Source organism: Rana temporaria, chromosome 4 (genome assembly GCF_905171775.1).
Source record: "Rana temporaria chromosome 4, aRanTem1.1, whole genome shotgun sequence".
NCBI classification, from domain to species: Eukaryota; Metazoa; Chordata; class Amphibia; order Anura; family Ranidae; genus Rana; species Rana temporaria.
The window spans coordinates 452,220,023-452,364,201 of NC_053492.1; the positions used below are offsets into that span (position 1 = coordinate 452,220,023).

Genomic DNA, 144,179 nt, shown 5'->3' on the forward strand with positions numbered 1-144,179 from the left:
TCAGCAAGTTGATAAGCAGTTAACTAATTTCCTCCTTGTCCTTGCGTGGTCTATGATCTCCAGTGCGTTCCATCCTGTGTATGACTTGACCTGGCTGACTTCCCTTCCGATTCCTGTTCCTGATTTTTGCTCCTGACTACGTTGACTTCTGTTTTTTTTACCCTGGCTTGTCTGATTACCCGCTCTGGAATCCAAACCCTGGCATCTGTTTTGGACAACGTTCCTGAACTGGGTTATTTTTGCGATTTAATTACATGTGTGTTTTTAACTGCACTTTCTGTCTCCGTCTGGTTTATGGTTCCTGGCACACGGTAAGCAACACCTCAAAGTTTACAGTGGCTTCCCTTTTAGCCCAGTGCGAAAGATGTACAGGGGTGAAATGTACAAGAGCTGGTGGAGAGAGATGGTGCTCTACACTGTACCTATCAAAAGCACTCTGTGGTCAGTGCCATGTTCTTTTGATGTGGGGCCCGGGATGATAATATGGCTTCCGACCATAAGGGGGCACAAACCCACATACACACAGCAAAGGATGTTGTGGTCCAGCAGTAGTGCAGGCGACAGGCCGACTGAAAGAAATCTATACATCCATGGCCATCTTTAGACAGTGGTGTCTTTAGACAGTGGTGTCCCAGTAGTGTCCCTGTTTAAATATTTCCCTCTACATGTTTTGTAGATGACAACTGTAAATTTTTGAATTTGACCTCAATTTCTATCCAGATGAATGGTCAACAAACCAAATGTACAGTGCCTTAAAAAAGTATTTATATCCCTTAAAATTTTCAAAATGTTGTCATGTTACAACCAAAACAACAAATGTATTCTTTTGGGATTTTATGTGATCGACCAACACAAAGTGGCACATAGATGTGAAGTGGAAGGAAAATTATAAATGTTTTTTAAAACTTTTTCCAAATAAATGCATGAAAAGTGTGACATACATTTGTATTCAGCCCCCTTTACTCTGATACCCCTAACTAAAATCTAGTGGAACCAATTGCCTTCAGCAGTCACCCAATTAGTAAATAGAGTCCCCCTGTGTGAAACTTAATCTCAGTTTAAATGCAGCTGTTCTGTGAAGCCCTCAGGTTAGTTAGAGAACCTTTGTGAACAAACAGCATCATGAAGACCAAGGAACACAACAGACAGGTCAGGGATAAAGTTGTGGAGGAGTTTAAAGCAGGGTTAGGTTATAAAAGATATCCTGGGCATTGAACATCTCACAGAGCTCTGTTCAATCCATCAACTGAAAATGGAAAGAGTATGGCACAACTGCAAACCTACCAAGACATGGCCGTCCACCTAAACTGACAGGCCGGGCAAGGAGAGCATTCATCAGAGAAGCATCCAAAAGGCCCATGGTAACTCTGGGGGAGCTGCAAAGATCCACAGCTCAGGTGGAAGAATCTGTCCACAGGACAACTATCGGGCCTCGTACACACGACCGAGAAACTCGACGGGCGAAACACATAGTTTTGCTCGTCGAGTTCCTTGTGAAGCCGTCGAGAAACTTGACAAGCCAATTTTCTCCATTCCCGTCAAGGAAATAGAGAACATGCTTTCTTTTTGGCTCGTCGAGTTTCTTGACAGTTTCCTCGACGAAAATGTACACACGACCGGTTTCCTCTGCAAAAAAATATCTCCCAGCAAGTTTCTTGCTGGTTTTTGCCGAGATACTCGGTCGTGTGTACGAGGCCTCAGTTGTGCTCTCCACAAATCTGGTCTTTTTGAAAGAGTGGCAAGAAGAAAGCCATTGTTGAAGAAAGCCATAAGAAGTCCTGTTTGCAGTTTGCGAGAAGCCATGTGGGGGACACAGCAAACATGTGGAAGAAGGTGCTCTGGTCAGATGAGACCAAATTTGAACTTTTTTGGCCTAAAAGCAAAACGTTATGCGTGGCAGAAAACTAACACTGCACATCACCCTGAACACACTTTCCCACTTCGAAACAAGGTGGTGGCAGGATCATGTTGTGGGGATGCTTTTCTTCAGCAGGGACAGGGAAGCTGATGATGGGAAGATGGATGGAGCCAAATACATGGCAATCTTAGAAGATAACCTGCTAGAGTCCGCAAAAGACTTGAGACTTGGGCGGAGGTTCACCTTCCAGCAGGACAATGACCCTAAACATACAGCCAGAGCTACAATGAGATGGTTTAGATCAAAGTATATTCATGTGTTAGAATGGCCCAGACAAAGTCCAGACCTAAATCCAATTAAGAATCTGTGGCAAGACTTGAATATTGCTGTTCACAGATGTTCTTCATCCAATCTGACAGAACTTGAGCTATTTTGCAAAGAAGAATGTTCAGAAATGTCACTCTCCAGATGTGTAAAGCTGGTAGAGACGAACCCAAAAAAAGATTTGCAGCTGTAACTGCAGAGAAAGGTGATTCTACAAAGTATTAACTCAGGGGAGCTGAATACAAATGCAAGCCACATTTTCATATATTTATTTGTAAGAAATTTGGACAACCATTTATTATTTTCCTTCCACTTCACAATTATGTGCCCCTTTGTGTTGGTCTATCACCTAAAATCCATTTACTTTTTTGGTTGTAACATGACAAAATGTGAAAAATTTCAAGGGGTATGAATACTTTTTCAAGGCACTGTAAATCTTCCAATGACACCAAGAGCAACAAAAAAAATAACTTGTGCTAATTTCTCCATAATGTAGAATACATTGAATTTAGACCTTCTGATTAGGGATAAGCTTTGAGTTCGAGTGGAACTCATGTTCGACTCGAACAATTTAAGGTGTTCGCGGCAAATTCGAAAAGCCGCGGAAAAAAACCCTGTAAAAATCTTTGGGAGAAATCTAAAGTGCTAATTTTAAAGGCTAATATGCAAGTTATTGTCCTAAGAAGTGTTTGGGGACCTGGGTCCTGCCCCAGGGGACATGTATCAATGCAAAAAAAAGTTTTAAGAGCTGCAATTTTTTCGGGAGCAGTGAATTTAATAATGCCTAAAGTGAAACAATAAAAGTGAAATATTCCTTTAAATTTCGTACCTGGGGGGGGGGGGTGTAAAGTATCCCTGTGAAGTAGCGCTTGTTTCCCGTGCTCAAAACTGTACCTGCACAAAGTGTAATTTCTGAAGGAAAAAAAGTAATTTAAAATCACTCGCGGCTATAATGAGTTGTCAGCTCCCAGCAATTCAGAGAAAAGTCATTCATAAAAAAAAAAGCATGGGGGTCCCCCGAATTCAATTACCAGGCCCTTCAGGTCTGGTATGGATATTAAGGGGAACCCCATATCAAATAAAAAAAAAAATACATGGGGTTCCCCCCAAATATCCATTCCAGACCATTCAGTGGATTTTAGTGGAGAAAGTCCTTTATTAAAAAAAAAAAAACGCGGCTTTAGCCAGTGACAGCTCCTATGTAGGTGAGGGCGGGGCCACCCATCACATGACCCCGCCCCCTCTGACACACCCATCACGTCACTGGGGAAGCCTGGGCTCTCCCTTGCGTCAGAGGGGGACGGTGTCACGTGATGGGTGGCCCCGCCCTCACCTACATAAGAGCTGTCACTGGCTGAAGCAGCGTCATTCGCCGGGCTGTCTCCGGTGGAGACAGGCGGTGATGCGTGTGCTTGATCCTGGGCCTGGATGAAGAGATCTTCTCATCGCTGGACCCAGGCAGAGAGGAGATCACCCGTCACAGGATACCGACAGAGTTGGAGAGGAGACCGAGAATGGATTACCACTACTGGATTTTTTTTTTTTTTTAATAAAGGACTTTCTCCATGGTGTGTGTGTTGTTTTTTTTTTACAACTCTTTATACTTCCTTAGTGAAATGGTAGAGGTACAATGTACCCCATTACCAATTCACATAACGAGGGGGCCCGGGATCTGGGGGTCCCCTTTGCTAAAGGGGTCTTCCAGATTCCGATTAGCCCCCCACCCGCAGACCCCTACAACCACCAGGCAAGGGTTGTGGGGATGAGGCCCTTATCACCATCAACATGGGGACATGGTGCTTTGAGGGGTCACAGACCCCCAAAGCATCCTCCCAATGTTGAGGGCATGTGGCCTGGTACAGTTCAGGAGGGGGGGTGCTCTTTTGTTCCCCCCTCTTTTCCTGCGGCCAGGTTGCGTGCTCGGATAAGGGGTCTGGTGTGGATTTTTGGGGGAACTCCACGCCATTTTTTTTATTTGGGGTGGAGTTCCCCTTAAAATCCACACCAGACCTGAAGGGTCTGGAATGGATATTTTGGGGGAACCCCACGTCATTTTATTTTAAATTTGATGCAGGGTTCCCCTTAATATCCATACCACACCTGAAGGGCCTGGTAATTGAATTTGGGGGGACCCCCACTCTTTTTTTTTTATGAATGACTTTTCTCTGAATTGCCGGGACCCGACAATTCATTATAGCCGCGAGTGATTTTAAATGACTTTTTTTCCTTCAGAAATTACACTTTGTGCAGGGACAGTTCTAAGCATGGGAAACAAGTGCTACTTCACATACTATACACCCCCCCTAGGTACGAAATGTAAAGGAATATTTCACTTTTAATGTTTCACTTTAAGCATTATTAAAATCACTGCTCCCGGAAATACGACAGTTTTTAAAAAAAAAATTGAATTGATACATGTCCCCTGGGGCAGGACCCAGGTCACCAAACACTTTTTAGGACAATAACTTGCATATTAGCCTTTAAAATTAGCACTTTAGATTTCAAACGTTCGAGTCTCATAGACTTTAACGGGGTTCTAAAGTTCACGCAAACTTTTGGTCTGTTCGCAGGTTCTGGTGCGAACCGAACGGGGGGGGGGGGGGCGGCTCATCAGTACTTCTGATATTGATGGTGGGTGGAGTTGGGAACTCACTGCAGATATTTCACTGTCAGAATCCCCAAATGAGGGAGGAAGCTTATGAGTAATTGGACTTCCATTATGGACAAATATAGCAGTTTTGGGTGGTTTGACCCTCAGGCCCCGTACACACGACCAGTTTCCTTGGCAGAATTCAGCTTCCGACCGAGTTTCTGGCTGAATTCTGCCGAGGAAACTGGTCGTGTGTACACTTTCGGCTGAGGAAGCCGACGAGGAGCTCGACGAGGAAATAGAGAACATGTTCTCTATTTCCTCGTTGTTCTATGGGAGCTCTCGTCCCGCCGAGCTCCTCGGCGGCTTCAGTGCTGAACTGGCCGAGGAACTCGATGTGTTTGGCACGTCGAGTTCCTCGGCCGTGTGTACGGGGCCTGAGGCTTAAAGGAAGCTGTCAGTTTAATATGTAATGTATATTAGCACATTGCCATATTATGTTCCGTAGACATTGTAATAAAAATGAATAGACATATTACAGTTAAACTGAATATATATATTTATATATGATGGAATAAATGATACTCTGGGACTTATTTATTGTAAACCAGTGATAGTTTTATTTCCTTATTACTTATTATTATTTTCTCAGTGGCATTGACCTTTACATGAGGACTGGGAATATGAAAGTTAATGAAGTTACTGAAGTATTTCGAGTTATTCGTCAGCAGTCATACAGTGCGGAGTTTGAATAAATCATGCCATTTCATTGCGTAGTTAGTGGGGTTCACTGGACTGTCATATTTCATTATTCTGGTACATTAACATCCTCTATTCACTTCTGATGAGGCATTCTTCTATTTTCAATCAAAGCTACCGAGGGCTTTTATTATGTTAATATGGAAGGGTATGTTATTTTCTGGTTTGTAGCAGCAATGTGATTCAACAATATATAATTTTTTTTTTTAGATTTGATATTTGCTGTAGGGCATTGTTTGTGATTAGAATTGCAGATCCCAGGTGAATTAGGAATCTGATAATAAGCAAGCAGTAGTCCCATGTCACTAATAACACAATGCATACATATTCTAAAACATTGGATCTTTTCTTTTAACATTACATTCAGCCGAGTTGTCAGAATGACAATCGGCTGTTTTTTTTTTTTTTTTATCCCCGAGTTCCCAATTCTCGTATGACAAAGGCTTTTCTATTGTTGTTGTTTATTGTTTATGATTATGCACAGTCTTTCGTTTCTGATTTTTCTCCTACGAAAATCCTATGAAAACGGTACACATTAGGCGAAAATCGTTCGTTCTATTCCTGTATGAGAAACATTTTGGAGCTTGTACCTTTGGAAATTTTTGTTCAAAAGGCCGGAATCGGCTGTAGAAAGTTATGTAAACACTATACGAAAATCCTACGAAAGTTCTTTGGACAAAAACTCTCGTCTGATTTTCTTAGTGTGTACGAGCCTTTATGCTGGCCATAAATAGGTTGAATTTTGAACTCATTTTCTTTCGAAATTTTAATGCATTTTGTGATCCGATGGTGCCACCGTTGATTCAGAAATTCAACCAACCAAGCCTTCAATTTCATCTCATATTCCTACAGAAAATTATTTTCTTTCCGGGAATTTTATTTCCTCATGCTCATGTGTATTCTTTTTTATTATATTTCTCACACGATTCTCTCATTATTGATTAGATAATTGTTAGTTTTTCATGAATAAAGAATTTGAAAAAAAGAGAGAGTACTGTAGACTTCTTTCCTTTCAGACTCCCTTTTTACTGTCTGAACAGAGTAGGCAAGGCGGGGAAGGTAAAGGGATTTGTTCACAATTCAGTTGTGTGCAAATTTGAGCATGAGCTAATGGACTCTGTAGTTTAACTTTTTTCACCAGAACAGTTAAGAATAGACAGATGCACATCAAATTAAAACAAAAGCACCTACTACTGGTGGCATACATATGTATGAAATAGTCATGATATGCAATATTTTATGCTTAGATGGCTAAATAAAAAGTATTTTCAGTCCCGTACATGAAAAGTAATTATTATAAAAGAATATACACGATTATACTTTCCTTTTAAAGCAGATATTCAGTCAAATATTAGCTATGTTGAACCCCTAAATAGGAAGGTATATCGTATTTATCGGCGTATATCGCGCACTATTTTCCCCTTAAAATAAGGGGAAAATCGTGGGTGCGCGATATACGCCGATAGCCGCTTCCCGCGCTCAGTTTGAAATCCTGCGCCGACATATACTGAGTGCAGTACACTCGGGTACATTCGGCTAGTCTCGGCTTCGCTCGTGCTCACGCATAAATGTCACAGAGCGTGAGCGCGAGCGAAGCCGAGCCTTGCCGAATGTACCCGAGTGTACTGCACTCGGTATATGTCGGCGGAGGCGTTCGAACTGAGCACGGGAAGCGGGGACTCGACTTGAGGCGCGCGCTGGAGAAGCCAGGAGGACACCATCGTGGCCGCAGACGGACGCCGGACCGGACGATGGACGCTGGGAAGACACCAAAACTGTAAGTAATAAAATCATATAAAAAATTTTTTTACAGGACAACTTTAGGGGTGCGCGGTATACGCGGAAGCGTGTTATACCGCGATAAATACGGTATTTTAACTTGTTATTACCTTTTGTTTTGTTTTCTACCCTTTTTCAGTTGCTTTTTGGTTTTTGGCATAGGCTAAATTATGTCATACACCCGGTGAGTCTTAATGGGCATTTTTTTTCTTTCATCTGGAAAAAGGGAGATGGGGTTTTCTCAGCTAAACACACCCCCCCGCCTGCATGCCTAACCTAAGGGCAGGGGGCTTTCAGGAAGAAAATGCTACATGAAACATATGCTTTTACTCAATATGGCAGAAGTGCTAAGGCTGTGTTTTTTTAAGTGATTTCTTTACCAAATATAGCATGGAGACATGGATGGATGGGGGAGTTTGCTTTGAATATTAAAAGGGAATTCAATAACGTTTTCAGTTTGTGGTGCTCAGATAGAGTTTAGTTCTGCTTTACGGTCAGTAACAATATTGCAATATTGGTCCAGTTGCCTTGGAATTTGGTCATTAACATCCCAGTTAAGCTTTATTCTACTATATAGAGAATCCATCAGAGAAGTGACTTTATCATTTGGATTTTTAATGGTAATATAAGTAGAGACCCTCAGAAATTTGAGAAAACAGTACAGGCATACCCCACTTTTAGGTACACAATGGGGATTATTTACTGCTGGGAAGCGCAAAATTAGACTCACTTCTGCATAGAAACCAATGAGCTTCTAACCACAGCTTGTTCAATTAAGCCTGGTAATGAAACCTGGAAGCTCATTGGTTTCTGTGTAGAAGTGAGCCTGATTTTGCGCTTTCCAGCTTTAGTAAACAAACCCCATTGTGTACTTAAAAGTGGGGCATGCCTGTAAGTGGTTTAACTTGAGAGCAACCTGAAATATATGTTCTGAATAAAGTAGTAATTTAAAAAAAATGGTTCTGACATAACTGGCTGCCACTACGAGATACAGAAAATTGCTGGTTTGACTAATAGGATGGAGTGATGTCCTGAGATGTTCATCTGCTTCATGTTGCAATCATGTCTTCTGTGACACTCCATTGAGGTAGTAGGTGTTTGTTGGGTTCTGCTGTTGTTTTGGGTCTTATTCTCTGGGCTGGGTGAAGTGCACCTTGTAGAAGGGAGTTGGCTGTGAGCAGTAGACGCTGGTGTCATATACATTGACATTGTCGACCTGGATCTCAGGTGGTGCAGAGGCAATCCTGGAAATAGAACAGAATGCACATAACTAACAACACATACTTGTTCTGATTTTATTGAAACAGTTGTGTCCTTTTTTGCAAATGCTACACAAGTATGGTACAAATAAGTATGGAACAAATACAGGTAACATGGGGCACTCAAGTGCTAGCCCTCATCCATAGCATAGCAAATGTGGTGAAAATTCACTTTTCAAATGATACTCAATCACTTGCCGGTGATTGGATGATGGAAGTCAGCAGAGCTTCAACCCATTCACTAAGCTAAGAGAAAATGCACTTGCAAAGTGAATAGCCTTTTAGAACAGCCCCGGAGCAAAAAGGGAACCTGGGTGAAGGGCCCACATGACTGGGGGGACAGCTGTGCAGGGAGCGCAGGTTAATTCCTGTGAGTTAAGGGGATGGGTCAATGGGAGGAGGCTTATGGTCAGTAGGTAGGTGAGGCTTCAGTTAAGTTGTCCATGTGGGGGGGCTGAATCAGCTCTGTCTGGGGAAAGTAAGTGAAGAGGCAAAAAAGAGACAGTTTTTCCCGACCACCCTCCCTGTACAGTATTTCGAATGTATGATATGTTTTATGTTGTTCTTATTGTGATGGGTTGATAGTAGCAGGGGTCTCTGGTTCATGAAGTTTGGAATGGTGGAAGGTCTACAGTTTATGGTGTGGGGATGGGTTGAACCTATCTCGGTATGGGTACCCTCCCTAGTTGGTAATAATGGGCTATCGGTCATTGGGCTGCATTGGCAAAAAGGTGGCAATAGTTTGTCCCTTAGCTGGTGGGATCGCGGCTAGGGGCCAGGATGGTGGTGGTACAGCTGATGCGATAGAATACCTTCCTTCATGAACGTCAGAAATAGCAATCAGTTTAAAAAGTTGGATTGTATATGTTGTATATACATATTTCTGTTATATATATATATATATATATATATATATATATATATATATATATATTTAAATTGGAGTTATTTTATAACAATTTGTTATATGTTAATAAAGGAGCCAGAAGGCCATTTAATCTAGGTGGTGTGGTGTATTTATTTAGCTAGGTAAGTTAAGGTAAATAGGTTTGGGTTATGGTTGGCAGGTGGGCAGATGGTACATCAGATATGCACCAGTCATGCCTTTATTAAATCAACTCCACAATGTACAATATACAATTTAAAATGATTACATGCAGTTATAGGTATTTACAAATGTCCCATAAATGCATAGAATCACATGCCTGTATGATTGAGACCTTAAAGGCATGGAGACAACTGTTGAGATATTCTCTTACTCCTAGCAACCATTTATGGTGCAAAAAGATCTCATATTCATGAAAAATTCCACCAAGCATATTTGGAGCTGTGGAATTTGCCAAGCTCCTAAATGCACAGTTCATATATACACTACAAAGGAAATTTCTCTGCACAGTGCAAGCATGTGTTATTATTCACTGAGAAGTTTCACATACTGGCTACACAATTCTACAAGAACTATTTTAGGTGCTTTTACAAGACAGCAAAATGATACCAATTACTGTGTTCACAATAAAAAATCAGTTATCTGTATGGTAAAATGTGTGCGTCAGTGTGTGTAATAGTCACATCCAACAAGTCTCCTGACTACAAGCCATAATTACGAGCTTTGCTTGGTGGCAAGGTGAACAGAGCTGACATTGTAATCACCAAACTACGGGCATCTGTGCATAGGGTTTAGTTTTGAGTCAGAAATGCTTTTCTATCTATACAAGTCAATGAGGATACAAAAGCAGCTCGAAGCCGCTTAGAAGGATGCCAACTGAAGGTCAGAAGCACCTATGAAGAAAGTCCGAAGCATCTCAAACTGATCTGAGTCAGAATGTATCTGAAGGCACACTGCATTTGTTTATCTACACCAGCCATTCTCAACCAGGGTTCCCCCAGAGGTGGCTAGGGGTTCCTTGAGCTGTGGCTGATTTGCCTCCTATTTGTTGGTGCCTACATAGTTCCGAGCCAATGCCACTTGGAGGAGCCAGTGGTATGACACCAATAATCTTTATAGCTCTCTGTAAGGGGGTCATACTTACCAATGCATGATAAAAAGGGCATTCTTCTCACTGACCACCAAAGTAAGGGGCATTGTTCCCACTGACCCCCAATGAATGTGTTGTCTCAGGGGTTCCCCCGAGACCTAAAAAAATATTTTAAGGGTTCTCCTGGGGTAGAAAGGTTGAGAAAGGCTGATCTACACAATGCTAATAGTGTATCCCCATGATAATGACATTTTTAGTTTAAGCAGCAACCCAAGAAAATATTACATTCTGTTAGTAAATCACCATAAGAAGCCATAATCATGATGGTTATCTTGTGTATTTTTCTATTTTTTTAATGATGCTCATTTTTAAATTTTAAGCTGGACAACCCATACACTTCAATTTCTGTAGATACATATGCACTCTATGTAAGGTAACTAAGGACAATATGTCCCTGTAAGGGAGACTACTGCTTCAAGAACTTTTATCACTACATAGACCACATTAGTATCTTTTTTGGATGGGAACATTAAATTCCAACTTACAACGCTTCTCCGGTCTTCTTCTTGAAGCAGAGGCAATAAATTAGCAGGATTGATAGAAGAACAAGAGGAATGCCAAATCCCAAAGCTAAGGCAATAATTAATTTTTCACGGTCTCCAGAACTGCTAGTGGGGTCCCACATCTCGGACTCTAACTTGTAAGCTGAGCAACAAAAGGATGATATAAATATATCACATAGTATTTCATCTGTTGGGTGTTTATACAAAGAAACAATCATAATAATAATTTCTATGGTCACATCATTACATTAAATGTATTTAAAAAAATTGGTATGCAAAATTGCTTACGAAAACATGTATAGCAATAACAATACAATAAAATACAATACTGATTGGTTCCAGACCTGGCTTGTTTCCTGCCTGTGCCCTGTACATGATCCATCCTGTCCCGGCCTGCCTGACTCTGCTACTCTGCCTGCTGTCACCAGTACCAACTTCCCACCTGCTCAACTGCTTACTGCAACCATCTGACGACTTTTCCTGCCCAGCGTGGACACCTGCCCTGCTGCTAGCAAGAAATTCAGGCTCTCTTGCCACTCTGTACTCCTGCGCCTCCTGTCTACACTATCAGGGGCCCAGAGTCAAAGGTGTAAGGCCCCTTTCAAACGGGCGGACCTGACAGTTTTTTCGACGGACCTGAACAGGCACTCCATGTAAGTCTATGGAGCGTCGGATTACCATGTCCGCTGCCATCCGATCTGCTAAAATCAATCGTATGGCGATATGTTCGCCATCCGTTCTGGCGGATTGGATCGGGTGACATCTGATAAAAACAGCGGCGCTCGACAAGGCCCTCCCCGTTCAGTGAGCAGTGAGGGACCTGTCATCCGCCGGCTCAGTGGAGATCAACGGAGAGATCTCCCGCTGGGCTGGCGGACTTCGCTGGACTCCGCTGCAACGGATCCGCCCCATGTGGAAGTGGCCTAAGAGAGGCCTTTCTCATCATATCAGGCTTTGCTAGCAGGTACGCGATAAGCCCACTGTATAACTAATTGCTCCCTAATGAGGTCATTGTAAACTACAGCTTTTTAATGATCCTACCGTTTCATTATGGCTTCCTAAAGAAAACATTGTATCACTATGTACTAATACTGAGCCCACTGTATCACTATAGCTTTTTTTTAAAGCCACTCTATAACTTTGACGTTTTTTTTATGAAGTCCCTGTTTCACTATGGCTTCCTAATGGGGCCATTGTATCCATATAGACTACTACTGAGCCCACTGTATCTTTATAGCTTCCTACTGAGGCCACTTTATAAGTATGACTTACAATGAAGCTATTGTATGATTATAACTTACTATTAATTATAACTTTACTATTGAATCACTATGAAAATATTGGTGTTAGGGGAATTGGCGCTGCTGTCCTGGTACTCAACTATGACTCAATATGTTATAGACAGGTAAGGTACTTACCTGTCTATAACATATTGAGTCATAGTTGAGTACCAGGACAGCAGCGCCAATTCCCCTAACACCAATATTTTCAAACACTGACCCTCGATAGAGGGCACTTACAGGGAGGCAGCAGCGTCCAATCCTTAGTCCTAGCGGGGATGTATCATCTCATTGATTGAATCACTATGGACTACTATTGAGGCCACTGTATTACTGTGGCTCCTGCTGAGGGCACTGTATCACTAACATTTTCCTAATGAGGCCATTTTACAACTATAGCTTACTGATGAGGCCCCTGTATCCCTATGGCTTACTAATGTTGTCACTGTATCATTATTGTTTCCTACTGGGGGCCATTGTGTTACTGTCAGGGACTTACCTCTCAATTCCGGCAGGCCACCGTTCGGGTGAGACAACAGCGCTCACCTGTAACTGTGCACCGTCGCCAACGGCACACGCGCGTGCACGCGCGTGCACAAGGGAAAAAGCGCGCGTCAGAAGCGCGCGTCAGAAGCGCGCGCGTGCACATTAATTCGGCTTGGCGCCAAATCATCTTTAAAAGCTCACTAGTTCCTCCAGCACATTACTGTCTGATCTGCAGCTTATGAGTGATAACCTGTATCTGAACCCGATTGCCTGTTAAACCTTCTGACCCAGCTTGTCTGACCATCCGTACCTCTCCAACCTCTGACCTCGGCCTACCGTTGACCCTGCTCCTCTGATTGATCCACCGCTGCCAGACCCTCCTGCCTGTACCGTGACTACGCTCCAGCCTTCTGTACCTGATTATCTGATTACCCGTTGTGACCCGGCTTGTCTGACTCTGCTATTACCTGCTGTCCACTAATCAGCTTACCTTATCAGCTTGTTGCCGCTGTACCTGCACCTCCAGCTAGGGTTGCTGACCCACTTCCTCCGCTTCAGTGGTCTCCAGTCCCACCGCTCCAGAAGGGATCAGCAACCTGCATCTACTACACGCTACTCCGGCACTCCTACCCCGTTGCGCTCCTGAGCCCGCTGTTCCCACTCCAGCGGCTCGCGAGCCAGAGCTGTAAGAGAGTTCTTCTCCTGCGACCAGGCTCTGGCTACCAGGTACGTGGTACATAACAGTCACTATGAAATGCTACTGAGACTACTGTATCACTAATTGCGCCTACTGAGGTCACAATATAACGATGGCTTACTAATGAGGCAACTGTATCAATATTGCTTCCTACTGAAGCCCCCATATTACTGTGGACTACTACTGAGGCCACTGTATATACATGGCTTCATACTGAGGCCACTGTTTCCTAATGAAGCCACTGTATCAATATTGCTTCCTTCTGAGGCCACTGTGTCATTGTGGCCTACTACTGAGGCTCATGTATTACTACAGTTTACTAATGGTGCCACGTAGTGACCATGGCTTTCTACTGAGGTTCAAATAGCTTTTATTGGAAGCAACTATATCAACATAGCTGACTAAGAATGCCTCTGTACCACCATTGCTGTCTGTGAGGGCCACTTTGTTGTTAAAAATAGACTGAAGCCTCTGTACCACCATAGCTGTCTACTGAGGCTTTTACATCACCAACGCTGTCTACAAAGGCTACTGTACCATTACACCATTCTACCATTACATTATCATTACTATTTAGGAGTAGTTAGGGTTATCCTGGAATTCCACTTTAATACGGTCTTACACCTGTAGATTTTTGTTCGAACATTCAGACAAGAAAGGTTCAAATTTATACACCTGAGCATTTGATGGTGCTTACATGGACTCAACTAATTTGGGACAACTTTTCATTCGAGGACTATGTTAATTTCCTTAAACAAGTGCATGTGCTTACAACTTTTCTTGTCCGGAAGACAATTAAACACATAGATATGCGTTTTATACCATTAGAGTGGTTGTCCATTCTTGTCCTTGGATTTTTCTGCTCATTTTGTTCGAAAGTGAAAGTGGTCCCTTTAACTCAGTCAAATGTTTTTCCCCCAAAAATTACAGTTTTCAAATGACCTACAGGGCCAGCTTTACTAATCAGGCAATGGTACCACCATCCCCAATTTTGAATAAGGCCTTTGTATTACCAAAACAAAAAATTCTGAAGGCTGCTGTAATCTAAAGCCTCGTACACACGATATGATTGTTGGCCAACTGAGCGTCTGATTTTTGTAAAAAGGGCGTGTGCCAGGATCTTGTCTTGAATACTAACGTTACACAATTGTTGTGCCACAAACACGAACGTAGTGACGTGCTACAAGTAATTTCAGCTCTTGAGCCTTTGGGCACCTTCTGTTAATTTCGTGCTTGGTGAGCATTGATTCCGATCATGCGTGTTTGTACTTTCGACTTTTGCGTGACGGATTTGTGTACTAACCATACAAAAATCAAATGTCAAACCATTGTTCGCCAAAAATGTACTAGCCTGTCATCCAACATTTGTTGGCGGAAAGTTGGACAACAATTGTCAAAAGGAGCGTACTAACAGTAAGATTTTAGGACAACAGACAATGCCCTGCCAACAATCGTATTGTGTGTACAAGGCTTTACACTGAGCCCACTGCTTTACTCTGGGGGGCAGATTCACGTACCTCGGCGCATCTTTCCGCCGGGCGCAGCGTATCTAAGATACACTACGCTGCCGTAACTTAATTTTTTTTTGGCGAATCCTCAAAGAATTTGCGCCGTAAGTTACGGTGGCGTAGTGTATCTTTGGCGGCGTAAGGGCGCGGAATTCAAATGGATGTAATGGGGGCGTGTTTTATGTAAATACGTTGTGACCCGACGTAAACAACGTTTTTTTTAACAGTGCATGCGCCGTCCATGGGGGTATCCCAGTGCGCATGCTCGAAATGAAACCGGAACAAGCCAATGTTTAAGACGGTGACGTCATTCTACGCAAATCCCTATTCGCGAACGACTTACGCAAACAACGTAAAAAATTCAAAATGCGAGGCGGGAACGACGGCCATACTTAACATTGAGTACGCCTCATAATAGCAGGGGTAACTGTACGCAGGAAAAAGCCGAACGCAAACGACGTAAAAAAAATGCGCCGGACGGACGTACGTTCGTGGATCGCCGTAACAAGCTAATTTGCATACTCAACGCGGAATTCGACGGAAACGCCACCTAGCGGCCGCCGAAAAATTGCACCTAAGATCCGACGGCGTACTAAGACGTACGCCTGTCGGATCGATCCGAGATGCAGTCGTATCTTGTTTTGTAGATACAAAACAAAGATACGACACGCAAAATTTGAAATTACGCGGCGTATCAAGAGATACGCCGGCGTAATTCTTTCGTGGATCTGGCCCTGGGTATCTAAATAAGTCCTTTGTAAATCAGACATAATCACATTACCAGACACACAGTTGTCCCCTTCCAGTGTCATGCTTGTGTTACACACACATCGGTATCCTCCGTAGGTATTCTCACACAGGGAGGTGCTACTGCAGTTGTTCTCACCGGTGAAGCATTCATTAACATCTAATGTACGGTGAAATGAGAACATTGTAATACATTAGTATTATACAACAGGAAGGTCATAACACATCAAATAGCAAAATCTTTTTTTGTTACTGAAACTCCAGGTCTCCAGCCCAAACTTTCTTTTTGTTTTGGAGAGATTGGGTTAGGTTTAGAGCTTCTGTTGGTTTTTTATTGCAGTCAGTGTCCCTATAAAACAAGTTCTCCAGAGTGCTGGATTTAGAATTCCTGCTCTTCCTTTCTGCCAAATATCTTCACCTGCCCCCATCCACTCCAATAGAGCAGCTAGCTTTTGTACCACACTAACAAGATGTGATATCATAGCTACACAAAGAACTACACAAGACTTGAGGGTGTATTTTTAAAAACATTTGCAGAGCTATTTGTTCTATGAAACAACATGTACATTCATTCCATGTGAATGGTGGCAAAATTGAATGTTATAAGACTATGTTCTCAAGCAGTTCTCAGCTTGCAGAATGCCTGGAAAGCAGCCTGAATCGCAGACCTTCTTCTCTGGATGCACAGTGCCCTAAGGCTGCATTCACACCTAGGCGTAGGCGATTTGCGGCGTTTTTTTACCGCGATTTGCTGCAACAAATTGCAGCATTTTTTACCGCGATTTCCGCTGGAGGGGTGATTACACATTGTGTAATATGGCCGAACGCCAAAGACGCCTGAAAAAAAGGGTCAGGGACTTGTTTTGAGCTTTAGGCGTTTCGGCGTTCGGCGTGGAGATGTGAACCATCTCCATAGCCGACAATGTTAAATCACCCCTCCAGCATATTGCAGGCTGCAATAGCGGCGGGGCGGCGGGCATGAAAACGCCTAGGTGTGAATGGAGCCTAAACATTGGTGCCCTTCTGTGCACTGTCCAGCCACAGCAGCTTTCAGCCTCTAAAAGAGTCTTTCAGGTTGCCGGCAGCGGGACTGGATGGTGCACCTCTGTCTTTCACCAGCACCAAAACGCTGGGGTCTCAAGCACTGGCTCTAAACATCCAGCGTGTATGAAGCTTACAGAGTTGTTACATGATCTTTAGCTAGTTCCAGACTTTGAGCGTGCTACACACGCCCAAAAAAAGGTCATCATCGTACACAGGACATGTATAGCACGTTCAGTCCTTCTGCCCTGCTCCAACTTCATAATACACAGCAATTGGGCTCTGATTAATCAAATCCGATATTGTTGTGTACACAGAGAAGTTTGGCAGCTTTAGTGTTTATAAATAACACTTGCTCAAATAAAGATTCAATGTGACATATTGTTACTTTTGTATCATTCTGTTTATTCGCTGAAGATCAAATGTATAGACTTTGATCTGCAGATGATGTCAGTTAAAGCAGTCTCCGCTCAAATTCGTCCCAAAGGTGTTCTATCCGGTTGTGGTCAGGACCATGTGCAGGCCAGTCAAGTTCCTCCACCCCAAACTTGCTCATCCAATACTTTTGACAATATAGTGTGTGTGTCAGTGTTGCCAACCGTCCTTATTTTTACGGACAGTTCGTAAAAACGGCCACTTTTTTCCCCCGTTCGTAAATGTCCGTGGTTGCGGGAATGTGCCAGTAAAAATAGCTGAGATCGGTTCGGCTTGGAACTGCGCATGGAGATTGAAGGCAGGGAGTGATTGGAGGCCGGGGGGTGAGGGTGGCTGCAGTGGCACCGCAGAGGGGGATGGAGGCAGGGGGCAATGGAGGCAGGGGGAGATTGAAGGCAGGGGGAGATTGTGGCACCGCAGAGGGGGGTGAAGGCAGGGGGCGTTGGTGGCAGAGGGGGATGGAGGCAGGGGGTGATGTGACTAAATAATTTGCACTTATATCGAAAATAACAAAAATATGTTTTTTTACCTTAATATCTACCTTAAATCACATTGCTATTTGCCTAGCATAATTGTTTGTAGCCTAAATACTGAAATTTGCACCTAAACATGTAATTTAGAAACTTTTGTGAAATGCCAGTAAAAACGTGGCTGTGCCAGTAAATTTCGGGTGTCATGACAGTAAATTTTAATCTGGTAGGTTGGCAACGCTGGTGTGTGTATATATAATATATATATATATAGATAGATATATATCATTCTGTTTATTCTCTGCAGACTTTGATCTGCAGATGATGTCAGTTAAAACAACCTGACATGTTTTTTTTTCTTCTAATGTTTCTCTGTTTAACCCCTTATTAACTCTTAATTTACTCCTTATCCATTCAATTATCATTATTTTCTGCTGTTTTCTTTTATTTATTAGTTTCTATTTTTATTAACCATTAATATTTTTAAAAATGTGTTTGTTTGTTTTGTTAAAATTTGTACATATTTGACATATATTTGACACATTCACATTTAAAAAATATTTATAATAAAATAATTTGTAAAAAAAAATTGTAATGCTTTGTACCAGAATCATAATTTTAGTGTCATTTTAAAAAGGACATATTACAGAATAAAATGTGCACTTTTCTATTTTTAAACTAACACTGGTCAAAAAAAGAACAAGTGCGTATATATATATATATATATATATACGCACTTGTTCTTTTTTTGACCAGTGTTAGTTAAAATTAACAATAAATGTTCCTGCAGATAAAACGTGCACATTTTATTCTGTAATATGTCCTTTTTAAAATGACACTAAAATTATGATTCTGGTACAAAGTATTACAAACTTTTTTTTACAAATGTATTTATTATAATTTTTTTTTTTAAATGTGAATGTGTAAATATATGTAAAATATGTACAAATATTAACAAAACAAACAAAAATTTTAAAGTATTAATGGTTAATAAAATAGAAACTAATAAATAAAAGATAGATGGATAAGGAGTTAACAATGGGGCACTATAAATCTCACTGACACCAATGATGGTGCACTATTTCTTCCTCTGACACCAATGATTTGGTACTACTAATCCCATTGACACCAATGATGGGGCACTATTCCTCAAACTGAAAGTAACAATGGGGCACTATTAATCCCACTGACACCAGTGATGGGACACTATTCCTTCCACTGACACCAATGATGGGACACTATTCCTCCCACTGACACCAGCAATAGGGTGGTATTTCACCCCCTAATACCAAAGATGCATTGTTTACTCCCTGTGATACCAGGATACTTTTTACTCCCGATGACCACAGTTCTGCCCTACTAAAGTCTGGAGGATATAAAAACTGGCCCTTTGTTTAGAACATTTGAAGACCCCTGGTCTAGGCGATTGACGGGAGAGTGGTCCGAAAGAAATAAAAAAAATAAACAAAGAAAAGGAGGAAGAAAGAAAAAATTCTAATAGCTGTGCAGTGGAGGGGGGCGGGATGGAGAGGACGAAACTCGTTAGGAAGGGTGAAGTTCAGCTTTAATTAAACTGGCAGATTTATTCAGGGAAATTTTGATAAAACTAATAAATAAAAAAAAAACAATGAAGAAAAGAATTACATCGTACCTTCCACTGATGATCTGCCGATCTGATAGAGACTTTGGACTCGGCCTAAGTAATCTTTTACAAACCAGTGTGGGGTATCGCTGGAAACATTGATTCTGTATTCAAATGATCCTCCTATCAGAGATTCCTTGAACTGTACATTGTAGAACTTGTTCTGAAATCCCATGGACATAATATTTTCTAGCTGCGAATATATCAGGAAGGCATTGTTAGATCTGCAGTACAACAAATATATATTTTTTTACAAATAACAACATTTTGGGGTATATTCTTAAAAAACATGTACAGTGGGGATCGAAAGTTTGGGCACCCCAGGAAAAAATTTGTATTAATGTGCATAACGAAGACAAGGAAATATGGAAAAATCTCCAAAAGGCATCAAATTACAGATTAGACATTCTTATAATATGTCAAATAAAGTTAGATTTTATTTCCATCATTTACACTTTCAAAATTACAGAAAACAAAAAAATGGCATCTGCAAAAGTTTGGGCACCCTGCAGAGTTAATATCTTGTACTGCCCCCTTTGGCAAGTATCACAGCTTGTAAATGCTTTTTGTAGCCAGCCAAGAGTCTTTCAATTCTTGTTTGAGGTATCTTTGTCCATTCTTCCTTACAAAAGTCTTCCAGTTCTTTGAGATTTCTGGGCTGTCTGTCACGCACTGCTCTTTTAAGGTCTATCCATAGATTTTCAATTATGTTGAGGTCAGGAGATTGTGAAGGCCATGGCAAAACCTTCAGTTTACGCCTCTTGATGTAATCCCCCGTGGATTTTGAGGTGTGTTTAGGATCATTATCCATTTGTAGAAGCCATCCTCTCTTTAACTTCAGCTTTTTCACAGATGGCATCAAGTTACCATCCAAAATTTGATGACATTTTATTGAATCCATTTTTCCTTCTACTCGTGAAATGTTCCCTGTGCCACTGGCTGCAATACAACCCCAAAGCATGATTTATCCACCCCCATGCTTAACAGTTGGACAGAGGTTCTTTTCATTAAATTCTGTGCCCTTTCTTCTCCAAACGTACCTTTGCTCATTCCGGTCAAAAAGTTCTATTTTAACCTCATCGGTTCACAGAACTTGTTTCCAAAATGCATCAGGCTTGTCTATATGTTCATTTGCAAAGTTCAAACGCTGATTTTTGTGGTGAGGACGTAGAAGAGGTTTTCTTCTGATGACTCTTCCATGAAGACCATATTTGTACAAGTATCTCTTTATAGTGGAATAGTGTACCACAACTCCAGTGTCTGACAGATCTTTCTGGAGGGATCGTGCAGTCAAACGTGGGTTTTGAATTGCTTTTCTCACAATCCTGCGAGCTGTTCTGTCTGATATTTTTCTTGGTCTTCCAGATCTTGCTTTAACTTCCACTGTTCCTGATGACTGCCATTTCTTAATTACATTCTGAACAGAGGATATTGACATCTGAAAACGCTTTGCTATCTTCTTATAGCCTTCTCCAGCCTTGTGAGCGTCAACTATTTTCAGTTTCAGTTTTCTAGACAACTTCTTAGAAGAACCCATGGTGCTGATTGTTGGGGCAAGGTCAGATGAGTCTGGGCATTTAAAACCTTTGAGATTGACATCACCTGGTCTTCCCAGACGATGATTGAGAACAATCCATGACACTGGCAGGTCTCAGCTTTGCAAAGGGGGCAGTGCATGCTATAAATTCTGCAGGGTGCCCAAACCTTTGCAGACGCCATTGTTTTGTTTTCTGTAATTTTGGAAGTGTAAATGATGGAAATAAAATCTAACTTTTTTTGACATATTATAAGAATGTCTAATCTGTAATTTGATGCCTTTTGGAGATTTTTCCATCTTTCCTTGGTTTCGTTATGCACATTAATACAATTTTTTACCTGGGGTGCCCAAACTTTCGATCCCCACTGTATATCCTGGAAGCTGCATGACCATTCACTCTGTACAAACGCAAGTGTTCTGCCCCACTTTCCTGTATTTGTATGTGTTGTATTGTCCTGCATCAGGTTATTATTCTGTACTATGCTGGCAACTAGTATTGACTTAGAACCATTACAACTTGTTTAATTATGTGATTTGGTAAATCCCTCTTTTCTCCCCTCCTGTTTAGGTCTGGTAAGTTCAGTCCTACCTGGGCCCTCCCTGGTTCTTCCATGTTCCCGGCCCGGCAGCTTTCTTTTCACATATCTGCTGGCTTACCACGATCCATTTTTAAAGAGTTTTGCGTGTTTTTCAGTCCCTGTCAGGTGCGGTTTTAAGCCTGAACCGGTGAACAAAACCACAAAAACAGCGCTTAGACCGGGACCCGACATATGTGAACCAAGCCTCAGTGTTAGTACATTGCAGACACAGGGCTTAGAAACTCATTGTCTTAGGGGGCGTGGCTAGCCGAGGAACAAGCTGGCTGCATTATAAGGGAGCTCCGTCATTACTGACATCCCTGAGCGACTCACAGCGCAACTAGAAAGCCTTGGAAACATACCTCTGAATCCGGACAGCAGTGGGAACAAGAGGAACATGTCGGCCAAACGTAAGAACAAGGAGGGACCCCGAAAATTGGCTGAGTTTGTTGGTCCGTTTAGGACACAGGGGAATAAAGATGGCGCTGACTCCTCCCTCCCTCATCACAGCTCAGAGCATAGAGCAGAGCAGAGCTCAGAGCATAACATTGCTGACTCAGATGGGGAAGAGGAGACATCTAGTGGACAAAAATGGTATAGCACCCCTGATACACAAAATGAACTGGCAAGCCCTCTCAGACAAAAAAGAAGGATTTCTTCTGAGGAAGGCAATAACCCCTCATTGGAAAATAATCACATACCACATATAAATCCGTATGATGAGAAGCTAAATGCTATTCCCACAGCAGGACAACCCATATTGGATTCTACCATAAAAGACATGATCATTTCCCTGAGAGGCGCATTACAATATGATATGATGAACTTCATGCAGAAATCCAAATTGGAAATGGACGCGCTAGGAGAAAGAGTAGACTATGTAGAAAATAAAATGTGTGAATTCACATCTGCACACAATGAAATGGTCGACTCTCACTTTGAATTAGAAGATGAAGTTAAACATCTCAGAATGAAAATGGCAGATTTAGAAGACCGCGCCAGACGCAACAACGTAAAATTCAGAGGCGTCCCCGAAAATGTTAAACCACCGGAACTGAAACGCTTCATAAAGGATATGATTAAAAAATTACTTCCAACAATCCCACAACAGCAACTTGAAATAGACAGAGCTCACAGATTGCCCAAACCGTCTCACATCTCAGAAAAATTACCAAGAGACGTCATAGCCAGAATACACTTCTATGAAGTGAAAGATCAACTAATGCAATTCGCAAGACGAAATTCCCCGCTACCGGACCCATACACAGGTATCATCTTGTATGCAGATCTCTCACAAGCAACAATACTAGCACGAAAAAATCTCAACTCGATTACCAAGATCCTACGGAATCACAACATGATTTACAAATGGGGATTCCCTACGAAAATACTCGTTGACCATAAAGGTACCTCATACTCGATCAACAACTTGGAGCAAGGTCTGAAAATCTTACGCTCATGGGGCATTTTACCAAAGGAACACAACATACCGGATAAATCCACACCTGGAAAAGTGTCTCAAGACTGGCAAAAAAGTCACAAATGACTCCTCTATACATGGTAAGATAATAATATGCCCTGTATATAGTCACATGCTGCAGTTTCTGGAGCTGAAAACTACTCAAAAGTTAAATATCCAAGGCTTTTCTCCTTGAAGATCAGGGATCCATATACCTGATTTACCCAGTATTATTTCCCTGTACCCCCTGGAAATTGGTACACGTTCAATGTACACTAGAGTTGCCCTGCAACTCTTTTATTTTTCTATTGTTATGTTTGCGTTACAAGACTATGTTTTATTTTTTCGTTTCTTTAAAATCACTTATATTGAATACTCGGTCCAACACCGCCATCTAATGGCAGGAAAATATATCTACATCAAAACCATTACCTTTACAAACTATCTGTATAAAAAATATTTGACTACCTATAGCAAGTACACAAGTAACTATAATGAATCTTAAACTCTTTTCGCTGAATGTGAAAGGACTTAACAGTCCTTACAAAAGAAGAGCTCTGTGGACGGATGCCCTAAAATATGACTGTGACATCATGTGCATCCAGGAGACCCATTTCGCATTAAACAAAACTCCCAAGTTCAACCATCATAAATTTCCTCATATCTTCATATCCAGCTGCAAAAAGAAGAAAAAAGGAGTGATAACAGCAATCAAGGACACTATCTCTTTCAAGCAGATCAACCTAATAACCGACAATCAAGGCAGATACATAATTTTGGTGGCCTCAATAGACAATGTAATCTACACAATTGTTAACATCTATGCTCCCAATAGAAATCCTCACCAATTCATCCGGAAAATTCTCAAGAAAACAAGGAAAATACAAGAAGGAACTCTTATACTCTGCGGTGATTTCAATGCACCCATGGATCCCGTTATGGACACCTCCAAGGAAGGAACTATCTCCAGGAAAGGTTTATCTCCCATCTTTTCCTCAGAAGACATGTATGACACCTGGAGATGCCTGCACACGACAGAAAGGGACTTCACTTTTTTTTCACAGGTTCACAAATCCTATTCTAGATTAGACCACTTCATTGTCGACAAGCTTCTCCTGCCAAAGATTGTCAAAGCTGACATCCACAATATAACCTGGTCCGATCACGCACCAATCACACTTGAAATCAACCAAGGGCTATCTTGCTCTAATAGCTACATATGGAGGAATAACACCTATATTCTTTCGCAGGAGAATCACTTGTTGGCTCTGAAAAAAAACTTGGAAGAATTTTTTGCAATTAATGATAAAGAACCGATAAACAGCACTACCCTATGGTGTACACATAAAGCCTATGTTAGAGGCCTCCTTATACAAGCAGCAACAAGGGAAAAAAAAAAGAAAACCAATACGATAAATAATATCTTAAAAGAAATAACCAAATTAGAAGAATTGCATAAAAAACAACCCCAAGATATTAATCTAGATCGCCGACTTACTCAACTAAGATCTGATTTGAGAGCCATTCTGATATCAGATCAAGACAAAATTTTAAAAAGAATGAAAATTAATTACTACTCCCAGAACAATAAAGCAGGGAAACTACTAGCCTCCCAACTCCGCCAACGCCAAATAAAGAATAAAATCCATAAACTAGCACACCACACCTCCGGTAAAGTAGTAATCAACCCTCAAGAAATAGCAGATACATTTGCACAATATTATGAGTCACTATACAATCTAAAAGAGGAAAGCAATACTCCTCAACCTAACCTAGTAAATATAGCAAAATTCCTAGATAATATAAAACTACCCAATATTGACCCTATAGACTTAGAACAATTGAATAAACCAATATCACCTGAAGAAACCCTTAAAGTAATCAAAGAATTGCCTAAAAACAAAACACCAGGAGCTGACGGCCTATCAGCGGAATATTACATAGCCTTTAAAGAAACTCTAGTTCCATATCTAACTAACATGTTTAACCATCTAGCTATCTCTAAATCTTTTCCCAAAGAACTATTGGAAGCAATAATAATAACAATTCCGAAACAGGGCAAAGACCCCTCATCCCCTCTCAATTATAGACCAATTTCATTATTAAATTCTGACCTAAAAATTTATGCAAAAATCCTGGCCAATAGATTAATAAACATTACCCCCTACCTAATAGGACCAGACCAAGTAGGATTTACTAAGGGGAGGCAAGCACCAGACAGCACTAGAAGAATCCTTAACTTAATTGACCAAATTCACACTGACCGAACTCCCTCCGTACTTTTAGCATTAGATGCTGAAAAAGCATTCGACAGAATGCATTGGACCTACATCTCCAAAACTCTAGCCAAATTCGGATTTCGTGGATTTATCCATTCGGCAATTATGGCACTATACTCTCAACCTACGGCCAAGGTATTCACATCGGGTATAATCTCTAAAACCTTCTCCCTTACTAACGGAACCAGACAAGGCTGCCCATTATCCCCATTAATTTTCTCACTAGCCGTAGAACCACTTGCGGAATATATAAGATCAACTCCCGACATCAAAGGTATAACTATAGGACGATATGAACATAAAGTAGGACTATTCGCAGATGATATTATACTTACATTATCTAATCCTACTTCTTCCCTGCCAGAAGCTCACAAATTATTAGAAAGATTTGGTGAGGTGTCATATTACAAAATAAATCAAAACAAATGTTACGCTCTTCCTATGAACATCCCTATGACGCTAATTAATACTTTACGCAAAGAAAATAATTTCAACTGGGACAGATCCACAATAAGCTATCTGGGAATACAACTCTCCTACCCACCAACCAAAATTTACGAAGTTAATTTTCCCAACCTTTTAGAAGTAGTCAACAAAGACCTACAAAATATTCAAAAAACACAACTTTCATGGGTAGGGAAAATAGCCGCATTTAAAATGCAAACTCTCCCTAAAATATTATACTATTTTAGATGCTTACCCATCCCAATCCCTGCCAAATTTTTCATGCAACTAAATACAAAACTTAAAAAATGCATATGGAATGGGAAAAAACCCAGAGTGGCATTCTCCATTTTAACCACCAGAAAATCTTTAGGAGGAATGAACCTACCTGACATCAAAAACTACTACTATGCAACCCTATTAGACCAGATGAGATATTGGTTCATCAATAGGGAAGATAAACTATGGTTAAACATAGAAAAACAAGTCACAAAAAGACATGACCTGTATGCCCTAGCAATAGCTTACGCTATACTTCCAAAGATTAACATTCCCAACTTACTTAGTATCAGATCCACATTAATAGCTTGGAAACATATACTTTCAAAAACTAAAAATATCCAAAATAAAATAAAATTGATGATACCGACAGGTGCACTCAACTATTGTAGAATACGTCTAATTGTAGATGAATGGGTTAAGGAAGGTTTTCATCTTTACGCAAATCTACCCTTACAATATAAAGAGATCACACTAACCAAACTGAGGAAACACATCAGACTAAAAGAGTTCAATCCGACTGACCCTGTAGAAATCCCCTTAATTATATGGCAATTTTTTACCCGACAAAATCAACAAATGATAAAAGGAATCTCTCTCTTTTACGATCTACTATCTACCCACCCATTTGACAACAAAAACGCACACATGATTAAATGGGAGAAAGATTTAAAGCAAGAATTTACCTGGGACCAATGGAAAAAAGCATTCTATATAGCTAGCAAGTCATCAGCATGTATTGAACACTGGGACAATGCACAAAAGATAATAAATAGATGGTACCTGACCCCATATAAGTTAGCGAAAATATATCCCTCAACGTCTAATGAGTGCTGGAGATGCAACGATCAGATAGGAAACCTTTTACACATATTATGGAGCTGTAAAAATCTACATAGCTTCTGGAATTCAATTACTTCCTTTATAGCAGATCTCACAGGCATCCTAAATAAACTAGACCCTGCCACAGCTTTACTAGGTATCAATCTGGATATCTATCCTAAAGAATATAGAACAATTGTATTCCACACACTAGTAGCAGCAAGACTCACTATAACCAGCCTGTGGAAATCCAAAGACGCGCCCAACCTATCGACAGTTATAGCTAGAATCAATATACAGGCCCAATACGAATTAATGCTGGCTTATAAAAACTATTCCATTACTACGTTCAGAAAGAAATGGTTAGCTTGGATCACCCATCCTAGAGCATCCAAATACTTAAAAGAGTGTAATATTTAATCTATTGTCAAGTTTGAATTACGTCAAAGTCAGATATATGCTTGCCCCAGCTGTAATGTATTATCCTGGACCTACTTTATTGATCTGTGTAGCAAGTTTTGTTAAGTTCATTTAATTTCTGTATGTGTGTATGTATGTATGTGTTTGTATGTATGTATATATGTATGTATGTATGTATGTATATATATATATATATGTATGTGTAATATATATATATATATATATATATATATATATGTGTGTATGTATGTGTGTATGTATGTATATGTGTGTGTGTGTATGTATGTGCATACATTAGCTGTTTCTTTATGATTTTCTATATACAAATAGTTAACACAATTGGGAGCCTAGCCATGCCTACAGATTGAACCCAATAGGGGTAGGCTGGTACAGGCTACCAAATAATGTATTGTTATAAGAACAATCTTATGAACCAAGGTAACTCGGTTGGTTACTTAGGATTAATGTGACAATTTTAATCTGTACTGTTAAGTTAATACTTTCAATAAAAATCTATTGTTATAAAAAAAAAAAAAAAAAAGAAACTCATTGTCTTTTGCACACTTCAAAAGACTGAAAAAACATCCCCTATACTGCAAACTCAGGCCACCATACTGGCCTTTTTATTTGTCTAAGGCAAGTGACATACATAGGCGGGGGGGGGGGTGAAGGTCTGCTTTAACTGAACAAGCTGAAGTTAGAAGATGATTGGCTTACATGTACAGCTGCACCAGATTTAGCTCTCTCCAGTTTTAGCAAATCAACCCTGGTGTATGACGTAGAAGAGCAGAGCAAAAGAAACTTGAAGGAAGCTCATATTGACCACACCAACCAGACCTCAGCTTCTCCGCTCATAACCTCCCAACTAATGCAGCAGATTTGGGTTTTATAGAAGCCGTGTTCTTTAATGAATCCAGCTCACGCTCTCATAATCCTTTTCATAAAGGTAGATATCTATTATATGAAGTCATTAACTCATACTTACAGTTTTTTCATACTGTCTGGCGTATTTTTGGAAAGTGGCTGTGTTTAGTTTGGAAACGTTTCCTGTAAAGTTCCATGTCATCCAGTTCAAGGTGCAGTTAAATATGTTCCAACCTATAAATAGGAAATCCATGAGATGTCTCTATCATGGAAAATTCAGAATAAGAACACAAGGCATTAGACACTTGCAGTCCTCTAGCTCTAGAAGAGGCCTACCGGAATATATAGTCAACGTGACAGCGGCAAAGCTGCTGATCGTCCATGAAAATATTACAGTATCATTATGTCTGTATATGCATGGGTATATATTATTTATTTATTTATTTAGGTTTGCTTACTTTTTGTGGATCAATAGTTTTCAGTAATGGGTAGGGATGAGATTTGGGTTTGCCACTACCTACACTACTACTTGTGGAGAAACCCTAGGATGGATTTACAATATGCAAACTTTTAGCCAAAAACGTCAAAGGTTTACCCCCAGAGATAAGGAACAACCTATATCTCAGTGTATAGCCTTTGACCTAGTCACAGCAATATTTTGAAGGAATTCATAAATCAGTCCCCTTTCTGTAAAAAAGAGGGCTCACAGCAACAGTAATCTCAGTGTGTGTTGGCAGACATGAAAATTCTGTGTAGAGAGAGGCCTTTTTTTTATTTTTGTTGGTATTTTGTTCCCATGCCTTTTGTTTAACAAGTGTGTGCTTATTAGCCCCACAAATGGGCAGAATTAAATATCAAGATTCGCCCCTCTCATGGACCTCAATAGGGTTTACCGCAAAGGTTGAGAAAAAATTTGTAAAACTGTTTGTGACCCCAACCCAGCCAGATCCACTCGGGTCCAGGTTATCAGGTCCAGTTGCAAAGGGGGTTAAGGCAGTGTTAGGTATCAGGATATGGATTAGGCCAGAGGTCTACAAACTTTATAAAGAAAGGGACATTTTTCAGGGGAGGTGGACTCTGCCCAGTGAGAATAAACCACACATAAATGGCATGAATGTAAGCCACCCATTGTGTGCAATTGTCATGTGATCTGCTGTGATCGCATGGTACTGGCAGAGCCCCAGAACAGTGATCTGTCATTGGCTGTGTCCGGTGGACACATCGGTTGAGAGATCACACTGCAGCACAGCCCGTGGGGCCCGTGCAAAGGTGCGTTCTGGGTAGGATGTCATATGATGTCCACCCAAACTGGCAAATGTCTCACCTGGACCTATAAACAAATGACGGCCGGTTAACCACAATTGCTATATAGGCCCCTTTCACATGGATGTTCCGATCAGGTGCACCTGAAAAACTGACAGGCGGGCCAGATCTGAATATCTGTGTGAAAGTGGCCTATATGGCCATTGTGGTTAACTGGCCATCATTTGTCGAGTGGGGCATTTGCCATTTTGGGTAGACATCATATGATGTCCTCACCAGAACGCACCTCAAACAGGACCCGGATCAGAACCTCAATTCTTCTCTATGGATTGGCATCCGGTCGGGTAAAAACAGTCGGATGGGGATCCGTTTTGTGCATCGGATGACAGTCAAATGGAAATGGGCAGGCAGCCTAATTCCATTTGATCTCCCCACAGAGAACTGTGGGCGGTGTCTGTGTCCACTTTGCATCAGCAGAGCAGACACAGACCTGTCATCTTCCTGCTCAGTGGGTATCAGCGGAGAGATTCCCTGCTGAGCGGGCGGATCTGCTGCCAGCGTCCACCCCATGTGAAAGGGACCTTATGGGTGAAAACTCAGCCGGTCCCTGGTGAACCAGAGTGGGGCCCTATTTGTGTAGAGGACAAGAGGAGGATGGAGAGGAGTGGTGATTGCTTTAAGGTTGAAAATCCGCTTTTACAACATTTCATATTTGCAATAAAATACAGAAGATATTCATTTGTACCTGGTGGATTTGTTGAGTCACCTGGAATGAGAAACATAAAAACATCAGCCATAACATGTTAATCCCAAAGAAAGTCATTGATAAAAATAGGTTAAGCATGATCTACAGCATCTAGCCGAGTTATATTTAGTATTTCTATGTTATCTGTTTAAGCCTGATTACGTTATACACAGAAACACAGTAACAGCAGGGAAGACAGTGCAGGGACATTATCAAGGTATCATGGGAACTAATTATTACCGCTATGTGTTTACTAAAATGTTACAATTCCACCGGTGACACTAAACTCTGGATTAAAGAAATCATATTCAAATATGTATTTCGAACTCAAAAAGTCCTTTCTATTGGTCTCATCCTCCTCCAAATTAAATTTTTGCTGCTGTGATCTGATTTGCTGTCAGAGGGTGACTACACTGTAAGTAGGAAAAACACAGATTTCATAAAAATAGATGACAGGGCAATTAAGTAATGGATGTGTATGATTTTTTTTTTAACCTTTGGAGAATAAAAATATTGTTCAGCCCTGGTTCACACTGGGCTGCGGGAGTGAAGCCGTGCGAGTTCAGCTGAACTCGCACGATTTCACTCCCGCCGGCAGTCCCGATTTCGGCCGCGATTTAAGAGACATCTGTGCAGGTTTCTGCACAGATGTCTATGTAAATCGCGGCCCGAAATCGCAAAAAGTAGTACAAGAACTACTTTTTGAAATCGGTGCAGCGCCGCAGATGCGGCGTCGCACCGATTAGGACGGCGCCATTGCCGACAATTGGCGGCATTTGAGATGCGATTTCACATGTGAAATCGCATCTCAAATCGAATGAAATCGCACCCAGTGTGAACCTGGGCTCAGTGTCACTTTAACCACTTGCCACCCAGCCGCTGTCATAATACTGCGGCAGGTTGGCTCTCCTGAGCAAATCGCCGCAAGTATACATCAGCCGCTTTAGGAGCGATAGGGGGCGTGCCCACGGTGCGACACTGGGGCCGATGCCTGTGGCCTGCGGCCACGATGTCCGCCAGCCACCCCAATCGCTCCACAGAGAGCCAGAACTGGGATCTGTCAATCTAAACAGACAGTTCCCCATTCTGACAGGGGAGGAGAGAGAGATCTGCTGTTCCTAGTGATCAGGAATAGCGATCTCTCTCCTCCTCCACAGTTAGAAACACCTCCCTAGTGAACATTTAACCCCTTGATCGTCCCCTAGTGTTAACCCCTTCCCAACCAGTCACATTTAAACAGTAATCAGTGGATATTTTTAGCTCTGATTGCTGTATAAAGGTCCCAAAAAAGTGTCAAAAGTGTCCGATCTGTCCACCGCAATGTCGCAGTCCTGCTAAAAATTGCTGATTGCCACCATTACAATTAAAAAAAAAATCATAATAATGCCATAAATATTTCCCCTATTTTGTAGACACTATTAGGTAGATTCAGGTACGTTCGCGTAACTTTGCGGTGGCGTAGCTTAAGGAATTTAAGCTACGCCGCCGTAAGTTAGCGAGGCAAGTACATGATTCACAATGTACTTGCCTGCTAAGTTACGTCGGCGTAGCCTGAATCGGCAGGCATAAGGGCGCCTAATTCAAATGTGTTTGAGGGGGGCGTATTTTATCCTAATGGCGCTTGACCTCGTGTTTTTTACGTTTTTTTTTTAACTGTGCATGCACCGGGCGCCTACATTTCCCAGTGTGCATTGCGGCTAAGTACGCCGTACGGGCCTATTGATTTCTACGTGGACGTAAACAACGTAAATCCTGATTCACGGACGACTTACGCAAATGATGTAAAAAATTCGAATTTCGACGTGGGAACGGCGGCCATACTTGACATTACTATTCCACTAGGGCCTAGCTCTAACTTTACGCGGACTATCTCTTACGTTAACGGCGTAAAAGTACTGCGTCGGCCGGGCGTACGTTCGTGAATCGGCGTATCTCCTCATTTACATATTGTACACCGACCGCAATGGAAGCGCCACCTAGCAGCCATCCAAAATATTGCAATCTAAGATAGGACGGCGCAAGCCGTCGTATCTTAGATATGTTTAAGCGTATCTCTGTTTGAGCATATGCTTAAACATAAGTCGGCGTAGATTCTGAGTTAGGTCGGCTTATCTACTGATAAGCCGGCCTAACTCTTTCTAAATCTACCTATATAACTTTTGCGCAAACCAATCAATATATGCTTATTGCTATTTATTTAACCAAAAGTATGTAGAAAATTGCATATTGGCCTAAATTTTAAAATTAAATTTTATTTTGGTTACTTATTATAGCAAAAAATAAAAAAAATTGATTTTTGTACTCACCGTAAAATCCTTTTCTCTGAAGTTCATGGACGGACACAGCAGCATAAACTTGACATTAGGCATAGTCCTCTCCTGATAGAAGGCTAATACCTAATGTCAAGATTATGCTGCTGTGTCCGTCCATGAACGAAAGAGAAATATTGCTTGTTTGTTTTTTCAAAATTGTCTATTTTTTTGTTTATAGCAGAAAAAAAAAATTTAGAGGTGATCAAATGCCACCAAAAGAAAGGTCTATTTGTGGGGAAAAAAGGACATCAATTTTTTTTTTTTTGGTACCACGTCGCACGATCGCTTAATTGTCAGTTAAAGCGATGCAGTGCCAAATCACAAAAAATGGCCTGGTCATTTAAAAAAAAATTATTGCTTAAACCCACAAGTGTCTTTTTTTTACCTCTACTATTCCTTTATATTGGGTTTTGAAATTTAGAAATGGAGCAATTTAGAAATTGGATGAAAGGTTTAGCGCTGGGAAACACTTTTTGAAAGATAAAAAGTGCATTTTATATACATCTATACAGATCAGACCAAAATGAGGAGGAATGAGGGACAGAGGGACTTTGTTCCAAGTCAGGGACAGTTGGGAGCTATGCACTGAGCCACGCATGCGCAGCTCACAGTACATTTACAGCAGCGCTCTGTGCTGTGATGAAGCGACTACCGCGCACATGCGTGTGTGTGACGTTATCATGGCTCAGCCATTCAAGCGACTGAACAGAGTGAACGCGGAAGGAAGCCCAGGAGAAGATAGAAATGTCTTGGACCAGCTGAAGTGCTGACAGTGCACTGCAGCATTGGAGGGCATATTATGACCGGTAGGTCTGCCATAATGTGCTAGTATGCGTTGCATACTAGCACATTATCACATACACCTTCCAGAGGCTCATTTACAAAAAAATATAGAGCAGTTGAATTCTACTTTAACCTAACAATCCCATTACTCTGGAAGAAAATTTAGTTAGTTGGCATCCCTGTAAGTGTTCTGCGCAGCCCATACCTCCGCGAAAGCTGCCACTGCAGACGAATAGAGGCGCTGAAATGACAGCTGGCATTTTTTTTTTTTTCTGCGGGAACACCGGACAGGAAATCATCGTTGCATGGAAGACTAGAGCCCCCGGCTACACTGCTTTTATTTTAATCAGCTTCTGTTCCGATAACCTCCTTATACCTTTACATGCAGATCCATGAATGTTATTAAACCCCCTTTTTACATAAAGCGTTTTGTGAAAGCCGTGTATCCCGGGCATAGCGGCACTTTAAATAGCACGGTTTTTCTGTACGCTTAATATACCTAAAACCACTCGCTGAGCCGAAAAGTTAAACTAATGCAGCTAAAGCTTTCAATTACTGAGCTTTAAATAGCAGAACCCCTTCCAGTGTTGCCTTTTCACGCTGCGGAGAATGTGTTGTGCCCCACTTTTCGATATGGAACTTTTATATAAGAACGCTCTGGAATAAATTAAAAACAAGCCGTGCTTAGCACACGCCACTTACTGCGGGAAAACAGAGCCCGGTGAGTGACATCTTGAAACAATTCAACAATATTTAATGAGCTCTAAATAGAGTCGGAGACATATTACATGTTGGTAGAACTTGTTAAATGAGTGACAATCTGGGACATGATTACTTCTGCAATTATATAGGTTCAGTAATAACTGTCTTCTAGGGGGCAAAAAAAATACACTAAAAATACACTAACCAAATTAAGGGTCACTCCGTTTCACTTTTTTTAGCTGATGGGGAATTAAAATGCATTTGTACGCTGCCCATACTAGGCTAAGACTGGCCATACATTATACAAATTTTATGTTCAATTTTCCTTTAGATTTACCAAAACCATATAATAATATGAGGTCAGACCTAAAGAATTTAAATTTGTATGCAATCAGGCAGGCCCTTGCTCTACATTAAGTTGAAGGTACATCTGCAGACCCCCACAACCACCAGCCAGGGTTGTGGGGAAGAGGCCCTTGACCCCATCAACAAGGGGAAAGGGTGTTTTGGTGGTGGGGGGTAGAGCCCCCCTGCCCCAAAACACCACCCCATGTTGAAGGCATGTGTTCTGGTATGGTTCAGGGGGGGGGGGCAAGAAACCCAACAAAGCACCAACTATTTCAGTGTAAACATGCTGCACCTCCCGGCTCCTGCCCCGCAGTTAAATTATGTGTCCTTTACCATTGTCATGTAACATACAGCGTGCCTGTGTAACAGCGGGGCAGGAGCCGGAAGGTGCAGTCACTCTGCACTAAAGCCAGCCCTTCAGAGGAGCTCTACAGTGGTAATAGACACTGATATATAGGGAAAATAGAAGGCGGTGCAGGAAGACTGATGGGGAAAGAAATTAAATGTGCTGGGGGGAAAGGGGGCTCTTATGGGGAGGCAATTGTGGTGGGGACTTTGGTGGGGGACACAAGTGTGGGGGGGATGCTGATGGGGACACAAGTGTGGGGGGGATGCTGATGGGGACACAAGTGTGGGGGCCTCTGATGGAACACGAGTGTGGGGGCTCTGATGGGAACACAAGTTTGCAGAGGGGGCTCTGATGGGGACATGAGTGATGGTGGGGACGCTGATGGGGACACAAGTTTGGGGGGGCTCTGATGGGGACACAAGTGTTCGGAGGGGGTTTAGATGGGGACACAAGTGTGGGGGGGATGCTGATGGGGACACAAATGTGGGGGGGCTCTGATGGGGACACAAATGTGGGAGGGGACACTGATTGGGGACACACGCGTGGGAGGGGGGCTCTAATGGGGACAGACATTTTCAGGGGGCTCTGATGGGGATACAAGTGTGCAGGGGGGCTCTAATGGGGAAACAAATGCGAGGGCTCTGATGTGAGACACAAATGTCGGAGCTCTGATGGGGACACAAATGGGCAGGAGGGGTTTTAATGGGTGTGAGGAGGTGGCTCTGAGAGGACACAAGTGTGTGGCAGGGGTTCTGATGGGGACATATATGTACAAGGGGGGGTGGGGACACAAACGTGCAGGGAGAGTCTGATGAAGACACAATTATGTGGGGAGAATCTGTGGGGACAGGGATGGGCAGGGAGACTCTGAAGGGGACACAAATGGGCAGGGAGCCTCTAATAGGAACACAGATATATAGGGAGAATCTGATGGGGACACAAATGTGAGGGACGACTCTGAAAGGAACACAGATATAAGGTCTCATGCACACTAAATATTTAGCCCTGGTGTACGAGGCTCCTGCATTTAGAATGAAGGAGCCTTGCTGATGGCAGCATTTTAAAGTCTATTATATTCCATGGCTGAGATTTAAGTATCTTTTTTTTTCGGCCCACAAACATCTGTAAAATATATGATGTGGCCCTTGAAGTACAAAGTTTGGAGACCCCTGGGTTAGGCCATACTTCCATGTACTAGTTTCCCCTAAACATTGCAATACTTACCACACTGTATGTCATCAATGCTTTTGTAGCGACAAGAGCACTTGAATGAGCCCAGGCTATTAATACATTCGTATTTAGCATTTGGACATGCAGTCAAACTTTGGCACTCATTGATATCTAAAATTCAGAAAAAAATAAGTTGTCATTTATATATGTCACTGGTTTATAGAAATGGCTTTGCTTTAAGCAACAGCAAACTACAAAAAAAATACAGTAACCTAATAATAAATGAATAATACTCTGCACTATAGACACACACACACCGATCAGCCATAACATTATGACCACCCACTGTTAGATTTTGAATTTATTATTATTTTATGTGATAAAAGTTTCTGAGAATCAATATTTAAACATGGTAGTTTTGAGGACAGACAAGGTCAGTTGCAGCACATTACATGTATTTTTGGAGATCTACGTCAAGACAGTGGGTGGAGATATGTTACTTAAATATACTCAAGTGGGTGTAACTTTGACAGGAGCATCACCACCTTGCTTGGAGCTGTTCCAAAAGTAAATATGCTTAGCTTGGCTTTTAAAACAGTATAAGAATCCATGTTGTGTGAGTAGCTAGCTAAGAACCTCGGGGTCACCGACCCTGTAGGGAGATGGGGGAAGGGACCCTATCCAGCAGATGATGTACCATCATATCATACCATCTAATTCCTTCTTCTGAATTACCATCTTGACATGTGTTATCAGCTGTAACTATATGTAAGCATTGTCGTTTTGCTTGTCAATCTTTGAAGAATAAACTTCGTACTATTTGGAAGAAAACCCGAGTTTTGAATATTGGGAACAAAGCGCCTTGGAATGAGACACTATTGACATTACACATGACACGTGTTAAAATGTCTCTCTCTCCTCCACATTCAACACCCACCCACCTAATATTGCGTAGGTCCCTCTTTTTCTGCTAAAACAGCCCTGACCCAGTGAGGCATGGACTCCACTAGACAAAAGCATCACACTGCCTCCACCGGCTTGCCCTTCTTCCCATAGTACATTCTGGTGCCATCTCTTCCCAGGTAAATGATGCACACACAACTGGCTATTCACATGATGTAGAAGAAAATAAGAATGATCAGACCAGACCACTTTCTTCCATTGCGCCATGGTCCCGTTCTGATGCTCACATGCCCATTGTAGGCCCTTTTGGCTGTGGACACGGGTCAGCATGAGCACCCTGACCAGTCTGTGGCTACACAGCCCCATACACAACAAACTGACATGCACTGTGTGTTCTGACACCTTTCTATCGGAACCAGCATGAACTTTTTCAACAGTTTGAGCTACACAAGCTCTTCTATTGATTTGGACTACATAGGCCAGCCTTTCCTTCTCACGTACATCAATGAGCCTTGGCCACCCATGACCACGTCGCCGGTTCCCTGATTTCCCTTCCTTGGACCACTTTTGGTCAGTCCTGACCACTGGAGACCAGGAACATCTTGCAAGAGATGCAGTGTTGGGGGTGCTCTGACCCAGTCATCTAGCCATTACAATTTGGCCCTTGTCAAAGTCCCTCAAATCCTTAGGCCTCGTACACACGACCGAGAATCTCGTCGTAAAAGAAACATCATTTTCCTCGATGAAGTTCCTGTCAAGCTTGACGAGATTCTTGTCAAGTTTTCCTTGCATACACACTGTCGAAACAAAATCTCGTCATTCTCAAACGCGGTGACATACAACATGTACGGCGGCACTATAAAGGGGAAGTTCGATTCCACTGGCGCCACCCTTGGGGCTGCTTTTGCTAATCTCATGTTACTGCGTGTTAAGTAAAAGTTTGGTGAGAGACGATTTACGCTTTTCAGTCTGTTACAGCGTGACGAATGTGCTATCTCCATTACGAGCGCTACTTTTACCGAAGGTTCGCTCCCGTCTCGTACTTTATTCTGAGCATGCGCGGGTTTCTAAGCATACACACGAACGTGTTTCTCGTCGTAAAACCAGCCCAACGAGAAACACGAACAAAAAATTGAGACTCCCGACGAGAAAAAAGAGAGCACGTTCTCTTTTTTTCTCGTCGAGAACCACGACAGTTTTCTCGACGAAAAACATACACACGACCGTTTTTATCGGCAAAAAAGCTCTACCAGCATTTTTCTTAATTGGTTTTTGCCGGTCGTGTGTACGAGGCTTAACACTTGCCCATTTTTTCTGCTTTCAAGACAACTTCAGGGATAACATATTCACTTGCTGCCTCATATATCCTACCCACTTTCAGGAGCCATTGTCATGAAATAATCAATGTTATTCATTTTACTTGTTGTCTTTGTTATCACTAGTCAAAATACACGGAATTCTCTAAGGCTGGGTTCACACATGTGCGGTGTGAATTTGAATTCACAGCTAATTTACAAAGTAGTTGTTCAGCATTTCAGATCAGTTTTTGATCAGGATCAGATTTGCATCAGTATCATGTCAGGTTTACATCAGTATCAGGTCCGGTTTTTATCCTGTTCACAGCTGAATGACGTGCGATTCAGAAGCGTTCCCATAGAAGTCGATGGGCCTGAATTTCGCACCTGAGCCAGACCGCACTGCTCAGAAAACTGACAGGACTCTTTTTCGAATCGCACTGAATCCGTACTCCGGCTGCACCGGATATATGTGAACAGGCCCAATAGAAAGCAATGGGGTAGATTCAGGTACAGCTGCGCGCTCCTTACGGAGGCGCAGTGTACCCTTTTTTCCCTGCGCCTACGCAAATTATTTGCGCTACGCTTCATTCATGAAGCAGTAGCCACGTAATTTGCGTGGGCGCTCCTCAAAAATGCCCTGCGTAAGGGCGCCTAATGTAAATGATCCCGTAGGGGGCGGGAATCATTTAAATTAGGCGCGTTCCCACGCAGAGAGTAGAGCGCATGCTCCGTCGGGAAACTTTCCCGACGTGCATTGCGGTAAATGACGTCGCAAGGACGTCATTGCTTCAAAGTGAACGTGAATGGTGTCCAGCGCCATTCACGATTCACTTACGCAAGCGACGTAAAATTTAAACCTCGCGACGTGGGAACGACGGGTATACGTAGCATTGGCTGCCCCTGCTTTTAGCATGGGCAGCCTTACGCAAATACCGCCGTACGCAAACGACGTAAACTGCGTACGCAGGGCTCGCGTAACATTGTGAATCGGCGTTAGTATGCAATTTGCATACTATACGCTGACCACAACGGGAATGCCAACTAGCGGCCTGCGTAAGAATGCAGCCTAAGATATAAGGGCATAAGTCTTAGCATATCTTAGGCTGCAGTCAGCGTAACGAGCTCTCTGAATCAGGAGAAGTCGTTACGCCGGGGTAAGTAAGCAATTGCGCTGCGTAACTATGGTTACGCAGGCGCAATTGCTCTTTGAATCTGCGCCACTGTTCTTTCATATGTCATGCGAATTGGATACGGTTAAAAACGCATCCAATTCTCATATATGTGAACCGAGCCCAATGTGCCCATTGAAAAATAAAAAAACCTTTTCCATTTGTTGTTCAAAACTTTCATTTATACTAAACATAACATTTCAGATAAGAAAAATGTAACCTCATGTATCTGCTTTTATTGACTGGAAATACAATTTTCCTTCAATTTCTGCATTTTTCTACCTAGGAAAACACCTCCAGGGACAGACGGTAATTTCTCTGTTTATGTAATATCAGTTATTTTTTTTTTCCGCTTCCACATCAGAAAGAAATTGTGTTTTCTAAAACTCATAGATTTACAGGACCTGAGCTATAAAACTGGAACTAAGAAACGCAGAGGCTTATTGCTAACAACCAATCCGATTTCTTTTATTTACAACATTAAATTACATTGGCTGCTTTGGGCTTTAGTTTAGCCATTCATGGAACTACCAGCCGAGGGCCCTGGGAGCAAAGCTATGCAGAACTGCCATGCCTGCAGATTGCACTGGGCTCTGGTGTGATCAGCAAAGCTTTCCTGTGAATTTGAGGCCTCGTACACACGACAGAGATTCTCGGCAGAATTCGCCGAGAAACTCGGTCAAAACCCGGATTCTGCCGAGAATCTCTGTCGTCTGTACAGTTTTGGCTCGATGGAGCCGCCGAGGAGCTCGACGAGAAAATAGAGAACATGTTCTCTATTTTCTCGTTGGCCGCGTTGTTCTATAGGAGAAGGCGGCCCGCCGAGCTCCTCGGCGGCTTCATCCCAAAACGAGACGAGGAACTCGACGTGCCAAGCACGTCGAGTTCCTCTGTCGTGTGTACGGGGCCTGACAGATGAGCCATGTTTTGCCTTTGGAGTCCTGTAGAACTCAACAGCTGGTTTCAACTGTTTGTATCAGGAGTACTGACAGTGGCCCCTGATACTAAGAGCTGGATCAGCCCAGCCCAGTCCAACATATTATAACAGGAAAGCTGCTCATCTTCTGTAATAAGCAGGCTTCTGCTGTCAGTTTGACAGCCAGGTCATGCTGTGTCTCCCATGAATGGCTGTGAGCACTACTGTATGACTGACCTTTGCAAACAGTGGGCCGGATTCCGAAAGAAGATACGACGGCGTATCTCCTGATATGCCGTCGTATCTCTGAGTCCGGCCGTCGTATCTATGCGCCTGATTCATAGAATCAGGTTACGCATAGATCTCCCTAAGATCCGACAGGTGTAAGTGACTTACACCGTCGGATCTTAGGCTGCAATCTCATGCTGGCCGCTAGGTGGCGCTTCCGTTTGTTTACGCGAGGAATATGCAAATGAGGAGTTACGCCGATTCAGAAACGAACGACCGCCCGGCGCTTTTTTTTTACGTCGTTTGCGTTCGGCTTTTTCCGGCGTATAGTTACCCCTGCTATATGAGGGGTATGTGCGGCGTATCCTATGTTAAGTATGGCCATCATTCCCGCGCCGAGTTTTGAAATTTTTATGTCGTTTGCGTAAGTCGTTCGCGAATACGGCTGGACATAATTTACGTTCACGACGAAAGCATGACGAGTTGCAGGCGTCATTTGGAGCATGCGCACTGGGATTCAGTCGCGACCGGCGCATGCGCAGTTCGTTCGGCGCGGGGACGCGCATCATTTAAATGATACACGCCCCCTACCCGCTGAATTTTAATTCCACCGGGTGGATTTACGCTACGCCGCCGCAACTTTACAGGCAAGTGCTTTGTGAATACAGCACTTGCCTGAAAAACTTGCGGCGGCGTAACGTAAATGAGTTACGTTACGCCAGCAGAAAGATCCGCTGATCTTTCTGAATCTGGCCCAGTATGTTTAAAATAAAAGTTATGATGTAAATACTACAGTTTGTATTTTAGTAATTTTTAATTAATTAACTAATTATACTCACCGTAATTTATTTTAATTAAGTTCATGTTTTACTCCTTGGTAACACTTAGTTTGCCCTAATTTCTTCATAAAGGTGGAGTAAAGTCAAAGCTTTTTTGGCCCTACATTTCCTGTGGGTCACAGGAGTGCACGCACTGAGTTCTGCACTCCTATGTGTTCAGCTGACAGCGGGCTAAAGTCTGCTTTCGGCTGAGGTAACTCAGCCAGTCCAGGCTCTGGATTAATCCTGACTTTAATGTCAGGATCCACCTAGATGTCTTACTGGCAGCTGACTCAGCCTCTCAGTGTTGCGCTGAGAGCATGAGCCAGCTGCTTCTGTCCCCTTTAAAAGTCTGATGCTCCAGTGAGTGCTGGAGGGTCAGAGCAGACAGCCGGTGACTGACAGTCACTGCTCTGTGTTTACTAAAGACAGAGAACTGAGCGGCCAGCATTCTTTGAACGCTCAGTTCTCTTAAAGGCAGCAGGGGACAGATGTAGCATTGGACCGACGCTACATCCACCTAGGTGAGTATAAATGTTTACTTTTTAATCAAACCCATACTTCTCTTTTAATGGTTGGTTGTTGGTTATAATAATATTAATAAAAGCACACCTCTGCAATCTATGTAAAAGGGATGAAAATTGGAATGTGAAGGCCATCACCAGTCGGCAGTAAGTTGGAGGTATAAATATATAGACTGCTGGCCACTAGTGATGAAGATGCTTGTTTTTAGGGGTGAAAATGTCAGGTGCTGCAGAGATTCAACTTGATAAGGGCGGGAGAACAAAGAGGTGGGTGGGAGAACAAAGAGGTGGGTGGGAAAACAAAGAGGTGGGTGGGCCCCATTACATTTTTGCAGTAGGGCGCTGTGATTGGTAGTTGCTCCATTCTTCCCACAGAACTTGTTTATATAATTTATCGTTTTTACTCAAATTTACAGTCAAATGTACCTGAACAATTCTTGCCATCGCCAGTGAATCCTGGTTTACAGCGACAAGTATATGAGCTATTGGAATTGATACAATCAGCATTTTCATGGCAAGGGTATGGATAAGGAGGCAAACACAAATCTGCAGGTACAAACATGGAGGTTAACAACTGTAAGAGAATGAGACATCCTATCCACACTTAACAAAACAGTCCATATTTTTTAAGATGAGTATAGGAGCATCTAATTTAGTCATACAGGTATGATCAGAGATTGTTACAGCAAAGAGCAAGAAAGGGCAGAGACCCTGTTCGGGAGTAGAGGCAAAATTTCAACCTAAAAGGGTTTAGTTAGGGTTTTGTGGGTGCTTAAAGACAAACTTTACTCAAAACATTTAATTTAGGGTAGCGCAGGGGGCAATGGCTAGACAGGAAGTGAGGGGATAACCCCACTTCCTATATGCAGGACTCTTCCCAATGGGGATACATGACAGGCATTTTTAACCTTCCTATTGTACTAAAAACAAACATAGATCTTTGTATTCCTTTTTGAGCATCTTCTGACCAAAAACATAGGGCCAGATTTACAGAGCAAGTACGCCGGCGTATCTACTGATACACCGGCGTACTTTCAAATTTGCCGCGTCGTATCTTTAGTTTGAATCCTCAAACCAAGATACGACGGCTTCTGGCTTCGATCCGACAGGCGTACGGCTTCGTACGCCTTCGGATCGTAGGTGCAATACTTCAGCGCCCGCTGGGTGGAGTTTGCGTCGTTTTCCGCGTCGGGTATGCTAATTAGCTTTTTCCGTCGATCCATGAAGGTACGCGCGGCCGTCGCATTCTCTTACGTTGTCGCTGGTCGGCTTTTCCCGGCGTATAGTTAAAGCTGCTATTTTGTGGTGTATAGATAGACTTGCCATGTTAAAGTATAGCCGTCGTTCCCACGTCGAATTTTAAATTTTTTTTTATATTGCGTAAGTCGTCCGTGAATAGGAAAGGACGTAAGTCACGTCGAAGTTCAAAAAATGACGTCGGTGCGACGTCATTTCGCGCAAAGCACGGCGGGAATTTTCAAAACGGAGCATGCGTAGTTCAATCGCATCCCTACTATATTGAAAAGTAGAAAAAAATACATAGTTGGACTATAACAGTTGTAACAATAATTTAAGGCAGACCGCACACACGGGACCTTTTCAAGATCCCTGGGAGCCTTAAAATTTGTTCTGCTCTGAGCTGATAATATCAGGTTCAGGAAGCAAAGTTGGTAGTAGTCTTGCCCCATTAAACCAGTATTGCTTTTATTTTACATTGTAGGTGGTACAGTCTGGTGGGCTGAATCAACAATTGGCTTTGTAGGTATCTTAAAGACTACAACAGTGAGATTTCCCTGAGAATCTATCCAATCCCTACTCCAGTCAACCTGGGAGTTTTTTGGGTGATCCCACCCACCATGGGTTCCTCCTCTTTCACCCTCTAAGGCCCCGTACACACGTCCAAGTTCAGTGTTGAAGCCGCCGAGGATCTCGGCGGGCCAACATGTTCTCTATTTGGCCCGACGAGTTCCTCGTCGGCTTCCTCGCTGAAAAGTGTACACACGACCGAGTTTCTCGGCAGAATCCAGCTCCGATCGAGTTTCTGGCTGAATTCTGCCAAGAAACTCGGTCGTGTGTACGGGGCCTAAGACATACAGTAAACACAAATTAACTATACAACAGTGAGAGCTCAAACTTTTCACTATAGCCGCAGCAGGTGTGCAGCTCCTTGAACTCAAGTGTAGAGATCCCACCAACAGTGTCCCCAAGAAATAAAGAAAACTAAATGTATATATTTACCATTCAAAAAACACTTCTCGCCATCTCTACCATTGGCAACAGTTCCTGGTGGACATTTACTGCACACATACTGAGTACCATATTTCTGATTCAGGCAGGGTACATCAGGAAAGCATGGTTCTCCACGGCATGGTGTGGCCTGGTTCGAACAAAATGTTCCAGAAAATCCATCTGGACAGATACAGCCAACAACCTGAACAAACAGAAGTATACTTAGCCATTTATGTGTATGGTTGCATATTCTTCTTGGACAATTGAGCCCAAAGACCCAAATGTATACCACTAATGTAATCTTTACTGAACCTTTGGCTATAAATTAAAAAGCAAATTGTGAGACAATTCTTCTCATCCACCATCAGTACCTGATCTCATAAATGCTCCTTTTGGCTGGATGGGCACAAATGCCCAGAAACATACTCCAAAAAATTGTGGAAAGCACAGGATGTTTTCTTTCAGACAGTCTCTCTCTCTAATTGTAAAATCATACAGCCCATGGCTGTAAATGTAAAGATGAAATAATCCTATGCATTGGATCTGACTACAAAAGGGGAAGATATTTTAATGTTTTTTAAATAATAAAGAAAATATATAAAAACAAAATTTGCATTTTCTCCTAAGTGGTCTGCATCAACAGTGGAGCAGTTTGAGATCTGTAATGAATGCAAAGGGGAAGATCTCATGTTTGTTGTAATATGTATAAACCAAAAGATACTTTATTTTAAGATATATTTGCCTTGTTAGGAAAAGGATATAAGTATTTTCTTATCTTTAGGCAACATCTGTTTCTCACATACATAGGCCCAGATTCACAAAGCACTTACATCGACGTATCTCGAGATACGCCGCGTAAGTATAACTATGTGCAGTCGTATCTATGCACCGTGCCCATAATCTGAGATACGTCTAAAAATAGGCTTCCTACGACCAACGTAACTTGCCTACACCGTCGTATCGTGGGCGCATATTTACGCTGTGCGCATTTGCCGCTCCCATTGATTTTGTATGCACATATGCAAATGAGGGAGATAAGCCTATTCACGAACATACTTGCGTCCGACGCATAATATACGCGGTTTGCGTAAGTCGTACGTCCGCCGTAAAGTTATTCCCCATATAGGAGACGCAACCCATGCAAAGGTATGGACCAGGGAACACAAGCCGTCGTATCTTTTGTCGTTTACGTTGTACGTGAATATGACTAGGCGTAGGTTACGTTCACGTCGTAGGCAGTGATTCGACGTACCTTAGGCAGTTGTTTCGCCGTGATTCTGCGCATGCACACTGGTTTGCGGCCACGGGACGGCGCATGCGCCGTTCATTTTAAGTACTTCATGGCGCTTGGCCCATTATTTGCATGGGGTCACGCCTCATTAGCATGGATCACGCCCACTTCCACCTATGCTGGCTTACGCCGAGGAAACCCAGCGTATCTTTAAGAGCGAGTGCTAGCAAGTGCTTTGTGAATCCAGTGCTTGCCTCTGTGCACTGCGTCGGCGTAGCGTATATTAGATACGCTACGCCGGCATAAATATGCGCCGATGTATGTGAATCCGGGCCATAGACTTTTATTCTTGTGGCTTGTGGTTAGGTAGGCCGAAGTCTCAGAATATATTTCCTGTTCTAACTGTAACTTGCATCATTGAGATCAAAACAGGAACATGCATTATCAGGGTGGAAACAGGTGTTTTGCTAACGGTGTCTTGTGTCTTTTTCCTGATAACATACGTACATATTATAGTACCTCCCTCCTAGAGCCCACTTTATCATCCTTACAACTGCATAAATACTCTGTATCTGTGTTCAATAAACTAGACACTGCTTGATAACACTCAGCATTCATGTGTAATCATTGAATGTCTCTCAGATCTGACTGTTATTCTGCATTACCTAAGAGTATTATTGGCCGTATTACCTGTTCCTCTGCAATGTTAACACAATCGGGGACGTTTTACAATAGTGAAAACTTTGGCAAAGCAGGCACTGTACCCAACAATAAATAAAATATGGTTCCCCCTACCAAGGTAAATCTAGCTGGAAAAAATGTGAGTTTGGATCCCTTGGGCAGGGATGGACTGGCCATTGGGACTACAGGGAGTTTCCCGGTGGGCCGATGGCTCAGTGGGCCAGCTTCAGTGACAGCGGCCTGGGAGTTTCTCACTTCTGCCTAATCTTGTCCCATGGGGGGGGGGCACCAAACTGATTCTTTGCCCCGGGAGAAATAATGTCTAGCTTCCCCACTGGTACTGCCTATAAGAGTACCTGTACCAGCCGTTCTACTCTAATAAAGTAAAACGTCTAGTGGCTAGTGAAGGGGGAGGGGGGCTTGGGTGGCCGGGGGGGGGTGCGGGAGTTGTCCAGCCGCTATGGGAGAGACCTGTCAAAGTGGGCCAGTCTGGATGAAGTCCAGGGCCCAATTTGTGTCCCAGTCCAGCCCTGCCCTTGGGGTAGCTGTTAGAACTATCCTAAGGCTTGCTTTTCATGACAATAGCTATAGCCCAAGCTTTCATAATGCCAGCCTAATTACCTGATGTTTAATGTCATAGTAATTTTCAACAATGATGCTGTAATCACATGTTCCACCATTGATGCATCTACAGACTTGAACCATTGGGATGAATATGGAACCAGAAAGATGATCATTTAACTGTATGGTTAGCTGTGTAGGTCTTAAATCCTGGACCATCCATGTAAACTGACCACCTGGTAATACAAACAGATCAATAAATACAACTTTGTTTATAACAAAACAGTTTTACCCTTCCAGGAACATAGATATGAAACTGTAATTTGATGATTTTTGAAGCAAATTGGCAAAGTCATATAAAAATTGACAAAAAATGTGCACTGCTATGTTATAAGCAAAGCCTTAAACACATTTTAAAGCTGTATTAAACCTGAACAAATTATAATATTGCAGCTTACCAGTTCCTAGATGTGGTTTCTGCATTATTTCCTTTTTTAGGCTTTGTTTCCCTTTATTATCACCTATTGATCCTGCCAGTAAGTCTGTTCTCTTTGAACTTCCTTTAACAGACCAAGTTGTCCAGCAAACAGGGCAATAATTGGAATCGCAAAGGGCTTGCAAAGGCCTTTGGTGCATAGAAAGTGGATGTATATCCTTTTTTGCCTATGGATTGGATTGGGGGTTTCTTTTGCTGTCTGGGTAACTTTTGGACTGATTTATCAATACTTTTGGTTCTGTAGACATGAAAGGTATACAGGGGAAAATTCCCTCTTAGACATTGAAAGCTTTCCACTCTGTAACATTTTTGATTACCCATTACTTTCTGTCCCACATTAATGGCCATCAGAATAAATAGAGACATTGAAGTGTTAATTAACCCAGGAGCCTGCATTCACTATATCTGGTCTCCCACACTATACAGAACATGGAAATGTGATTATTTTAGTAAATATAAACTGCTAAATACCCTTTCTCATTAACAGTATATAGCAGTGACTTCTATCAGTGTCTGGGTAAAGCTTGTAGAATGAGATTTCATTCTCCTTTGACTGTCCTAGGAGGCTGTATGACCCTTCACCCTCTGTCTGGACAGTGCTGATGGACCTGTTCCAATCACATGCACCCCCCACCACCCCACAAAAAAAAACTCTCTAGCAATACACACCAAACTGAGCATGTGCAGAGTGCCCCCAAGGCTCTGTACTATCAGGAGATGGTTTGGGGACTGTGGGAGAAAGGGAGAATCAAAGAAGACAGGATCAAACAGCTTTTTTACACAATGCAGAGGATTAACCCCTTAGGTTTCACAGTCAGTATAACAAGCATGATTTACTGCATATATAGACTGATTTTACTGTCATGGGTTTAGTAACACTTTAAGTCTTCCCAGCAGGGACACAGATGGTAATAACACCTGGCGAGTATTAGATACACTTCAAAAACTCTTAACCCTGAAGCAGGTAAAGTCAACAACAGTTCTAATAGCAAATAATCCACAATCTGCTTATTTTTATGGTGACACCATGACTTACTCATTGTAATGGAAGCTCCTGGTGGAATGGGCCGTACAAGTGAAAACGATACTGTGTCATTATTTGCATCATATGCATTAAATATCACCTTGAATGTATTATTTACTTTCAGCTGAAGTATGGAAGGATCAAGAAGTCTTGGAGCTCCATTACCTAATATAAAAGAAAAAGAAAAACATGGCTATGCAAAGTGTTGGACATGGTTTGGTCAATTTGGCAATGTAAAGGGGCAAGATAATCTTGGAAGAATAGGGCCCAAATGGGGCTGATATTTTTTCTAATTCAAGTGTCTAAACCAGGATTTCTCAATCGGCGTTCCATGGATCCCTAGGGTTCCTCCAGTTGTTACTAGGGGTTCCTTGAGCAATGGGCAATTTCAGCCTTCTCACTGACACCAATGATCTTCTTAAATAATAATCTGTAAGGGTGTATCTGTAATAGCTAACGGCTATCCTTCCTAATATCTACATGAGTAAGCACCATCACACTAATGTATCATGACTTGTAGATACAGTCATTTTTAGCAGAGGTTTCCTGAGACCAGGAAAGTTATTTCAAGACTTCCTCTGTGTTGAAAAGGTTGAGAAAAGCTGCTCTAAACACTAATCTAATTGTAGTTTTTTAAAGGAAATATCCAGATTCTATAAAACACACATATATGCTGCAGTTTGTTGTTTTTATGTAATTAACATTGCCTTGTAGCTAACTGAAACTAACCACAAGTTTCAGCGACTGATTAAAAAAATATAAAATTTGTTTCTTTAACCCCCCTGGCGGTGTTCCCGAGTCTGACTCGGGGTTAGATTTTTGTGCTAGGATCGGTAACCCCGAGTCAGACTCGGGCTCGCCTCGCTGGATCCACAAACAGTGTTTACTTACCTTGTCCCTGGATCCAGCGATGCCACCGCGCTGTGTGAGCGAGCGGGACCTCGCTCGATTCACACAGCGTCCTCCTGTGCCGCCAATCTCCGTTCCCTGCGACGTTACGACGCACGGGGGCGGAGAACGGCGTCAAATTCAAAAACGTAAACAAACACATTACATACAGTATACTGTAATCTTATAGATTACAGTACTGTATGTAAAAAATACACACCCCCTTTGTCCCTAGTGGTCTGCCCAGTGCCCTACATGTACTTTTATATAATAAAAACGGTTCTTTCTGCCTGCAAACTGTAGATTGTCCATAGCAACCAAAAGTGTCCCTTTATGTCAAAAATGGTTTTAGAGCAGCTAGAAAACAGCGATAATAAATTATAATCACTTGCAGAATTGTGCGATAGCGATTTGTGGGGAAATTCGTCATAAAAAAATAAAAGTAATGACAGCGACAATTCTGCAACTGAGCAAATTTCAGTGGTTTTGAGTTGATTACATTATTGAATAATTTTTATTATAATTATATTATTATTTGTTATAATTATTTATAATTATTTATTATATTATAATTTATAATTTTGTTTTTAAAAAAATTTCATACCCGGGATGCCTACAAGACTCTTGTTTGGTCAGATTTTAGTGAGTTATTCCTAAAAATTACAGGCCTACAGTACAAATCACCAAATTTCCTTGCAAATAATGGTACCGCTTTCAGCACCTAAAATCTGAAATAATCATACCGCCAGGGAGGTTAATCCATGGCAACATTATTGAGTTTATTTGCAGAGATTTCCCAAATTTCTTATCTTCCTTCTTTGTGATTGGCTCACAGCCCGTCCCAGATGCCTACACAGAGCCTGAAACCAAATTACAGACAGCCTTTTATGTGTAATTTAGCATCCTTTGCCATATCCTTGGGTTAACTGGTTGTGAAGTTTTATCTTTAAGGGGACTTGCACATTTAAAGGGGATATCAGGGGTTACATTGTTTCTTATAACACTAATGGGATTGTTCATGTATCTAAACCCTCCCCATTTGCACTTTTTGTTAGAGGTTTTAACAAGTGCACTAGAATGGCTTATATCAGTAGTCTTAGAACAAGAGCTCTGACCCGAGCTGATTCTATAAAATCATGTAAAATATTCGTAAAGTGATTGTAAATTCTTACATTTCTTTTACCCTTTTTATTGGTTGCACTAGATGGACTTGTGTCTTTTTTCAACCAAACTAACTATGTAATTATGTAACCCATTGAGCAACTGGTGGTTCCCAAACTTTACCCCAAGTTGATATTGGAAATGGGCCATGGGTACATTCTGGGAGGGTATTTGGGGCAGAGAAAATCTGAGGTAGAAAAGAGGTAGAAATGTACTGTTCTTCCTGCCCTGTGTGTCAGAGGTCTGCACCAGTGTTACATTTTCATAACCCTTTGTTTCTTTTCTCCATCACTAAGGTTCCTTTTGAGAGGATCTCCATGGATTTGACCAGCCCTTCGTTGAAGTCTGCTAGGGTGCATTAACATATTCTAGTGATAATGGACCATGCCATCCATTATCTGAAAGTGATCCCTCTCCGGAGCACCTTGTTTAAAACAATAGCCGAATAGCTGTTTCTGGTGTTCGCTTGGATTTTCAGCCATTCCCAAAGATGTCCTTACAGACCAGGGCATCCTATTTATGCCTTGGGTAACAAAGGAGTTTTTCAAATTACGTAAGGCGGCGCAATTATGTACTTAAATGTACCATCTGATACTTCTACAAAACTTTAAAACGTGAGAAGTGGTGGATAAATACAGAAAGAATCCCTAGTGGGTGTGACCCATGAACCTACTCCTTCCATGGCCCTACTTTATACAAAACCACCCGAGGTAACTCGCCTTCAATTTAAATTGCTCCTACTAGTCACCACAGCCACAAAGCAATCGGTTGCGAAGGCATGGAAATCCCCTAATTTACACATCCTTGAAGTCAAGCATAGAATCCCTAGGGCAATGATTCACGCCAAAATCGAAACTGTAGTCCTTGATAAAATCACCAAATTTATTTGGTAACCCTGGGTGTACCACTTTCTTCCACTGGACTTTGACAACACCCTCCTCCTCCCCTACCCCTCCCCTAACTCTCCTTCTCCTAAGGCCTGCACCGGACCCCACCTTCCCCCTCTTCTCCCGGCGACCCCCCCCACCCTTTCCCACTTTCTCCCCCCTGCCTATCCTTTCACCCCCCCCTCACTTCTTGTCATTTCCTTTCCACCTCCTTCTTCGAAGATACTCTGTACCCTTCACCCACTGGTGGGATCTGCCCCACGAATCAGCTCATGCTCACTTCTCATGACAAATTAGCCTCCCATAGCAAGGTGCTACACACCTGCCCATGCACCCCACTAACCATTACATATGTTTCAGCCAGTCTTAGGGGAGCTACCCACAGATGCTCATGAGCTTTTAGCTTATTCAGTTTTACAACACCTTTTTCCAAAAACATGTGTAGCAAAGTCCCAGGCCTCCTCTAGTCTAATGAGAACTTTCAGAGCCAAGAACTGCTGACATCCTTCTAGTGGGTTGTGAGGCACAGTGAGTGTAATGCAAGTTAGATTCATGGGCACCAAAAATGGTGGAGTTCTTACCATACAATGTTACCATCTGTTTAAAGTCATTAAAGGCTTTTGCTGTCTGACGGCCCACATCGCTGCTATTGAACATCAAGTAGTCATGTACACATTGGAATAATCCTGAGCATGTCTCATTTGCATCTCGCAATGCTGTTGGCGCGGCTGTGGTCAATAAAGCTGTAGTGAAAGTTGGTTTAAAGGCTTTTCGAAGTTCCACACTTTGCTTAGAGACCAAAAGGTTTTCAGGAGCTGGCACAACCCCTGGGAGAAAAAAAAAGTGTTATACATAATAATATATTTTATACTAGAATATTATATTAACAATTATAAGCAAAAAAAAAATATTAATATATACTATAATGACTGTCGGTCATGGGCCACAGTTTAACCACAACCCCCTTGGCCACCCTCCAAAATTCTAATATTACAGCAGGATAGGGCTTTAGGGCCAGATCCACAGCCAGCCGGTGTAACTTAAATATTCGGATTTAAGTTACACTGCCGGAAAATTTCTACCTAAGTGCCCGATCCACAAAGCACTTACCTAAACATTTTCGGCTGTGTAACTTAAATCCGGCCGGCGCAAGGCGTTCCTAATTTAATGGGGCGAGTCCCATTTAAATTAGGCGCGCTCCCGCGCCAGCCGTACTGCGCATGCTCACGACGTCATTTTCCCGACGTGCTTTGCGCGGTTTTACGTTGCGCCGGGTTTTGAGAATCGCGACGGGCGTTAAAAAAAAAAATACGAGTTGCGGCGGGAAAAAAAAAATTTGAAAAAAAAAGACGGCGACGCGGGATAGAAGGGTCTACTTTTACAAGGCCTAAACAGTTTAGGCCTTGTAAAAGCAGCCCTAATATTGCGACGGCAAACTAATACTTACGGAGAAAAAACGAAGCTTAAAAGCTTCGTGGATCTCCGTAAGTGCTAATTTGCATACCCGAAGCGGCATTTCGACGAGAAATGCCCCCAGCGGCGGCTGCGGTACTGCATCCTAAGATCCGACAGTGTAAGTCCCTTACACATGTCGGATCTTCTCCCTATCTATGTGAAACTGATTCTGTGGATCAGTTCCATGGATAGAAACAGGGATACGACGGCGTATCAGTAGATACGTCGGCGTATCCCTTTTGAGGATCTGGCCCTTAGTTTTTAACTCGATTTGGGGAGTTTGATAGGTGGCACCACTTGTCAAACTAGCCCATTGAGGCTTGTGGTTGCCATTTGTTAGCAGACACCCTAGGGAATAAAATGTCGGTCATTGCAACTTTTTATGTCACACGGTATTTGCACGGTAATTTTTTCAAATGTGATTTTTTTGGGGAAAAAATTACTTTTTCATGAATAATAAACAAAAATAAAAAACAGTAAAGTTAGCCCAATTTTTTTGTATAATGTGATAGATGATGTTACGCCGAGTAAATAGATACCTCACATGTCACGATTTAAAATTGCGCACACTCGTGGTATGGCGCCAAACTTCGGTATGTAAATATGTCTATAAGTTATGGTTTACCATTCTTTACAGGTTAACTGTTTAGAGTTACAAAGGAGGTCTCATGCTAGAATTATTGATTTTGCTCTAACATTCATGGTGATACCTCACATGTGTGGTTTGGACATCGTTTACATATGCGGGCACAACTTACGTATGCGTTCGCTTCGCTTCTGCGTCCGAGCTCACAGGGACATGGCACTGTTTCTTTTTTTTATTGTCTGTTTTATTTTTAATTTTTTTACACTTTCTCTTTAACAATTTTTTTTTCATGCACCTGCAGTGGCGGTTCGTCCATAGAGGGCGCCGGAGCGCCGCCCCCTCTGGCTCTTGCACCGCCACTGAAATACATAGATTCATGCATTGCATGAATCTATGTATTTTCCCCACTATTCAGATGGCCGGATGGTGAGCGCCGGCCACCTGAATAACGGCAGCTGGTTGGTGCCTATCAGAGCCAGCGGCTTTCCGAGTACAGCCCTCAGGCTGTAAACGGCTTCCGAATACTAATCTAAGGGACAGAAGAACAAGAATCCGCCAGTGATGGAGAACAGGAAGCTGCCGTCAACCGCCATCGCCAAGTAGGGGGAAGTCACCGGTGATGGGGTAAGTGCTCTCAACCGACCGACCAACCGACCCGGGGGGGGGGGTAGCATACTATTTGCTGCCCCCCCCCCCAAAAAAAAATCCCACCAGCCACCACTGCTGTACACAAGTTCACTTTAAAAAAAAGAAGATTCAGGTCAAAAGCAAAATCAATCAGTGGATGGTTACAATAAATATTTTCATGGAGCATGCTATAATAATAGAGTTATACACAGTAACATTCCTCAGATTCACACTGAGAAATGTAAATATGAGAAAAATGCCCATTGACACGTTCAAACATATAATTTATGGAAACCCGTGCACTTGTCTACTGTTTCCAAGTGAAGTAATTACACCCTGTCTTCATTAATGATTCAGTGATTTTGCATCTCATTAGCAGAGAATACTTGTTCTGTGATTACCCAGCTGCCTCTTTTAAATCCATATGTTAAAGCTCTCACCGTACTTCACAAAACTTACACGAAAGGCCAAAATGATAAAGGTTTTCCTCATTCGGCAGGACGTTCTCCGGGAAAGACAAAACAAGTCCATTGGACTGCGTGATGTCGTCATCTTTACTTGAGCTCCATAATCCTAGCAGGCCAAGCGTTTTATAGAGGAACGTCTGCGGTAGAAGAACCACGGCCTGCAAAATGGCGCCTTCGCCCATTCCCACAGACACCTGCAGGCCACAGCTGTACACGATGGCAATCCTTTTTTCTTCTATTTTGAGGAGAGAAAAACTGTTTTGGCTGAAGTACATTACATCTGCAAAATAAGATGGAATACAAGTCAAATATGAAAACATGGTTCAATCAATCGCTTGACATGCGTTTCCGAACGTGCTAAAACACGTGTGATCTAAGGCAATATATAGATAGATACTTCAAAATAATAGGTATAGATGGATATGTGTGGCATCACATCCCTATACTAAGATTGGCAATCAAAAAAAGGTGAAAGATGGGACTTTAACATACCACGGTAATCATGCCGATCCATGATACCGTGGTTAGGTTACGTGCTTCCGTCATCCACAGATCACCCTCTTCCCCTCCCTGCCTGTCAGCTTGGTATTCTGTGTGTGAGCTGCCTCAAGGAATTGGAACAACTGACTTTACAACCACTTTATTTTTGACGTCATATTTCAATTTCGTTTTTGTCAGGGCTTTTTTTCTCATAAAATAGGTGCAGGAACTCAACCACGACCCCCCAAAGCCCCCTCCCCCCTAACAAATACACCCTCCAAACCGCATAAAATAGTGAGTGTGTTTCGCAGTGGGAGGGTCTTAAGGGGCATTAAATACCAGGAGTGAATTTTGTACAATGTGCAGAGTTCGGGAGTGCATTATGTACATAGTGAAGAGTTCGGGGGTGCTCTACATACAGAGTGCAGAGTTTAACCTTCTTCCACAGCCGATTATCTCTGCATCCCCCATCCACATCTCATCCCTCTCCAGCTCTGCCTTCTCCATGCATTCCCCCCTCCACTGCCTCCATCTTCTCACCCCTCCTTAAAAGCTTCACCATCGTTCACATGTCCAGTAGGTGTGTCGGCATCTGCACTTCACCCCAGGCACCTACCTCTTCCTTGTCCCCATCCTACTCAGGAGATCAGATCTGTGGGAGCCGTTTTGGGAGACAAGCTGTCACTTGGAAACACAGAAGCCGGACTTCTGTGTTTACAAGTGATAGTGGTAGGCAGGGAGTAGAGGGCCTGAGCCAGAGGTGGTGGAACTGTGTTCCACTAGTTCCAGCTTAAAAAAAGCCCTGGTTTTAGTGATAGTATTTGAACTAAAATGGCATTTTAGTTCTAGTCGTATTTTAATCACTTGAATTGTTTTAGTAGATTTTAGTCTACTAAACTTCTTCATACTTCATCGACGAAATTAACTCTGGTATATAGTGGCTTTGTTGTCAACTGAATAAAAATGTCAGAAGGAGCCAACACTGCAGTGCGGCTTTCATCTTTCTATATCCCTTAATGGTGAGCAGAGACTGGCTATAGCGGGGTTGTTCACGGATGGCAAGAGGCGTGGATCTGGAGTTGTGCTGTGAACTTGGGTATGTTTTTATACAGTGTGCTTTTACATAAACATATTAGAAAACAGGAATTCTAATTAAACAGCGTGCCTATATGCAATTTGATGTACTGTCATTATTTGTACAATGTCCCCCCAATAAAATCTGGCCAATTTTGTAGTCTGAATATACGGTATATTCTACCCCATAACACTTAGATAAATACTCACTTTTCCTGAAGTCCACCTGTTTATCATCCACTAAAGCAAGCAAATCTTTCCTGTTTTCAGACATTCGCCATTCCACCTGCATCCCACACAATGAGATAAACATCAGAGGATGAGAAAAATGCTGAAAGACGTCTACAGATGTTTGAGGGTGCTAGTCACGTACCTTGAGCGTGCCTTGGTAGAATGCGGCCAATCGTATAAGCGCGGTGGTATTTGCATATCCATTCTCCCGTTTCTCTGTCTGACCCTGAAGAGTGAAGACGTTGGCTCCCTTGGCAGATGAAAGCCTGACAATGACAAACTCTCCGAGACCTTTAAATGTGTATTCTTGTCCATCAAACATTGTGAAATGCAAAGTCCCGTACACTTGCCCTGAAAAGAAAAGAAAACATCTAGAATCTTAAATCATAAAGGATGCAGCATGCTGTGTAGACTAGGGTGACCAGACATCCCCAGTTTCAGGGGACAGTCCCCTGATTGAGGACACTGTCCCCGAACCAAGTCTGGCCCTGGTTTTGTCCCCAGATTGGATTTAATAGGGGGCAGGGGCAATTTCAAAGACAATCAGTGCAGAATTAAAATAAAAAAAATAGAATTACACCCCCCCGCTCCGCCGTGCCTACTATCATAGGGGGGTTGTATTTTTCCCATTATCTGTGCCCCTTTCTGATGATCATGTGCTGGTCGGAGCGGAGGGAATATTTCTTCAGTTCCGGGCGCATGCCCATTTAGCTTTGCTCGCATGTTCTTCTGCTTTGGCTCAAATCCTGGCCAGCCACCTGCCTATCTCCTTGCCTTCCCTGGCGGAGTGATCTTCCTCCGCTCCCCATCCAGTAGTAGCCGGGGCCCAGAGAGTAAGACTTGAGAGGCTGTGAGGCGGGCGGCGACGGGTAGAGAGTAGCTGATTGTTGCCATTACTAGTAAAGAAAAAATATGTCCCCGGATTTCATTTTAAAAATCTGGTCACCTTAGCGTAGACTTTACAGTGGGGGAGATTTACTAAAACCAGTCCACACAGAATCTGGTGCAGCTGTGCATAGTAACCTATCAGCTTCCAAGTGTTATTGTCAAAGTTTAACCACTTGCCTACTGGGCACTCTAACCCCCTTCCTGCCCAGGCCAATTTTCAGCTTTCAATGCTGTCACACTTTGAATGACAATTGCACGGTTATACTATACTGTAACCATGTGCAATTTTATATAATTTTCTTTACACAAATAGAGCTTTCTTTTGGTGGTATTTAATCACTGCTGGGATTTTTATTTTTTACGAAAAAAAAAAAAAGACTGAAAAGATCTGAAAAAAAAAGGTTTTCTTAGTTTCTATGAGTAAATTTTGTAAATAAGTAATTTTTCTCCTTCACTGATGTGTGCTGATAAAGCGGCACTGATGGGCACTGATGAGGCGGCACAGATAGGCAGCACTGATGGGCAGCACTGATGTGTGACCCTGATGGGCATTGATGGACAGCAATGATGGGCATTGATGGGCAGCACTGATAGGTGGCACTGATAGCCAGGGCTGGACTGGGACAAAAATTTGGCCCTGGACTTTATCCAGACTGGCCCACTTTAAAAGGTCTCTCCCATGGTGGCCGGACAACTCCCGCACCACCCCCCCCCCCTCCCCCGGCCACTCAAACTTACTCTCCCCCTTCAGTAGCCACTAGCTGTTCTACTTTATTAGAGTAGAACGGCTGGTACTGGTATGTCCCCCCTGCTCCTCTGGTCCTCCCCCTGCTTCTTTGTTCCCCCCAAGTGAGCGGTGCGGGGAGGGAGAGGAGGTGAGCGCTGCAGGAAGGGAGAGACAGAGGAGCGGAGGGGGGGGGGGAGCGGCGGTCCGCTGTCACTGAAGCCGTCCCACCGGGAAACTCCCGGTAGTCTCAATGGCCAGTCCATCCCTGCTGATAGCCAGCACTGACTGGCATCACTAATGGATTCCGATTGTTGGCACTGGTGGGCACCGATTGCTGGCACTGGTGGTGCTTCTTGTAATCAGGGCGTCTCGATGGGACATGCAAGGAGATGCCGCCGACCGGCAATCCTTGCCACACACTCTGTCAGTGTGAGGCGATTAGAGATGATTACCAACATTTCCATGTTTACATGTGACCAGCTGTGATTGGACACTGCCAATCACATGGTTAAAGAGCCGCGGCAACGGCCCTTTACAGAGATCGGGGTCGCAGCAACACAGGGCAGCTGCAATTGTGCCCCCGCGGGCAACTGAGAGCGGCCGTTCTGGGACAGCGTCATTTGATGTTGTCCCAGAACGAGAGTCGCACTGCTTCTCTGTCATTAGACGGTGGGCAGGTGGCCAGCGGTTATATGAACAAGCTGAAGTTACAAGCTGATTGGTTACTATAAACAGCTGCACCAGATTCTGTGTGCACCAATTTTAGTAAATCTCCATAGCAACAGCTACAGAAGTTTTCCTACTAAAATTCATGAACTGAGAAAACAAAGTGTGACTTACGTACCCATGCCTGGTGATGTATAGTCTGAACAGGATACCGGGGGTCTTCTCTCATAGAATAAATGGCACAGAGGGGTATTAATGCAGCACCACTGAAAAGGGAGTAGATCTTTATCTGTTGTGAAAAAATGGCAGTTATTATATGACGATAATGCTTTAAATATACATTATAGAAAGAAATAAAAGATAAAAATCTATTTGAAGGGTAACTCCACTTTTGTGAAATAAATTGCAAATTAAAAAATAATATAGCATATACAATTGCAACACAAGTCATATTGTAATTAAATGTTTTTAAAACTTACCTTTGCTTTGCAAACTACATCCCTGTAATTTTCTGTAAAATGCGATATGGCTACCTGGAGGTGCTCTGTACACAGATGGTGTACAGAACACCCCTTAGATATGTCATTTCCTGCTTGTGTGATTGGCTTTTTGATTTTCTCAAAAGTCTGCACAATACAAGTCAGATTTTTGGCATCCCCTTCCAAAGAGTAAAGGCAGGTGTCCCAATACTTTTGAAAATAGTGTGTGTGTATCTAAATACATATGTGTGAGTATGATAGGTGTTAACGCCTCTTTTTGCATGAACATTTTTTTGTCAAGTTGTTTTCAAAAATGTGAATTAAATGGACACATGTGGTGATCTGTCTTTTTATGGACTTATAATATGTAGACATGTGCACACTTAAATATTTTGTCTCAGAATTTTTTTCCTCCGAAAAATACATTTATTTAGTTACTCCTGAAATTCGTATTTATTTAGTTTCGTTAAAAATGCATTCGTCTGAAAATTCTCATGAATTAAGGTTAAATCTGTCATTGAAGGCTTATGGTGTCTGTCAAATGTTCTGAGAAGATTAGACGAAGCAGCTAAACTGTACAACGCCGCAATCGTACATTTCCGGTCGAATGCTCCGCCCACAAGCTGTAGTAGAATTCCCAAGTTGTATTACTAGTAATTATATTTATTAATTATTATTACTAGTCAACCAACATTAGAATTCTTCTATAGTCTATGGCAGGAGCATATGACCATAAATGTCCACTCGCGGCAATGTTTTTAGCTGCTCTGGCGAATCTTCATGTCTCTATAATGTCAATCAAATCTTTTCTCTCTCTGTTGAATAATCTTGGACTAATAGAGTTAGGTTAGGCACATTCAACCGCAGGTTCGATAGACACAGATCGCTATTGTCACCGTCATGTCAAATCTTCTATCTATATCGAACCGTTATTGCAACGATACGAAAATAAAGCATTTTTTATGTCGGATCTTTCAGATTTTGGATTCTGCGCATTCGTTATCGTTTGTTAAAACGAATGCGAAAATCCCCGAAATTCGGACGAAAATGCATTTGGACGAAAAAGCAATCGTACGAAAACGAAAGCACATGTCTAATGATATGTAAAGCCTCGTACACACGACCGAGGAACTCGACGGGCGAAACACATCGTTTTGCTCGTCGAGTTCCTTGTGAAGCCGTTGAGAAACTCGACAAGCCAATTTTCTCCATTCCCGTCAAGGAAATAGAGAACATGTTCTCTTTTTGGCTCGTCGAGTTTCTCGACAGTTTCCTCGACGAAAATGTACACACGACCGGTTTCCTCTGCAAAAAAATATCTCACAGCAAGTTTCTTGCTGGTTTTTGCCGAGAAACTCGGTCGTGTGTACGAGGCCTGAGTCTCAGCAATTTTCCTCTATATTTCAGAAAACCATATATCACAGACCTACCTATGTGATTTTGAACACCATCCTGATTTGAGTCATATATAAAGTATCGGTCTTTGAATCCGTTTATCAAATATCCTTCCGAGTCATAGACACATCTGTGTCCAGCGGCATATCGATTGGGGAGAGTTGACTGGAAGGTTGTCCCATTGCCCTGTAACCGTCTCAATGTCTTAACCAGATCAGAGCTTATGGGTGGAAGGATCTCAGGAATATAATTTAAGTCTTTAGCGGCCTGGGATTTCAGGCATGGACAAGATGGCCGTCCATCTTCCCACAAAGAACTATCCGGCTCTGAGTAATACCATCTCCAGCACTTCCTGTGGTAGTTTGTCTTATTTATATTACTTGGGCTGTCCAGCTGATAGGCCCACAGTCCGGTCCCATTAGTGTTTCCTAAAACCTTGTGAAGCCGGTATAGTCCCGCTGGCCCATACGTATTGTTCTTCATTGCTTGTGGATCATTGTAGTAAACACCTTCCCCGTTTGTGTACCCAATCAGGGCTCTGTGATATACTCGCTGTCCGGGACTCCATGACATATTGTAATATTTCATTAATGCAAAGGAATGTGTCCCGTCTGTTGTCAGTATACACTGGAAGGTGTTAGTCTATGTTTTTTGAACACAGCAGAAGGAAACCATAGAAATAACGTTAGAAACAATATCTCTCTTTTTTTTTTTTTTTTTTTTTACACAAATTCATATTTTTAACATATTCTTAAAGAAAATCAGCTGGCAGTTAAAAAAAAAATCAAAAGTCTTATCAAATACCCCGTACACACGATCGGTTTTCCCTTCGGAAAAAAACAAATGGTTTTCCTGACGGAATTCCGCTCAAACCTGCCTTGCATACACACAATCACACAAAAGTTTGATGAACTTTTGACTGCCGAGAACGCGGTGACATAAAAGACTATGACGAGCCGAGAAAATTAAGTTCCATGCTTCTGAGCATGCGTCAGAATTTTTGTGCGTCGGAATTTGTAAACACAATAGGAAAATCCGATCTGATTTTTTCCTGATGGGAAAAAAGAGAACCTGCTCTCTATCTTTTTCCAGCAGTTTTTCCATTGGAAGAAGAAACTACAGATTATGAGAATAGAAAAAGTGGAAGGGAAAAAAAGAAGAGGGATGGAAAGGAAAATACAGCATTCCTTATCACAATTCTACAGATTATATACAGGTCATATTGTCTCTTTGGCGATAATCCAAACTGAGGTACCGCCAGTAGGTGCTAAACCACACTGGGGTGCAGCGGTGGCCCGTCCATTTGGAGCACACGGGCCGCCGGCCCTTCTATCCATGTCACCCCCCTATATAGTTAATGGATATATTCATGCATAGCCCCTTTCAGGACGCCGGGCACATGAATTACAATGGCGGGGGTGTTTTTTTGAAACACCTGATTAGAGCCATAGACTCTAATAGGCTTCAAAATTGGGTGGACTCGGAGCGCAGAGCATTCCACTCGGAGCCCACCCAGATGTTTTCGAAAAGCAAATTAATGTTCACTTTTCTAACATTGAATTGCCTCTCCGCCAATCAGGAAGCATGGTTCTGTTACCCGTTTCCTCGATTGGCTGAAAGGTCAGGCGATCCTATTGGATGCCTAGCAGGAGGGGAGGAGATGCACGACGGAAGCCGCCGTGATCTCAGGAGGGAAGTGGACACCGCAGCCTGTGCCCCTGCCCGATGTGCCTGCTGATCCCAGATGTGCCTGTCATTCCCTGATGTGCCTGCCGATCCCCGCCGCCAATGGGGTAAGTGCCAGTGGACCGGCAGACAGCGGGGGGGTTTGAGGTGCCGCGTGGGGGGTTGTTGTTTGCCGCTCCCCCCAAACAAAAGACCACCAGCCGCCACTGCTGGTGTGGAAAAGTCCAGTAAAGCATCGTAGTGGGGCATATCTGGGTCATGCAGGGAGTCTCTTCCGGAGTTTATCGGAGAGAGAATAATGAGGCCACACATACTAAAAACTTGTTATGCCTTTCCCACATATTCATTTCTCTCTTTCCAGCTGCTGTTTTTGGCTTCAGACGTTTCTTTCTACAGTCAATAAACTCCCCATCATGTTATCCTATGTGTCCATGCACACATATGCCGTCATTAACTGTTTTTGGCTGGGGTGTTTTTGGGCTGGAAAAAAAAAACCAAACTAGTGGGTTCTGACGTTTTTCAGCTGTAAAAGCTGTCAAAAAATGTTGATAAACATTTCAAAACGGTTCACCAGCATTTAACGTTATTGATCCTTTAAAAAATAAAAAAAATGCTAATGCGGAAAAAATGCTAAAAGCGCTAATAAACGCCAAAAAACACTATTGCAAAAACATTGAAAAACTTTGAAAAACTCACTGCAAAGCTGCTGCCCTTTTTATAACAGTATTTTAGTGCCCAGTGTGCATGAGGAAAGAGTTTTAAAATAGATGACAGGTTACAAATTTAAAGAGGAGGTTCCATTACAAAAAAAAAAAAAAAATTAAAAGTCAGCAGCTACTAACACTGGAGCTGCTGACTTTTAATAAGGACACTTACCTGTCCTAGCCGCCAGCGATGTCGGCTCCCGCCGAGGCCGATCCTCGATCCTGGCAGCTCCAAGCGCCGCCATCCACAGTAAGGGAAACAGGCAGTGAAGCCGTACGGCTTCACTGCCCGTTTCCTACTGCGCATGCGCGAGCAGCGCGGCGCTTTGTGAATGGGCCGGCTGCTTTCTGGGACACAAGAAAGTTCCCAGAATGCAGCGCGCCCCATTCACAAGAAGACACCGAGTGTAGGAGGAGGAAGAGAATCCGCCGCAGAGGATGAAGAGGCAGATAAATAGCAACAGCTATTTAGGGTAAGTAAAAAAAAAAATGTTTTTCCATTTATTTTTTTTATTTTATTTTTTTTAGATTTCTGGTGGATTTTTTTTTTTTTTTTCAGGTGGAACCTCCACTTTAAGCTTATCTAAACCCAAAAGCAAAAATATTTACATATTGCAGCTTACAAGTCTATCATTTGGACATAAATATTTCATAAAGCAAAAAAGTGAAATTAAAAAAAAAAGCCCAATGCATGCTGAACTCATGGCAGCTGCCAATCACCTTACCATTCTGTCTGCTGTACACTGATAAGAGGAACAACCCATGGTCATTGCTTTTTGCTCTGTCTTAATGGATATACTTCTGAGTATTTAGGGCAAGTGCACATAAGTATTCCTATGTCTGTATCTAGTTCAATTTTCTTCTCCATAATCTTAATGACTCCACTAATGTACAAACATGAGAGCGGAGTTATTACAATTTTGTAGACAATGGTCCTTTACCTCTTGGAGCATTACTTTCTGAAAAGAGACTGGCAGTACTTGGTCCCATGTTATTTTCAGTATCCATTTTGCAGTAAAATTGGAGGTGATGTTCTTACAGAAGTATCTGTTCACTTCTTCGTTGGTTCTGTTGAATATTATCTGTGAGTAAACATCTTTCTGCTCTTTCTCCGAATATATCTGAAGGAAACCATAAAACCATGTAACGTTTTATCAGATTTTGTTTTTTTACTTTTCATTGCAGAAATGTGTCCAGATATGATGTGTGACGATATATAGTTCTGGTAGTCCTGACATTTTTGGATGAGGGTAAAGGCAAAAACATTTAAAACCCTAAATTGGTAGAGTCTTTAAGGTTGCTTTCCTGTTCATTTGGAAATAATAATAATTAGGATTTCACCGATACCGGTATCAGTGCCAATACTAGGCATTTGCACGGGTATCAGTACTCGTGAAATTGTACCGATATCCTGAGCAGGACTTACCATTGGCCTTGACTGGGCTCAAGCCCATGGGCCCCACCCAATAGGGGGCCCCGCCCATTTACGTTTAATTTTTTTCAACAATATGCCAGTCATTTAATTTTTCATTTAAAGTGTGTTGATTGGTCTAGCATTTTTACCTGTTCTAGGGACATTGATCATTTTTGTCCTCCGCCCAAGTAGAGAAACTGTCTCTTTTATTATTACCCTTGTGAAGCTATTTTTGCAATATTATGCCCGGTGTCTGTCCTTTTGCTGGATGTTACATGTTACTTTGGCTCCAATTGCTGGATTTGCTCTTTGAATACATTGCACTCTGACTTGTGTCAGTGCTTTTTTGTGCCCATGCGTAGTATACATGTCCTTCGGGACAACGCTATGTTTACTATTGATGACTACACATCATCATTATGCGACGCGGTCGCGATGACGACATTACGCTCGGTCATGTGTGGGCATCCGAATGACAATATTTATAGCTGCGGCGACTACCGATGGACAGACGTGACGGCTCCTACGGCGGAATTATATGATCCCTTTCCATCTGACAGGTACAGCGGAAGCTCTTTCCTTGCCAGGCTCTTTGTGGTGATATTGGGTTATTTATCCCCATACACACATTCATTTTATGCTGTTTTGCTTCCCTAGGCATACCCCTTTGAAGTGGGAGAATACATAGCTTCTGTATGTATCATTTTGTTCTATTTAAAGTAATGTATAGAAGGTAGGGCCGAAAGTGACTCAAGCCCAGGGGCCCCCACCACCCTAAGTCCATACCTTCTGGCTCGGTTCTTTCAGCTGTCAGAGGGATTTCCCAGCTAGCAGCTGAAATGTAAAGAAAAGAATGCCAGCAATTATTAGTTAAGGAGAGGAGCCGCCACGTCCTTAACAACCAATGATATTTCAGCTGTCAATAGGAGGCGTGTCTGGCCAGTGAGGAAGAGGCCGCTTAGCTTAGCGCTCCTGCCTTCCAAAGGTGTTCAGCGGCAAACACAGCAAGTATAGAGGAGCTGATTCTGGCATCTAAGCTATCTCTCTGCCGGCCAGCCAGCGGGACAGTCAAGATGGCGCCGGCTGCACGCCTGGAGATACGGCCGCCTTCTCAGGAAACAGGTGAGTTCTCTCCCCCCTCAACCCCCACCACACGATGTCCAGCCAAATCTTGGCAGAGGATCAACCCCCACCACACGAAGTCCAGCCAAATCTAGGCAGAGGAGGTAGGAGGACACAAAATCAGCTATGCAGCTCCAGGCTGATACTGGAGGAGACCCGCAGAGAACACATCACAGCCATCAGAGCCACCTGTCAGTGCCCATCAGTACCACCTATCAGTTCTCATCAGTGCTGCATATTAGTCCTGCCTCTCTCACTTATCCCGCCACCTCTAAAAGTGATCCCTCGACAAGTGTGCCACTGGGATTACTTTTTTCCAAGGCTAAATCGCCCACAGAAATAAATGATACAGGGTTATGGCAGCTAGCTGCTGCCATATGCCAGTATTAAATGTCAAAGTAATGACATATATATATATATATATATATATATATATATATATATATATATATATATATATATATATATATATATATGTATACAGTATATACTGTGGGCTGGGGAAACATTTGTTTTTCATTTTGGATAGAGAATCGTTAAAACTCAGGTTTTTATTGCTGTCTGTGTCCCCACTGGAGAAAATTACCTTCTTTATTAATGACCATTAATGACATAATGACCTAAGACAAAAAGTGATGGGAAATACGCAATGCTATAGTTGTTACAGAACAGGAGGTGAAAAAATTTCTTCCAATGGGGACACCTGTTGAAAAAAAAAAAGTTTGGGCTATACATACATTATAGGAAACTGTTTTGAAACTGAATGTATATTACTACGCTCAACCCATGCACATATTTTGGAGACCATCTTAATGACAATAGCTTAGCTCAACACACATACCTGGTACCAAAGTGCCCCATCTCCTAACGTGAGATCTGCATCATCCCAGAAGACAGCGAGCATGGCCACCTTCTCATCTCCCCAAAACCTTTTATCAAAGGGATTGGGGAATAAATATTTTTCATTGATGTTCCAAAGCTGAAACTGGATCAGTCCATTATCTGAAAACTAACAAAAAAACACCATAATGAATCCTGGCATTTTATACCTGCATTCTTTGTTCTATAAAACATGTAAGATAGTAATAATAATCGTAATAATATTTCTAGCAGTAGTAGCAGCAGGATCAATAAACGGAATATTTTGTAATAACAGTATAACCAGTAATAACATGTTTAGCACCAGTAAAATTAGTAACAGATCAAGTAAGTAAGCAAGATCAGAGGGAACCAAAACACAAACGAATTAGATATACAGGCCCAGAATCACAAAGCACTTGCGCCGACGTATCTCCAGATACGCCGCGTAAGTGCAAATATGCGCCGTCGTATCTGTGCGCCGTACCCACAAACTAAGATGCGCCTAAAAACAGGCTTCATTCCACCGACGTAACTTGCCTACGCCGGCGTAGAGTGGGCGCATATTTACGCTGGATGCATGTGGCGCTCCCATTGATTTTCGATTCAAATATGCAAATGAGGGAGATACGCCGATTCACGAACGTACGTGCGGCCGACGCAGGCTACGAGTGGTGCGCGTAAGTTGTACGTCCGGCGTAAAATTAAGCCCCATAAAGGAGGTGTAACTCAGCAACAGACGTGAAAAGGGCTGCACCAAGGAATACAAGCCGGCGTATTTTACGTAGTTTATGTTGGACGTGAATATGACTAGGCGTAGGTTACGTTCACGCCGTAGGCAGTGATCCGGCATATCTTAGGCAATTCCGACGTGTTTGTGAGCATGTGCACTGAGATGCGCCCACGGGACGGTGCATGCGCCGTTCGTTATACGTATCTGTCTGGCGCTCGGCCCATCATTTGCATGGGGTCACGCCTCATTTGCATGGCTCAAGCCCACTTCCACCTACGCCGGCTTACGCCTAGGAAACACAGCACAGTTTTGGGAGCAAGTGCTCTGTGAATTCCATTCCTGCCTCTCTGCGCTGCATCGGCGTAGCGTACAGGAGATAGGCTACTGCGGCATAAATGTGCGCCGCTGTCTGTGAATCCGGGCCACTGTATTTAGATATACTTAACGTAGCTGCAGTAATAGAAATTTGAATAGTATCAATAATAGTAAAAATAGTGCTATTGTATAACAGGCATAATTAACTCTTTCTGTGATTTTTCAGTCTTCCTTGTGGCACCTTACAATTTCATAGCATAGGCGCTCCCAGGAACTCTGGTTATAATGGGGTGATAACACACTTACTTCACTTCCGGGATTTCCTAGGAGAGGTCCATTCTTTAAACTATTTTCTTTAACCTGAAAATCACTTCCTGCTCTGTCCCCAGAAAGAAGTCCATGCCTGATGCCTTGTACACACGACCGGTTTTCACGACGAGAAAACTGCCATTTTTTATATTGGTCGTGAAAACCGGTGGTGTGTATGCTCCCTAGCAGTTTTCACGCCAAAAAAATTGAAACCAGCTCTCTTTTTTTATCGTCATGTTTCCCGTCAGTCTTTTTCTCGTCGCCAAAAATGGACGTGTGTATGCTTTTCCGAGGGGGGGAAAACGCGCATGTTCAGAATCAAGTATGCAGCCCAAAAGCAGCTCAAAGGGTGGTGCCACTTGAAAGGAACTTCCACTTTATGGTCCTGTCGTACGTGTTGTACGTCACCGGTAGGGATGAGCCGAACACCCCCCCCCGTTCGGTTCGCACCAGAACCTTCGAACGGACCGAACATTTGCGCGAACATTTGGAAAGCCCAATTGAAGTCTATGGGACTTGAACGTTCGAATTCAAAAGTGCTAATTTTAAAGCCTAATATGCAAGTTATTGTCGTAAAACGGGTTTGAGAACCCGGGTCTTGCCCCAGGGAACATGTATCAATGTAGAAAAAAGTTTTAAAAACGGTCGTTTTTTCTGGAGCAGTGATTTTAATGATTCTTAACCACTTAAGACCTGGACCTTTATGCAGGTAAAGGACCTGGCCACGTAGCTTTGGGTGCACACTGCAGTACACCACGTGAAAGTACTTGCAGCAATATCCTCTGCCTGGCTCCTTGCTAAGATCTGGTGTGGAATTTCTGATCAGAAGTGGAATTTTTGATTACAAGTGGAGAGTTAATAACCAGGATTTGCTTTTAGCTGCTTTTAACTGTTTCTGCTGCAAGTGTTCAATTGTTTGTCTTTTTTTCTCTGACACTTTTTAAACAGCTTTTTTTTTCCTTTCTGCTAATTTAGGGGAGTGTTTAATTGTTAACAGGGGAGTGTCTAATTGTTAACAGGTGAGTATATAAGTGTCTGTAAAAACTCCATAAGAGCTGGCTCCTTGCTAAGATCTGGTGTGGAATTTCTGATCAGAAGTGGAATTTTTGATTACAAGTGGAGAGTTAATAACCAGGATTTGCTTTTAGCTGCTTTTAACTGTTTCTGCTGCAAGTGTTCAATTGTTTGTCTTTTTTTCTCTGACACTTTTTAAACAGCTTTTTTTTTCCTTTCTGCTAATTTAGGGGAGTGTTTAATTGTTAACAGGGGAGTGTCTAATTGTTAACAGGTGAGTATATAAGTGTCTGTAAAAACTCCATAAGAGCTGGCTCCTTGCTAAGATCTGGTGTGGAATTTCTGATCAGAAGTGGAATTTTTGATTACAAGTGGAGAGTTAATAACCAGGATTTGCTTTTAGCTGCTTTTAACTGTTTCTGCTGCAAGTGTTCAATTGTTTGTCTTTTTTTCTCTGACACTTTTTAAACAGCTTTTTTTTTCCTTTCTGCTAATTTAGGGGAGTGTTTAATTGTTAACAGGGGAGTGTCTAATTGTTAACAGGTGAGTATATAAGTGTCTGTAAAAACTCCATAAGAGCTGGCTCCTTGCTAAGATCTGGTGTGGAATTTCTGATCAGAAGTGGAATTTTTGATTACAAGTGGAGAGTTAATAACCAGGATTTGCTTTTAGCTGCTTTTAACTGTTTCTGCTGCAAGTGTTCAATTGTTTGTCTTTTTTTCTCTGACACTTTTTAAACAGCTTTTTTTTTCCTTTCTGCTAATTTTTGGGAGTGTTTAATTGTTAACAGGGGAGTGTCTAATTGTTAACAGGTGAGTATATAAGTGTCTGTAAAAACTCCATAAGAGCTGGCTCCTTGCTAAGATCTGGTGTGGAATTTCTGATCAGAAGTGGAATTTTTGATTACAAGTGGAGAGTTAATAACCAGGATTTGCTTTTAGCTGCTTTTAACTGTTTCTGCTGCAAGTGTTCAATTGTTTGTCTTTTTTTCTCTGACACTTTTTAAACAGCTTTTTTTTTCCTTTCTGCTAATTTTGGGGAGTGTTTAATTGTTAACAGGGGAGTGTCTAATTGTTAACAGGTGAGTATATAAGTGTCTGTAAAAACTCCATAAGAGCTGGCTCCTTGCTAAGATCTGGTGTGGAATTTCTGATCAGAAGTGGAATTTTTGATTACAAGTGGAGAGTTAATAACCAGGATTTGCTTTTAGCTGCTTTTAACTGTTTCTGCTGCAAGTGTTCAATTGTTTGTCTTTTTTTCTCTGACACTTTTTAAACAGCTTTTTTTTTCCTTTCTGCTAATTTTGGGGAGTGTTTAATTGTTAACAGGGGAGTGTCTAATTGTTAACAGGTGAGTATATAAGTGTCTGTAAAAACTCCATAAGAGCTGGCTCCTTGCTAAGATCTGGTGTGGAATTTCTGATCAGAAGTGGAATTTTTGATTACAAGTGGAGAGTTAATAACCAGGAGTTTAAAACAAGAGTTAAGACACGAGTCTTCTAAAACTGTAAGTATTATCTTAATCTTCATACAAGTAATTATATTGTAACTGGGAAATGAGTGCTAGCAGGGTTGAAGGTTTTGCTCAGTGCACAGTGTGTCACATGTATGCAAAATTGGTGCAACAGCTCCAAGATGGATACCGCTGTGACAGATGTGAGCAGGTTGCCCTTCTGGAAGCTCGTATTAGAGATCTGGAGGAGCAAGTTGCAACACTGGGTAGAAATGACAACCTTGAAAGGGGTCCTCTGCTCGCTGAGCAAGTGGTCAGTAAGGTTGATGTGGAGGGTGGAGGGGAAAGTCAGGATTATCAGATAGGGAGATGGGTTAATGCAGTTAGAGGGAGTGGAAGGGGCGTGAAGAAAGGGAAGGCCAGTCCTGTATTTGTGCATCAAAACAAATTTGCCAAGTTGGGTGATGATGTGGAGGTGGCAAACACAGAGGTGGCAGCCCTAGATGTTACTGCTACCCCTAACAGCCGGGAGAGCAACCCATCTAGTAGAGGTGGGGAGGGGAGTGCAGGTAGGCCTAGACAGTTGGTGGTAATAGGGGATTCTATAATCAGAAGGACTGATAGAATAATTTGTCGCCAGGATCGCTTCAACCGAATGGTTTGCTGTCTCCCTGGTGCCAGGGTTCGGCATGTGGTGGACCGGGTGGATAAATTACTGGGAGGGGCTGGGCATGACCCAGCTGTCTTGGTCCACGTTGGAACCAATGACAGTATACATGGAAGGTGGAGGCTCCTTAAGAATCAATTTAAAGAACTAGGCTGCAAGATGAAGGGAAGGACCTCCAAGGTGATATTCTCTGAAATATTGCCTGTGCCATGCGCAACACAGGAAAGGCAGGGGGAGATTAGAGAGCTGAATGCATGGCTAAAGACCTGGTGTAGGAAGGAGGGATTTGGGTTTCTAGAGCACTGGGCTGACTTTTCATTGGGGTGCAGCCTATATGCTAAAGACGGTTTGCACTTGAATGGAAGGGGGTCTGCTGTGCTGGGGGAGAGGTTTATGGGAATGCTGGAGGAGTATTTAAACTAGGATTGAGGGGGGAGGGTGAATTAGAATTACATCGAGCAGACAGGTCAGTTAGTGGTCAGACATTAATGGAGAGTGGAATGGGGATAGATGGGGGGAGGGTTATGGCAGGTGACAAAGTTCCCATGTTGCAAACAGCCATTGGAAATAATAGTGCCATTTGTACTACTATAAATTATATGAAAAACACCAGAGAAAAATGTAACAATACATTTAAGTGTTTGTTCACCAATGCCAGAAGTCTGCCAAGCAAAACAGGTGAGCTGGAAGCTCTGATGCATGAGGAGAGCTATGATGTAATCGGTATTGCTGAAACTTGGCTTCAATCCTCACATGACTGGGCTATTAATATTCCTGGCTATGCTCTCTTTCGGAAAGACAGGGTAAAAAGGAAAGGTGGAGGGGTCTGTCTCTATGTGAGAAGTGACCTCAAAGCAAGCGTGAAAGAGAACCTGGTTGATGGAGCGTGTGATGAGGCTGAAGCATTATGGGTGGAACTGCATACAGATGTGCGTAGTTCAAAATTAATCATTGGAGTTTGTTATAAACCACCCAATGTTAATGAGGAGGTGGAGACTCAGCTCCTTGCACAGATGGAAAGGGCTGCAAGGTCTGGGACGGTGATAATAATGGGGGATTTTAACTACCCAGAAATTGACTGGATTAATGGCACTTCTGGGACAGTTAAAGGACAAAAATTTAAAAACCTATTGCAGGACAATTTTATGGTGCAGTTTATTGAGGCCCCAACTAGGAATGATGCTCTGTTGGACCTGATAATCTCAAACCATGCAGAGCTTATTACTAATGTTCAGATAAAGGAACACCTGGGTAGCAGTGATCATAACATGATTTCATTTAATGTTAACTATAAGCAAGAAATACATACAGGAAATATTAAAACACTAAATTTTAAGAGAGCAAATTTTCCAAGGATGAGGGCTGCTCTCCAGGACTTGGACTGGGAGGGACTATTGGCACATATGAACACAGAACAGAAATGGGAATTCTTCAAAAAGACTGTGTGGAACCTCACTGCAAAGTATGTTCCCATGGGCAATAAGTTTAAAAGGCTAAAAATAAAACCTATGTGGCTCACGGTCAAAGTTAAAAAAGCTATAAACAATAAGAAAGTAGCTTTTAAAAAATATAAAAATGAAGGAACACTAGTGTTGTTTAAATGTTACAAAGAATATAACAGGATATGCAAAAAGGAAATCAAGGATGCAAAAATTCAAAACGAACGACAGATTGCAAAAGATAGTAGGACAAACCCCAAAAAATTCTTTAAATATATTAATAGTAAAAAGGTGAAGTCTGAGCATGTAGGCCCCTTACAAAATAATCTAGAGTGGGTGACTGGGGACAAAGAGAAGGCAAATTTATTAAATGTTTTCTTCAGCTCTGTGTATACAATGGAGCATGGGGGAGCTCATGTCCAAAATGGGGGTGGGAGTGACACAGCCCCAAATCCACAATGGCTCAAAAGTGATATGGTCCAGAAATATTTAGACAGAATAAAGGTGGATAAAGCACCTGGACCTGATGGCATCCATCCACGGATCCTAGGTGAGTTGAGCTCTGTCATTTCAAAGCCACTGTATCTAATATTTAGGGACTCATTAAAGACAGGAATAGTACCACTGGATTGGCGCAGGGCCAATGTGGTGCCCATATTTAAAAAGGGAACAAAGTCTTTACCAAGTAACTATAGACCTGTTAGTTTAACTTCTATAGTTGGGAAGATACTGGAACGTTTAATAAAAGACCACATGGATGAGTTCTTGCTGGAAAAAAACTATTTAAGCAGCAGTCAACATGGATTCATGAAAGACAGAAGTTGTCAGACAAACCTGATTTCCTTTTATGAAGAGGTAAGTAAAACCCTGGACAGAGGCGTGGCTGTGGACGTGATATATTTGGATTTTGCAAAAGCGTTCGATACAGTTCCGCACACACAGCTCATGTGTAAGGTAAGGTCTACAGGATTGGATATATCAGTTTGTAAATGGATAGAAAACTGGCTGAAAGCCAGAATTCAGAGAGTCGTGGTTAATGATTCTTACTCTGAATGGTCCAATGTTATCAGTGGTGTACCCCAAGGTTCAGTGCTGGGACCCTTACTTTTCAATATATTTATAAATGATATTGGGTCTGAGATCAAAAGTAACATTTCTGTCTTTGCAGATGACACCAAGCTATGCAGTGGAATAACGTCCTTACAGGATGTCGCCAATTTACAAGCCGACCTCAATGCTCTGTCTGATTGGGCGACTAAGTGGCAGATGAGGTTTAATGTAGATAAATGTAAAGTTATGCACTTGGGGGCTAAGAATATGCATGCATCATACATACTAGGGGGAGTACAACTGGGGGGGTCTGTAGTGGAGAAAGATCTGGGGGTTTTAGTTGATCATAAGCTCAATAATGGCATGCAATGCCAAGCTGCGGTTTCCAAAGCGAGCAAAGTCCTTTCTTGTATTAAGAGAGGTATGGACTCCAGAGACAGAGATATAATTTTGCCCCTGTACAAATCATTAGTAAGACCTCATCTGGAATATGCAGTTCAGTTTTGGGCACCAGTTCTCAAAAAGGATATAGGAGAACTGGAGAAAGTGCAGAGAAGAGCAACCAAATTGATAAGAGGCATGGAGGAGCTCAGCTATGAGGAAAGATTAGAGGAACTAGATTTATTCACTCTTGAGAAGAGGAGAATAAGGGGGGATATGATCAACATGTACAAATATATAAGAGGTCCATACAGTGAACTTGGTGTTGAGTTATTCACTTTACGGTCATCACTGAGGACAAGGGGGCACTCTTTACGTCTAGAGGAAAAGAGATTTCACCTCCAAATACGGAAAGGTTTTTTCACAGTAAGAGCTGTGAAAATGTGGAACAGACTCCCTCCAGAGGTGGTTCTGGCCAGATCAGTAGATTGCTTTAAGAAAGGTCTGGATTCTTTCCTAAATGTACAGAATATAACTGAGTACTAAGATTTGTAGGTAAAGTTGATCCAGGGTAAATCCGATTGCCTCTCGGGGGATCAGGAAGGAATTTTTTCCCCTGCTGTAGCAAATTGGATCATGCTCCGCTGGGGTTTTTTGCCTTCCTCTGGATCAACTGTGGGTATGAAGTTGGGTGTATAGGATTTTACTGTGTTTTTTTATTTTGTTTTTTGTGGTTGAACTGGATGGACTTGTGTCTTTTTTCAACCTGACTAACTATGTAACTAGTATTAATATGAGCAGATCCCTGACTCTAGTAATAAATATGAGAAACACCAGCTTTACGTTAGGTGCACAGGACACAGACAGTACACACACCACATAGCCTTAGGTGCACACTGCAGAGGACACAGACAGTACACCATGTGAGAATACTGCAGCTAGCACAATCACCTGCCTGCCGGTCAATTAAATTAGGAAGAGCAGATCTAGCTAAACTCAATACAGTGTATAAATATATATACAACACCTGGGATGCATATACTGTATATCCTCTACACACTGTAACTCTAACTAACTAGCCTGCCTAACTGCTCTTTCTACCTGCAATAAATGACACTCTCTCTGTCTCTTTCTGTCTAAACTGCCGCAACACACTACACAAGGCCGACTTGCAGGCGGCCTTTTATAGTGTGGGGCGTGTACTAAACCCCCTGAGCCATAATTGGCCAAAGTCACCCTGGCCATTGATCTTAACGGGGAAGTCAGGGGAAAATATTATGAGCTCAGTTTTGGATAGGTTGAGCTTGAGGAAGTGGTGTGACATCCAGACTGATATGTCAGTCAGTAAATTAATGATGCTTGAGGAGATGTATTAAGGGGATGTGTGAAGAGATGTGTGAGGAGACTGATATTGTGATCTAAGGGGTAGATTAATTGATTTGGGTGTCGCCAGCATAGAAATTATATCAGCTGACCCAGGGTGGAGGTGTAGATTGAGAATAGGAGAGGTCCAAGAAAAGAACCTTGGGGGGTTGGAGAATGGAAGAGCAGCGAATGAAGCAGAATTGTAAGTGACTCTGAAGGTGCGTGGGATAGGATGGATGAGCGTCAACAAAGAGCACAGCCACGGAGACCAAAAGGAGTACGATTTTTGAGGAGGAGGGGGTAGTCAACTGTATTAACGGCAGCTGAAAGGTCCAGAAGTAAGAGTACAGAATAGTGTCCATTGGTTTTTGCTGTTAGTAAATCATTTGTGAGTTTTAGGAGAGCAGTTTCTGTGGAGTGTTGAGGGCAAAATCCAGAGGAGGGGAACTGAAAGGGATCAAGAAGGTTATTCTTTACTAACCTAAAAGGGCCAACTACTCTGTTACAGTATCAATGAAAGTAGTACTTTTGGATGTGTTCCGGACTGGAGGCTTGTAAATGGATGTTCACAAGGAAAGTTCCCAGTTGTCAATCTCCGTACCACCTCAACTGACTCCTTTCAAAATCAGGTTGTGCTGATCTATTCAATGTGCTTTAATATTGTTACAAATTCAGAAACAGTTTGAAGAAACCTAATTTCCATGCAACAAGACAGACAATTATATACGTCTATAAAAGCTGTATAATATCTTTTTCTGGTATGTAAACACTGTTCTTGATGACCTATGTCCATTTTCTTAAATGATTTAGCTTTGACCGGTGGCTCTTTTGTGTGCTAAATGTCTAATACAATATTATGGCTATATTATTTGTCTCTGGTTTTTATGTTATTCAGATAGTAAACAGTATAATGTAGGAGTGCCGATTTATGTTAATTCAATTGGAACCATAAATGATCGTGTTTCATGAACAAATATTTAATCTAAGAAGTCAGCAACTCCAAAAACATATTTTGCACTGAGCACAAAGATGTACATACACAGTTCCCATATATTTTTCATTAATTGCTATTTGTAATTGTTAAGTTAACAAAACTTACATAAATTTTATGATATGTCTGTCCAAGGAATGGGAATCCCATCGGTGGCATGATAAACTGTGAATTGACATCTCTCCCATCAGCATTAAACTTTGTGTCCCCAACATTATTGCCATATGGGTACAGCAAACTCTCTGTAAAAAAAAGTTTAGATAATAAAAATATTATATATATATATACAGTGCATCCGGAAAGTATTCAAAGCGCTTCACTTTTTCCACATTTTGTTATTTTACAGCCTTATGCCGCGTACACACCATCACTTTATGTGATGAAAAAAAACGTCATTTTCTGTGAAGTAAAAACAAAGTTTTTGAAACTTCAATTTTCAAAAACGATGTTGCCTACACACCATCGTTTTTTCACAATGCTCTAGCAAAGTGAGGTTACGTTCACCACGTTTTTCCATTGAAGCTCGCTTCATAACTAGCTTCTGGGCATGCGCGGGTGTCAATTTCTGTTTTTTTTGTCGTTTTTCACAAGACATAAAACAATGTTTTCCCCCACACACGATCATTTAAAGTGACGTTTTTAAAAACGTTGTTTTTTTTCATCACATAAAGTGATGGTGTGTACGCGGCATTATTCCAAATTGGATTAATTTCATTATTTCCCTCAAAATTCTACAAACAATAGCCCAAAATGATAACGTTAAAGAAGTTTGTTATGAAATCTTTGTAAATTTATTAAAAAATCCCATGTACATAAGTATTCACAGCTTTTGCCATGACACTCAAAATTTAGCTCAGGTGCATTGTGTTTCCACTGATCATCCTTGGGATGTTTCTACTACTTGATTGGAGTCCACCTGTGGTAAATTCAGTTGATTGGACATGATTTGGAAAGGCACACACCTGTCTATATAAGGTCCCACAATTAACGAAGTATGTCAGAGCACAGACCAAGCCATGAAGTCCAAGGAATTGTCTGTAGACCTCCGAGACAGGATTGTATGGAGGCACAGATCTGGGGAAGGGTACAGAAAAATGATGTAGCATTGAAGGTCCCAATGAGCACAATGGTCTCCATAATATGTAAATGGCAGAAATTTGGCACCACCAGGACTCTTTTTAGAGAGGGCCGCCTGGACAAACAGCGATCGGGGGAGAAGAGCCTTAGTCAGGGAGGTGACCAAGAACACGATGGTCACTCTGACAGAGCTCTAGCTCTTCTCTGTGGAGAGAGGAGAACCTTCCAGAAGAACAATCATCTTTGCAGCACTCCACCAATCAGGCCTGTATGGTAGAGTTGCCAGGCGGAATCCACTCCTCAGTAAAAGACACATGATAGCCCATCTGGAGTTTGCCAAAAGGCACCTGAATGACTGTAAGAGCATGAGAAACAAAATTCTCTGGTGTGATGAAACAAAGATTGAAATCTTTGGCCTAAATGGCAAGTATCATGTCTGGGGGAAACCAGGCTCCGCTCATCACCTGGCCAATATCATCCCTGCAGCGAAGCATGGTGGTGGCAGCATCATGCCGTGGGGATGTTTTTCAGTGGCAATAAATGGGAGACTAGTCAGGATCGAGGGAAAGATGAACTCAGCAATGTACAGAGGCATCCTTGATGAAAACCTGCTTCAGAGCACTCTGGACCGCTCAGACTGGAGCGAAGGTTCATCTTCCGACAGGACAACAACCCTAAGCACACAGCCAAGATGGGACAACTCTGTGAATGTCCTTGAGTGGCCTAGCCAGAGCCCAGACTTGAACCAGATTGAACATCTCTGGAGAGATCTGAAAATGGTTGTGCACCGATGCTCCTCATCCAACTGATGGAGTTTGAGAGGTCCTTCAAAGAAGAACGAGAGAAACTGCACAAAAATAGGTGTCCCAAGCTTGTAGCATCGGACTTGAGGCTGTAAATGGTGCCAAAGGTGCTTCAACAAAGTATTGAGCAAAGACTATAGTTTTATACATGTGATTTTTTTTCCGTTTTTTTTTTTTAATACATTTGCAGATTTCAAACAAACTTCTTTCATGTTTATTTAATCCCTTTAGGAATAAGGCTGTAACATAATAAAATGTGGAAAAAGTGAAGAGCTGTGAATACTTTCTGGATGCACTGTATATATTTATATATACATATAAAGAATACTATATAAAGAAACGTGTTGTGTTAAATGACCCTCTAGAAGAAATCAAAAAGGGAGGGAAAATCATCTTGAAAATATCACATTTACTTACCTGCGTAATTCAAAGATCCTGAAAACAGCGTAAGTGTAAACATAATTGTACAAACAAAATTTAAAAGCACCACAGTTCGGCCACCTTGCTTGAAGAATCTGTGTCTGTTATAGTTAGGCAACGTCAATTGTGTCACAGACACCTGTTTTTTTAACAGGAAAACCTTCCTTCCTATTCAAATACAACCCCACCAGTGATGGCACTAAGTAAAGGAGACACATACTCTGTGGGCAACTGGAGTGGGATACTGATAGAAGGATTGTGAAAACCTGCTTGATCGTATTTGAAGACCAGCTGGGTTGAAAGTAAGGTGCTATTTTAAGAGTTTGTGAAGACCTACCACCAGTGAACGGGTACTGCAGACTCTTTTGTGGTGGCTATGGTGGGAGTGTGGTAGAGTTTGGGATAGATAATTATGCCCCTAAATCTACCTCTGCATTTTTGCATTTGCTTAGGAGCACTTCTCATGCCTCATATTTCCCATGCAGTGGTTCCCTGCTGAGTGGCTAGATAGATGGGTTGCAGAGGGGAAGCCTAGGAGGCTTTCCTGCTTCAGGGCTAATGTTGGCTTTCACATCTCTGCTTGGAGGACTGAAAGAGGCTAGGTCGCCACTCATCAGCCATGACACAAGGCATAAACATTGCTACTGCCAGGTTCTGAATGTTTACGGGGTCCCAGCATTAAAGCAGCCACTGACACCTTATGCTAACTGCTGTACAGTTTCAGGGTAACTTTGAATAATTTCTCCTTAGTACGGCTGGCCAAACATGATACAATTTTCTTGTACAGTTTTCCTTTAGATTTACCAAAACCATATAATATGAGATCAGACCTAAACACTTTCCATTTGTATGCAATTAGGTGGGCCCTGGCACTACATAGTTGAAGGTAAATCTAAAGGAAATTGAATAAGAAAAATTTTAAAATGTATGGCCAGCCTAAGGATACACTTTACAGTAAGGTGATCCAACCAGATGGAACATTAAAGAGTAACTTTTTTAAAGGATTACATATCTTATTAAAATTGAGAAGCTTTCTTATCAGTTATCAAGTCTTCATATTTTCACTGTTACTACTGCTTATCCCTCATGTTTTTATAAATGTCACCACCTAAAGTTAACAAATAAACTTTCCCAGAGAAAAAGTGCACTCCATCCCTGAAGAGAAACCTTAAAGTGGTTGTAAAGGTTCCCGTTTTGAAAAAAACAAACATGTCATACTTACCTCCACTGTGCAGTTCATTTTGCACAGAGTGGCCCCGATCCCCCTGTTCTGGGGTCCCACGGTGACTCTCTCGGCTCCTTTGGGAAGCTCTCTCCCGAGGGGGTTACCTTGTGGGCGCGCTCCGTTTCATACACTTGGCGTCCATAGCCGCAGAGTGTATGACTGAGCCCCACCCCCCCCAGTGCCCGTGTTATTGGATTTGATTGACAGAAGCGGGAGCCAATGGCTGTGCTGCTATCAATCTATCCAATGAAGAGCCGAGAAGCCGAGGAGAGAGCAAAGCGGGATCGCGCCCACGGAAATTCGGGGCTCATGTAAGTAAAACTGGGGGCCTGGGGGGCCGGACACTGCAAGGTGTTTTTTCACCTTAATACATAGGATGCATTAAGGTGAAAAAACACAAAGGTTTACAACCTTCTTAAGGTAATAACATATATCCATGGCAATATGTATAGGCAATTTTTTTGCATTGTTTTAGGAACAGGAATGCTACCATACACTACATACGTTGTAGTTAATTGTAAAGAAATAATGTGAAGGTCCCTGCATGGTCTGCATTTTTTAATAATAGATGACTCTCCCACCACATGTCATTTCTGGTCTATGCATGTATAAATCAGATATGAACAAAAAAACTTTGCGCCAAAGAAAATAAAAATTCCTCAAATTATTGCCAGCAGCAGTGTGAACGTGAGCTGACTAGCGTCAGCTAAGCGTGGCGTTTAACCACTTCATAAATCAGATATAGATATATACTGACCGATATATCCTATTAGGCAATATATAAGTACCTAGAAATCTGGTTTGTGATCAAAAGTGACTTATATATATAAGAGTAAAAGCACACACCAGAGCCCGAATTTAGGAGAGAACTCTGGCTACGATTACTTCTGCATTCGTAGGACCCCAGTAGGTTGACACAATCTGAATTTTCCTGGCAGATGTTAGCAGTGGCGCATTCGTCAATATCGTCACATTGATGTCCATCACCATGAAATCCAGGCTTGCATTCGCAGGAGAAACTTCCTATTGTATTTCTGCAGATGGCATGAGAGTGACAACCTTCATTTCCTACCATACACTCGTTAATGTCTGAACAGATATCTCCACTTGACAAAAATCCTTCAACACAGCTACAGAAGTATGATCCTGGTGAGTTCACACATACAGCTTGCTTGGCACAATAGCTTCCAACCGTTGAACATTCATCTACGTCAATGCATGAGCTGTCTTTCTGATTATACCCCGGAGGACATGTACAATAATAAGATCCAGGTAGATTTACACAGATGGCAGTGGTGTCACAAAAGAGAGTTTTGTTTAGGCATTCATTGATATCTACACAGGTGTTGCCTTGGGTTTTATATCCTTTGTCACAAGAACAATGGTAGGAGCCTGGTGAGTTAGCACAGACCATGTGATCAGAACAAGCGGAAATGCCAAGGCATTCATCAATATCTTGACACGTCTTACCGTCTCCCGTAAAGCCATATAGACATATACAGACATAAGTCCCAAGCGCGTTGTAACAAGAAGCCTTTTCATGGCACTCTGTGTAATTATACAGACACTCATCAATGTCGATGCAACTTTCACTGCTGTTGGTGAACCCTACATCACACTCACAACTGTAAGACCCAACGGTATTGATACATTTGTAGTGCATATCACAGGTTGATATGCCTAAGTCACATTCATCAATATCTACGCAAACACCTTTGGTATAATGAAAACCAGAGTCACAATGACATAGATATGAGCCAACTGTGTTGATACAGTATGAGTTATTATGGCAGATGCTTGGTTGGTGGTACTGCATGCATTCATCTATATCTTCACAATAGGAGCCATTTCCTGTATAACCAATACCACAGATACAAGAATATGAGCCAGGGCTATTAAAACATGAGCTGAAATGATGGCAACTGATGGGATCCAAGCATTCATCAATGTCTATGCATGCTGATCCATTATTATTATAACCATCCCAGCACTGGCATTTATAAGATCCAAGGCTATTGAAGCAGGTGGAATTCTTTGGACACACTGAATGTTCTAAGTTGCACTCATCAATGTCTTCACAATGGCTGCCATTCCCGGAATATCCACTATTGCAAATACATTGAAAAGACCCATCTGTGTTAATGCAGGTGGCATTATCGTGGCATATAGTCTGATTAATGCACTCATCTAAGTCTCTACAGGTGCCTTGAGCAAATGTATATCCAAAGTGGCAAAAGCATAAATAAGAGCCAATGGTGTTGTCACATTGGGAGTTGTTACCGCAAATATGACCATCTGAGCATTCGTTCATATCGGTGCAGTTGATTCCATTGCCTTGGAAACCGATAAGACAAGCACACTGATAGGATCCTGCAGTGTTGGTACACTTCGAATAATGACTACAGTTGTTTCTACTTTCTTGGCATTCATCAATGTCCCAGCAGTCAATGCCGTTTCCTGTGAATCCATTCAGACACGTGCAGTTGTAACTTCCAGGCGTGTTTGTGCAGGTAGCTGATGGGTGGCATCCTCCATTTTTTGTCTGGCATTCATCAAAGTCTATAATTTGTTACCAAAATAAGTGTCAGGAAATAATGCCATAATTTTCACAAATACAAAAAATGTATGATAACATCATGAAGGGCTGAAGGGCTTTTATATAGTCTCAAATGACTCCCTAATGTTATAGTTGTAGTGCAGATATATACATATATACATGTATAGGATATACAGTATACTGTGTGCATATATTTCTTAGCAGCAACACTGTAAATAAATGAAATCTTTGCAATCAACCCTATAGTAGTAGTAAGGACAAATAGTGGGGGTGAATCTACATACCAGGGCATAGAAAAAAAATGACAGGGTTTCTAATTTTCAGATTTAAAGGTTATCTCCAATTCATTATAATTGGAACCTGGTATTACAATGGCTTGGAACTTTACAAATATTTTTTATAAAATTAAATTGTATTTCAAAAAGCAGAGTTGCTGTACGTATTTGGCATATATGGTATTATAAAAAAATATGGCAATAGTGCAGAGAACAAAACAATTAAGTATTTTAATAGTATGTAAAAGGATCAGTAATGCCCTGTACACACGATCGTTTTCATCGGACGAACCGATCGTGTGTGGGCCCCATCGTTTTTTTTCCCATCGCTGAAAAAACTTAGAACCTGTTTTAAAATTATCTGATGGTTAAAAAACCGATAGGAAAAAACAATCGTCTGTGGGCAAGTCCATTGGTTAAAAATCCACGCATGCTCAGAATCAAGTCGACTCATGCTCGGAAGCATTAAACTTCATTTTTCTCAGCACGTCGTAGTGTTTTACGTCACCGCGTTTTGACACAAACGGATTTTTAACTGATGGTGTGTAGGCAAGACTGATGAAAGTCAGCTGCATCGGATATCTGATGAAAAAATCCATCGGTCAGTTTTCATCGGATGAACCGATCGTGTGTACGTAGCATAAAAGTGTGTTAAGTATTTATAATACAAACAAAGGGAAGAGTGGGTGTGGGTGGGGGGAAGTGGTAGAAATATGTCATTGAATTGACTTCCTGGAGTAAGGTGGAAGTATTTGTAAAGCATGACCAGATAAGAACCTTGAAGGGTAGGAGATGACATGGTTCACACATGTCCTCCTTGCAGACCAGTCCCAGGATAAGGCTCCATACAGACGGACCGTTTTGAGCAGACATGTCCGCTCGAGATTTCTGTCTGATGGTTGTACACACCATCAGACAGAAATCCGCGCGTACACGATACGCGGTGACGTGGCCGCGCCATCGCCGCGACGATGACGCGGCGACGTGTGCGGCCCTGGAAGGTCAATGCTTCCACGCATGCGTCGAATCACTACGACGCATGCGAGGGCTTTCGGCCGAGCGGACATGTACGGTGAGTCTGTACAGACGACCGAACATGTCCGACGGACAGGCTTCCAGCGGACATGTTTCTTAGCATGCTAAGAAACATTTCTCCGCTGGAAACCTGTCCCATCCGCCGGACAATTGTCCGGTCGGCCGTACACATGACCGAACATGTCTGCTGAAACTGGTCCGCGGACCAGTTTCAGCGGACATGTTCGGTCGTGTGTACAGGGCCTTAGAGAAACCTCTGAGAACTTTCGAAACATTTGAGTAGTTTATTAAGTTTGCAGCTCCTTTTCAAAGTAATCCAAGAGCATCTTCTTAATTTTGACACAACATATAGACAATTAGCATTTTTATAAGATCAGTAATAGTAGCCCCCCGTATTTTGTAATACAAGTCTTTCTTTAAGACGGAAGGCTCACTCTGCTTATTTGACTTGCCTCTATAGCTAGACAAAATGACTGAATTGTTCTTTTGGTATAAATGCTAACCGGTATATGTCTTTGACTGTATTCTGTCAGTGCTAAAACCAAACTTGTAGACACATCTTTGAAAAGAAAAGAACTCTAGATTTCAAATGTTGCCCGTGGCAACCAATCAGATTCCATTTTACATTTCATGGAAAAATTCTACAAGTTCTGACTGGTTGCCTTCCGTTGTATCCTCTTTTTCTTAAGCTTCTAATAAAATAGTAAATTTCATCCTTGCTTAAGTTACTTAAATCAGAAAAGGTTCTATTTTAATTACCCCTCTATCAAATATAAGAAATAACTACCGGTACAACATTGGTAAATTAACCTCTTTAGAATTAAAGTTTATGTAAATCAAATTACTAAAATCCCAACACAGGAAACTTTACCATGTAATGTAATGTCAAATGTAATGTCAAAAGTAATTTATTATTTTTAGATCAGCAGCTTTTAATAAAATAATAAATGGGGATGTTGTCATGAAGCTCATTGTTCAGATGACCACACTTTGACATTGCCTCATAGCTGTGCTCCTGTGTTGTCACCCTGTCAAAGGTTTCCGAATGAGACTAAAAGTGCCCATTTTAATAGACATTATACAGGTACAGTTCACTGTTGTCACCATTAGGAAACACATTCTGAGAAATGCCAGGCAGCCATTGCAGGAGTGCATGTAGACAGGTTTTGCTTGTTTTATTTAAATAAAATGGCAATATTTTATGTAACATTGTTCTTTTGCAAATACATGCCATTAATAATAGGATTTACATCTATTTAAACCTAAAACCCAACTCCTTTAACCACTTGCCAACCCGCCGCTGTCATTATACTGCGGCAGGTCGGCTTGTTCCCACAAATCTCCATAGGTGTACGTCGGCTCTTTTAAGAGCTAGCTATAGCAGGAGTGCGTGCGCCGCCCACTGAACAGCGGGGGGAGCCAATGCACGTGGCTGGCTGCCGCGATGTCCTCCGGCCACCCACGATCACTCCACAGAGAGCCAGAATGGGAATCTGTCAAACAAACAGATCCTCGTTCTGACAGGGAAGTAGAGAGAAATTGTCTGTTCCTAGTGATCAGGAACAGCAATCTTTCTCCTCCTCCAGTCAGTCCACTCCCTCCACAGTTAGAAACACCTCCCAGGGAACACATTTAACACCTTGATCACCACTAGTGTTAACCCCTACCCTGCCAGTGTAATTTATACAGTAATTAGTGCATTTTATAGCACTGATCACTGTATAAATGTCAGTGGTCCCAAAAAAGTGTCAAAATTATCCGATCTGTCCGCCTCAATGTCGCAGTCCTGCTAAAATTCACTGATCACCGCCATTACTAGTAAAAAAATATATAATAATAAAAATGCCATAAATCTATCCCCTATTTTGTAGACGCTATAACTTTTGCACAAACCAATCAATATACGCTTATAAAATGTGTAGAAGAATACATATTGGCCTAAACTGATGAAGACTTTTTTGGGGTGATGGGATTTTTATTATAGCACAGAGTATATACATTTTTTTTCAAAATTGTCGCTCTTTTTTGTTTATAGCGGTCTGTAAGTGGTTAAAATTCAGAAGCTTTCTTATCAGTTATTAAGTCTTCATGTTTTTAATGTTAACAACACTACTACTTATCCCTCATGTTTTTATAAATGTCACCACCTAAAGTTAACAAAGAAACTTTCCTAGAGAATTAGTGCACTCCATCCCTGAAGAGAAACCTTAAGGCATGGGTGCCCAACCAGTGGCCCAGGGGCCACATGTGGCCCGCAGAGCCCGCTGATGTGGCCCGCGACCTCCTGTTCTGGGATGGTGGTGGTTTGGCTAAACCCAGATCGCAGGTTGCTGACCCACCATCCCAGAGCATCAGTGTTGTGAATGAAGCCGGCGGTAGAGAAAGAAAGCAGTTGCAGAGCCACATAAGCCAGGGGTGTCGAACTTAATTTCATCGTGGGGCGCATGAGCATTATGATTTCCCACAAAAGGGCCGGATGTATCTGTAAGATTAGATGTCCATTGCATCCCCTCCCCTTACATTAGATGTCAAGAGCCACCCCAACATCAGAACTTGAGTCCCCCGCTATCCCTTACATCACAGTGGCTGGATGCATTGCTTGAAAGCAGAAAGTAAGGGTCAGGAGTAGGACCAGAGGAGGGCTGGAGCTCTCCTGCAGCTGCAGGAGAGGTGCGAGGGCCACACAAAATTGCCTAGAGGGCCGGATTCAGCCCGCGGGCCTTGTGTTTGACACCTGTGACATAAGCTGTGGCTTTCTGTATAGCGTCGGCTCCTGTCACAATCGATACCAAATGCACTCTGCCTGGGACAGCAGCAGCCGGGGAAAACTGAATGGAAGACTGTCATTAAAGGTAACTTTATTACTGAAATCACAGTGTATATATGGGTATATCTGTTCTGCAATGGTTACTAGGCTGCTTTCAAACTAATCCTGCACTTGTGGGTTACCTGCACTGAGCCATAGACTTCTGTTATTAACTGTGGGTTTGGTGCGTAAAAGTGTAGCTAACCTGCAGGAAAGCCACAGGTACACGTGGCGCGTCAGTGTGAAAGCAGTCTTAGGACCCAATCAGACCCTCCATTCACTACCGCTTACCTCCAATCCGATACACTTAAAAAAAAAAAAACAGAAGGAAATCCGTCCCCTTTCAACTGGGCAGATTGAATTGGAGGACCCATAGAGTAGCGTGTCCATATCCATTCTGCATATGTAGCGTGGACACAGACTCATCCGGGGCTGGAAGCAGTGGTACCAAACCATCACAGTCCTTTTGAGAAAATAACTGATTTATCCCTTATCACCTCTGAAATCCAAATTTCTACAGTACAGGCATACCCTGTATTTGTGTAAATGTTTAACTGTTTTTTTGTTGTGGAAAAACAAAAGAAATATGTTTTTCTAGCATTCTGACATTTCACTTTACCAGAAGTTATGTTGAACACTAATCTATAAATGTTTTCAGATATAAATATGATAGGGAAAACCAACTAAGCAGGGATGCTGCTATTTATAGCAATAGATAATGAAGAAAAATAAGACAAAAATATATTTTATGAACAATTGTTTCAGGGGTTGGCACTGCTGCGCCATCAGTCCCATCAGCAGTTTGGATTAGACAGGGAGGCTGACAGCGAGGAAGACTGAAATAGAATCCTTCTATCAAAATTTCTCTGGGTTGAAGCATCTCCATGGTGCCTTCAGATTCTTGGACTGAGATGGCAAATTGATGGTTAGGGGATAAAGAGACAAAAATCGAGGACAGTACACAAAAATAAAGGTATAGGGCCAGATCCTCAAAGAAGTTACGCTGGCGTATCTATTGATACGCCGCGTAATTTCTAGTTTGCTCCGGCGTATCTTTGTTTTGTGGATACAAAAAAGATACGCCTGAAGCTGTGCTAGATCCGACTGGCGTACGTCTTAGTACGCCGTCGGATCTAAGGTGCATATTTACGCTGGCCGCTAGGTGGCGCTTCCGTCGAATTCCGCGTTGAGTATGCAAATTAGCTAGATATACGCGAATCCACAAACGTACGTCCGGCCGGCGCTTTTTTTACGTCGTTTCCGTAAGGCTTTTTTCGGCGTATAGTTACCCCTGCTATATGAGGCGTACTCAATGTTAAGTATGGCCGTCGTTCCCGCGTAGAATTTTGAATTTTTTACGTTGTTTGCGTAAGTCGTTCGCGAATAGGGCTTTGCGTAGAATGACGTTCACGTCGTAAGCATTGGCTTGTTGCAGGTTAATTTCGAGCATGCGCACTGGGATACCCCCACGGACGGCGCATGCGCCGTTAAAAAAAACGTCATTTACGTTGGGTCAAGACGTATTAACATAAAACACGCCCCCATCACATCCATTTGAATTGCGCGCCCTTACGCCGCCAAAGTTACACTACGCCGCCGTAACTTACGGCGAAAATTCTTTCAGGATAAGGAAAATATGCTGTACGTTACGGCGGCGTAGTGTATCAGAGATACGCTACGCCAGCCGCAACAATGCGCCACGCTACGTGGATCTGCCCCATACTATGTAGAGCTATACTCCAGAAGAAAAAAGGTTTGGGAACAACTGCGCTAGGGTGAAAGATTGGGATTAATAAGCAGCAATTAGATTGTGTATAAACAAAGTAAATAACGGATAAAGGAATAATTGCGCTAAACCCAGATGTGCACTTGTGTTTAAACTAATGACCAAGTGAATGTGCTAAACCACTGTATTTATGTTTGATAAATAAATTCAATGGAGTCAGGGGGCCATAATAGCCTCTCTGCTAGCAATAATGTATATGAACCAAGTGATCAGTAACATAAATAATTGTAAACCATAACCACAATGATTGTTGAAAAAAATAACAAAACATATAGTGATATAAAGTCCATAAAGTCCAAAAATAAATTTTAGAAGATAAGTGGTAAGTCCATATAGCAAATGAAGACACCCGTGAAGATTCCAGGAATGTTGTAATTAAGCACCGAACGTGAATCCTCCACCAATCATGCAGCTGCTTACCAGAAATCTGGGTCCTGCCGGACCACTATCAACATATCTCTCAACCAAAGATTTTAAGGCAGTAGTGAGTCCTCCACTTGCACTAGAACCAATCCGTACTCAACGATGGATATAGAAGACAACAAGACAGAGCTCCACATGGCATAAAATCCGGGTGATTTATTAAAAACAGTAATAAAACTATGTAAATACAACTCACAATTCAGTTGAAAAAAACCAGCAATTGGCCTGTAACGCCGGCCGGACGTATCAGGAACAAAGAGCCACTCGTTGGAGTAATGAAGGGGATGGCGTCCACACGTCACTCACTCCACCCCGCGTTTCGTGACAGGATCACTTCGTCTCGGGGTACGAGTGGCGTGGGACGCCACCCCTTTATATAGAGACACAATAATAATCAGACAATCAATTAATTTCACTGACCAAGCCTCGCTCCGGGATCCGCACGTGCACCGGAAGTGTATCAATCTCCATCCGGGTCGCTAAGTTCACCGGAAGTCAATACTCATAGGTTGCTCAGTGTCTCCGCCTGAAAGGGCGGACACTTACGGTGTATGTGGTATCCACCGCAGCGGGGCGTGGTAGGAACACCCAAGGGGCGGGACCATGATGTCACTGCTCAGGGTTTATTTAATAAAAACAATGTAGTTCCACACACTGAGTGACAGAATATCAAATGCTACACGAGATCGCAATATATGCTACTGAGCAGTATCGAAAACTTCACCCAGCAGAGAGACCACATATAAAGAATACATATAGAAATTAGAAAGATTAAAAATAGATATTAGCTGTCAAACTAAATCATGACGCCGTGGACCAAACCCTGAGTCGTTCGCGCATGCGCCCAACCAATCACCTCCGAGTGATTGCGTTCCACATAGAGCGGCTCATGACTTAGTACGGCGAAATACCCCCCATCCCTCTAGGCCAATAACAAAAAAGGCCCAACGGCATTTGGTGTAAGGCTGCTGGAGATTAAACCTGACAGCGCTGAATACAAAGGCTCAGTGCGTCTGTGCAAGTCCTTGAGTGAAAAACACAACCTATGTCTAAATGACATGACATAGAGTGACTTTACATCGATCATATTTTAGATTTATATGTATATGAATATAAATTATTAATGAATTAATTAGTGAAAATTAGATCATTTCTATTGTGTAAGTGACCACACTAAATAAATAATTCTAAAAAATAAGGAAAAAATTATGGAAAAAATTATAAAAAAAAAATTAATTAATTGATAAAGATTTTATAAATAGATCATCTCTAATATGTGAATAACCACATTGACCAAAGTGTTTGTGAATGAATAATTATGAATAAGTTAATAGTGAAAATTAAATCATTTCTATTATGTGGGAGACCACACTAAACGAAGTCCCATATATTGGTACACGATTAGTAATTGTATCTCAGTGAATGCACACATAGTCCCCCATGTGGGGGTGTTCGGGTAGTGAAACCAAAACTTAGAAAAAATTAAATAAAAGTGAAATTATGTGAATATAAATTATTTTATAATCAATGTAAAAATACAGTTCTTAGGCAAACTTGCCCTAACTCTTTAAGGCTAATCTCCAACAGCCATCTAAACTAATTAGTTATTTCATCTACCAGACAATGTGATTGTCTTCAAATGAAAAATTATGAACTATAAATTAAGCATTATTTATGAACGCGTTAATATCGGTATCCACGTTGAGGCCATAAGGGAGGTATGTCCTCAATCTATGGATCCATGCCATTTCAGTTTTGGAAATTTCCCTAATTAGAGAACTTCCCCTCCAGTTCGGCTTATATTTGTCAATGCCCACAAACAAAGTTCCTTCAGGGTTTCTATGGTGAACCAAATCATAATGTCTTGAAACCGAATGGTTTGGAAAGCCACCTCTTATCTTGGCTATATGTTCGTTCAATCTGATTTTAAGTTCTCTTTTAGTCCTCCCCACGTACTGTAACCCACATGGGCATTGAAGTAAATAAATCACCCCTTTACTGGAGCAGGTGATAAATGGTTTTACTTCATGGGTTCGTCCAGTACTGGTGGAGGAAAAATGAGAGATCTTACGATCTTGACATTTATTTAGAAGGCACACTTGGCAATTCTTACACCTGTGGTAACCCGTAAGGTTTTGCCAAAAAACTCGTGTTTCGTTAGGAGGGTCCTGTACACTTGGGGCCACACTGGCTCCCAAGGATGAGGCTCCTCGGAATACCACGGATGGTCTTACTGGCAACACAGGTGCAAGTACAAGATCGCTTTGCAATATATGCCAGTGCTTCCTAATTAAATGTTTGATGTTTTGATGTTGTACTGAAAAGGTAGTTATGAATGGCAGAGAAAAAGTATTTCTCTCTTGTTTATTTTGAACCTTTAACAAGGATTCCCTGTTCATATCACGGGCAGATTGTACCGCCTGATCCAATGTCAAAGGATCATAACCCTTCTCAAGGAACTTGTTTGATAAAACAGCAGCCTGAATATCAAAAACTTCAACATCTGTACAGTTGCGTCTGATCCTGGTATATTGTCCTTGGGGGACTGCCTTCAACCATGGACCATAGTGGCAACTGTCCAGAGGAATGAACGAGTTCCTATCAGTCGGTTTAAAAAATGTACTGGTAACAAACGTATCGCCCACTATGCCAATATTCAAATCCAAAAAATTTACCAAAGTCTGACTTGCAGAAAAAGTAAATCTAATGCCTCTAGTGTTGTTGTTGAGGGAACTCATGAACAGATCTAAGTCATCTCTATCTCCATCCCATAGGAGGAGGACGTCGTCGATATACCTAACCCAGAGTATTACCTCAGGTTTTCGGCAATCATCGACGACGTCCTCCTCCCACTTGGCCATGAAGAGATTTGCCAGGCTGGGGGCATATTTGGCCCCCATGGCCACTCCCCTATCCTGGCGAAAAAAAACAATTATCGAACCAAAAATAGTTATGACTCGCTGCAAATTGGAGCAGGGTCATGATGAACTCGATCTGTTCTGAGGCTAGAGTTGAGTCTCTGGTCAGATAAAATCTCACAGCCTCAAGGCCAAGATCGTGGGGAATTATGGTGTAGAGGGATGTCACATCGGCTGTGACCATCCACACACCTTCCCTAGGGGATAGTCCCGACAGCAGATTAATCACCTGCTTCGTGTCTCCAATGAAGGACGGTATATTGCGCACCAGAGGCTGCAAATAAAAATCAATGTACTTGCCCACCCGGGACGTGATGGAATCAATCCCACTGACAATGGGACGTCCCGGGGGGCAAGTTTGATTCTTATGAATTTTCGGGAGATAGTATATTACCGGTGTACGGGGGGCCACCGGCACCAGGAACAGACTCTCCTTTTTGTTTAAAATCCCTTTCTGGAGGCCCTGATCTACTAAGACCTCCAGGTCGCGTTTGTATTTGACGACTGGGTCACGGCTTAAAGGGGTGTAGGTGGCATCGTCGTCCACGATGCGATGCATCTCTGCAACATAGTCGCATCTGTCTAGGACGACGATGCCACCTCCCTTATCGGCCGGCCTGATGACAAGTGATTTGTTGGAACACAACGAATCTAGTCCTGTCTCGAGAGCTTTGTTCAATCTAGCCTTCCTAATCTTCATTTTATCCAAGTCCTTAAGTACAACGTCCCTAAAGACCCTAATGCTAGCAGGTAGGGTCCCGGGATTGAACAAAGAAGCGTTGGACAGATTAGAATGCCTATATTCTGAAGCACACTGAGGCCCCTCATTAATAGGATTCGTTAAGAAGTGTCTCTTAATACTCAATTTTCTAGAGAACTTATGAACATCCATAAAGGTTTGAAATTTGCTCAGATTTCTCGGAGGTGCAAACTTCAAACCGCTCATCTAACAGATTGCAATTGCAGCTTGGTTTGGTGACTTTTTATAGGGTCACCATGGATATTTTTGACTTCCGTTCAAATAGGGTAGTTAATACAGTGGGGGTGTTTGATTCCACCCCATTACCCACCACTTCTGAAGTAAGTGGGCTCTTCATGAGATTGAAAAATCTCATGACAGCAGAAATACATACCCAGTGGGACATTGTTTTTTTGGAGACTTATGTCAAGAGTGGGATGGTTCCTAGGAGCCTACGGTGGGAGGTCAGTCCTCAGACAGATGAGTCTGACTTGATCGGTGGGGCCAAATATTTCAATGATGCTGGCACTTCCTTCTTGCGCTTTCTAGCGGAGAGGAAGAGAGACAAACTGATCAAGCTAGACTCTGAGATTAAGTTGGTTAAGGAATCATTGATTCCTCACAAAAAGGAGGAGGAATATCAGGATTACTCCGCCAACCTCCAAAAAAATCTCGAAAAAGAGGATAAAGACCAAAAAGTGAAGAAGAAAAAGAAATACAACCGCGACTTAGAGGATTATAAGTCGAGGTTGGTATTCAAATGGCAGACAAAAATTGCCTCAGATGCGGAGGACAGAGAGACAATGGATACAACTCCACAAATCTCTGTTGCCCTTCCTGTGCCCTCACAGCGCACATTGGTTTCAAACAATAGGGTGGACCAACCTAGCACTTCAACATCTTCCCAGGTCCAACAGAAACCTAGGGTTAAGGTTAAAAACTCTAAAAAAGATACGGTTCAGTCTAATACTCCTATTAGAGGCCGACAGAAATTTAAAGGTCATAGATCGGAGCCTCAATTCCAACATTATAGGACTGACTCTCCAGTAGGTCGAGACCAGACAACCTCGTTTAGAAATTCCACACAAATGGAATTTAACCCTCAAAGCAGAAGAGATGGTATCTATGACTTTAATATTCCAACTCAGAATCGCTTCTTCCCTTTATTAGACCCCATGGGGCCCTATGGGCTTGGACCCAGGGATGCTCCATATAATAATTGGGAGAGATTCTTTCCCCCACCCGGTTTTGGATCACTGGATAGGGGCTATGGGAGTTTCAGACCCGAAAATATACAGGGGCCTCCCCCATCTCGCTCTCCCTATAATTGGGGTTTTCCCAGGAGCCATCACGGCCCAGCATGGCCTACAGAACCAAGAGAGGGACCAGAGGGGGGAGGAGAGCCCAAGCATCCAAAGAGAAGAAGAGTGTAGGAGTTGGCATTTACAACTTAAGCCAACAAACACTCACATATTCTGAAAAAGAGCTGTTAGATAAGGGTTTGAAGTTTGCACCTCCGAGAAATCTGAGCAAATTTCAAACCTTTATGGATGTTCATAAGTTCTCTAGAAAATTGAGTATTAAGAGACACTTCTTAACGAATCCTATTAATGAGGGGCCTCAGTGTGCTTCAGAATATAGGCATTCTAATCTGTCCAACGCTTCTTTGTTCAATCCCGGGACCCTACCTGCTAGCATTAGGGTCTTTAGGGACGTTGTACTTAAGGACTTGGATAAAATGAAGATTAGGAAGGCTAGATTGAACAAAGCTCTCGAGACAGGACTAGATTCGTTGTGTTCCAACAAATCACTTGTCATCAGGCCGGCCGATAAGGGAGGTGGCATCGTCGTCCTAGACAGATGCGACTATGTTGCAGAGATGCATCGCATCGTGGACGACGATGCCACCTACACCCCTTTAAGCCGTGACCCAGTCGTCAAATACAAACGCGACCTGGAGGTCTTAGTAGATCAGGGCCTCCAGAAAGGGATTTTAAACAAAAAGGAGAGTCTGTTCCTGGTGCCGGTGGCCCCCCGAACACCGGTAATATACTATCTCCCGAAAATTCATAAGAATCAAACTTGCCCCCCGGGACGTCCCATTGTCAGTGGGATTGATTCCATCACGTCCCGGGTGGGCAAGTACATTGATTTTTATTTGCAGCCTCTGGTGCGCAATATACCGTCCTTCATTGGAGACACGAAGCAGGTGATTAATCTGCTGTCGGGACTATCCCCTAGGGAAGGTGTGTGGATGGTCACAGCCGATGTGACATCCCTCTACACCATAATTCCCCACGATCTTGGCCTTGAGGCTGTGAGATTTTATCTGACCAGAGACTCAACTCTAGCCTCAGAACAGATCGAGTTCATCATGACCCTGCTCCAATTTGCAGCGAGTCATAACTATTTTTGGTTCGATAATTGTTTTTTTCGCCAGGATAGGGGAGTGGCCATGGGGGCCAAATATGCCCCCAGCCTGGCAAATCTCTTCATGGCCAAGTGGGAGGAGGACGTCGTCGATGATTGCCGAAAACCTGAGGTAATACTCTGGGTTAGGTATATCGACGACGTCCTCCTCCTATGGGATGGAGATAGAGATGACTTAGATCTGTTCATGAGTTCCCTCAACAACAACACTAGAGGCATTAGATTTACTTTTTCTGCAAGTCAGACTTTGGTAAATTTTTTGGATTTGAATATTGGCATAGTGGGCGATAAGTTTGTTACCAGTACATTTTTTAAACCGACTGATAGGAACTCGTTCATTCCTCTGGACAGTTGCCACTATGGTCCATGGTTGAAGGCAGTCCCCCAAGGACAATATACCAGGATCAGACGCAACTGTACAGATGGTGAAGTTTTTGATATTCAGGCTGTTGTTTTATCAAACAAGTTCCTTGAGAAGGGTTATGATCCTTTGACATTGGATCAGGCGGTACAATCTGCCCGTGATATGAACAGGGAATCCTTGTTAAAGGTTCAAAATAAACAAGAGAGAAATACTTTTTCTCTGCCATTCATAACTACCTTTTCAGTACAACATCAAAACATCAAACATTTAATTAGGAAGCACTGGCATATATTGCAAAGCGATCTTGTACTTGCACCTGTGTTGCCAGTAAGACCATCCGTGGTATTCCGAGGAGCCTCATCCTTGGGAGCCAGTGTGGCCCCAAGTGTACAGGACCCTCCTAACGAAACACGAGTTTTTTGGCAAAACCTTACGGGTTACCACAGGTGTAAGAATTGCCAAGTGTGCCTTCTAAATAAATGTCAAGATCGTAAGATCTCTCATTTTTCCTCCACCAGTACTGGACGAACCCATGAAGTAAAACCATTTATCACCTGCTCCAGTAAAGGGGTGATTTATTTACTTCAATGCCCATGTGGGTTACAGTACGTGGGGAGGACTAAAAGAGAACTTAAAATCAGATTGAACGAACATATAGCCAAGATAAAAGGTGGCTTTCCAAACCATTCGGTTTCAAGACATTATGATTTGGTTCACCATAGAAACCCTGAAGGAACTTTGTTTGTGGGCATTGACAAATATAAGCCGAACTGGAGGGGAAGTTCTCTAATTAGGGAAATTTCCAAAACTGAAATGGCATGGATCCATAGATTGAGGACATACCTCCCTTATGGCCTCAACGTGGATACCGATATTAACGCGTTCATAAATAATGCTTAATTTATAGTTCATAATTTTTCATTTGAAGACAATCACATTGTCTGGTAGATGAAATAACTAATTAGTTTAAATGGCTGTTGGAGATTAGCCTTAAAGAGTTAGGGCAAGTTTGCCTAAGAACTGTATTTTTACATTGATTATAAAATAATTTATATTCACATAATTTCACTTTTATTTAATTTTTTCTAAGTTTTGGTTTCACTACCCGAACACCCCCACATGGGGGACTATGTGTGCATTCACTGAGATACAATTACTAATCGTGTACCAATATATGGGACTTCGTTTAGTGTGGTCTCCCACATAATAGAAACGATTTAATTTTCACTATTAACTTATTCATAATTATTCATTCACAAACACTTTGGTCAATGTGGTTATTCACATATTAGAGATGATCTATTTATAAAATCTTTATCAATTAATTCAATTTTTTTTTATAATTTTTTCCATAATTTTTTCCTTATTTTTTAGAATTATTTATTTAGTGTGGTCACTTACACAATAGAAATGATCTAATTTTCACTAATTAATTCATTAATAATTTATATTCATATACATATAAATCTAAAATATGATCGATGTAAAGTCACTCTATGTCATGTCATTTAGACATAGGTTGTGTTTTTCACTCAAGGACTTGCACAGACGCACTGAGCCTTTGTATTCAGCGCTGTCAGGTTTAATCTCCAGCAGCCTTACACCTAATGCCGTTGGGCCTTTTTTGTTATTGGCCTAGAGGGATGGGGGGTATTTCGCCGTACTAAGTCATGAGCCGCTCTATGTGGAACGCAATCACTCGGAGGTGATTGGTTGGGCGCATGCGCGAACGACTCAGGGTTTGGTCCACGGCGTCATGATTTAGTTTGACAGCTAATATCTATTTTTAATCTTTCTAATTTCTATATGTATTCTTTATATGTGGCCTCTCTGCTGGGTGAAGTTTTCGATACTGCTCAGTAGCATATATTGCGATCTCGTGTAGCATTTGATATTCTGTCACTCAGTGTGTGGAACTACATTGTTTTTATTAAATAAACCCTGAGCAGTGACATCATGGTCCCGCCCCTTGTTCCTACCACGCCCCGCTGCGGTGGATACCACATACACCGTAAGTGTCCGCCCTTTCAGGCGGAGACACTGAGCAACCTATGAGTATTGACTTCCGGTGAACTTAGCGACCCGGATGGAGATTGATACACTTCCGGTGCACGTGCGGATCCCGGAGCGAGGCTTGGTCAGTGAAATTAATTGATTGTCTGATTATTATTGTGTCTCTATATAAAGGGGTGGCGTCCCACGCCACTCGTACCCCGAGACTAAGTGATCTTGTCACGAAACGCAGGGTGGAGTGAGTGACGTGTGGACGCCATCCCCTTCATTACTCCAACGAGTGGCTCTTTGTTCCTGATACGTCCGGCCGGCGTTACAGGCCAATTGCTGTTTTTTTTCAACTGAATTGTGAGTTGTATGTACATAGTTTTATTACTGTTTTTAATAAATCACCCGGATTTTATGCCATGTGGAGCTCTGTCTTGTTGTCTTCTATATCCATCGTTGAGTACGGATTGGTTCTAGTGCAAGTGGAGGACTCACTACTGCCTTAAAATCTTTGGTTGAGAGATATGTTGATAGTGGTCCGGCAGGACCCAGATTTCTGGTAAGCAGCTGCATGATTGGTGGAGGATTCACGTTTGGTGCTTAATTACAACATTCCTGGAATCTTCACGGGTGTCTTCATTTGCTATATGGACTTACCACTTATCTTCTAAAATTTATTTTTGGACTTTATGGACTTTATATCACTATATATTTTGTTATTTTTTTCAACAATCATTGTGGTTATGGTTTACAATTATTTATGTTACTGATCACTTGGTTCATATACATTATTGCTAGCAGAGAGGCTATTATGGCCCCCTGACTCCATTGAATTTATTTATCAAATATAAATACAGTACAGTGGTTTAGCACATTCACTTGGTCATTAGTTTAAACACAAGTGCACATCTGGGTTTAGCGCAATTATTCCTTTATACTCCAGAAGAGCTGCTTGGTAATTTGGGTTCTCTGTTCTGCGTCTTGACTCCAAGAACACCTTCAGCCCCCCCCCCCCCCCACACCTGGTTGATTGAAAGTTACTGCAAGCACTTAAAGGAACACAGGCATAGGCATGCGCACAGGTGTGCCGAGTGTGACTGGGCACACCCTAATTACTCCATGCGCATTAGCACTATCACTCTGTGCCAGCAGGGAGTGCAATGTGTCGGGGCCATATATATATATATATATATATATTGAGCTTTAGGGTGACACCCTAATCATCCTGTGCAGCACAGGTTTCCCCTACTGCCCTCCCCTCCCACTGCACAAATCCGACTTCCCTCCTCTCCTCTCCCGTCAGCTGTTGCTGTGGAGATGTTTTAGGATGAGTGGGGGAAGGGGCTAGTAATTATTAAATTTACTGGCCCCTTCCCTTTCTGAATGAACATTGTGAGTTATCGGTAATGTGTGTTTGAGCTTTGGAGTGCACACCCTAATGCAATTGGCTGCGCACACCTATGAGTTGCATATTGGTTGTATTTAAATTTTGGTTTGGATTTCAACTTTAAAACCTAACTCTAGGCAATTTTATTTCCCCCATGCAGTGTGGCTGTACCCGCACTGCATGTGTTAACCGTGGGGGAGTGCCGTTTTCTGGAGGATTGAAGCATCAGGTGAGTATATGCTTTCTGCTCACCCCTAGACAAAACATTCAATTGACCTGTGGGGCGTGGGGACAGCCCCACTGCATGTGAAAAAAATATGTTTTTTGCCTCAAATTGGTCTTTAACCCCTTCCCTACCGACGCATTGTCAAATGACGTCTGCAGGAACCCTCCCTCAATCCGGGTGGACGTCATATGACGTCCTGTATTCCCGGCGTTCTAGGGCACGCGCGGTACCGCTCGTGACCCGGCACGCGTGCCCGGCGGCCGCGATTGCCGCCAGGCACCCCGCGATTGCCGATGATCACGGCAGGAGTGTGGATCTGTGTGTGTAAACACACAGATCCACCTCCTGTCAGAGGTGAGGAGACCAATGTGTGTTCCCAGTACAGAGGAACACACATCGGTCTCCTCCCCTTGTGAGTCCCCTCCCCCCTTCAGTTAGAACACACTATAGGGAACATTTTAACCCCTTCAGCCCCCCTAGTGGTTAACCCCTTCCCTGCCAGTCACATTTACACAGTAATCAGTGCATATTTATAGCATTAATCGCTGTATAAATGTGAATGGTCCCAAAAACGTGTCAAAAGTGTCCGATGTGTTCGCCACAATATCACGGTCACAATAAAAAATCACAGATCGCCGCCATTACTAGTAAAAAAAATTATAAAATAAAATAAAACTGCCTATCACCTATTTTGTAGACGCTATAACTTTTGCGCAAACCAATCAATATACAATTATTGCAATTTTTTTTTTTACCAAAAATATGTAGAAGAATACGTATCGGCCTAAACTGAGGAAAAACTTTTTTTTTTTTAAAAAAATTGTGATATTTATTAAATAAAAAAGTAAAAAAATGGTGTTTTTAAAAAAAAAATTGCTCTTCTTTTGTTTATAGCGTTAAAAATTAAAACCGCAGAGATGATCAAATACCACCAAACGAAAGCTCTATTTGTGGGGGGAAAAAAACATAAAGATTTAGTTTGGGTACAGTGTTGCATGACCACACAATTGTCATCCAAAGTGCAACAGCGCTGAAAACTAAAAATTGGTCTGGGCAGGAAGGGGGTGAAAATGCCCTGTATGGAAGTGGTTAAAGGGTAACAATCAGAACACTGAGGACATAAACTTATTTACCTGTGCAGCTGGTTCCATTCCCTTGAAATCCACTCTTACAATTGCATTGAAAACTGCCCATTGTATTGAGACAATCTGCAAAGGGGTGACAATTATGGCTGCCAGTGGAACATTCATCAATATCTATAAGAAACAAACACTGAGTTATGCCATAATCACATCAAACATTCATACAATTATGACATCAAAATGGTTGTCAATCCTTTAGCTCATCTATGGCACAATTTTTGTTTTGTCTGGATTTCAAGTTGAAAGGCTAGAGTTGTGTAGGATATACAATATATAGGAATATATTGTGTTTTGAATGTATAGACAGATAGCATCTTGGTAACAGATAGTGTTGCTCACGAATATTCGCATTGCGAATATTCGACTCGAATATAGCATATTCGAGAAATCGCGCTATATTTCGAATTTCGCGGTGAATATTCGCAATTCCGAATATTCGCATTTTTTCAATTTGATTTTTAAAACAGATCACATCCTATCGACGTCTAAAAGCATTGCTGGTATGATTAGAGACCCTGGGCCGAGTAGCTAAGCTGAGGCGATCCTTTTATGTTGCCAAATTGAAAAAAAAAAATTGCGATTTTTCGCTATTGCGAATGCGAAAATGATTGCGAATTTTCGATAACTGTGGTAGGAGAACTCTGATTGTCTCTGATGCAAAAGGGGGGGGGCTTTGTGTATGTGTATGTTATGAATATTTGTATGTTTGATATTATTATTTTTTGTAAGAAGGAAAAAATTGCGCATACCTTAAAAAAGGGGAGAATACAGCAGCAACTCAAAAATGTTATACAACATAATTTAATACAAGACAGAAAATGGAGTCGCTCTACAAGAATAAAAAATATGTCTAGTGACAAGACATGTGGGCAAATTATAAAATAAGCAAGCGCAAATAACTTGTGAAATACACAGTGAAACAAATATATAAAGAAATATAGTCCCAATAATAGAAAAATAATCTTTCATAAAAATGTCTTTGATATGTGAAGTGAAAAAAAGTCCAAAGCATGCAGCATGAACGTGTTCAATCTTCAAGGTGTTTGATTGACAAATGGCTGTGACAGATGGATAGAGTAAAGAATCACCACCAATGCAAAACACTTTTTATTTTGTATTGTAAAATATCACGAATATTCTGAGCCAATCAGAGTGCTCCTTCCGCATTTGTCGAATATTCGCAATTATTTTGTATTGTAAAATATCAAGAATATTCTGAGCCAATCAGAGTGCTCCTTCTGCATTTGCCGAATATTCGCAATTATTTTGTATTGTAAAATATCAAGAATATTCTGAGCCAATCAGAGTGCTCCTTCTGCATTTGCCGAATATTCGCAATTATTTTGTATTGTAAAATATCAAGAATATTCTGAGCCAATCAGAGTGCTCCTTCCGCATTTGCCGAATATTCGCAATTATTTTGTATTGTAAAATATCACGAATATTCTGAGCCAATCAGAGCGCTCCTCCAGCATTTCTCGAAATTGCGCAATAAATATCGCATTCGCATGTTGCGATATTTCGATAAAATATCACGAATATTCTGAGCCAATCAGAGTGCTCCTACCGCAGTTATCAAAAAATCGCAATTATTTTCGCATTCGCAATAGCGAAAAATCGCAATCATTTAATTTCGATAAAATATCACGAATATTCGAATTTAGCGAATATATCTCGAATATTCGAATATATATTCGAGATATATCGCGAAATCGAATATGGCATATTCTGCTCAACACTAGTAACAGATAGGTCTGTATTTACATATTAAAAGTGAAATTCCTCAAGATTAACCACTTGACGGCTACAGTGCGGATCCCAATCTCCAAACTGCCGTCAATTGACGTCCGCCCCTTAGGGCGGTCCCCGCGCGCGCTCCAGAGCGCGCTGCGGGGAAAATCTGTGTTGGCCGTGTCCCTCGGACACAGCCAATTACAGATCGCCGCGAACGGCCAATCAGAGTGGCCGTTCGCTATGTGATCTGTGCGGCCAATGAGAGATGATCTCATATGTAAACATATGAGATCATCTCTCATTGCCGTTTTACACAGAGACAGCGGTGGTGTCTCTGGAGAGGAGACCGATCTGTGTCTCTTGTACATAGAGACACAGATCGGTCACCCCCCCAGTCACCCCCCCTCCACCTACAGTTAGAACACTATATAGGACACACATTGAACCTCTTCCTCACCCCCTAGTGTTAACCCCTTCAATGCCAGTCACATTTATACTGTAATTAGTGCATATTTATAGCACTGTTCGCAGTATAAATGTGAATGGCGCCAAAAATGTGTCCGATGTGTCCGCCATAACGCCGCAGTCCCATTAAAAAATCGCAGATCGCCGCCATTTCTAGTAAAAAAAAAATAATTAAAAAATAATAATTCTGTCCCCTATTTTGTAAGCGCTATAACTTTTGCGCAAACCAGTCGCTTATTGCGATTTTTTTTTTTTTTTACCAAAAATATGTAGAAGAATACGTATCGGCCTAAACTGAGAAAAAAAATGATTTTTTTTTTTTTAAATTGGGATATTTATTATAGCAAGAAGTAAAAAATATTGTATTTTTTTCAAAATTGTCTCACTTTTTTGTTTATAGCGCAAAAAATAAAAACCGCACAGGCGATCAAATACCACCAAAAGAAAGCTCTACTTGTGGGGAAAAAAGGACGTCAATTTTGTTTGGGAGCCACGTCGCACGACCGCGCAATTGTTAGTTAAAGCGATGCAGTGCCGAAAGCTGAAATTTCACCTGGGCAGGAGGGGGGTATATGTGCCCAGTAAGCAAGTGGTTAAGGCCCCTTTCACCCCGTCGATCTGTTTTTCTTCCATCCGTCAACGGACGACAATGCATTCCTAGGGCAAAAGGATGACCATCCATTAACCTCCGTTTCCTGATATTAACTGACGTTAACGGACAAAGTCTGTCAACGTCCGATCAGTTAAGATCCGTTTTAAAGAAATAATTTTTTTTTTTGTTTATCTGTGAACTCAACCTATGACACAGGCAGTAGTTGGACAATAGGAAGTACCTTGGAAGTACATCCCTAAGGAGAAACATGGCCAGAGGTGTCTCCCAGGAGCAGCTCCTAGTCACAATCTGCTTTTTCTTGCTCTACTTTCTCAACATATAGGCAAATATGACAAACAATGTAACCGCATCCCAAAATTTCGGGCTGAAATCGTACCTAAAACTGTTAACCATGGCGCACCGTACCCCTGCCTTTGGCAATGGTGTGAACCCATACCTCCCAACCCGCCCGGATTCTGCGGGAACTTCCCGCACAGACTGCATCTTCCCACAGTCCCGCGCAGGGGTTAATTTTCCCGCACAGAAAGAAGAAGGTCACAGGGGAGACATGCTCTTAGCTCTTACCGAAGCGGTGTGTGGTCTGCGGCAGCAGAAGGCAAGAGGAGAACCCGACAGGCTGTGTGCACAGGTAGGAGACAACAACAACTTCATCAATCAGCGGCAACCCCCCCCCCAACAACATTGCTCGCGGCAATCACCCCCCCGTCAACAACCTCGATCGCGGCAACCCCCCCGCTCAACCATCTTCGATCGTGGCAATAATCCCCCCCACTCAACAACTCCGATCCCCGGCACCCCACCCCCCCTGCTCAACAAGAATGTCCCACAGTGGATTTTTGAAATGTTGGGAGGTATGTGTGAACCCAGAATAGAATTGACACACTTGATCTGCAAATCCTATTCTATCTCATTTACTTTTAATATGTAAATGCAGGTCTAGCTGTTACCAAGATGCTATTTGTCTGTACATAAAAAAAAAAAAAAAATGCGTGTTCTCAAGCTATTTCCTCTATAGGTTGAATGTTTTTCAACCATAAAAAAGGGTAAATCATGAAAATAATGCATTATGGCAACTCGATGCAGCTTATGAGCATAAGAAATAAGTATTTATTAACTTCACCTCCATCTAGTGGCCCAAGGCTAGGTTCACACTCCTGAGATTCAATTTTGATCTGTTTTTCAGTGTGATTATGTAGCGCAACTTGGATGCTATGTGGATGTGATTTTCATATTCTATGATGCCAAAATCGCGATGGAATCGCACCAAAGTAGTACAGGAACCTTTTCTAAAATCCCACTGTGTTGCATTGATGTGAATGGACACCATTGAAAACAATATGATTTCTATTTTCATGGAATCCTATTAAAACTGAAGTTGCTAAAATCTGAAATCACACTAGTGTGAACGGAGCCCTTATTTTTCGAAATCACTCTATTCCTAAAGAACAACAATATTCGTTCTGACCATTCACATAGAATGAATTTACCAGCAGCTGGACATATATATGCCATTTTTTGCAAATACATCCCTAGGCATTTCTCCCACTGATACCAACTTTAGCCAGCTCACCTTACCGCCATTTCTCCAGTCACTATCATACTGCTGGGCTGCATGGATTGCAGGACAGGGGTGACAACACTCAGTGAGACTATTGGGCAGGCCATGTGTTGGCTCTGCTGCCGGTAATTCCATTGCAGACGCTCGCATGTAGGATAACAATGCAAACACTGTGGGGTAGATTCACGTAGAATGGCGTATGTTTGTGCGGGCGTAACGTATCCTATTTACGTTACGCCTCCGCAACTTTTACAGGCAAGTGCCGTATTCTCAAAAAAAAGTTGCGGCGGCGTAGCGTAAATAGGCCAACGTAAGCCCGCCTAATTCAAATTGTGAAGAGGTGGGCGTGTGTTATGTAAATTAACCCTGACCCGACGTGATTGACGTTTTTCACGAACGGCGCCGTCCGTGGAATTTCCCAGTGTGCATTGTTTCAAAGTACGCCGCAAGGACGTCATTGGTTTAGACGTGAACGTGAACATTGGTACGCCGCATATACGCCTCATATAGCAGGGGTAACTTTACACCGGGAAAAGCCTAACGTAAACGGCGTAACTGTACTGCGTCGGCCGGGTGTACGTTTGTGAATTCGCGTATCTAGCTGATTTACATATTCTAGGTGTAAATCAGCGTACACCCCCCTAGCGGCCATCGTAAATATGCAGTTAAGATCCGACGGCGTAAGAGACTTACGCCGGTCGGATCTAATACAAATCTATGCGTAACTGATTCTATGAATCAGGCGCATAGATACGACCGGCCAGACTCAGAGATATGACGGCGTATCTGGAGACACGCCGTCGTATATTCTTTGTGAATCTACCCCTGTATTGGCAGCTTGTCATGTCACACATAAAAGAGATTTAAAACTTTGAACTCTGAATGCATATTATAAAATTGTTTGCTATATACCAAAAATTTAGCAATTTGCACACCCAAAATGTTGGGTTAGCACACACTTTAACCCCTAGTGCTCTTGGAATCCTTTGTCACGCATTACATTTTTGTTTATAAGAAAAATAATGCATATGTAGTTATAAAAGCAGATACAAATACAATAGTGTAAATTGAAAAAAAAAAAAAAAACTGACCACCCCCTATTCTGGAAACAGCCGATCCCACCCCCTATGAGGGTTTGGCTATGAAAAATTCACCATATGGGAGGTTGGCTACGCAAAATTCATGAAATCTGCACCATGGAAGAAATTCTAGCATCCTCCAACTATAAAGAAGAAGAATTTCCAAAACTTGGTTATTCTGGTCTGACTACACTTTTTGTTGCCTACTTTGCTGACCTCGCTAGCTGATTTCACCCTCAAGTTTAGACGTCCTTTGGGTAAACAAAGGGTCATATCAAAAGGTACTATACTGTCTCTTTGCCGGTCTGGGGCGCCAGTGGGCCACCCAGCGAGCCACTGTGCTCCAACTCTTTTCTCTCCCCCTCTTTCCAATCAACCAATCCATTCCTCATCCCTCCCCCCTCACTCTCCTCAAATGATTTATTTATTTGAATGTATTTATTTTTTCCCTGCCATATGGTTTAACTCCATAAGTCCACAGAAATGATGGGTCAACCCTGTGTCTCTTGAGATTTCTTTTACTCATGTTGGTTGGATATTTTCAACGACTATTGGGGGAGGACTCCAACTTCTGGACCACTCATACGTCGAAAGACTTGTTGAGCTACCATTTTTGGATTCTGTTGTATTGTCTCATGTTAACTATAAGTTTTATATGGCATAAGCCACTGACATAGGCTTAGGCCTCGTACACACGACCGAGTTTCTCTGCAAAAACCAGCAAGAAACTTGCTGGGTTTTTTTTTTTGACGTGGAAACCGGTCGTGTGTACATTTTTCGACGAGGAAACTGTCCAGGAACTCGACGAGCCAAAAAGAGATCATGTTCTCTTTTTCCTCTACGAGAATGGAGAAAATTGGCACGTTGAGTTCCTCGACATCCTAACAACGAACTCGACGAGCAAAACGATGTGTTTCGCCCGTCGAGATCCTCGGTCGTGTGTACGAGGCCTAACTGTTGGTTATTATCCTTCCTAACCTGATTTTCTTTTGCTGTATTTCGAAAACTTTAAATAAAGAATTAATAAAAAAATTAAATTAAATACAAATTACTAAAATTATTGTATTTTCTATTTAACAACTTAAAATAGATAGCTTAAGATGATTGCTTACCTATACAGATCGAGTCGTTGAACTTGAATCCTGGTTTGCAGATGCACATGTAAGACCCGGGAGTGTTAACACAAAGGGTTTTATTGTCTTTGCATACATCAGTTTGGCATTCATCAGTGTCCACACATGCCACTCCACTGCCCTGATAGCCAACGTCACATACACACTTGTATCCATAGCCTGTGCTATGACAAAGGCCCTTGGGGTGGCAAGATGGCGTGCAGGCAGAGCTTGGAGAAACACAACTGCCGTTGATTGAAAGGGTTCCATTCAGACATGAGCAAACATAAGCACCGACAGAGTTTATGCAGACTGTGTCATTGGTGCAGGTATTGTTTAATGAACATTCATTTAGGTCTTCACATTGGAAGCCATTTCCGGCAAAGCCTTGCCAACACTGACAATGGTAAGCCCCTGGGAAATTAGAGCAAATTGCATTTTCATGGCAGGCAAGTGCATTCTTGCATTCATTTATATCAGTACAGTTGAAACCATTTCCTTCATATCCTTTGTTACAAGTGCAATCATATGAACCAAAAGTATTAGTGCAGGCAGCTTGCGAGTGGCAAGGGTTGCTTCGGCACTCGTCAATGTCATTACAGCTAAGTCCATTGTTATTGGTAAAGCCAGATTTACACTGGCAATAGAAGGAACCAAACGTATTAAAGCACTGTGCGTTAAGTGGACAGATTCCATTTACAGTCTTACATTCATCAATATCTTGGCACGAGGTATTGTTGATAGACTGGAATCCAGTGGCACACTGGCATCGATAAGAGCCAGGCGAATTTAGGCAGATGGCTCCATACAAGCAGTTCCCATTATTAACTGCACACTCATCTATGTCTTGGCACTGTTTTACCCCATCGCCGGAGTACCCGCTAGCACAGGAGCAGCTGAAGGCGCCCAGTAAGTTACTGCATTGTGCATTGGCATGACAGCCTCCATTGTTTTGAGCACATTCATTGATATCTGAACAAGTTAACCCATCTCCTGCAAACCCATTTTTGCATGAACATGTAAAGCCTCCTTGGTAATTCTGACAAGATGCGTAAGAACTGCAACGTCCAATTTTGCATTCATCAATGTCAACACATTTAGTTTGGTTGAGTGTATAGCCTGAAGCACATTCACACCAATAGGAGCCTTGTGTATTGCGGCATGTGGACTCTGCAGGACAGATACCATCTTGAAAGCATTCGTCAATGTCAGAACAGACAAATCCATTGCCTGTAAAACCAGTTCGGCACGTGCAGTTAAAACTACCAAGGAAATTGGCACAGTTGGCTTGAGCATGGCATCTGTTTTCTGTAAGGCATTCATTTATATCGACACAGGTCAAGCCATTCCCATTAAATCCTTCTTTGCAGGTGCAGCTGTAGGACCCAGGGGAATTGGTGCAAGTGGAAAATGGGCTGCAGATCTTATCGGCACATTCGTCAATATCCACACATTTGTTGTCCGTATTCTGGTAGCCCGATGAACAGGTGCATTGGTAAGAGCCAGGTAAGTTTTTACACCCGCTGAATCCAAAAGCTCTAGAGCAAAGTCCAGGGGACTCTGCACATTCATCTATGTCCAGACACAAGTAGTTGCCATTCCCTTTGTAACCAGCATTGCAAGTGCACACATAAGATCCAGGACTGTTTGTGCAAGTAGCATTCCAATGGCATAAATTAACCTTTTTACACTCATCTACATCAACGCAATTGACTCCATTTCCTGTGAATCCAGTTTTACACTGGCAGGTCCTATCTCCAGGGGTGTTGGTGCAAGTTGCATCAGCGTGGCACCCGCCATTGGTGGTGGCACACTCATTGATGTCAGTACAATTAAATCCATTTCCGGTGTAACCACTTTTACAGAGGCAGCTGTAGCCACCGATGGTGTTCACACATGTGGCTTGCTGGTGGCACTGATGTAGTGAGGTGGTGCATTCGTTAACGTCCACACATGTTTCTCCATTGCCGGAATATCCAGTTTTGCAGACACAGAAGTATTCTCCAGAGGCTGTGCCCATGCATTCAGCATCTTTATGGCATAGGAGACCTCTTGATGTGCACATGTTGCTCTCTGGAACAGAGAATACATCAACCAGTCAAATGCAATATTGAAATATTATTTTCTGTCTTTTCAAAGTGCAGGTAAAGCCAAAACTTTTTTAGCTTTGGATAAATTAGGGAATGTTTTTTTTTCTGTTTTGGTGTCAATGTCCCATCAGGAGATGTTCCTTAACTGTTGGGCCCCAGAGACACAGAAGGAACTAAAGTGGAACCAAACTCCGAAAAAGAAGTTTGTTACACTTTAATGCCGCGTACACACGGTGGGAATTTCCAACAACAAATGTTCGATGGGTGGTTTTTGTCGGAAATTGCGATCGTGTGTAGGCTCCAACGGACATTTGCTGTTGGAATTTCTGATAAAACAAAAATTTGAGAGCTTGTTCTAAAATTTTCCGACAACAAAATCCATTCTAGTAAATTCCGATCCTGTGTGGACAATTCCGACGCACAAAATTCCACGCATGCTCTGAATCAAGTACGAGACGGAAGCGCTTGGTCTGGTAAAACTAGCGCTCGTAAATAAAGATAGCACATTCGTCACGAGGCTCGTCTCTCACCAAACTTCTACTAACACGACTGGTATTGAACTTCCCTTTAATAGTGCCGTCGTACATCTTGTACATCACTGCGTTCTTGACGTTCGGAATTTCCGACAACATTTGTAAAGGGCGTGTGTATGCAAGACAAGTTTGAGCCAACATTCGTCGGAAAAAAATCTACGGTTTTGTTGTCGGAATTTCCGACCGTCTGTACGCAGCATAACATTCCCCCTACCTCCACAATCAGAATTGCGGAGGATTTATGTAATTTTTTTTCTTATTATTTTTTTAAATTGTAATTAATGTTAGCCCCATCCCTGCTGCCATTCCAGCCTAGATCAGAATGTACCTGGCCCTGCAGCCTCCTGGGATACTTACATCTTCAATAGACATATGCAGAATTGGTTTTGTGTCGTATCGATTCATTATTTAAATAATAACTTTCTTTTCACTAGAACTGAATGGAATGATCAGTCCCAGCATAGATCATACCTCTGTACCATGTTGCTCTGTAGTTTTCAGATTCTCTGATATTCTGGGTTTAGTTGCGGTTTTGTATCATGTGACACTGTATAGTCTGGATGTAGACTGCGGCACTTACAGTCACTTCTCAATTTGTAGCCTAGAAACACACCCCTCTGTAGTCTTTCAGAGTCTGAAAATGATGTAACTTCCTTCACAGCTCTGATGGTGGGTGGGATGGAATACATCCTTATTAGCATTCAATCTTGCCCAGTCACACCCACAGGAGAAGTCCAAGCCTCCCAAGTCCCACCCCACAGGCATTATTCAAAAGGAATCAGCTGTGCTGCTGCTGGGAAGAATGGAATGGATCACAATTACAATTCAATCCTGCCCAGTCAAATATGCCGACCAGTGTGAGCAGGGAGAGTCCCACCCCTCAGATCCCGAGATCTGATTCATTACATATGAAGAAAACACCTTCATAATAACCTCTCATAGCCCATCCTCTGTAGACTTGCTGCAAGACAGGAATGACACATTTACACCTGCTTTGCAGAATGAAGAGTGATCTGCATTCAGACCCACCCACATCAACTCCCAGAACTGCTACAAGTGACTCCCATAGCCTGTCCTGAAACTACAGAAGCTCAAAGCATGATGGGATATGTAGTATCAGGACTGGTAAAGCAAGGAAACAGGAAGTCAGAGAACAATGAAATTCAGCCAGGAGGAGGAGTCATATCACAGACACACAAACTTGCTTTTTTTAGCTAAATGAGTTAGGATACGGATAAAATGACAGTGGGGTTGTGATTCACTTAAGCCTCGTACACACGTCCGAGGAACTCGACGAGCGAAACACATAGTTTTGCTCGTCGAGTTCCTTGTGAAGCCGCCGAGGATCTTGGCGAGCCAAATTTTCCCATTCCTATCAAGGAAATAGAGAACATGTTCTCTTTTTGGCCCGACGAGATCCTCAACGGTTTCCTCGTCGAAAAGTGTACACACGACCGGTTTCCTCGGCAAAAAAAAGAAAACAGCAAGCTTCTTGCTGGTTTTTGCCGAGAAACTCGGTCGTGTGTACGAGGCCTTACATGCACAATGCATTTGTTGTTTTGGGAAGGAAAAGCTGGAGTTCTGCTTTAATTTGTTTTCGGAATTCAATTTTTCTTCATTTTCAAATTCATTTTGAATTTGATTTGAATTCGCCATTCAAATTGGAATCGGCATTCAAATTCAAATGTATTTTATTTAAAATTTGAATTTCAGAAGACGGTTTTATTCTTTCTATTTTATTTTTGTCTATTCTAAAAAAAAAAATCTATTCCATTATTTTCTATTCCATTCTCTTATTTTCTATTATATTATAATCTACAGTATTATATTCAAAGTTTAATTTAGTCTGTTCGAAATTCGAATTCTATTCTATCCTATTTCTCTCCTGAGACATTGTATTCCTTCCTTTGATTGGCTGAAGTAGAGTTTTTTTATGCTATCTGCCCACCTCTCCACCTCTGCTAATCAGAGGAAGCATTGTATTAATTGCTAAAAATACAAGGCTCCCTCAGCAGCACTCAGCCGACTCATTTTTGTTTCGAGAATGGGATGAGAAGCCCCGTACCCTTGCTGGAACACAGCACTGTATACTGTATTTAGCTGATGCTACATACAGTCACCAGCGGCTGGTCCATAAGGGGTGCAGGGGCGCAGCCCCCTAATCTCCATGTGCCGCCCCCTAATTACCAAGCAGGGTGTCGGACGCATACATTTCTAACAGTTTTTTTTAAGCACATGATTAGAGCCTGAGGTTCTAATTGGCTTCAAAAAGCTTGGGCTTGGGGTGCAGAGTAATGCGCCCTGAGCCCACACACTTTTGACATTAGCGAATCAACATTCTCTATTTTCTTACGGTATTTTCTCTCGGCCAATCAGGACAGGAAGTGGATCTTAAGACCGAATTGACCCCGGAGGTGAACCCGGGGAAGCCACGACCTGGAAGGGGTAAGTGCGGACCTGGCGGGGGGTTCGTTTGCCAATCACCCCCAAAAAATGGAGCACCACCTGCCACTGCATACAGTGATAGAGCACCGACAGCGGGTGCAAGTATTAATAAAGGAAATATTTCTTTTTGGCCAGCTTGGCCCAAATGAACTATTTAAAGTCATAGCAAAGTTGTAGTTAGGATAGAAAAACAACACACCTGCATGGCAGTGCACCACAATGCAGAGCAATGCAGCATGCATGGGGAAAAAGTTGTGTAGATCCGACTTTAAGCCTAGGTTCACACTTGTCCGACAAACGCTCCGACATTGGGAGCTCATATCGCATGACGTGTGAAAATGAATGTTTCCCTATGAGAGCCGTCTTAACTGGTCCGACACAAGTCGGACTTTGAAAATGCTCCCTGTACTACTTTGGTCCGACATTGATCCTACTTCAGCCCATTGAATATCATTGAAGTCGGATCAAAGTAGGATCCTTGTCCTAACCATCCGACTTTTGACATCCGACATGTGATTACAGCAGCAGTAAAAGGAATTTATATCACACTGGGATTGTTTTGATTGGTCAAAGAACAAGTCAGACTATCACAAAGTCGGTTCAAAGTAGTATCCTGTTCATTCAAGTCGGATGGATGTAGGACCAATGTAGGACTGATGTCAAAGTAGGATGAAAGTCGTATGACTGTTGTGTTGTATCAGTGTGAACCCAGTCTGAGGCCGGGTTCACACTATACTACACGACAGCAGTACGACTTTCATCCTACTTTGCTCTGCGACATCGGTCCTACATTGGTCCTACATTGATCATGCATTGGTCCTACATCCATCCGACTTTCATGAACAGGATACTACTTTGAACCGACTTTGTGATAGTCTGACTTGTTCTTTGACCAATCAAAACAATCCCAGAGTGAGATAAATTCATTTTACTGCTGCTGTAATCACATGTCGGATGTCTGGTAAGGACAAGGCTCCTACTTTGATCCGACTTCAATGATATTCAATGGGCTGAAGTAGGATCAATGTCGGACCAAAGTAGTACAGGGAGTGTTTTCAAAGTCGGACCGACTTGTGTCGGACCAGTTAAGACAGCTCTCATAGGGAAACATTGATTTTCATGCGACATGAGCTTCTAATGTCGGAGCGTTTGTCGGACAAGTGTGATCCCAGCCTGAGGCTGGGTTCACACTGGTACTACACGACAGTCATACAACTTTCATCCTACTTTGCTCTGCAACATCAGTCCTACATTGATCCTACATTGGTCCGACATCCATCCGACCTTCATGAACAGGATACTACTTTGATCCGACTTTGTGATAGTCTGACTTGTTCTTTGACCAATCAAAACAATCCCAGAGTGAGATAAATTCCTTTTACTGCTGCTGTAATCACATGTTGAAGGTCAAAAGTCGGATGGTAAGGACAAGGATCCTACTTTAAACTGACTTCAATGATATTCAATGGGCTGAAGTAGGATCAAAGTCGGACCAAAGTAGTACAGGGAGCATTTTCAAAGTCGGACCGACTTGTGTCGGACCAGTTAAGACGGCTCTCATAGGGAAACATTGATTTTCACACGTCATGCGACATGACCTCCCAATGTCGGAGCGTTTTTCGTACCAGTGTGAACCTGGCCTAAGTTCATTTTGGTGTATTCTCAGCCCATTCAAATGAATAAGATGTCTTAACACAATGCAGGATAACTCGTGACATACTGCCAACGCTTCGGACTGGATTTCTCCAATTTGGTAATAGAGTTTAAAAATGAGCAAATTCTCACTGAACGGGGGAACATAATAGGAATGAAATGAGCCTGAAATTCTTAGGTAGCCAACTGACAGCAACTTCAGGGGTATAAATCACAAAATGATTTTGTCCTTACGTGCAAAGACGTAATTGGCGGTCACCCACAGCCATGTCAGCAGAAATAATGAATACCTGAAAGAAAAAAAAAAGAGAAAGGTTTCTATGATATTGCAGTTATACGCAGCATAGAAGCACAGATGAAAGGAATCCCTTTACTTTAATACTTAGTGACAAGTGTATCAATTTCTTATTCTTATGACAAATAAAAGGAAGCTCCGGAAGTAAGCCTTCAATCGCCTACTCAGTAACAAAACAAAACGGGGACATTGATAATACAAAGCATTCATTAAGAAAATGTATTCACTGTCTGGGTGAACAAGCAAGTATTTGATGTTCTATTCATAGTATAAAATACTTTCAATGAGGTATAAATTCTCGGGGATCTGATGTATGGGGTGGCCTCCTGTCAATGACACTCTAGTCCTGACTCCCCTCATTCTCATCTATAAATTTACATTAGTCATAATGTAAAATCATATATTCATTTCCACATTATACCTCAATTATTTTTATCCTACTCTTATTAATAGATGTGCACTGCCGAAAAACATTTTTTTTTTTCATTTTCGTTTTATTTAAACAAAAATCGTTTTTGGGATCATTTGTTGATCAATATTCGTTATTTCGATAATTCGTAAATTTGCATAAATTCATATTTGTTACATTCACTAACAGCCCAATTTGAAAGGAAATTTCAATACCTATAATTTAATAGGTTATAACTATTATTATAGTTTTTATTAGTATTATTCATTATTAATGAATAATAAAATACACTTAATAATTTAACCACTTGAGACCAAAGCTATTGACAAAATACATCAACAGCGCGGCTCTCAAGTGCCAAGTGGATGCCTTTGGACGTCTTTTAAAATGCATTACCCGCGCGCGCCTCTCCCCACACAGTTAGAACATTTAACCCCTTCCTCACCCCGTAGTGTTAACCCCTTCCCTGCCAGTCACATTTATACAGTAATCAGTGCATTTTTATAGCACTGTTCGCTGTATAAATGTGAATGGTCCCAAATTTGTGTCAAAAGTGTCCGATACGTCCGCCGCAATATCGCAGTCCCAATAAAAATCGCAGATCGCCGCCATTACTAGTAAAAAAAATAATAATAATAAAAAAATCATAATTCTGTTCCCCATGTTGTAGGCGCTATAACTTTTGCGCAAACCAGTCGCTTATTGCGATTTTTTTTTTTTTTTACAAAAATACGTCGAAAAATACATATCGGCCTTAACTGAGAAAAAAAAATATTTATTTAAAAAAAAAATTGGGATATTTATTATAGCAACAAGTAAAAAATATATATATTTTTTTTAAATTGTCGCTCTTTTTTTGTTTATAGCGCAAAAAATAAAAAACGCAGAGGTGATCAAATACCATCAAAATAAAGCTCTATTTGTGGGGAAAAGGGACATCAATTTTGTTTGGGAGCCACGTCGCACGACCGCGCAAATGTCAGTTAAAGCGACGCAGTGCCGGAAGCTGAAATTTCGCCTGGGCATGAAGGGGGTTTATGTGCCCAGTAAGCAAGTGGTTAATTACAATAGAATGATTTTTGCTCTTTCGGATTTTCAATTTTTTGTTTTTATTTTTAGGTTTTCATTCTTTTGAATTTTTGTTCTTATTTTTGGATTATCGTTCGAATTTTTGAATTTCAGATTTTCCTTCTTTCGAATTTTTGTTTTTTTTAGAAAATTAGAAAATGAGTTAAATGTTTTTTTTTGTCAATTCAGATGTTTCTGTTTTCATTTTCGTTTTATTTTATTTTTTTTCGTTTTTGGGATCATTTGTTGATCAATATTCGTTATTTCGATAATTCGTAAATTTGCATAAATTCATATTTGTTACATTCACAAACAGCCCAATTTGAAAGGAAATTTCAATACCTATAATTTAATAGGTTATAACTATTATTAAAGTTTTTATTAGTATTATTCATTATTAATGAATAATAAAAAAAACTCTAATAATAATAATAGGTAATAAACTTAATAATTTAATTACAATAGAATGATTTTTGCTCTTTCGGATTTTCAATTTTTTGTTCTTACTTTTAGGTTTTCATTCTTTTGAATTGTTGTTCTTATTTTTGGATTATCGTTCTAATTTTCAAATTTTCAAATTCAGATTTTCCTTCTTTCAAATGTTTTATTTTTTTTTAGAAAATTAGTTAAATGTTTTTTTTTGTCAATTCGGATGTTTCTGAATTAACGAATATGCCAAATTTTTACGAAAAACAAATTCTTAGCGAAACAAATTGCACATGTCTACTTATTAATCTGAACCATTTTGAAGTTTGTAAACTTACTTTATGAAGATCCCCACACATTTACTTTTTTGAACTCTGTGACACATAGTCACTATGCCCTGAGTAGGCACTGCTGTGTCACACATTTCACAGAGCCTGCCTTCTGAACTATAGAGAGCATGAGTTTCAGGAGGCGGAGTCAGTACAGGAATTACTGTTTTCAGGCAGTAAGGTACCATGGGATATATAGTCTTTAGAAATTGAGGAGAAGATGCAAAGCATACAGGGAGTCCAGGAAGTTGCAGAAAGGGACAGTAGACAGACAGTACACCCAGCATCAAAGGAGACTTTTCAATTAAGCTTATACTGGATTGTCAATAATTATTGTTTGTATTGTTTTGTATTTGTTTATTTTATGCAGCACCCTCTAGTGTGTGCTAGAGTTAGTGTAGGAAAAACAGTTAGCTCAGAGCTAAGCTCAAACTATGACTCTGGGTCAGGGTTCAGTGAGGTTAGGAGGAGCTGCCTGGAATATTTATGAGGGCCCCCAGCCAATCCCCAGTAAAGGGCTGGCAGGGAGCAGGGCTTATTGATCCAGGCCAGCAGAGGCAATTAGGTGGAAGATGGAGATATAGTGCTGAGGAGGCTGGCGGTGGGATACCCCCTAGCCTGGGGGGGTGGCCTTGGGCCAGGGCCCGGGTGCTGAAAGGATCCTGCCACAACACATGAAGGAAGTCCTTCCTGGAGGCACGGGAGCAAATGAGAGGACAATGTGAGTAGAGCAACTCTACTGGGGACTTTCATGGGGGGAGACTGTCACATGTAACCAGTTCTCCCTGAAGGCAGCAGTGGGCCAAGTCTTCATCCTTTCCCAGGAGATCTCCTGAGAGTCAGTCGAGAAGTTAGCCTGGAGGGCTAGTAAAAGGAGTAGCTGCAGCCAGGTGGGTTAACAGTGCCCAAAAATGTGGTGCTGGGATTAGTAGCCACAGGAGGAGAAGTACAGGCTGATAACTACATATTGCTACACAACAAGGGGCTACGAGTTCCTGGCTGCAAAGGCCAAAACTGACTAAGCTTGTCAGATCAACCAACAGTGATTCAGGTGCCAGGTGGGACCAGCATGCAAGTGTGTGCAGGAGGAAAGTGAGGATACTGTATATAGACTGTATATAGGAAGATGTCCCTGAAGTTGTTGCTAAAGTTCTGTTAAGCCAAGTGGGCATCCCATTATTTCCCATGCCCATTCAAGTTATTAACCCTCAATAAATAACAAAAAAAAAAAGGAAGTCACGGATTGTTCTCTGACTCTGGAATGCCTGTGAAAATTCTGTGTGCCTGGTTGTGCTGGGTGGGGATCTCAATTCATCTGTCTCCCTTAAGGGGGTGCGCCACATTTATTTAACATTTTTTTACACAATTGTTTTTGCATTCTTGCATGAATCTTACTGTGATTTGTGTATTTTTTTCAGATCTGTGCAGGATAACAGTGTGAAGCTTTGACTGTGTGCAGGAATTTCCTGTAATAAAGACCGCTCACTGCTGCTTTCTCTGCTTGTGCAGGGTGACTAGTCTCGTCTCCGCCCCTTCCTGTATTTGTCTGTGGGCAGTTTGTAGTGGGAGGAGCCTTCTGCACAAGCTATATACAGCAGAGTGAATATGTCATTACTAATTTTCAAGCATAATATCTGAGTTTGCGAAGGCCTTTGGTGCATATACAGTAAAGAGGGTACATATCATTTGTAGCTATAAATATGTCCAGAGCACAGCTTTAAGATTCTGTGAGACTCTGTAAATAATGAAAATGTAATTTTGGAAACCGTAATATTAGATATACTTACTGACACATCATTCTTGACATAATATCACGTGAAATTTGGAACTGTATATTGAGATCTCTCAGATTAGAGATAGCTTGACAGAAAGTATCACCAGCCTTAGATAGAATAAATGTCTTCCTCAATCAGTGTCTATCCCAAATCCGGGTGTCTGCATCCAGGTAGAAAAACATAAAAAAAAAAGTTATTTTGCTTGATGGTTAGGATTAACACATTGGGTTGAATTACAAAATCTGGTGCAGCTGTGCATGGTAGGCAATCAGCTTCCATTTTTAATTGAACAAACTAAAGTTAGAAGCCGATTGGCTACCATGCACAGCTGTACTAGATTTTGTACTCTCCAGTTTTAGTAAATCAATTCCACAGTTCATCTCACAATATTTAAAGTACATCTAAGCCTAGGTTCACACTGCCGTGAATTCACAGACATCACATGCAATGTCTGTGCGATTTGAGCCATTCATTTTGTATGGCTCAAATCGCACTTCATTTGCACCAAAATGGTGTAGGATACTTTTTTTGCCGCATCAGAATTTAATGTGAACACCCATGCGATCCGATTCAGGCAATCGCACAGCTGTTTTGGTGTTTCATTAATCTAACTTTGACACCTACAGCAGATCGCATGAATGCCGTGCAATTTTAATGCGGTGTGGGAAACGCACAGGATTGGCTGCTTTTCCCCACATTGCATATATGTGAACCGAGGCTAAAGCAAACATTTTATAACAGAAACAATCAGCACAAATACACAATAGAAAAAAATAAGAACAATTGTTTGCCAGCTGAACACTTAAAGTGGAGGTTCACCCTATAAAAAATTTCTAACATTATATCCAGCCCAGTTCTGCAAATAACATGACACTGACCTTTTTTTTTCCCTGTAGATATCGTTTAGCCATAGAATTCACCGCGGCTTCCGGGTAGGGAATCCCGCGGGAGTGGGCGTTCCTATTGACATGCCAATCAATTGGCATGCTAAACGACGGCGCACACAGCGCGCCACGACTTCCCGAAGGAAGCTCGGGTCGGCTCGGCTCTATTCGGCGCCGGTGCGTAGGCGCCGAATAGAGCCGAGCCGACCCGAGCTTCCTTCGGGAAGTCGTGACGCGCTGTGTGTGCCGTCGTTTAGCATGCCAATTGATTGGCATGTCAATAGGAACGCCCACTCCCGCGGGATTCCCTACCCGGAAGCCGCGTGAATTCTATGGCTAAACGATATCTACAGGGGGAAAAAAAAAGGGGTCAGTGTCATGTTATTTGCAGAACTGGGCTGGATATAATGTTAGACATTTTTTATAGGGTGAACCTCCACTTTAAGGCCCGTACACACAATCGGATATTCCATCAACAATTGTCCGACGGATGTGTTTTTTCGGATAATCCGGTCGTCTGTATGCTTCATCGGACAATTGTTGTCGGAATTTCTGACAACAAATGTTGGATGGTCATGCTCTCAAATTGTCCGACAGCAAATGTGTTTTGTCGGATTATCCGATCGTGTGTACACAAATCCATCAGACTAAAATCCAAAGTACAAACACGCATGCTCCGAAACAAAGCTAACTATAAGCGCCAAAGAGCAAAAAAAACCACGTCGTTTTGTGAATGTTGGCTGAAAAAGTTCTGCTGTCTGTTTGCAGAACAAGTTCACGGCAAACGCCCTTTGGACAAAAATCCATTGATTTGTACGATGGAAGTCCGATCGTGTGTACGAGGCTTTAGGGGTAATCACAACACCTGAGGCTGCTTTCACACTGAGGCGTTTTGCAGGCGCTATTGAGCTAAAAATAGTGCCTGCAATGCGCCCTGAAAGACCTGCTTCTTTCTATCCAGTGTGAAAGCCTGAGGGCTTTCACACTGGAGCGTTGCACTGGTGGGATGCTAAAAAAACTCCTGCCAGCCGCATCTTTGAGGCGCGGTAGGAGTGGTAAAAATACCACTCCTATAGCGCCCCTGTCCATTGAAAACAATGGGGTCGCGCCTCCAACCTGCCCGCAAAACGCTGCAACAGGCTTTTTTAACCCTTTTTCATCTGCTTGTGGGGGTTAAAACCACAACGCTAGCGGCCGCAAATTGCGGCAAACACAACGGTAAAACGCCAATAAAAATCCCGGCGCTTTACCGCCAGAGCACCCAGCGCCTCAGTGTGAAAGTAGGCTAAAGCCCCATACACACGGTCGGACTTTTGACCAACCAACATCAAAATCCGCAACTTTTCGCATTTGTCCGACCGTGTGTACGTTCCATCGGACCAACTTTTTGGGCTTTCATCGGACAAAAAGTTGGGTCTGCAAACGGACCAACTTTACGTCAACAAAAGTCCGATGGTGCAAAGTCCGACCGTGTGTACAGCAAACAATCGGACTTTTGGACAAAGTACAAATGCGCATGCTCAGAAGTAAAGAGCAGCCGGAAGCGTTCTGTCTAGTAAAACTAGCGTTCGTATTTGAAAAAGCACATTCGTGACGCGGCAAGTTTCGAAATCTAGAAAGCACTCACACGAAACGCCAACTAACTATAGAGTAGCTGAAGGAACGCAACGGGTGACGTCGGAGAATTGAACTTCCTCTTTTAAACGCTTGGCAGTACTTTGAAACGTCACTACGTTCGTGTTGGTTGCCGAAAAAGTCAGAGCGTGTGTATGCTATGGGTGTGATCGGACAAATCAATTAGGACAAAAATCCAAGGGAAATTTTGTTGGATGTCCGACCGTGTGTACGAGCCTTTAGGGTAACTCAAAAATTAGAAGAGCAGCGCAAAAAAATGTGCTGCACTTATTTTAATTTTTAACGCAAAAACTTGTTCTTTTTAGAAATGTTAAAACCCTTGTCAACTTTTTTTTTTCTGTCTCTGCCCAATTGGGGAGATTTTCCTTTACTTCACGTCTTGAAGACACAACAGGAAGTGAGATTTGTTGACTTCTAAACAAGTGTTGCCATTGGAAGACTTCTCCTCTATTCCTTCCCCGATGACAACTCATTTATTAGAATTTCCCTCACCTCCAGTTAAACTGATAATGCCGGGATAAATAACCCTTCCCCACTCTATCAAAAAAATAAAATAAAATGGCTTAGCTATACTATGCTGATGTGAATTTTTTTTAATCATATATCAAAACATATTACAGGTTACAAATCAGGGACAAATTAGGCAAATTTGTGGCAAATTTGGATTTAGAGAAAGGAGCAGTACCAGGCTCCATAGAAAATGAAATCGATATGGATGACTTATAATAGGCAAATATTTGTACCAAATGTAATAAAAGTATTGAAATTTAACATATAATAACAATAGGAATAAATCTGGATAGTCGTGAATCTTTTTAGAAAGGGTGGATGTGACTACAAATAATGATGTGGAATGTGTTTTGTAAATACGGAGAATGGCAAACTCACGGTGATTGGTGAATCCTATATCCTTCATTGGACTCTTTCACTACTAAGTTGTGTAATTAAATAATAAACTTAATAAATATAGAAATTGTTTTTATTTAATTCACCTGGTCATTATTCCAGCATAGGTTTGTAATTTGAGGCCAGTGGACTTCAATGGTACCGTAACATTTTGAGATACACAAATATATATATATTAAAATGAATATAGTTTTATTGAATTGACATCAACATGTTAAAACATACAAATTTAAAAACATTTCTTTCTGTCCAAACATAAAAGGTGCAACTGAGAAAGATAATACCAGTTCACCCAGTATCAGTTATGATGGCATGCTCGACATGTTTCACGGAGAATTACCGCTTCTTCAGGAGCTTTGTTTGCACAGTATTGTGCAAAAGGAAAAGAGACAGTATATAATACTATATAATGAGAATGAGAAATAACACATTAATCATAATGATTAATAATTTAATAATAAATAATATGATTAATGTGTTATTTCTCTTTCTCATTCTATAGTACAGTAAAACCTTGGTTTGCGAGCATAATTCGTTCCAGAAACATGCTTGTAATCCAAAGCACTTGTATATCAAAGCAGCTGCCACAACCCCGGTATTTTCAGGAATGACGTACGTTTCTCTGTAAGATAAAAGCGGTCTCTGCTGCGGATTTGCAGTGAGATCATTTTTATCAATGGCAGAAGAGGGACCCCCTCCCGCCACGCTCGGGTCATCTCCACTGCTTACCAGAGCCTTCAGTCCTGCCAGCCGCATCTTTGAGGCGCGGTAGGAGTGGTAAAAATACCACTCCTATAGCTCCCCTGTCCATTAAAAACAATGTGGTCGTGCTTCCAACCCGGAGACGATCGCATCTGCTTCCCTCACTGCCTGGATGCTGAGTGATGGACCCCGCTTGGCTCCATAGCTTGTTTACATTGATTGTAATAGGAATAAAAGTGACCCAATTTTTTTTTTTTTAAAGGACAGTGTAAAGATAAAAAAATAAAGGTAAAATAAATAAGATTTTTTTTTTTTAAAGTGCCCTGTCCCACAAGCGAACGCATACGCAAGTCGTGAAAATGGTGTTCAAACCACATATGTGAGGTATCGCAGTGATCGCTAGAGCGAGAGCAATAATTCTAGCACTAGATCTCCTCTGTAACTCACAACTGGTAACTTATAGACTTTTTTAAACGTCGTCAATGGAGATTTTTAGGTGTCAAAGTTTGCCGCCATTCCGCGAGCGGGCGCAATTTTGAAACGTAACATGTTGGGTATCAATTTACACGGCGTAACATTATCTTTTACAATATAGAAAACTATGCTAACTTTACTCTTGTCTTATTTTTTAACTAAAAAATTTATAAAAAATTCCCAAAAAGGGAAGACCTCTGCGCAAATACAGTGCGACATAAAGTATCGCAATGACCGCCATTGTATTCTCTAGGGTGTCTGAAAAAATATATATAATATTTGAGGATTCTAAGTAATTTTCTAGCAAGACAAAAATGATTTTAACTTGTAAACAACAAATCTCAAAAAGAGGCTCGGGGCTGAAGTGTTAATTTAGAAATTTTGAAGTTTCATTCCTCATTTTTGTATTAATGATCACAGCACTGTATTCACTATTTATTTTGCTGTTTGGACTTCATGTTTTGATATTTGTGTGCACCCCAATAGTTTCATATGTCATACATATTGATTCCATCTTTGTTTATTGCACTTTATTATTTATTCATCACCAGCGCTGCGCTATTATTTTTTCATTATATGTAGTAATCGCTTTTATTTAATCCACCTAGTCATCGTTCAAACTCTTCAAAGATCTAAGCAGACCAAAACGACATTATGAATCTTTTGTTTTGTTTTTGCGAACCGAAGCATGATATGAATCTTAAAAGGTCACAACTGCCACTTACTGATGAGAAAGTCAATGTTCTAAGCAAAGTGTTATGGCCACATTAGACTTATGCATTGTGGTAAAATAACACATGGCACTGTGTGTGGTGTATAGCAGTGCCAATATTTTAGAATGGAACTCCTGCACAGTTGCCATTAGACCTATGCCAATGTGTTCCACAGTGCCACAAATACAACAAAAATACTGCAGTTTTGGTTTATCTAGCCTTTCAAGATGAATGGCCTGCTGTAAGACAATATACATTAATTCTGCAAAGTACAGCACCTTAGCATGCTTGGCGCAACAAATCCACCCAACCCCCACCACAACAAATCGCAAAAAATCTGAAGGAGCCCCAAGCAAGAAAGACACAATTATTTATCGCTGGGGTTTCAATATATCTGTCTTCCATTTTAACGATAAAATGATAGCCTTGCAGGTGTTTGTTAATGAGATAATATAACATGTTACCGATGAGTATTTAAATACATTTTATCACGTTATGGTAAAAACAGTGGGCCAGATCCACAAAGAAATTACGCTGCGTAATTTCAAAGTTCCCGCGTCGTATCTTTGTTTTGTATCCACAAAACAAGATACGACAGAATGAGGGATCGATCCGACAGGCGTACGTCTTAGTACGCCATCGGATCGTAGGTGTATATTTACGATGGGCGCTAGGTGGCGTTTCCGTCGAATTCCGCGTCGAGTATGCAAATTAGCTAGATACAGCGATCCACGAACGTACGTCCGGCCGGTGCATTTTTTACGTCGTTTGCGTTCGGCTTTTTCCGGTGTATAGTTATCGCTCCTATATGGTGGCGTACTCAATGTTAAGTATGGCCGTCGTTCCCGCGTCGAAATTTTAATTTTTTACGTCGTTTGCGTAAGTCGTTCGCGAATAGGGATTTGCGTAGAATGACATCACAGTCGTAAGCATTGGCTTGTTCCGGTTTAATTTCGAGCATACGCACTGGGATACCCCCACGGACGGCGCATGCGCCGTTCAAAAATAACATTGTTTACGTCGGGTCACAACGTATTTACATAAAACACGCCACCATCACATCGATTTGAATTGCGCGCCCTTACACCACCAAAGATACACTAACGCCGCCGTAACATACGGCGCGCATTCTTTGAGGATTCGGAAAAAAAAAGTAAGTTACGGCGGCGTAGTGTATCTTAGATACGCTACGCCCGGCGGAAATATGCGCCGATGTACGTGGATCTGCCCCAGTATCTGTATCACCATTGGGAATTAATTATCTCCAATGCCCAGACACAGGTCCATATCGAAGGATTCGAACCCCTTGGTAGATCTCTTCAGTGTTTGGAATTTGGACAGAAGAAATGTTGATTTCCCATTGGAGAGCCCTCATCAAAACTATGTGTATGTAGAAAGTTAAAGGGGTTGTAAAGGTTTGTTTTTTATTTTCTAAAAAGGTTCCTTTAAGCTAGTGCATTGTTGGTTCACTTACCTTTTCCTTCAAATTCCCTTCTAAATGTTTTTTTTCTTTGTTTTCTTTGTCTGAATTTCTCACTCCCTGTCCCTCCTCAGTAAGCTGTTCAGTAAGCTGAACGGATGATGGTGGCAAGTTTACTGAGGAGAAACAGGAAGTGAGAAATTCAGACAAAGAAAAAAAACATTTAGAAGGGAAATGGAAGGAAAAGGTAAGTGAACCAACAATGCACTAGCTTAAAGGAACCTATTTAGAAAAAAAATTAACCTTTACAATCCCTTTGAGGCTGGGTTCACACCTACTTTGCTCTGTGACATCGGTCCTACATTGGTCCTACATTGGTCCTACATCCATCCGACTTTCATGAACAGGATACTACTTTGATCTGACTTTGTGATAGTCTGACTTGTCCTTTGACCAATCAAAACAATCCCAGAGTGAGATAAATTCCTTTTACTGCTGCTAATCACATGTCGGATGTCAAAAGTCGGATGGTTAGGACAAGGATCCTACTTTGGTCCGACTTCAATGATATTCAATGGGCTGAAGTAGGATCAATGTCGGACCAAAGTAGTACAGGGAGCATTTTCAAAGTCGGACCGACTTGTGTCGGACCAGTTAAGACGGCTCTCATAGGGAAACATTGATTTTCACACGTCATGCGACATGAGCTCCTAATTTCGGAGCGTTTGTCGGACTAGTGTGAACCCGACCTCAATGGGATTTCCACAAGTGTTGTACAGTGTTCATCTTAGCATGTAACAGAATCACTTTAAGAAAACAATTGTGAATACAAGCTGCTACAATAAGCATACCAATTTTAAAAAGTAACCACAGTGGAAAAAAATAATGCATACAATTAAGAAACTTACCCATATAAGTATCCAAATTCATCAAGAATTACCGTAAGTCAGCAGGAGAAAGGGGCTGTATCACTTTTTCATGACATTTTCAGATTTGTACCTTCGAGTAAACAGAACTTGTAACATCCAGCACTACATAAGCCCGCTCATCTTCCCATACTCATATGTTGTGTGCTGTAAGGATACCTGGATATCAGCTGCGGGATGGAAGGGTGGTAAAGGGTTCATGTCTTCTTCCAAGGAAAGCAATCTACCTTGATGACTTTTAGGTATTCTTTGTTGCCTTATAGAGCACATAGTGTCCCTAAATTTGAGAATCCATCCTTTGTGTCTCAGTCATACTATCCGATACCCCAGGGCCATCGTGCCTCCTACATCCCATTGTTGTTTTACTTTCACATAACATCATGATTGTAATAACAATCCCACAGAGGCCTGGGAGAGAGAAAATAGAGATGGACTGGTATAACGCAATAAATATCAACGTTACTTGTGTACCTGGTGTCCAAAATATCTAAGTCATGAGAGTTTCACCTCAGTTACGTAACTGAATAATGTGAATCAAGGGTGCTGACATATAAAACCAATTCAAGCCTCTTCCCCAAACTCCACTCTGAGCATTTCTTGTTCACCGCTGACAATACCCTGACGAAAAAAGTCAAAAATAGTTGATCTAGCACAGTCCTTTGCTCGGTCAGCTGTAGCAGAGGGCAGGGGAGAAATTAGAGGTGTAAAATCTCCATAAAGAGAACCTGTTACCTGACCAATGCTATCACATAGGGGGCTTGTTAGTCCCTTCCGATATTAAGTTAAATGTAAAAAAAAATGCAAAAATTGCAAGCGTAGGGCATGCATATGTATGTGTAGCGCTACCCCCGAAGGAGCCGCTGATTTGTTATTGGGATCGGCATATTGAGTTACCTTGATGTGGCGTATGGGTGTAGTTGGAGAACAAAGCAGTGAGCGAAGGTCCAGACAGTGAATAAAGGGTTTTTCAATGCTTTATTTCCTGGCCAACTCGGCCAACATCAACTTCAAATGGGAAGAAAAGGTTGATGAGGAGAAAGGAAGAACCTTTGTGGTATCAGACCTGGATATGAACCGAGCAGTCCTGCTCTCAGTAGTATCAACTTGTGATTCGTCGCCACTCTTTCTAAATTGGGTGAAGTGCCCCCGGACAGACTCCTCTCACAAGCCTGGCAGACGAGGTGTCACTTTGGATTGGCTGGGAGGAACAGATCTCTCTCAAAGACCCGGCTCTAGGGCCTCTGCCACAGGCCAATTACTTTAGGTGAGCTAAATGGACGAATGGAGCGAATCCTCCCAGTAGGTTTTTAGAATAGGTCACCAGATGACAGCAAAGCGTACCTGTCAGCATTCCGGTCACCAGATCCCCGATTGGTTCGTTCAAGCCTTATTGGACAACCTGCCTCCGGGTTCCCCCTAAAGCCGACCCCCCAATCGAACGGCACCCAGCCTGGGATCCTCTCAATAGAACCGGGGACCCAGTAAGTCACTGGAGTCCCCTTTTACCTCCGGATGAGGTTTTGTGTAGCCTGCAATTCTGGCCTGGTGGGCCGCGCTGGCGGGGTCCATGGATGCGCGCACCCTGAAGGTGGATGCCGCACCTGGAACCGGGACCCCGTGAAAACTTGCCTAGCACATGACATCTGTCACAGACATACCCTCCCCCAGCATGGCCCACGAGGGAAAAGGTGCTGCGGGGGCACTTGGAGGGAGGGACCAGGAGCGCCGGTGAGGGACTCAAAAAAAGGAGGATCTGGTCTGCTCTGTGCAAAACCACTACATAGAGCAGGTAAGTATGACATGATAGGCGTGCGCACAGGGTGTGCCAGGTGTGCCTGGGCACACCCTAATTCCCCTGTGCTGGGCATCCTTACTGGGTAATCTCTGTCCCCAGTAAGGATGAGCTCTGGCGTGTTCGCATAGTACACGTGCAGGAAGTGTGCACGGCGCTGCGCTAATCACAGCCAGGGAGACATTTCACGATCCCTGCAGCCGAGCATCGGGACAATGTCTCCCTGACTGTGATTAGCGCAGCACCGTGCACACTTCCTGGCGGGCTCTGCACGTGTACTATGCGAACACTTCAGAGCTCATCCTTAGTCCCCAGTCCCTTTCTTTATCTCAAAAGTAAGACTTTAGGGGCCCGTTTAGACCCCTAACATTTCACCAAAGCCCCCAATGGAGAAAATTGTAAAAAAAAAATTATTGTGTAAAAAATTATGCAATTGTAAAAATGTAATAATAAAAAAAATATATAAAAATATTTGACCACTCACACCAACCTCTGCCCTACTGACTTTGTCCACTGCTCTACCGATGCTGTCCATTGCCCTACCGCCCTATATATTTATACACACACACACACACGTGCATGTGTGTTTGAGCTTTGGGGTGCACACTCTAATGCAATAGGCTGCGCACACCTAAGTATGACATGTTTGTTATTTTTAAATGAAAAAAAAAACAGACTTTATTATCACTTTAACATGTGTGTGACAAATGAAAAATTTGCTCCAGAGGGGAAGTAGTTACACTTTTTCCCATTGGCCAGTCAGTAGGAAGTTGAGGGCTATAGTTTTCTTTTATTTTTAATTAGTTAACAATTCTGTAGCTTTTAGATCTGTTGCAGCTGCTACTTCCTTTAGTCAATTCAGGCCTATTATCATTTGATGAAAAATCAGGTATAACAGCTAAACTACTTAAAAAGTTTTTTTTTTTTCAAGCAAAGCTAAATGTAAAAAAAAAAAAAAAACACATATTACATCCAAAACATGCCAGCCCTTTAAGGTGTCTGTAATGCTGAAAATACAGCTTAAGACCCCTTTTACACTGGGGCGTTTTTCAGGCGCTTTAGCTTTAAAAAAAAGCACCTGTAAAGCGCCTGAAAGAAGCTGCATCTGCAATCCCAATGTGAAAGCCCGAGTGCTTTCACACTAAGGCGCTGCGCTGGCAGGGCGTAAAAAAAAAAACCTGCAAGCAGCTTCTTTGCAGGGCTTTAGGAGCGTTGAATACACCACTACTAAAGCCCCCTTCCCATTGAGGGAGCTTTTTTAATGCCAAAGCGCCTGAAAAATGCCCCAGTGTGAAAGGGGTCTTAGCGGCGCTTTACCAGCGTTTTTCGGGCGCTGGCAATGTGAAAGGGCTCTGAAAGCACTCAGGCTTTCACATTGGGATTGCAGATGAGGCTTATTTCAGGCGCTTTACTGGCTTTTTTTTTAACGCCAAAGCGCCTGAAAAACACCATAAAAAGGCCCGAAAAATGTTCCAGTGTGAAAGGGATCTAAAGGAATCTCCAGGACATTAACAGGACTGGTGTTTTTTATTATTTCATCCTTGAAGTCGCATCAAATAGCCCCTCTCCCCTATGTCTGCCCGGATTGGATCAGAGGGCAGCTGGGTGCATAAGAACAGCCGGTCCATTTACATCCGACTGCCCATAGAGCAGAGCGGGCTGTGTCCATGTCCGTTCTGCATGAGCTGAGCGGACACAGACCTGTCATCTAGCCACTACGCTCACCTCAGCAGCCGATCAGCGCAGTGGCGTCACTAGGGTTGGTGTCACCTGGTGCGGTAAAATATGGTGTCACCCCCCCCCCCCCAATAAAAAAATTCAAATATTTTTTACCCTACTGTTTGCTCTCTGTTCTCCTTTCTTCCCCTTTTCTCTCTCTCCCTATCCATCTTTCTTGTTCGTTCTATCCCTTCTTCTTTCTCTCCATTTTTCTTTGTCCCCTCCCCCCACCTCTCTTTCTCCAGAACCGGAATTCACATCTCAGGAGCCTATAGGCCAGGGGCGTACCTAGAGCATTTGGCACCCGGGGCGGATCCAATATCTGGCACCCCCCCCCCCACGTTAAAATGTAAAAACACCCCACTGTGCCCCCTGCATACCTCTGCATCCTTCAATATCTTTTTGTTACTACTGTGTACCCCTCTCCACAACTGCACCTCTGGACCCCTTTACATTGCACAGCACCCCGCATCACTGGACCCCTTTACATTAAACAGCCCCCTGCATCACTGGACCCCTTTACATTAAACAGCCCCCTGCATCACTGGACCCCTTTACAGTAAACAGCCCCCTGCATCACTGGACCCCTTTACATTACACAGCCCCCTGCATCACTGGACCCCTTTAAAATTACACAGCACCCTGTATCACTGGACCCCTTTACATCTCACAGCCCCCTTCACCTCTGGAACCTTTTACATTACACAGCCCCCTGCACCACTGGACCCCTTTACATTACACAGCCGCCTGCACCTCTGCACCCCTTTACATCACATAGCCCCCTGCACCTCTGGACCCTTTTACACTACACAGCCCTCTGCACCCCTTTACATTACACAGCACCCTGCATCTCTGGACCCTTTTACATTACACAGCCACCTGCACCTCTGGACCCCTTTACATTACACAGCACCCTGCATCACTGCACCCCTTTTACATTACACAGCACCCTGCATCACTGGACCCCTTTACATTACACAGCACCCTGCATCACTGCACCCCTTTCACATTACACAGCACCCTGCATCACTGGACCCCTTTACATTACACAGCACCCTGCATCACTGCACCCCTTTTACATTACACAGCCGCCTGCACCTCTGCACCCCTTTACATCACATAGCCCCCTGCACCTCTGGACCCTTTTACACTACACAGCCCTCTGCACCCCTTTACATTACACAGCACCCTGCACCTCTGGACCCTTTTACATTACACAGCACCCTGCATCACTGGCCCCCTTTACATCTCATAGCCCCCTGCACCTCTGGACCCTTTTACAATACACAACACCCTGCATCACTGCACCCCTTTTACATTACACAGCCACCTGCACCTCTGGTCATGTCAGCTAAAAAAAAAATCGGGATGGTGTCACCCCTCTAGTGGGTGTCACCCGGTGCGGCCCGCACCCCCCGCACCCCCCTAGCAACGCCACTGGATCAGCGCACAGATCCCGTGCTGAGAAAAAAATGAGTAAAGTAGAGTTTAGCCTGTATGAAAGGGGCCTAAGTTTGTTTTTTGCAGATTTCAAACAAGATTCAACTAACCGAATCGAACTTGATTCGATATTCTCTTGTCACTACAAATTTTAAGGTCACTATGCACAGGGTGCTCCAAGGCACTTTCAAATTTGGGTGTGCTTGGATGTGGTACATGTTTGCCAACGTCTTCTTCCACTTCTGTCCCTAATGCCGCGTACACACGATAATTTTTCGGCATGAAAAAAAAAACGATGTTTTTCAGCATGTAGAAAAAACATTGTTTTTCCAACTTCATCATTAAAACGACGTTGCCCACACACCATCGTTTTAAAAAAATGCTCTAGCAAAGCGCGGTGACGTACAACACGTACGACGGCACTATAAAGGCGAAGTTCCATGCGGATGACGCCACCCTTGGGGCTGCTTTTAGCTGATTCCTTGTTAGTAAAAGACGATTCGCGCTTTTCTGAAATGTGCTTACTCCATTATGAACCGTAGTTTTACCAAAACGAGCGCTCCCGTCTCATAACTTGCTTCTGAGCATGCGCAGGTTTTTAACATCGTTTTAGCCCACACAAGATCATTTTTTACAACCTGAAAAACGACATAATTTAAAACAACGTTAAAAAATGCAGCATGTTCGAATTTTTTTTGTCGTTTTTCAGAACCTCAAAAAATAATGTGAAGCCCACACACGATCATTTAAAATTACATTTTTTTAAAACGACATTTTTTCCATGCTGAAAAATGATCGTGTGTACGCGGCATAAGTCCTCTGCTGCAAAACTCTCATTCAGCATTGGAATTTCCAAATGTTTCTTGGTCCCTTGCTTGCTTATCTTCTTCACTGCCATCCTTGTTTTCAGACACTTTCTTTTCATTGCCGGGGTCCTTACGGTCTTTCTCTAATCCTCCAACATCATTTTTAACAATATCTGAAACAAAACAGGAGAAATGGGGCTATATACTTATTACATGTTTTGTTGGTGTTCCACTAATTGCAATTGAAACATTAAAGGACTGATAAACCTATGACACCAAGTGAAGCTAAATATTTGCACAAACATTCATGCAAACCTGTACCTGTAGATTAACTTTAACCACTTAACCCCCGGACCATATTGCTGGTCAAAGACCAGAGCACTTTTTGCGATTCGGCACTGCGTCGCTTTAACTGACAATTGCGCGGTCGTGCGACGTGGCTCCCAAACAAAATTGGCGTCCTTTTTTCCACACAAATAGAGCTTTCTTTTGATGGTATTTGATCACCTCTGCGGTTTTTAGTTTTTGCGCTATAAACAAAAATAGAGCGACAATTTTGAAAAAAATTAATATTTTTTACTTTTTGCTATAATAAATATCCCCCAAAAATATATAAAAAAAACATTTTTTTTCCTCAGTTTAGGCCGATACGTATCCTTTTACATATTTTTTATAAAAAAAATCGCAATAAGCGTTTATTGATTGGTTTGCACAAAAGTTATAGCGTTTACAAAATATGGGGTATTTTTATGGCATTTTTATTAATATTTTTTTTTACTAGTAATGGCGACGATCAGCAGTGGCCTGCGCGAGAGCCGACGTATAGCTATGGGCTCTCGCGTAGGGGAGCCGACCTGCCGCCGCAAAATGACGGCGGCTGGTTGGCAACCAGTTAAAGGGGTTGTAATTTTTTTTACCCTAAATAGCTTCCTTTACCTTAGTGCAGTCCTCCTTCACTTACCTCATCCTTCCATTTTGCTTTTAAATGTCCTTATTTCTTCTGAGAAATCCTCACTTCCTGTTCTTCTGTCTGTAACTCCACACAGTAATGCAAGGCTTTCTCCCTGGTGTGGAGTGTCGTGCTCGCCCCCTCCCTTGGACTACAGGAGAGTCAGGACACTCTCTATGTTGCAGTTAGAGAAAGGAGCTGTGCGTTAGTGGGCGTCCTGACTCTCCTGTAGTCCAAGGGAGGGGGCGAGCATGACACTCCACACCAGGGAGAAACCCTTGCATTACTGTGTGGAGTTACAAACAGAAGAACAGGAAGTGAGGATTTCTCAGAAGAAATAAGGACATTTAAAAGCAAAATGGAAGGATGAGGTAAGTGAAGAAGGACTGCACTAAGGTACAGGAAAATATTTAGGAAAAAAAATTGTACCTTTACAACCCCTTTAAAGAAGGTGAGCATATGCTAACTTTATGTTTTTGTCTTAACTGGAGCTCTATTCATGTATAGATATAGTTTAGTCGACCTCATCAAATAACCTTCAAATCTTAAAGGGTCACTAAAGGAATTTTTTTTTTTTTGCTGAAATGACTGTTTACAGGGTATAGAGACATAAAAGTTAACTGATTCCTTTTAAAAATTATTAAAAATAGATTAAATTCAATCATATAATGTGCCTGCAGTTTCACTTTCGTTTTTAAACTGGTTTCATGTTCCTGTGAACTAGAGAGACACACAGAACAAAAACAAACAAATCCAGGGCAGTGTTTTGTTTTTAAAATTAATCTGATTGGTTCTGTTAAGTTTTAGACACACAGTAATGACAGCTTAGACCACCGTGAAAAGCTCCCAGTACTGTGGTTATAAGGAGCCAGACAAGCAAGAAGTGTGGAGATCACAGCAGAATTACAGCTACTTCAAAGCAAAAACGAACACTAAGGACATAAAACCAGTACTGCAGTAAGGTAAATGAAGCTATTTAGCTAAAAAAAAAAATTCCTTTAGTGATCCTTTAAGCCTCGTACACATGGTGGGTTTTCCATCTGACAAATCCTGTGAATTTTGTGCGAAGGGCGTTGGCCGTGAACTTGTCTTGCATACAGACGGCAGAACTTTTTGAGCCAACATACACGAAACAACTTTTTTGTTTCAGCTCTTTAGCGCCACCCTTTGTGCAACTTCTGCTAATGTTGTCTTATGGGTAGCATTGGTTCGAAGCATGCGTGTTTGTACTTTGGATTTTTTTCAGACGGATTATCCGACAAGACACATTTGTTGCCGGACAGTTTTAAAGCATGCTATAAAAAATTGTTTGATGGAGCACACAGACGGTTGGATTTTCCGACAAAACCCTGCCATCACACATTTGTTGTCGGAAAATCGCGTGTATGGGCCTTTACACTCACCTGTTCATGTTCCTGCCACATCCATGCTGTGCGACCAACAAGGACATACATAGCTTACATAGCTGCAACTGCAACTGAAAACTCTTCTGGTTGGTACCTCACTTCCTTTGCACATGTGTAGAAGTCTCATTCATTGCTGTAGAAAGGCTGTCTATTCTTGGGTTCTGCATATGATTAAATGCCTCTCATGGCAGTGCCCTGCTCCCTATGCCATATTTTGATAACAGCTTGCCTATTAGCCTAATGCCGCGTACAGACGGTCGTTTTTTGTGATGAAAAAAAACGACGTTTTAAATCATGAAATAAAACAACGTTTTTGAAACTTCATTTTCAAAAACGACGTTGCCTACACACCATCGTTTTTTCAAAATGCTCTAGCAAAGCGTGGTTACGTTCAGCACTCTTTTCCATTGAAACTAGCTTCATTACTTGCTTCTGAGCATGCGCGGGTTTAAAAACTTTGTTTTCAACGTCGTTTTGCCCACACACTATCATTTTAATTGACACAAAAAACTACGTTTTGAAAAACGACACAAAAAATTCGAGCACGTTTTCCCCACACACAGTCATTTTAAATTACGTTTTCAAAAACGTCATTTTTTTCATCACAAAAAACGACCGTCTGTACGCGGCATTAGAAATTGTCAGTATCTAGTATCAAGATTTGTTCTCTATAGGCTGCAATTGGGTTTGCATTCCCCCTCTTCCAGAACCATGCCAGGCAATATGCTCTTAACATGAGGAAGGTATTTTGCCAGAGGGTATCCCCCGGCAGAGCATCCTGTTCCCATGTTTTTTCTTTTTTTATAATCAAGTTTTATTGATTTTCAGGAAAAACTAATATAGTAAATCAGAAAGTAATAGTAATAACAGGATTTTTTGTACTCACCGTAAAATCCTTTTCTCTGAAGTCCATGGACGGACACAGCTCCTTAAATCTTGACAAGTGGGTTATGTTCCCTGTTTACAGGAGAGGACTAGGCAGAAACATGTTAAATAGTTAAATACATGTTACATTAACAGAGTTGAACAGCCCCGCCCAGGGGGCGGTCCCTCCAGACATAACCCTCCTCACTGCAGCTTGCAGCCTCAGTTCGTAACAAGCAGTACAAACCTAAAAAGGAGGGGTGGGAGCTGTGTCCGTCCATGGACTTCAGAGAAAAGGATTTTACGGTGAGTACAAAAAATCCTGTTTTCTCTTATTGTCCATGGACGGACACAGCTCCTTAAATCTTGACAAGTGGGACGTCCCCAAGCAGTGTCAAAAAACGAGGGGTGGGAAATATATCAGTAAAAACAATTTTAACTTCACCCCAAAACAAGCAGAGCTCCTCAACGGAGGAGGTGCAACTTTAAACAGCCGCCGGCAAAAACTAGCGGCTGAAAAAAAAACATCATAAGATGCACTCACAGCAACCATGTAAATTCTGGAAAAAGCGTGAACGGACGAGCAAATCGCCGCCTCGCACACCTGTGAGACCGACGCATGTCGGGAAAAAAAAACCCAGGAAGCACCAATTGCCCTGGTCGAAAGTGCCGTGACCGGAAAGGGGGGCCCGCCCTTAGGAGCATAGGCCTGTATGACGGCCTGCCCGATCCACCGAGAAATGGTGGTCGACGAGACCGCCAGGCCCTTTTGTGGACCAGACACCGACACAAAAGAGAGTCAGAAGCTCCGAAATGGAGCCGTAGTAGGCTGGTATACCCGCAAAGCGCGTACCACGCCTAAAGTATGAAAGGCCGAAACCTCCTTCGGAAGAAGGGAAGGTCGCGGGCGCACCATCACCTAATCCTTATGGGGGATCAAGCATGGCGGCTTGCAAGACAAGACCGCCAACTCAGAAACCCCTCTAACAGAGGTAAAGGCCACTAAAGGGGCCACCTTCTGAGATAGTGTCAAGAGAAAATCTCTCTGATGTTTCCAAAAGGAAGGTTCCTGAAGAACCGAGAGCACCAGAGTCAAAACTCATGGGGGAAGAGATGGGCCAAGAGGGGAAAGTATATGACAAACCCCTTGCATACAAAAAAAGGGGACCCACCAGGGAACGGGCCGCAAAAAGGCCACTAAAAGAACACAGCCAAGGCTGAAATCTGCCCCCAAACGGTGCTTTAAGCAATTTTTAGATCCAATCCAAGGTTTAAAAACAGCAGGACCCTGGACATTGAAAGTACGCCCGTGGACGTCACTCCATCCCTTCGCACCAAGAGAGGTGCGACGGTAGATCCTCCGGAAGAAGACTACGGTGCCCTGTTGAGATGACCGAGTCAGACAGACCCTGGTCACCTAAAGTCTGGCTTCCAATAACCATGTTAAGCAAGTCAGTGACTGTACAACAGGAGGAAGTATGGGACCTTGAGACAGGAACCTCCTGCCCTGGCAATCGCCAGGGTGCCTCCGCTACCAGGCGCCCGATATCAGCGTACCAAGGACGCCGAGATTAATCTGGAGCGATTAGAATCATCGGGATCTCCTCAGCATCCACTCTGTGGAGCGGCCGAGGAAGCAACTACCATGGAGGAATGGCAAAAAATCACCGATACAGACAACACAGGGCCACCAGCGCGACTGACGCGTCTGTACAAGATCACTAGACCTGGCCACTAACTGACACCCTTGCGGCGGAGACAAGCTGCCAGGAGATCCATGCCATGTGAGGCTCACCTCCTGCAAGGGAGCCGAAACACCCCAAGCACAAAGACCAGTCGCCCTGGTCCAGCATCTGGCGACTCCAGTAGTCTGCCTGCCGGCATACCTGATGGTAGACTGAAGCCACGGCCGTGGCGTTGTCCGGCTGAAACCAGATTGGTCGACCACAAGGAGAAGCATAGCCTGATCGCCTAAAATAGTAGGACAATGAACAGTAGACAGCACCTGGTATTCCCAGGCGGTCTTCCACCAGGCACTAGCCAGGCCCGACCCTGGGTAGCTACCGAGACCAGACACATTCAAGGAGGTGTGGTCATAGGTCCACACAAGTCCAGCGACTCAGGGCCGACTGGACCCCCCAGTTTTGTGAACCTCCAGGTTCACAACCCGTGAGCTGGCATTCGTCGTAAACACCGACCACTGGAAGGAAGGAACAACTTCCCGGACCGAAGAGTCGGGAATCTCTGTCACCAACTCAGAGAGACTCTGACTAGGTGGCGCACAGGAATCTAATGATTTCAGAGACAAGAGATTTTTACCACCTGGACAGTAGTTCCACTGGAAAACCAGGGTGTGGAACTGGGCATACAGTACCACCTTGAAGGAGGCTACCCACAGACACTGAACCAGCAGGCGCCCGGAGAGAAGACCGATTGCGTGATGCCAATACCTTCTCCGCAGACTGAAGAGTCTGCAATTTCTCCAGGGGAAGAAGGACCTTTGCCACTGAGGAGTCTGGATCAACACTAGATACTCCAACGCTGAGTCGGAACCTAGCATGCCCATAATTTGAACCCTGGGTCGCACACATGTAGGGCAGGCTTGCTGCCACTGAGCTACACTTTCTGGCCTAAACGTTTAACATCCACCCGAATCTTCGGAGGGTCTGAATGGGAATAACCCATCCACTAGGTCGGAGACAGAAGCTGCTCTCAGAAGAAAGTCGTCAAAGTAGCCAATGAGGCAAAGCCTCGCTGTCCCAACAAAATTCAAATAAGTGCGAGCTCCTAGCTGAAAACCCATGGTGCTGACGCCAGATCAAAAGGGAGGGCCACAGGCTGACAGAGACCCTTCTCTCATCACGAAGCACAGAAAAAAACACTGACATGTGCAAAACGGGACATGCATGTATGCGTCCCTGATGTCCGAGGACGTCAGGACATCCCCCGGATGAAGCGCAGCTACCACCGAACAAATGGATTCCATGCGGAACTACCCGACGTTCACAAAGGTATTTAGGGCCTGAGGCCCATAGAAAACCCCAAAACTCTCGTCCTGCAGGAAAGGTAAAATTACCTTGCAGCTTAGCAAATCCCACACTGCCCAAGGCAGACCGACGTGCCGGGAGGGGAAGACACAAGGACAGAACTTTGTTCTGTGGATAGGAGGAAACCCTATCTAGTACTCCGAAGAGACCACCTCGCAGACCCACTAGTCGGAGAGCAGGGAGGTTTCACTGAATTGTGAACCTGCAAGCCGCCCCTCCCACCTAGAGACAGGGAGGGAAGGCTATATACATTGGCAGGATTTGGGTGCCGGCGTGATCGGCTTATGCACCCAGGGACAGATTAGTCCCCCAGCTGGGCCTTTGACGGCCTGGGAGGGTTGCCCCTAAATAATACACACACATAGTGTGTATGTATATTATGTAGGTGTATGCACACATGTCTTTGGAGGAAACCGGAGTACCCGGAGGAAACCCACACAGACACAGGGAGCGACAATGCAAGCTCCAGGCAGATTGGCGTCAGTGTGCAGATTGGCGTCAGTGTGCAGATTCGAACCAATGACTCTTTTGCTGCCAAGTAATGGAGTTAAGCACTACACCACCGTGTGCATAAAACCATTCTGAAACAGACGCCCTGGATAACAAGGGCACAGCATTCAATGAAGCATCACAGACCTATATGAGGCCCTGGACCAGCTGGTCCGCTAGGCTAATAACCTCAGGAGAGAGTCGGTGCTCCTCCACTGTCTGGTGCCAAATGCTCACTCTGTGAGTTGTATACAGCACTAGGGGTCAGGACTACTCCAAGATGGCCGCCGAGCGTTCAGAACGCGGCCACAGGAAAAAGGCCAGCACAATGTAAGCTGCGCCATAGCGTGGCTACGACAAAATGGGCGCCAATGGGAGTTTTCAATGTAATTGAAAAATCTCCCAAAAAATAGCGCCAGCGACCACTGAGACCCCAGTGTAGTGGCCACAATAGGCCGCAAGCCAGACCCCAGCATGGTAAACATGGAACGGGTCAGTACTTCGGATCTTCTATCAGTCAGATCCATACAAGTAGGGGTTCCCGCCCGGCGGTGAGGGACTACAAAAGCCCTCAGTGGCTTTTCTCATTCTGCATCTCAGAAATTATCAAAGAAGGGCACAGAAGGAAAAAACCTACACAGCGGTCTGATTTGTGTGATCCAAAAAAGACCGAGCCCTCAGCGGAAACCCAGCTGCACTATGCAGCTTAGGAGAGTCCCTTGCAGCAGTAAAAAGCGCACCCATAAATGCCTTATTCTGCCTTTTTTTTTTTTTTTTTTTTTAACTAGGTACCTAGTCCATGGCTCCATAACAGAGCATTCCCCAGGGGATAACGGGGGAAGGGGGCACTCTTTTACCGCCCGCCCGCAGTCCACCCCCACCCTGGCACAAACTGTGTCCAGGACTAACAATAAAAACTCTGTGGGAATCACAGGTGCTAACACCTGCTGCCACCACCAGCATGTGGGGAAGGACCCAGATACTGACTCCAATATTTACATATAGTGTGTATTATAATATGCACACCTGTCCATACAAATAGACAAAAGCTCCTAGAGCCCTATTCAGGGCCTCTCACCCACTTGCTGCGCTGACCAGGGGTAACCAGGGGACTCCCTCAGGAGGAGACTGCCCAGTGCTGTCTGTGAGAGGAAAAGAACCGTGAGGTAACTTTTGCAGGGACCTGTGTTTAAACAGGAAAAGCCTCATAGGGCTGTTTTATTTAAGGATAAGACACAGATACAGCATAAAAAGCAAAACCATTACAGGTGTCACCAATCAGTCAGCGTCTGCTGAAGTATAATCATAAACATCTGTGCTCATCACAGGGCTTTTTACCTCACAGGAAAGCCCAATACAAAAAAAGAAAAAAAAACACAGGCCAGATAACAGTCCCCTCAGGAAGGCCCCCTCCCCCCTGACAGCGGCAATGTTAGCAATGCAGCAAGGGAAAGGAGCAGGGAAGTAAGGGGAAGGGACCCCCGAACCCCAGCTGTACCAACCCACCGAAGCAGGAGGGACTGTATGGGAGAGATGGCCACGTCAAGTGACGCTGGGCCCCATGGACCGTCCGGGGACTTGAACCCAGAGTGTGGCGCATGGAGGGCAGGCACCATACCGCAGAACCATAACCTCTCCCTTACCCGTCCGAGCGAGGACTCGCTGACGCATTCCTGACAGACCTACAACCGCAATGGAGGTAGCTGTCGGCCCGGTCCACTGTGAGTGAGACAACACCACAGCCCAGTCATATGTGGACCTCGGAGCAAAGCTCACCGGCCACCTCAGGAGTCATGAGGTATGGCGTGGCAGACCAAGCCTCTTTGCAAAGGTGTGCCCACGCTTGCTGGTCGGACTGAGTAGACTACAAGGATCTATAATATCCAGCCTGTCTCTCAGCCAACAGTTGAAAGAAGATTCTTCAAGAAAAAGTAAAGTAAAATAAAATAAAATTTCTCCTCAGGGCGCTGGGCCCAAAGGGAGCCATACGTCCTTCTCCTTTGCTAGGCAGAACGAAACTGAGGCTGCAAGCTGCAGTGAGGAGGGTTATGTCTGGAGGGACCGCCCCCTGGGCGGGGCTGTTCAACTCTGTTAATGTAACATGTATTTAACTATTTAACATGTTTCTGCCTAGTCCTCTCCTGTAAACAGGGAACATAACCCACTTGTCAAGATTTAAGGAGCTGTGTCCGTCCATGGACAATAAGAGAAAAGCATTTTCATATGACATACTATATAAACTTAATGTAACAAATGAGTGTAACCCCCACAATTAGAAGGCATGGCATATCAAACTTATCATAAGAACATGGGTACCACAAGTTCCTGCATCTGATGCACAGTTATGATGCTATAGCTGCTAGCATGTCAGGAAATTACATGAAGAAAATAGAAAAAAAGAGATAAGATAAACAAAATATAACCTAGTGAGTGAGTAACTTGTATAGCGCTACAAATGTGAACTAAATCGCCTCAAGGCGCTTTTTGCATCTGGTGTCGTCCTGATCCTTCAGAAGAGGTCAGTCTTTCGTTTTTTCCTAAAAGCCCGATGGTTTTCTTCCATGCGTTCCAATCCTTGGACTGCAAATCTTTGTTCTTCCTTTAGATTTGTAGCGGGATTTGAAGGAGGTTTTGATTGGTTGACCAGAGGACGCGATTGGTGACGTAGGGTTTTATTTTCTCACTTAAGTATTGAGGAGCGTTTCCTTGTGAGCATGTGTGAGTGAGGCAGAGAGTCTTGAATGTGACCCGATTCTTTATGGCTAGCCAGTGGAGGGACCTCAAGACCGGGGAGATTGGTTCCCACATTTTTTTAACCTGTTACCAGTCTGGCTGCAGTGTTCTGGACAACTTGTAGACGCAAAATCTGGTATTTAATAAATAGAATCCGGGTATGAGAGATGTATGAGATAGGGATGAGTAAAATCATTAATCTGATGTAGAACACATATAGGGTTGCCATGAGCCCAACTAGAGTATCCTGTTCCCATGTTGATAAGGACAAGGGCCTCTTCTCCACAACCTTGGCTCGGTGGTTGTGAAGGTCTGCTTATAGGGGGATTATTGGAATCTGGAAGCCTCCTTAAAAAATACTGGGGGCCTTCCAAATAACAGCTCCCCACCTGAATGAGTAAGGGGTACATAGTACCTCACTCAGTCACAAAAACAGTAGCATAGTAATGCCATTGCTAAATATATCACTTAATGCTGCTTCTGGAGATTCAGCTCAGGAATCAGGTGCATAATTAATTTAGTTCGGACTGAATTCTGAATCTGAAGCTCATGCCACTACCAATCATCAGGGCACTGTGCAAGGATGTAGGCAGAGAGGGGTTCAAACCTTACAGATCCACCACAGAAATGTAACCTGCAAAGCAGGTTGTAGGTTTGGATATGCCAGAGTATTAGTGAATCAAATTAAGAGAATTCACTCATCAGCAGTTAGTACATAAAAAAAAATAATACATTTACATATTTATATACACACACACACACACACAGTATATACATATATCACACATTTGGCTAGTTGCTCATTGTTGCCACTGATATGGTAAAAATATACTAAAAACATCCTTTAGGCAATATATTTAGGTAATACTATCCAAATGATTACATACATGCAGTGTACGGTACACGTACTAAACATATTCTCTTACATTTCAAATTATCTGTTTTTAAATACATATGTTGGGCGTGTAAATACCAACACAAGTGTTGTACATAATGTAATTTATAGTTACGGTATAAACTATAAATACAAATGCCCGATAAAAATACACAAGAGCTTACTAAATAATAACGCTAATGCCGCGTACAGACGATCGGACATTCCGACATCAAAACCGTGGATTTTTTGTCTTGCATACACACGGTCACATAAATGTTGACGGAAATTGCGAACGTCAATAACTTTTGTTGTCGGAAAATTTGAGAACGTCACCAACTTTTATTGTCGGAAATTCCGACAGCAATTGTCCAATGGAGCCTACACACACAGATTTTCCAACAACAAGCTCACATCGAACATTTGTTGTGGGAAATTCCGACCGTGTGTACGCGGCATTAAACCTGAGTTAGAACTATTGTGTTAGCTTGGCTATGGAAAGACACATATGCAAAGAGGCAAGAAGGCTGCGAACCCCAAGATTGTATCGTGTAGGAAAAGGAAATTTACCCCATGAGGCTTTGGACAGCCAAAGTGTAAATATAACAATGTAGTTGAGTAAAACATGGTTTATTTGCTGATTGTCGATGACATACAGATAAAATACAGTAACAATAAAAGAGAACCCTTTCCGGATCTGATGATACAGTACAGATTACACAATATAGGCACAATTACATACAACATTGCATAGAACTGCGTGGTGTGCGTGCCCCAACGCGTTTCGACCTGTAAAAGGTCTCTTCAGGGAGATGATTGATTCTACAAAAATATACACATAGCATAAGTTTGAGATCAAGAAGACATGTACATATATATATCACATAAATAGACCCAAACAGAAAATTACCGTTATCAAATGAAATGGGTGTTCTCATGGTCAGAATTGTGCAGAACCGTTGGAAAAACCGAAGGGAGCCCCAAACGGGCGTCACCCACAAACCCGGGGGGGGGGGGGGAGAAGAAGAAGGAAGAACACGACCCACGGGGGGTTACAAGGAACCGCACAAAGGAACGCCCTCCGAGGACCAGGGGAGCCGATACCTGCAATGAGCACCCTATGGGTTAGCCATATATTAACAAGGAGATTAATAGTATTAAATCATAGCATGTTATGCTGGAGTATGAAATATATCTATAGGTAGGGCATATAGATGTATAAGAGAGGGACTGGCAGTATGCTTCTAACGTTGTTCAAGAAAATATATTAGATGTAGACATTGACAACCCAGTAGGGTATCTGGTCAATGAGTGTAATCAATGATTCGCATATTGAATTGTATATAAATAAATAAATGTTGAGGTACTACATATAAAATTAATAAATTAATATGTAAGTGCTCCATGGATAAACAGAATTAAAAAGAAAAAATCAGTAAATCTTATTTGATCTAATAAATGGTGCATAATGCTGGGTGGGAATATGTAATGCAAATTGCATTATATGCGTGATGTAAACCATCAAAAAGTATGTGAATACATAGAGTGATGGTGAAAGTGAAAAAAAAAAATATTATAAAAAATCAGACAAAAAAAAAGATAATAGTGAGTGCCAGAAAACAAGGAAAGGAGAGTGATAGTTGGATAACCAACATAGAAGTGTGTGAGTGAAGAAGTGCTGTTACCTGAAAGGTGATAGGATGGATGTAGGTGGGTAGATGAAACAGTTGGTAGGGCTTGTTGCTGGATGTTAAAGTCTGGGCTGCAAAGAATGCAGAAAGGACACAGACTTCTGATGTTGGAGGAGAAGTGAATGAACTGCCGTCCGTACTAGGCTGCCTGGAATCAAGTCTTGATTCACAGGCAGGCGTCCTTATATATGCCTGTGGGTGTGGCAACAGAAGGGGCTGGACATATGCAGGCCTCAGGCTACCCCATGGACAACGGAGATAGTGACATAAGGGCCGCTAGACGAGCGGCCCATGTGCGGTTCACTCGGCGTTCAGGAGAGCCGGGTGGCCCCGACCGCTGCCGTCATCCCCGTCGCAAACTGCATGACGTCATGGCGGGGCGCGCGCATCGGCGCCTCGTGCGCTCGCAGCCCGCCACGGCCATACGGGGATGAGCACAGAACGGCAAGGCAAAGCTCAGGGGGTGGGTGAGAAGAGGAACACTCAGCCACACCTGGGCAAATAAGAGGGGATGGGAATGTATAAACACTACACCACCCCCCACCTTGCCAGGAAGCCCCCATGGGACCGCGAAAGACCCCCCCCCCCGGAGGTGGAGGCACAAGGAAGGGTAAAAATACACAAGAGCTTACTTAATAATAACGCTAATGCCGCGTACAGACGATCGGACATTCCGACATCAAAACCGTGGATTTTTTGTCTTGCATACACACGGTCACACAAATGTTGATGGAAATTGCGAACGTCAATAACTTTTGTTGTCGGAAAATTTGAGAACCAGCTCTAAAATTTTTGTTGTCGGAAATTCCGACAGCAAATGTCCAATGGAGCCTACACACACGGTCAGATTTTCCGACAACAAGCTCATATTGAACATTTGTTGTGGGAAATTCCGACCGTGTGTACGCGGCATTAAACCTGAGTTAGAACTATTGTGTTAGCTTGTACTGTATTAACGTATTGAGAAATTATTGAGTGCCAAACTAACTTATTAACTGACTGCTGTGAACAGATACAGCGGGTAAAATAAGTATTGAACACACCATTATTTTTCTAGGTAAATCTATTAGTAAAGATGCTATTGAATGAAATGATCTCCACATGTCAGTGACAACCCATACAATCCATACATACAAAGAAACCAAAACAAATAAGTTCAATAATTAATTTATGTGTAATAAAATGGAATGACACAGGGAAAAAGTATTGAACACCCTAACTGAAATGTATTTAACCACTTCCCGCCCGCCATCTAGCAAAATGACGTGGTTGTGTTATCCTGAGCGGACATCATATGACGTGATCAGGATAACAAGCCGATGCGCACCTGCGGGGGCGTGTAGCGCGGCGATCGTTTATGTGGGGTGTCAGTCTGACACACCGCATCTCCGATCTGGGTAAAGAGCCTCAGATAAAGGCTCTTTACCACGTGATCAGCTGTGTTCAATCATAGCTGATCACGGTGTAAATAGGAAAAGCCGTCTAACAGATGCGAGAAGAGGAGAGCAGATCGGTGGCTCTCCTGACAGGGGGGTCTGCATTGATTTATTATAAGCGCAGCCCCCCCCCCCGAGGATGCCCACCCAGGACCACCAGGGATGCCACCAGGACCACCAGGGATGCCCACCACTGATGACCACCAGGTATGCCACCCATGGCCACCAGGGATGCCAATCAGTGTCCACAAATAATGCCAATCAGTGCCCATATATGATGCCAATCAGGACCCATCAGTAATGCGTGCCAATGCCTCCTTATCAGTGATGCCCATCAGTGCCATCTTTCAGTGTCCATCAGTGCCACCCATCAGTGCCCATCGGTGCCACCCATAAGTACCTATCAGTGCAGCCTTCCAGTGCCCATTAGTGCTTATTCGTGCCCATCAGTGCCACCTATCAGTGACCCATCAATGCCGCCTACTTATTTACAAAATGTTATAACAGAAACAAAGAAAAACACATTTATTTTTTTAAATCGGTCTTTTGTTATTTGTTTATCAAAAAATGAAAACCCCAGCAGTGATCGAATACCACAAAAAGAAAGCTTTATTTGTGGGAACAAAATGATAAAAAATTAGTTTGTAGCATGACCACGCAATTGTCATTTAAAAAGCGACAGTGCTGAAAGCTGAAAATTGGCCAGGGCAGGAAGGGG

The 144,179-nt window shown here is 42.5% G+C and overlaps 3 protein-coding genes across 3 annotated transcripts; all 3 read right to left on the reverse strand.

Annotated features, from left to right (window-relative positions):
* Nucleotides 1–8,149: 8,149 nt before the first annotated feature.
* LOC120937984 (mucin-like protein) lies at nucleotides 8,150–75,597 on the reverse strand. Its single transcript, XM_040351580.1, has 20 exons — nucleotides 75,466–75,597; nucleotides 65,625–65,792; nucleotides 63,189–63,368; nucleotides 59,893–60,499; nucleotides 58,162–58,272; nucleotides 55,845–56,053; nucleotides 55,682–55,757; nucleotides 53,910–54,197; nucleotides 51,364–51,609; nucleotides 47,859–48,011; nucleotides 46,387–46,562; nucleotides 43,863–44,055; nucleotides 42,051–42,170; nucleotides 35,823–35,939; nucleotides 30,105–30,125; nucleotides 28,218–28,330; nucleotides 19,424–19,607; nucleotides 15,861–15,986; nucleotides 11,091–11,250; nucleotides 8,150–8,554 (listed from the first exon to the last, which is right to left on the reverse strand). Exons 1-20 carry the CDS (start codon nucleotides 75,514–75,516, stop codon nucleotides 8,437–8,439), a joined length of 3,417 nt encoding a protein of 1,138 aa, XP_040207514.1. The 5' UTR covers nucleotides 75,517–75,597; the 3' UTR covers nucleotides 8,150–8,436.
* A 4,054-nt stretch (nucleotides 75,598–79,651) lies between these two features.
* Nucleotides 79,652–91,628, reverse strand: LOC120935784 (latent-transforming growth factor beta-binding protein 1-like). The gene is made up of 2 exons (XM_040347845.1): nucleotides 91,085–91,628; nucleotides 79,652–81,441 (listed from the first exon to the last, which is right to left on the reverse strand). Exons 1-2 carry the CDS (start codon nucleotides 91,626–91,628, stop codon nucleotides 79,652–79,654), a joined length of 2,334 nt encoding a protein of 777 aa, XP_040203779.1.
* A 7,326-nt stretch (nucleotides 91,629–98,954) lies between these two features.
* Nucleotides 98,955–120,736, reverse strand: LOC120935785 (fibrillin-1-like). Its single transcript, XM_040347846.1, has 4 exons — nucleotides 120,597–120,736; nucleotides 112,488–112,543; nucleotides 105,533–107,605; nucleotides 98,955–99,085 (listed from the first exon to the last, which is right to left on the reverse strand). Exons 1-4 carry the CDS (start codon nucleotides 120,734–120,736, stop codon nucleotides 98,955–98,957), a joined length of 2,400 nt encoding a protein of 799 aa, XP_040203780.1.
* Nucleotides 120,737–144,179: the final 23,443 nt, after the last annotated feature.

Excerpts from the sequence above, each read along its gene's own strand:
- LOC120935785 (XM_040347846.1), bottom strand. The coding sequence starts at position 120,736 with ATGCGGCTGGCAGGACTGAAGGCTCTGGTAAGCAGTGGAGATGACCCG. Across the intron at positions 107,606-112,487 it reads CGCCAATTACGTCTTTGCAC|AGAGCAACATGTGCACATCA; the intron begins GTAAGGACAAAA and ends TCTCTGTTCCAG. Across the intron at positions 99,086-105,532 it reads CAACGACTCGATCTGTATAG|ATATTGATGAATGTTCCACT; the intron begins GTAAGCAATCAT and ends TGTTTCTTATAG.
- LOC120937984 (XM_040351580.1), bottom strand. The coding sequence starts at position 75,516 with ATGCCACCGATGGGATTCCCATTCCTTGGACAGACATATCATAAAATT. Across the intron at positions 63,369-65,624 it reads ATGGGGCACTTTGGTACCAG|ATATATTCGGAGAAAGAGCA; the intron begins GTATGTGTGTTG and ends GGTTTCCTTCAG. Across the intron at positions 44,056-46,386 it reads ACTATGACATTAAACATCAG|GTTGTTGGCTGTATCTGTCC; the intron begins GTAATTAGGCTG and ends CTGTTTGTTCAG.
- LOC120935784 (XM_040347845.1), bottom strand. The coding sequence starts at position 91,628 with ATGAGCGGTTTGAAGTTTGCACCTCCGAGAAATCTGAGCAAATTTCAA. Across the intron at positions 81,442-91,084 it reads CCTGGTGCCGGTGGCCCCCC|ACTTTGATGAATGCCAGACA; the intron begins GTACACCGGTAA and ends AACAAATTATAG.